The sequence below is a fragment of the Theobroma cacao genome, chromosome 2 (assembly GCF_053813885.1).
Source record: "Theobroma cacao isolate CCN51 chromosome 2, ASM5381388v1, whole genome shotgun sequence".
In the NCBI taxonomy this organism is placed as follows: domain Eukaryota; kingdom Viridiplantae; phylum Streptophyta; class Magnoliopsida; order Malvales; family Malvaceae; genus Theobroma; species Theobroma cacao.
In genome coordinates this window covers 10,118,393-10,262,571 of record NC_142640.1, presented here as the reverse complement: position 1 = coordinate 10,262,571, position 144,179 = coordinate 10,118,393, and the positions used below count along the sequence as shown (strand labels likewise).

The window sequence follows — 144,179 nt, the reverse complement described above, 5'->3', positions numbered from 1 at the left end:
GTTTAGGATTTTGCTTTGAAAAGAAGCATGTGTATGAAGCTTAGGTGATTAAAGCTATATTGGGAAACAAATCAAACCATTGGCGAAAACCACCAGATTTATCTTAATTGGTTCAAACTTCAAACAAGCAAACCAAGTCTTTGAAGTTTGAAGCCTCTCTTGCTCATTGGAATAAGGATTTGTGCCCACCAGAACCGCAGACTGAGTAGTATAAGAGTTGGAATGTAAGGATTTGATGGGTTTAAACAAGCTAGCTAGCACCAAAATCATTTCATTTTCATGGTTCAATGTTTGCAGTCATCGACCATAGTTTCCCGTCTGTCTTATCCTTGTACATTAGTGGTCATGGATGGCCCATTGACCCCCATGCTCCATTGTTCCTGCATGACTTACAAAATGGCCATCATTCACTTGATGAGCACAAAACAACGATGAAGAATCCTTCCCTTCCACTGTTATTAGCTGTGTATTTCTAATTCTTCAGCGTAGAATCAATCTTCCTTTCTACATATAATTAGATTATTAAAGCAATGTAGTAGAAAAAGAAAAAAAAAAAGGCAAAAAGCAAAAACGAAACCAAAAGGAAAAAAATGAAAGTACTCATTGACTAATTGGTCTTATCAACTTTAACAAGCAGGTTGGTGAAGTACAGCTTGTTGAATTAGGTTTAATTATATTCCTTGTTAGATAGTGATAAGTACCTAATCCACTGGCTTCTGTTTTCCATCCCTAATTCTAGTATAGTTTATAAGATCGGATCTTCATTTTTTATTCTAATTTATTATGGAACTATCTTTCTTGCGTACTTTGTTACTTTCTTCAGATTTCTTTTTGTGATGGATATATAATACTTGTAATTACTATAGTATACGTAACGGTTCCAGACTTGGTTGGTTGTTCTATAGGTATATGAGCACCATAGTATGGTTATTTTCCTTTGGTTACTATTGGTATTGGACACAGCTAAGAAAGGAGAGACGAAAAAGTGACCTTGATCATTCAAACAAAAAGAGTAATAACCATCGGGGAAAACTATGTTTTTGTCATAAGATTATTTTAAGAGTGCGATGTATTAATTTGAAGACTATCAGAAAAAGTGAAGTTACTTTTTGTTAAAGTGTGAATATCATAATTATAATAATGAAATTGATAACAAGTTCATGTTTTGATCAATTTTCAAGTAGTTTACATTTAGAGTAGAAAGACTTGAAAAATATATATATATATATATATATAAGTTAGAAAAAGATACACGTTCATGACAAAGTACTAAAATTAAATAAAGCTGTACCGGAAGTGAAATAGAATTGATGATTGAGACCAAAGGCGATGGACGACCTAAATTTAATGAAAAATTTCAAAATTTATCTCCAAAAAATGATAATTTTTTAAGATAATTAGATAGATAATTCAAAGATATTTGAAGTAAAAACAACTTAATCACATGTCCATTGACACTCCATTTTCTAGATTCATGAGTCCAACTTCTACTCCATAAATGTCAAAATTATGTGAATTCGTTTGGAAGATTAGAGAGTCCGATTTTTAAATAAAACTAGTTTCACTAAAATATTTCAGGCATAATACTCGAAAGACATTGTTGATTTATTCAAAAATATTTAAGTAAATTTTTATTATATTATATTCAATCAAGTCTTTATATTTTTATTTTTAATAAAATAAGTCATTATAATTAACAATTGACTAATTATAATAAGTAAAATAATTACTTATCATTTTATACCTACATAATGTTGACATAGTGTTGATACGGAGAGTGAAAAGTGTCATATAGTCATGTCACCATGCCACATCATCATTTAATATGATATATCAACATGTCACATTAGTATCACGCGACATACAATAATAAATGACATTTTGATTAAGTCAACAATTAGTCATAATTTGACTCAAAATGAAAATAAAAAAACTTATTTGATTTAAAATAAAAATATAATGACTTGATTGAACGTAATAAAAGAATAAAAATTTATTTGAACTTTCTTAAATAGTTTAAGAAATTTTTTTAAACATTATGTCAAAATTTTAAATATTTTTAAAGATATATTAAAAATACTCAAGATTTCAAAACATGATCTGTATTTCAATCGTATCTTGTTGAACATTTATCATGTTTGAGCTCATAATATATAAATAAAATATATGAACATCTTTACAACCATATAAAACTTGTCTAATGATTCTTTAAATAGTTATAAAACTCAAAATCAGATATGGTTGAAGTAATAATTCTTTAAATTATTTTTCAAAATAACTTTGAGGCATGATTATCGTATCAATTACAACTTATCAAAGTTCCAAAGATAAAAAATGATTTAAGCTTTTAAAATCATTTCATTAATTTCTGAAACTATTTGCAACCCTGAGTTCTTAGGATACAAAATTTGGAGCTTATAGATACATACAAATAATATAATTTTATCAATTTTTATGAGAGATAAGTTCCATTAATAAATAAATTACTAATCGATTGAAAATTAATTTGTTATAAACAATAATATATTACAAATTAATTAATTATAAAAAGACATATCTAATTCCATGCACAATGCCAAATCATTTATAAATAACAAAAACATTATGACTCACAATTTTTGCACCAAAAAGATAAATTAGAACATTTTTTTTTATCTTTTTTAACAACATAAATTTTTGTTATTAATTATTATATATTTACTGTTATTATTATCATTTAAATAAAACAAAGTTTTAAAGAAAAAAGTATTATCCATTAGTAATTAAATTAATAATATACCAAAATTAAAGAAATTACATTCAATTTAACGTAAAATACCCTCACTTTTTAAATTTTGATTGAAATTAGACAGAAGTCTATTAGATTTCAAAATTAGCACTCCGACTCAAAAAATATTTTTTGTTAGACACGTAGATCCAATCGTTAATCAACCATTAGTGTTTCTATCAGTTTGATGACATGACAAGGATAAAAAAATAATTTTACACTTGATTAATTTTTAAAATTATTATTATATAATTTTATTAATTTTTTTATTAATTAAAAAAAAAACTCCCCATTTGGGGAGCATTGCAGCTCCCTTAGGGAGCCCGACCAAGGCTCCCAGGGGAGCTCTGCTGCTCCCTTTTCTTGGGGAGTTGTGGAGCAAAGATTAGTGCTCCTTTTTTTTTTTTTAATTTAAAAATATAATAATAATTTTGTAAATTAATAAAGAAAGAAATGGCATTTTAGTCCTTTCATAATCTATACTAATGGTGTTTGCACTTTTGAATCAGAGTGTTCATTTCGAAAACTAATAGACTCACTTAAAATTTTAATTAAAACTTAAGCTTTACTTGGACCTAATCCCCTTTCATGCAATTTTAAAGATGCATATCGGCTAGGTATATTTAGGATTTCGCTGCCCTGAGTATCCCTTATAAAAATTGAATCTTAATTTAGTTTTTATAACATGACGTCAAAAAATTGATATAAGACTTTTTTTTTTTAAATTTCGAATATGTTATGTTATTGTTATCACGTCAGCATGTCAATACTACATCATTACCATATTAGTATAGTCTAACATATTAATGCCACGTCATTACTATTAATGATCAGTTTTTACAGCGTCAAAAAGGTGAGATTTCATTGCACAAAATCTCACAGTATATAACTAAATTAACCAATTTTAAACAAAGAGACTAAATTGAAAAAAAAACACATAATATAAGAATCTATAGAGTAGTTTGACCATATATTTGTCATTTACTACTATTAAATTTTTGTTGCTAATTCTGGAAAAGAGGTAAAAGATGAAGGAGACAACTCTTTGAAAATTCGATTGGTAGAGCTTTACCCAATTTTAGGCTTTTCCATTATATTTTATAGCAGAAGGCTAAGTATCATTATGAAATATGTTGTTGATGTGTTAGCAGTAATCACAGTTTACCTTTAAAAAAATAGGAATATCAAGTGGGTTAGAATGACCAAGCAAAAACCACAAAGTGATTCAGTATCCATGGAGGTCCAAACAGAGCATTCTCTATGGAAAATTAAAATCACCATTGATATGTTATTCTAAGGTTAGTGGAGGATAGGAATAATAAGAAAATGAAAAGCGTATCCAGAGGCACACCTATTTCCCAGCAGTTGGTGTAATTAAGAAATGAAACAAGATTTGCCATTCTATTGTGGCCACATCTCCAGGTGTGCAGCCTACGAGGTTTTGCCTGTTATCAACCTATCAAGTATCATTGTATCAACCCCATAAACAAGTAATAATTATCCTCATTGCATGCGAGAACCAGCCAAAGCCTTTAAATAATTCTTTTTTCTTGTTCCATGATTTGCTGAAAATGATGGATGCCAGCGTATCTAATGTTGGTTATCTGCCTTTTGCTGGAAGACATGATAATGTTGAGATATACAACTATACTTAGGGAGAGAGAGTTATACAACTTTTACAGTCTGAAACATTAAGGTCTGTCGAGTGTCTCATTCACAAAACTAAAGGAAAATCATAATGAACAACACGAGGACAATATAACTTTGTTCTGCCAAAATCAACAATTTTGTTTCTAATACAAAACCTCATTATCTACAAGAAATTGGGGTAAGCCCTTCATTAAGTATCTTAAACCACATTGAATTAAGCTTACGTTTAACTGCAACAAACTTGCTTACATTTACCTCTTTTCCAAGACTCCTCTTGATCACCTTAACACCCTCCAAGTGACAAATAAGAAAGAATTCAACACAACAAAATGGAAACTTCAGCTCAAGGAAAGAAGTGCCCAAGGCCTAAAGCAATACAAAGATGGCACTTCTATGCCGAATCAACACCTTCAACCTGCTGCCGAGCTAGGTATCGTTCCCTCCGTTCTTTCTGCAAATCAAATTCAGAATAGGATCCAATGTTAAAAAGTGTAGAAGGAAATATGAACTTCAGTCCAACTGAATAAAAGGGGGTGGGGATGGGGAATTCAACAAGTTTAGTGCCTCACCCATTCATCTATAACAAGTCCTTCCCCAACTATACGTGGTCCTGTTTCTTCTGGAGGCCTTTTGCGTGCTTCAAGTGCAGTCTCAGCCTCAGCCAGTTGACGTTTAAGTTTTTCCAGTGCCTTGAAAGTGAAACACAATAGTCATTCAACAATTATGAAAGATTTGAAAAATGGGATCTAGCAGACAATAAGGCAAACAGAAAACGAAGGAGACATCCAATATTATGTGTTGATTACTTACAGGACAAGGGCGTTCTGGGTCAAGAAAAACTACACGCAGAATCTGCTCAACTGCAACCTGATCCTTCTGCTCATCAAACTGTGTAAATTGTCATATGACCAACATTTTCAGCATTTGTGCAGCATAGCAGTGCTATTTGAAATAAAAAGTATAATGTTTATGTAGAATAGATGTAACCAAGCTCTTCATGATTAAAAATTTAAAAGTTGTTCAAAATTACAATACCAGATACCAATCTTAATGTAACTAACTTAAATATTAGATAGACAACTTGATTAATACTTTACGATGCTTTTGTTTCATCAAAAAAGTTTGGCATGGACATTCAAGTCAAAGTTGGCAATTCTTAGGTTGATATTCCGCAACAATAATAGCAATAGTATCAATATTTCTTCAAGAAGAAACTTAAACTCAAGGTCACATGGATTTTGTTTGTTGACAAGCTGAAATATGCTAAATTTTGCAGAAAATCTCTTGTCAGCCAATGGAAACAAACACTTGCTGATTGTAAAGAGTGTAATTCTGACCATTAAATCATATGGAAGAATGCTGGAGAAACAAAACGGAACTAACCAAAGAGAAGGCTGCAATTGATGCCCTATTAACAAGCTAGAAATATAATGCAATTCAGTGTTAAAGCAAATTCTGCACTCTGAATGTGGATTGTACTATACAAGGAATTGGAGCAGATCCACATAAACAGAGCAACATATTTAAAAAGTTTGTAGGATGAGGTTCTGTTCCCGCTTAAGATCCCTTGAAAACTCAGTATGAAAATTCAGAGAGTAAGAAACTGTTTCCTGCAGTTATTGTCAAAGCCTTTGGAAGCAATAGTGTATGGTTTTGAAGCCATCATTCTGGTCACAACCTTCATATGCCTTCTGGTTCAAGACCAAAGTCAGAAAAGTTGACCAAAAAAATAGATATGAGGGCAGCAATACATGTTATAAAAGAAACACTTGAGCCCTGGAACTTATTTAATCTATAAACTAATGCTTAACATGGTCCACAGCTCAAGCTCACTTCATTTGACAACACGAATGGTATAACAAATATGTGCAAATGATGGATCAAGCTCCATCTCTAATCTCTCAACCAGTCCACACAATCCATCAACAACGAATGAAACTGTCTCGAAACAAAAATTACTCTTCTCTTTGGAAATGCAAAATACCAGAACATTTTAATCAACAAACTCATCAGACAAAATGTAAGTTCTCTTCAGAAATAATTCATTCCACTTATGCACAAATATAACACTTGTGATCATAAAAAAACCATTATTTGATAAAGTTAGTTCACCAAATCATGCTGACAGCGATGTGTTATAATGAATAGTCGAGATCAATTAATGAGCCTGCAGAATATACCAGTTCAGGGACATAATCTGTTTCTCCTTTCACTTTTAAGCTCATGATCTTGAACTTAACTCTGCTCTTTTGTTCTATTGGTTTCTCATTGTTCTCTGGAGGTTCCACAAACTTGAATACTGTTTATCAGGAGAGGAACTCATTAAAACCTTAATCATTACAGCACTCTGCCAATCTCAAATGTGTAAAGAAGGAACCAAAAAAGATAAGAAAAAATAGAGATGACTGGCAAGGCAAACAAAATAAGGGGACAATCAAATGGATGCATTACCAGTTGCAATAAGACTTTCACCAGGAGCAAGTATACCTCCTGGAGGTCGCATGTAACAACTCTTTGGTGCAGTTGTTTGGAACTGTAGGAACCACAAGGTCACCAGCAGTTAGATGGTCCTAATGAATGCAGTACCCACTAGCAACATGTTTTTCTTTCATTTTAAGGAATGAAGAAAACCGGAAATATTATGCAGATAATATTTTTACTTTAAACTTATTCCATATTATATACATGCTCACAGTGTGGTTATTTTTTATCCAAAATTCCATTAAATATTTCATAATATCATTCTGTCTCAAGTTACCAGTATTTAGATCCATAAGTAACTCGTTGTATGTCTTCCACTAAGACTCGCAAGGTCATGTGTAGCACAGTTCATACATCAACATCAAACACAGGTGACATACATGACCATGTGTACCACACCTCAAACATCAACATCAAACACAGGTAATAAAGGAAAATTGATAAGTACTACTTCCATACCTTGAAAGCTACATGAGACTTGCTAGTGTTTTTAATGCCAATGGCGCTCCTGACCTGTTTACCTGGTTCATCTACAAAATTCAAGAGTTCAACGTCAAGCACCAAGAACAATACAAATATTACCGACAGGCAGCAATTAGAAAAAAAAAAGAAAAAAGAAAGTTGACCGAAATTTATGCAGTAAAAAAAATTTACCCACTACATTAAAGTGGAATCCTTTAAAAGGTGAAAACTTTGCATGAAGTGCACAAATGCTACATAAGGTCAAAGTCAAGTAAGAGGAAAGTCTCAGGAACCCTGTTAAGACCCAAATCATTGAATGCAAGATGATGATGATGGGATTTTAGAAGACTCAATGGAGACAACCAAAAGAGGAAACACTTGTGTTATTACAATTGCTGCTTATATAGTAGCTACAACCACCACCAAATGAATCACTTTGTTCAAATCAGCGTACGTTAACATTTTGTAAATGTCAATGGTAACACAGACCTACCACTTATAGAAAAACAAAAAACGGAACTTCTCTACTGAACGTGAGGAAATAAACTTTCTAGCAATTAGCAAATGATTAGCGATGGACTTCGAGTTACTCAAATGCTATTCAATGTTAAGAAAGTAAATTTTAGCGATTGAATGAGATCCTTCCATGAATTAGCAATTGCCATTTGAAATCGTTCTCAAACTGAAATACATATATCAAAGTAAAGAAAGCAATGTAGAAAAGGATATCAGTTCCAGAAACCGCAAACAGAAGCTGCGCAGATCAATCAATCAGCAATTAAATCATTTAGAACGGTCCTAATCAAGTGAAGCAGTATGGAACAATTTATAGTTCCAGAGACTTAAGCAAAGAAGGCCCAGATTTGGAATTAGTAAATGAACACTTCACAAACTGACAAAATCATGCGATGGAAACCAAGCCAAAAGAGCCAAAAGGATCACTCGAAAAGACTCCCATATCAAAAAGATCATCAAAAGAAACAAAGCAGAAAAGAAAAAAAAGAAAAAAGAAAAAGACCCCAATTAAAGGGATGAAAATAACAACAGATTCTTACAAGGAAAATACAACTTGTTGGGAGGATCAAGCCTGAGTCTTCTTCGAGTAGGAAGCAAAGATTTTGCCATAGAAGAAACTGCGTTTGAAGAAGTCGCAGTTGATCGTTCACCAAGCTGACTAGTTTGGCTTTGCTGATAAACATTGTTATTGCCCATCGAAGAAGATGAAGATGAAGATGAAGAAGAGCCATTGCCATTGCTACTACTCGTCTGCCAAAATGGCATTCTACAAAGACTCCAAACTTTTCCTTCACCCTCTGATTTCTCCTCATCAACACCCATCTTTCTTATCTTTTCTTTTTTTTTTTGTTTCCTTTTTTTGCTTTCAAACGAACTTTTGGGATATGTTTATTGATTTACTATGCAGGTGGAAGCTAATAAAAAGTCGCAACAAGGATGGAATTTTGTTTGCGAATGGGAAAAATATGGATATGGGTGGGGGTGGATATATGTCAAACGATGTTTCTATATCAGATACGGGGGTGTGCTTTGAGTTGTCACTGTTGGTGAAAGCTCCTCAACGTGTAATAATATATGCTCTGCACATACGTGTTTTTGGTTTGGCCTTTTATTGTGTTTTTGGTTTTCTTCCATCCAAGTCTCGATGTTGCCTGTCGCTTGTTCTCATTGTTGGAAAATGGCGGTGCTATTTTTATAATTCCACTCATACTTACTATGGGTTAATGAAAATGTGGAATCTTTATTCATCCCGATGTAGTTAGTGTATTAAGTTTGGATCTCAAAGTCTGGAATTTTGCTGCATTTGATTTGTGTATTTGAGGTCCGATTTTATGTACCGTCGCTTCATTCTAGTTATCATTTCCAGAGTCTAGTCTTTTTCTCCAAACTGATTTCAATCTTTTAGGTTTTCTTGGTTGAGTTGATCATCAAAAGATTTGTAAGAGTATGTATTGTTATGACATGAACAGAGAGGGTAATGTTAGGCATTGTTGCAAAGCAACAGAATCAACAAATTTGGTATGAAAAGTCACGGTTGAAAATGATACAAAGGAGAAGATGAAGTAAGAATCCAAAGCATAAAACTGAAACCATAATTTTTGGAAGTGAGTTGTAGTGTCACTTGTCTTGTTCCCCCTGGAAAAATAAACCATGTAGACAGAGAAGCATTAGCAAAAGCGATGGGCGTAGCATAGCCCTGCAACAGAGGGACTTGAAAGTTGAAACTAACCTGGAAGTGTACCATCATTTCCTTTGTAAATTTTTTTATCTGACTTGAATAAAAGTGTTTGGGGTGAATAGAGATGATGAAACGTTATGATGGAACACCATGTTGCTTTTGGGGGGCATTAGAATAACAGCACAGGTATACCCACTGATATTCCCATGTGGCCCTCTTGCCATAAAGCATCTCTCCTTTATGTGGCCATCCGCATACCAAATTATGTTTGACAGGCAATAATTTAACCCACCACACACATTGGGGGCACTACAAAAGTTGCTTTGCTGTATAATCAAACGACCTTTGCGTAAAGTCACTTTCTCTTTCCAAATCTATTGACACCGTCAATCCAAGGACCCACGCCCTTTTACTTGCTTCACATATTAGGTATTAGCATTAGTGCATTAGGTGCTGATGCATCATTAACACTGAATTACAGTTTACAATAACTACCCTACAGCTTGACCAAAGAAAACAAATACCAAAAAAAAATTCCAAACATATATTTTTTTGTTAGATTATAAAATTAGTGCATATACTTTATCAAAATAGTGAATTTAGTCTCTATATAATAATTTATAAAAATTAAATTTTTATACTTTTCAAAATTAACAATATCAGTCCAATTGTTAACCGTATTAAAATTTTTCGGTTATTTATGTTAATATGATATTTTTTTACTAATGTGACATTAAATATGATATGTATTAATGATTATGTAACATTTTTTTATCAATTTCATAATTTTTTTTTCGTTATTTTAAATTATGGAGTACAAAAATTTAATTTTTTAATCTCACAACATTTTTTTTCTAAATCACAAAAATCTATTGGTATTTTTTTTTTAAAAGGAAGTGGCTTTGGAATAAATTACCAAATCAAAGTCCCAAGCCCCAAAAAGAAAAAGTACTACTGCAAAATTTAGGTTATTAGCCCCCTGAATCAACCTGAATTCATGAATTTAACAAAAAAAAAAAAAAACCACATATCAGGTCTATGGATATACCTAATACCAGATCCCACCTCCATTACACCTCAACTAATGTTCCATTTTCATATATACAAAGCCAGAGAAGCCCTTCTTCATCATCCTTCATAGTCCTACCAGTTTCCTTTTCTACAACAACCCAATGTCGCTTCAATTGTACAACGGGATTCATTTTACCTGTGGGCAGAATGTATGCTGCTGTTGCTATCAGCAAGGCTTTTAAAAATGAACCAGCAACCAGGTTCTCTAATCAAATCAAATCCCAGTACTGAACCACGTTCAATATGTAGTAGGGATCACCTACTCATGAATTGCTTGACGTTAAAGGGCGGATTTGGTCGTCGTGCTGAGCCATTCAATGCTTCGTCTATCCTACTGAATACTAACTTTAGAAGAACACAAGCTCTTACAGAACCCTTAGGCTTCTCCACCACCAGCTTCCTGTCAGCTAAACCGAGCTTTTGACCAGTCAATGAAGACAATTTCCGAATCTTTTTAGATAACAGTCCAGATTTCTTTGCTTTCGCTGATTTTCGTGGCGGGAAACGCGAGTGCAGTCGCATATGCGTTGTAGGAACTCGCCCACCTTCTGAATTTCGCTTCACTGCAGGACCAATTTCAGTGCACTCCACTGCGGCTTCACAAGGCAAACTGCCATAGTAATCATCACTCAAAACCTGAACAGTTAGAGGGTGACCAATTATGGCTTTTCCATTTAGTTTACTCATGAGGGAAACTAATGGAACATGCCGTGGCCGATAGTTAGCTTTCACCTCAATCTTAACATCATATATCGATGAATCAGCAGTATAAGGTTTTCCTGGAAAATCTGTCATCTGTTATCTGGAGTGAACAGTATAGCGGGACTGACAGTATGGAAGTGACCATTGAGGGATCACAGAACCATCAGGCAGTATTTTTGCCTCCACTATTGGCCCTCTCGCACGAGGCTCCCGAGGCATAGACTTCCAGTCCTGGAACCCATCAAGCTGCTCTTCAACAACAGACTTGGACAAGGTGCAATTGTATGGAGCAACTAAGCCACCAACACCATTGCAATCAACTTTCTGATCAGAACCCTGAGAAAATCCATCCAAGTGCTCTATACCTGCCAAACAAGCATTTGGTTAATCATCCATGTCGGCATATTTTCTTGAGTCCTGTTTTCGATTTTTACTTGTTTGTCTTGATTTCCTCTTTGCTTTTAACTGCCATTCAGCAGTACCTTTCTCTATCCTCTGACTAATACTATTTAGTGTGAGCAGCCACTGATCTGGTACAACCAGATTCATTATGTCCCTCAGTTTCAGCTTGCCTTCCCAAATCACCAACTTCAGGCGTCTCAGATGAACAAGATACAAATATCGGAGAAAATCTGCAGGTGGTTTATCTGCCCCTGACTAATACTATTCGTTTTTTTAATATAATTCTTTTCCAATCCCATTTAAAATGATTAAGTCACATTAGATCATTTTATATCTGTAGTTATAAATTGCATGTTAATGCTCAATCACATCATATCAACACTATTATTACATCATTGTTGAATTATCACTTTATTATTATCATATCACTAAATTCAATATCACATCTCTAAGAAATTATTATATCAATACAATCTAATACCATATTAGTATAAATAACAAAAAAATTTTAATATATTGGATTGACATTGATAATGTTGGAAAATACAAGGATTGAAATTTTACAAATTATTGTATAGAGACTGATTGCATAATTTGACCTGTATTTTTAGATAAATAATAAAAAGTATAAATTTTATCTCCTTAGTTTGAGACGAAATTAATTTATCCCTTAAAATTTAAAATTTGACTTTTAATGTTAATTTTTATTTTTTTTGTTGAATTTTTTTGACATTGTTAAAAACAAATTGATTAGAACATTTCTTATTTAATTAATTTAATATAAATAATAAAATAAAATATTTTAAAAAATGGTAAATTTTTTAAAATAAAATTAACGATATTAAGTAAAAAAAAAAAGAATAAAATATTAAGGTAATTAATTCAAAGAGCAAATTTATTCTTTTTTTTGTAATTCCAAAATGTATGATCTCGTGTATCTATACATAGTTGTTAAATTGATATACATATCGTATATCAATTTTTTTTTGTATTGAGTATGGAGTATTGCATTGTATCGTAAAATATGACTAAAAATTTTAAAATTAATTCTAAATAAGATTTACACATGTAAAATAAAGAAAACTTTTTTAAAAAAATGTTATATTTTTTATAGAATTGAAGCATAAATTGAAAAAATTATTATTTTTTAATTTAAACTCTCAACATATTTCATAATAATATATATTTAAATAAAAATATATTTTTTATATTAATTTATTAATTAAAAATTAAGAAATAGTAGAAATCAAAAGAGAAATTTGATTTTTTAAATATTTTTTAAAAAATTTAAATTTTAAAGATTGAAACGCATAAAAACTAGTTTTTCATGTTTCAATAAAAAAAATAAATTTTTAATAATTAATTAAAATTAAGTTTATAAAAGATATATCCACCTTATCATACGATAGGTCTAGTATAATAAGATACACATTACATATTATATCATACATTTTTAATATATAATCAAACATAATATAATTATTAATATGTATTATTTTCTCTTAATATTATATTGTATCGTATTGCGTGTCATATAATATTAATAGCTATTTATATAATACTGAAAATGTTGGTGTTTCCATTCAATCTATCCAAGGAACTATTTCCATACCCTCTTTAACAAGTCAAATGTAAAAGGAAATTTGGACATCATTACATAATCTCATTTCTTTTGATTTTCAATTTTTGAGGGATGAAACCTTAAATTTTGCTGATCTCCTTTACGATTTTGAACAAAAAACTTTTATTTTTTTTTGTTTTGTTTTTAATATTTAGTTTGGTCCCCAGCAACTTAGGTACATAATTGTCCTAAGTGATTCTTCAGATTGATTGCGCATTTCTTCTCCGTTTCTCCTCGTTGATGCCATATTTGAACAAGTGGAAGGTGATGATGATGATGATGATGTCGATGATCTCTCCATTGTTGTGGAGCCCGATGACCCCACATTGTTAGTGACAGTTTGGTGCTGCTGCTTTGCGGAGCTCCATCTGCGTACTTTCTTCTCTTTCGAAACCTCAACTGCTGTAACAGTGCCAGCAACAGCCCAGGCCCTACCCTTCCAACTCATCCTAATTTGGCTTTGCAGGAGAGAAAGGCAGTGATTGAGGGAAAACTTAGCCTTGAGAATTTGGACACCATCAGCTTGGATGAGCCTATATTTATGCACGGATCTACATGAAAATGAGGAGATGAAACACTACACTAGTGGCTGTTACATTTTAGCTTCTGGTTTTGGCCAATACCAAAGGCTTTTGTTACATTCTTACCAGCGGCCAATTTTGTTCTCTTCAGCCCAGAATACATGGAGCAAGTTACTGTCTTTTACTTTTTTCTGTCTGTCTTGTGACGTTGCTGTCTTTTACTCTTTCTTTTTGTCTTTCTTGAGCACATTATTATATTGATTCATCATCACATGAAATGCATTATCAGTTTATAATATTTATACATTATGACTAACCATAAACCATCATTTCATAATCGTGTATAAATTTAATTTTAAAATTTTTTAAATTTATTTATTAATGAGATAATAATATTGAGTTAACAATAATAATATACACAATAACGGTACATTAAACATAAATTCATAAATAAATTAGCAAAAAAAAAAAAAGATTTGAGTGGCATTTGGGCCTTAATCTAAGCCTATATACTAACCTCGAACTTGGGTATAGTAGCCCCACCTGAGTTTGTTTTTAACAGGTTCAAGGACCGAATAAAGCCCAGGACGGCCCCTAACAAAATTTTAGCAGTGGTACTGCTCTTTTTTTTGCTTTTTGGTCTTAATTTGAAAAGCCTATGTTTAGGAGGTTCAAATGTAATAACTCAAAAAATCCAAATGAAATGAAAGTCAAATTAAACACAAATTAATTAGATCGGAATCGCAACCAATCAAGCATGAGCATCAAATATACTAGTACTTTTTATTTTACTGTTGCGTCTCTGTTGTGTTTGAATCAAAGTGATTCTGAACCGCTGCTAATTGAACATTTACCATGGCGTTTACTTCAAGGATCAACATTTTAACAAAAGCACATCAAAATTTTACTTTAGCTTTTCTTATGCATGTATTGTGCAGTCTGGTGGATTTCTCTTAAAAAGACTATCATCTATCTATGACTCTATAGCTACTCATGTATAATTTGGTAATTCTGTTGGTTTCTAATAAATAGCGTGGCTGCGTTGTAATTAGCCAAGTTGGTTCAATTCTGTTATCTCCTGAAGAAAAATCAAAGGAAATAGTTGCAAAATGGAAAGAGAAAAGAAAATTGGAGCAAGGACATATATATATGAACATGAGAAACAAGCGATTCTCAAAAGTTATTTTCATTGGTCATAACTCATATGATATATACGATGCTGATATAGCAATTGTTCTCATTACATCTTTGTAGCTATATACAAGACCAGAACCCACCACGGAAAGCCCCGCGTGCACCATGCGCTATTGACCCTGTGCTCTGTTAATGGGCTCACTCCCCAAATCTCTCTTTTCACTGACCAAATTAAGCATGTTCATGAGTCAATGATTCCCTCAAGGGATGTTTCTTCTAATCAAGTCTGTTATGCCTCAGTTGGGACCCCAACAGCTCAAGTACATGACTTTCCGCAAAGATTCTTCTGATTGCTTAGACTTCTCTTCCCTGCGCACTCCACTTGAAATTGCAGCTGAAGATTGAGCAGAGAGCTTCCTGGCCTGTGAAACTGACCTGACATTGTTCTTGGCATGATGGAGAGCTGACCTTAGAGTATAGTTCCATCTGCAAATTCCTTGGTCTTTCAGTGCCTCCACAGCTCCAATACTAGCTGCCACAATCCATGCCCTGCTAGTTGAACTCATCTTACAAATACTCTCTACGTACCGAACACTCTTGTGGATACGGATACGGTGAAATTATTAGAGCGATAAAACAAGGGTGTTTTTGTGCTTTGTTGATGCCTGATGGGTAAGCGGAGTGGAGGGGCATCGTATATATAGAGGGATGATACCGTTGGCTGGATCAGACAAAAGAGGCCAGAAGTTTGGGAAAAAAACTGCCGGCTATTGCTGTTGCTCGTGGTTTTGAGGGGTGCCAAAGCCAATGGTTTTCTGGGTGGGTAGGGACCGCATTCGGAACAATATGACTTTAACATCCATGTAAAAGCACTACATTGCATCAATTAGGTGGGGGCAAAAATGGGATTTAAGATCAAATGTATCAATTGTCGACAATTAATAATGGGCAAGTAGGCACACGGTTTTAAGTGTTTTTCTCGATAAATTCCATCTAAGCCTGGAGTATGGGAGTCCAAACCACCTGTTTTCTCACAGATGCCCAAACCATTCGCCACGTGCTGAGTGTGTATATGCTTACAACTCTTAGTAAGATAGCACCTGTTTCGTTATTGTCTAACCCACGTTGAAGCGTAATTGGCTGACAGATTAAAAGTTCATGCCCATAAAATTACATTATGCTCCATGGCCTTTAGAAATAAAGAATAAAAACTAGTTTCATGCAGGTTTGGTTAATGACACTCTTTTAAACTTAACGTTACTTAACATATTAATTATAGTAATATTTTTATATTAAATATTATTAATATGATAATTTTAATAAATTGAAAAAAAAATTTTATTTAATATGAAAACTTTAAAAGATACTCATTAACGAAATCTTTTTGTAAAAGATATAGATATTTACTATGGTAATCTGATAACAAAATCCTTTGGTAAAATTGATTTTAGGGTGCTTTGACGTTATTGTTCTCCAAAAAGTGATGATCCACAGGGTATTGATGTTGAAAATTTTGATATTAGTTTAAAATAATATATTTATTAGACATTTTTAATAATAATGATTATGAAAATTTTCACTTCCAAAGAGCCCTTTAAATAAAAAAGAGTTCAAGTCTTTTGTAGTTGGATTAAAGTGGTATAAGTGCAAGATTGACTCATGGTTAGACTTTTCAAAACTTGATTGGTTTTGAAATAAATTAAATAACATATATTTAATTTAATAATGATTCTTGGCGCTTAATAGGTTCAGTTAATTGAATAGTAATTAATTAACTTTAACAATTATGCCAACAATTGTATCTGTACAAACAAACATATCTTTCAAGCTTCCCAAGAAAGGATGCAAGTTTTAGAAGAAAACAACAAGAGGATAATGGAGACCATTAACCAGTTTGCATCCTCAATTGCCACAACCTCTCAACCTCCGCCTCTGACAGTAGAAAATGTCGCTAATGTGGTCAATAATAATGAAAATGGAGGAAATGGAGAGAGCAGTATCGACCCACTCCTCAATACCACTCATCCTTCCATTATAGGCAATCCCATCACGGTAACTCCTGCCATTAGCATTCAAAGTTTTGTCATGAAGGAAGAACTGGAGAAACTACTCGATCAAAAGAATAATAGTTTCAACTTCTCAGAGTTTGATATGAAACTATCTTACCCTACTAAAGTAGTCGTTAAGCCATGCCCCAAGGATTACACTAACCCAAAATTCAAACAATTCAATGGCAAGACTGGTGATGCTCGAGAACATGTCATGAAGTTTGTAGAAACCTTGGGAGTTACAAGCTTGGATGATGATCTAAAATTGAAGGAGTTCTCTAAGTCTCTTATTGAGAAAGTCTACACCTGGTATGTTAATCTCACTCTTGGTTCAATTGACTATTGGAACCAAATGTGTAGAATGTTTGAAGAAAAGTTCTTTTCTACCCAAGAGAAGGTAACCTTTATTGACTTGGGGAGAGAACATCAGAAGGCAAAAGAGGATCTTATGGAATACATGCAGCGGTTCAGGGAATGTGTACTAGATATACAATATTCTCATCATGAGAAGGAGCTAGTCAAAGTATGCATCTAAGGTATGTTTGATGAATATAGGGTGCATTTGGAAAACTTACCTCTTCCTACTTTTACCACTTTAGTTGAAGCTGCATGGCGGACCAATAATACAATCCTTAGGCAAAAGGAAGCTAATTGTTTCAACAGAAGGAACACGTTGACTATGAACGCAATCCAATGAGGAGGTAGGGAAAGAATAGGACCTCAAGAAAACCTGAGGCCAAGGAGTGACAACTTTAAGAGAAGACAAGATGAAGAGATTGCTGCACCTCTTCCATTTTCAGTTCCTCTTGACAACGTAAGGGCATTACTTCAAGAATGGATTAGAGACGGGCAAATAAATTTGCCTTACGTATCAAGACCTTTAACTGCAGAAGAAAAGTCCAACCCATGCTATTATAATTACCATCGCATGGTGGGTCATCCATTTGCAAAATGCAAAAACATGCGCAAGATATTTCACAAAAGAACACAAGCAAGAAAAGTTCTGACTGAAAATAATAGGATTCAAAATACTCCACTCCCTGCTTATCAAAATGCCAGAGGACATATAAGTGCAGTGATCGGTATTCAGGAAGAGCCCACCCCACCTTCTAATCAAGAAGAGGATACATGTGCAGTGCTATGGTTACCTCATCCATTGCCAACTCACTCATGAAGACACCTTGTTGCAAACACTTCTTTGATCAACTTGGCTTTTCAGATGAATCAAAGAAGAAGGCATCCATAATGTTAGTATAGATAGTTGGTTTACAAAATGAGGAATGCAGCTTTGTGGGATAACCTATGAAGAAAATGACAAATGGATATGAGAATGCCATAGCATTCACAAAAGTAGATATATGCACATCACATCCTTATCACAATAAGCCACTTTATGTGAAGAGCAATGTCAATGGATACCTAGTGCGAAGGATGTTCATTAATGATGGTTCCTCGGTAAACATCATGCCACTGTCTACTCTGAAGGCTATGAATATAGACTTAAGGAGTTTACGCCGTCCTATGACTATCACTTCCTTCGACAACAAAGAAATTAAAACTCTGGGACAAGTCATGGTGAGTTTCAAGATGGGACCTATTCAAGACGAAACTTGCTTCCATGTTATTGAAGCTGATGTGGCCTATCATCTCCTCATAGGAAGGAAGTTTTTTCACACTCACAATATCATTCCTTCCTCGTGCCACCAATGTATCAAAAGTTACTGAAAAGGGAAGGAAATTTTCATTCTAGTAACCAAGGCACCATTTGAATGCCATGTAGTAAGTTACACTAAAGCTTCTTTTTTTGAGGAACTAGCAGAGGAAGATGAAACTATCATAGCTAGGTTTATAACTGTTTCACTTCCACGATGGGAAGAATACTCCTAGAAAGGGGAAGAAAACATCTCGAAGAAAAAGAAATGAGAAGGAAAGAAAAAACATTTCGAAAGAAAGAGAGGAAACTTCACTAAGATAAGCTCTTATGTTCATGAAGACGAGAAGATGGTTTATTGTTTATGAGGGGGCGAGGGTTTTGGGGAAGCATTTTCTCTTGACCTCATATTACATGAACTATTTGATATACCATGGTCTTGCTTTTAGGTGGAAAAAGTAGAAGGGGAACTTGAAAAATCACTTGTAACAGAACAGCTTCAAGAATAGCCAAAGTAGCACGGTAATGAACTGGAAGAGCTCAACTTAGCTAGAGAGGGAGAAACTCCTAAACCATTCTTCATAAGTAAGAACCTTTTGGAGGAACAAAGAATAGCAATGGTTCAGTTGTTGAAGGAATTCCAAGATGTGCTCGCTTGGACGTATGAGCAAATGCCCAGTTTAGATGAGAAACTTTTCACTCATGAGTTGCACATCTATCTTGGAATCAAGCCAATAAAGCAGCATGCACGTGTATTTCACCATGAAATAGAAAATCAGAAAAAGAAAGAAATTAACAAACTTCATATAGCTGGGTTCATCAAGCCAATTTATCACCCAACTTGGCTGGCAAACGTGGTACCTATAAAGAAAAAGAATAGAGCAATCCAAGTATGCGTGGATTTCAGAGATTTGAACAAAGCTTGTCCCACAGATGATTTTCCTCTTCCAAACATTGATACTCTCATGGATGCTGTAGCAGGTCATGAAATGTTTTCCTTCATGGATGGATTTAATGGATAAAATCAAATAAAGATTGCATTTAGTGATGTAGAAAAGATAGCTTTCAGAACCCCATTTGGTAACTTTTACTATATAGTTATGCCATTCGAGTTAAAGAACACAAGTGCAACCTATCAGCATGCCATGACAGTAATTTTTCATGACATGATGCACGATTGCTTGGAGGATTACGTGGACAACATTGTAGTAAACTCCAAAAAAGCCCTAAATCATCTTGGAGACTTGAGAAAAGTGTTTGAGCGATGTCAAAAATACAAGTTACACATGAATCCTTTGAAGTGGGCCTTTGAAGTAACAACTGGTAAGTTTTTAGGTTTCGTGGTGCATCAAAAAGGTATAGACGTGGACTTTGCAAAGATAAAAGCTATTCAGTCTATGCCACCTCCATTAAACCAAAAGCAACTCAAAAGCTTGTTGAGAAAGGTTTCTTACATCTAAAGGTTTATTCCAACCTTAAGAGATATCATGATGCCCTTTTAAGCTCTTCTTAAGAAAAGGGTTCCATTTTCATGGAATGAACAACAACAGCAAGCTTTTGAGCAGATCATAGGTATTCTTCCTTCCCCTAAGACAATGACTATGCCAATCCAAAGGGAACCAATGATGCTATACTTCACCTCAACTCCACATTTAATTAGCGCTCTACTTGTTCAAGAAGTGGAGGGGCAAGAACGACCCTTGTATTACCTGAGTAGATGTTTGCATGAGAGTGAATTAAACTACCCACCGATGAAAAAAATATTGTCTTACACTGGTGTATGTAATTGAGAAACTTCGTCATTATTTCTTGGCTCACAAACTTAAAGTGGTGACCAAGTCAAATCCAATATCTTGCTTTTTCGGCCAGCCTTATTTGGAAGGATAACAAGGTGGCTTCTCTTACTTGGAGAGTTTGACATTTCAATTGTGCAACTTAAGGTGATCAAGTCTCAAGCTCTTTCAGATTTACTAGCACATTTCCCATCTCAATTTGAAGAAGTAATTCCTGATTTTATTCCAGAAGAGCTCCATGAAATATACTCTGTCAGCACAGAAGATGGAAAATGGGAGTTGTATTTTGATGTTTCCTCCATTATGTTTGGTGGAGGTGTTGGGATAGTTTTAATTCCCTCAAGAGAAGTTCACACAAAAAATGAGTTGTCCTCTAATTCTCATAATAATCAAGCTCAATCAAAAAGAATAAACAAGGTGGATGTACCTAGTAAAGAAAATCCTATTTTTTTAGCTTTCAAGTTGGATTTCCCCTGCACCAACAACTAAGCAGAATATGAGGCACTGATTTTGGGGTTGTATGCGGCCACCTTATGGGAGTCAATAGCTTATGCATCCATGGAGACTCTAATATGATTGTAAGATGAACAAATGGTGAGTTTTCTCTTAAAGAGCCTATGTTTGCATTCTATAGAACTATTGTCCAATCATTATTACAGCAATTCCAAAAGGTGAGATGCGAACATAGCTCAAGATCGACTAATAGACATGCAAATGCACTTGTTACTCTAGCTTCCAAAATACAGATGCAAGAAGAAGATCAAAATACTATTTCAATATTAAAGAGAAGATTTCCATGTCCATCTTGTGAGTTGTTACAACCTCCCACTTATGAATAAGAGGATTGGCGTACACTTATAATAAGAGACCTGCTCAATCCAAGCTTTACTGCTATCTCACGGTTAAAGCACTTCACTCTCATTCATGGTGTGTTATACCACAAGGGAAGTAATGGAGTATTGGCTATATGCATTTCCAAATGTGAAATAGAGGAAAGATTAAAAGCAGTCCATGAATAGTGGTGTGGAGAGGAAGGACCACAGTTGTATCGCTTACTCCAAAGAGTAGGTTATTTTTGGCCCACTATGTCTAAAGATGCACTTCAATTTCAACAGTCTTGTCCTAAGTATTCAAAACCTCCAGATGTGCATGAATGTCATTTTGTAGGAAGTGTGGTAGATTGACGAAGGCCCTACATTAACTTCCTTCAAAATGGAATCCTTTCAACAAATTTATAAGATGCAAGACAAGTAAAGAGAAGAACTCAACTCTTCTTCCTGAAAGGAAATGAGTTGTTCCGAGTATCATTCATGGGATGTCCTCTGAAGTGCGTATCTCCTGCTGATGTAAATCCCTTAATGAAAGAAGTTTACGTTAGAAGTAGTGGATAACATGAAGGAGGGAGAAAGCTTTATCAGAAATTGTTGGATCTTAGATACTATTGGCCTACCATGGAAGTAGATGCAATGAATTGCGCAAGGAAATGCCATGAATGTCAAGTCCATGGAAATGCCATACATGCTCCAACTATAGCACTCTATAGCATTATCACACCTTGGCCTTTCCACACTTGGGCATTCGATTTGATTGGGCCTATTAATCCCCCTTCTAGGGGACTATAGATAGGGTTCTTGTGATAAGAAGAGAAAACGTTTGAAACAAGTAAAGGATGTACCGGAGGTGGCAAAGAGGAAGATTGGAGCAGTTCTTGAAGTACTGAATGTCGTGGTAGGAAGAACAAAATAGTGGTTCTGAGTGAGAATAGGCTAGAGATAGAAGCTTTAAGTGAGAGTCCAATCATTTGGAAAAGTCCCTTTTTTGACTTGTGAAGGCTCTATGTATAGTGTCAAAAGTAATGGTTACAATAAAGGGAGCTATACGTGAACAGGTACAAGAAAGGAAGTTATACGTGAATAGGTACAAGAGAAAAAGCTATACATGAACAGGTACAAGAGAAAAGTTATACGTGAATAGGTACAAAAAAACAAGGTAAAAGCAAGAAATATTTGTACTTCAGGAAAAGGTTAAGAGAGAAACCTCTTAACTACCTTTATATTTGAGCCACCAAGCCAAACTCTGAGGAGCATCTAAAGATGAAAGTAACCCATGAACCTTGCCATATATTTCGGATTACTTTCATTGTCATCTATGTGAAATTGTTATTCTGTGCAAAGAAGTTATTCTACTTGTAATGGTTGTTCTCATTATTCTCTATATAATGTTACGCGATAAAATAATTTTTTAGAGAATAGGTATTAACCAAAATCGACTATGTATAGGGGCATACGTGGATACTTGCAACAACAGAATGTTTCACTAAATGGGTAGAGGTTATTCCCTTAAAGAAAGCAACAAGACCAACTGTGGCCAATTTCATTGAAGAAAACATCATATGTAGATTTGGAACACCCAAGCGTATCTTTTCAGACAATGGTACTCCATTTATTAACTCTAGTGTAAAGGAACTTTTAGCCCTTTATGATGTCGATCATGTGAAGTTAACCTCGTATTGCCTTAAAAGGAATGGTCAAGGTCAAGTTGAGGCCACCAACAAAACTCTACTCAAAGTGCTGAGTAGAATGGTACATGACAATCCTAAGATGTGGCATGATGCTATTCCTGTGACACTATGGGCGTACAGAACTTCTAAGCGAGCACTTACTAATGCTACTCCTTTCTCTTTAGTATATGGGACAGAGTCTATTCTATCTGTAGAAATCTTAGTTCCATTAACAAGATTGGCCTTGGATGCTGAGATGGACAATGATGCTTTACGAATGATGGAACTAGAAACGTTATAGGAAAAAAGGGATAAAGCAAAGAAGAACTTCTCTACGTATCAAAAAAGGTTGAGTAGAGCATACGACAAGCTGGTAAGGAAAAGAAGATTTAAAGAAGGTGACTTAGTACTTTGTACAATAGAACATATTAGAAGAGGAACATTAGCGACTAAGTTTAGTCCAAAGTGGGAAGGATCATACGTTGTCCATGAGATGAACGAGAGTGGATATTGCATGCTATTGAATCCAAAGACCAATGTTATTACAACATCAGTCAATTTTCAATACATTAAGAAGTATCATGTATGACAATACTATCCACTATCTGTATTCTTTTCGAATGATTTCTTAAAATCATCTTTTACCAATTGCCTTGTATTTCTTTTAATTTGAATGCATTATCAACCACAACTTTATCGCTTTCATTTTGGCTATCTTGTGATATGTTAGAGTAAATTCATTCAAAGTAAACTTATTTTCAATCGTAAGCTTTATCACTCTTATTTTGACTGTAATATTATTGTTTCACTTTGTCAAAAGTTTTATGCTTGAAACTTTCACCATATGATTCATATTTTAGCTGCAAGCTTTAACCCTCATAATCTGGCTTTATGTTATTGGCTGCAAGCTTTATCGCTCACTTTTTAGCCATAGTTTGCTATTCAAAAAAAGATCGCAGCTTTAAATGCTCACGTAATATGTCATTCTCATTTTTATTAGGTTGAGGATTATTCTACCTAATATAAAGTTGAGAATCCCTTTTAGCCGCACACAATAATACTTGTGAAACACTCATATGATTGCAAAAAATGAAATACGGAACCAAGCAGCTCAATAAAACTATAAAGAAAACAAAGTAAATGTTCACTTTGGAGAATCAGTTTACAATATCAAAAAAAGAAAAGCAAGGAAAAGCTAGTTAAGTATGAAATTTAGAGGGCAGGAGAATTTATCATCCTCAAAATTGGAGAAGCTGTCTAATCTTCCTTGCAACTCCATTTTCCTTGTGTCAAGCTCTTTTATCTCAACCTCTATGTTAGGTCTGTCAATATTTGTCGTAATGTATCCTTTGGCCTTAGCCATGTAAGCGTCAAAGCATTTAATGTGACAACCAGAGAAGAGAACATCTTCCATAAGACCCACCATCTTCAGTAATTCTTCGAGAGAAATGTCTGCCTATGGGGAGGAAGCAATCTCTAAAAAAGTACCCAAGCTATCCATGATGCCTTTATTCAAGAATTTGTGTTTAAAATGCCAAAATTCACCTTCTACTTTATAGACATTCTTCAATAGCTGCAAGTGTTGTGGCATTACTGGAATGCCATGAAAGTCTTCCAAATGAGTGTCAAAATCATCTTTTCTACATTCTACCACTAAAGAAAAAAAAAGATGGCATACAATGAGCAGTAAGAATGAGACATAACAATATTTAAACAAATGATATTTGAGTTATTCTAAATACCTCTAAGAAAAGAAGAAGAATTACGAGTAGAATCCGAAACATGCCGAGAAGAAGAACCATTGCAAGTAGTATTCAAAATACCCTCAGGAGAAGAAGCATCGCGACTAACATTCGGAATACCCTTGAAAGCAGAAATGTTGCGAATAGCACCAAGAGTAGCATCGATTCCAAAGTTGTTCTAAATACTGCGAGTAACTCCAAAGGTTCCCCCAGCAATGATATTTGCATTGTTATGTTGAAATGTTTTGAAGCCAAACCCAAGAGCACTCTTGTCATTTTGGTTAATGGCATTCACATCATCACCACCAACTCTAATAGTAGCACTCACATCGTCAACACCAACTCCAACAGCAACATTCACATCATCACCACTAACTCTAGTAGCAGCATCCACATCACCATCATTGACTCCCGTAATGTTATTCACCTAATCTCCACCAACACTTTGTATAGTGGACGGTAGGAAATTGGTCATATCTATCAGACCTCCTTTTATGGCATTACCATCTACCTCTCCTCCCAAACTCTAATGTTTATGTCTGAAAAACCTCTTTTCAATTGAATTATCACTGGAATCATGGTTATTCGTGTGGTCACATGATTCTTCTTCACTCTTAGACTCCGAGATACCTTATTCTTCCACTTCTGCACTTGGAATTGATTTTTTCTATAAAAAAAAAAGAGAGAGTTCAAATATCTACGTGAGAATGAAGTGAAAAAGGAGATAAAAAAGAGCAAGAAACAAGCTTACCTGACAAAGGGTTTTGTTCCTCTTAGAAAGAATCAAATGAAGTGACATGTCATTGTTATTGATGGAAAGAACATGCAATTGCGCCTTCGGATCAAATATGACGAATGGAGTCCATTCTTGAAGACAATTTCCCCAGTGGAGTTGCCAAAATGTAGAGGGTTCTTTTGGTTAAGGAGAAAGGATGTGTTGCAATGAGTGAATCAAGATGCGCTAGAGGCGGCAGAGAGAAAGACTAGAGTAGTCCTTGAAACGTAAGTACTTTGGGTGACAAGTGGTGAGGGATGAGAAAAGGTGGAAGAGGCGGCGGATAACAGCGAATGGGAAAGGCTGGAGAGAAAGAATGCTTGAAAGAATCTAGAAAGAGCTTTTAGGGTAATATTTGCTCGTTGTCCAATCCCTTTTCCTTACCTTCGAACCTCTTGTTTATATTGAATAGGAGCATTTTCTTAAGAGTAGTTAGGAGAGCACGTTTAATCATGGGAGAACGTACTTATCATGGAAGAACAATTAAAGAACGTTTTATGAGATATTAAAAGAATGACAATGTAGTTGAGTAGTGGGCGTAAGTTTTGAGTAATGGAATATTGACACTTGATAGTGAGCCACGTATATTTTTAAAAAGTAAAGAAAAAAGAGGTAAAGCACATGTACTACAAGGAAAGATTAAGAGGAAGTCTTCTTAACTAACTCCATATCTGAGCCACTAAGCCAAACTTTCTAGAAAATGCCAAATGTGAAGGTAACTCATGAACCCTACCATTTGTTTTGAGTTGCTTTCACTTCCCCGTACAAACAACTGCTTCATACTTGTTCTTGGGTGTTTCTACACTTGGAATGCTCTTGGGTGCTTCCATGTTATTAATGCCTTTGAGCGCTTCCGCACTTGGAACACCCTTAGGCGCTTCCATGTTTGGAACACCCTTGGGCACTTTCGTGTTTGGAACACCCTTTAGCCCTTCCACGCTTAGGGCGTTTTTGCTCTTGGAACACCCCTCGACGCTTTCGTGCTTGGAACACCCTGATGTAATTTTCCTATAAACAATATTTTAAAAATAATAGTTAACCAGAATTGGGTATATACAGTCTATAAATAGGACTTTTCTAGTTGTAGAACACACAAAAACAACTGTCATACAATCTCTCTTAATTGTAAAAAATTACTTAAATATTTTTTTATATTATTTTGTTGAGGAAAAACTTTATAGAAATCTGATAATATTGTCATATGTCGGTGAATGCTTAGTAGATTGGTTGTTTTAGTGCAAAATACAATTAATCACTAGATTTTATTATATCTTTGAGTTTTATCATTTGTAACCTATTTGTACACTAATAACTGGTGGAGGTAAATAAAATCTTAAGGAACTGAATTGATACATGCCTAGGATTCTTTTTTTATATTCTCGTATTTTCAATTCCGTGTTCTAGCAATCTTAAGGTTTTATTTTGATTTGACATTGGTTGTTGCAAGTGGACCATTAAGAGAATTAGTTTTTGAAGCAAGTTTGATGGTGGCAATTTTCAAAGATGACAAAAAAGGTGCATTTCTTACTTTCAAGTTTGAAAGTTGTTTATGTCTTAATGTTACGAATCTCACATTAGTAAAAAATTAGGTAAATATTGGGTATATAAATATAGGTCTTCTACCATTTATCAGGTATGTCTTTTAGATTGGGAAAATGGGCTCGTAATTTATAGGCTTACTTAAACTCTATTTTCAGAGTTTAAGTTTCGGCCCATGACATTTAGTATCAGAGTCGATCTGGATCTTTACTGGTATGGCACTCCAATGAGAGATAGAAGGATAAGGATCGAGGTAGATCTAAACTAATGTAAGAGTCTCTTTCCTCTATGACTAAAAAGCTAGTGCAACAAGAGCATTTCACAATTAGATAGGGTAAAATGTATCCCATATCAATAAGAGATTTAGGGTAGATCTTGGGTATATAAATAAAGGTCTTCCACCACCTATCAAACATATATTTCGGGTGTGAAATTATATTTTTGAAAGTTGTTTAATGGCTTATTTGATACATATCAGAATGAGGTTACTTCAAAGGAATTATGAGACAAATTAAAGGTCAAGTATATGTCAAAGGATGCAACTAATAAGAAATTTCTTTTTAGTTATTTCAATAATTATCAAATGGTTCTCGAAAGATCTATTATTGAGTAATTGTATAAATTTGAAAGAATGTTGAATCAGTTTAAGCAACATAAAATGAATATGGATAAAATTATTATTGTGCCTTTGTTATAGATAAATTTCCTCCATCATTGAAAGATTTTAAAAGAAGTTTAAAATATAAAAAATAGGAAATTACTCTAAAGACTTTGGATAATCATCTTCAAATTGAAGAGAAATATGGCAAACAAGATCAGAATTCTAGTTTTGGGGTAGCCAATGTGCATATCATGTAGGAAGGACAGACCACTAAGTTTACCAAAAAAAATTTCAAATAAATTGCTAATGTGCCTATAGTCAGAAAAGAAAAAGAAAGACACATGCTTTTTAATGACATTTTAAGAAAGAATGTTGATTGTTTCAAAAAAAAAAAAATGCTTCATCATGTGTTGATATTTACATTTTAATAATTCCCACCTAACAGAATTTATACTACCTTAATTTAGAAAATTCTCACCATCTTAGATTTTCAAAATATTTAATTTAAACTCTTAAGTTAAAGTTAAAAATTGACGAAATTGATTTCAAAATTTTTAAAATTATTTAAAAGAAATAAAAATATATAAATGAAATCTTTTAGTTTCTTGCACTGAAAAGAAATCTCGTACTAATTACGAGATTATTATCTCCCAAATTTTCCTCCCTTTTATTCAGGGATGCCATTGAATTGGATATATTTTCTTTCTCGAAAACAATAAATTGTTGGATACTTATCGGATATTTTGGATATACGGAATCGAACCGGAACCATCACGGAGATGCATCAGCGTCTTAATGCACGTGCAGGTACGGAAACGAGCTTGGGGAAGACACCCTTGGAAAGTTTCGGTCGCCACGTCAGTATATACATCCTTTCCCTCCTCCGAACTTGAGTGTGAACACGAACCGTGAAGTCGTTGACGACATTGTTTAATTTTTTTAAATATTTTTTTTAGCCTTCTATCTAGTCTGCGCTTTTCTCTTTTACGCTTTATTATCATCAGTGAAACTCACGCGCTTCTCTTCTTCCTTCTTTCCTTTCTCCATTTCTGTCTTCTATGTTTTGCTTTATTAGCCCCTCCATCGACAACGACAGCATAAGAAGAAAATGCCTCTCTTTCTCTCTCTCCATTGTCGATTGTATTTTTTTTTAAAAAATTTCTGCATTTTTTTCTGTTTTTGTTTAATAAGGCTTTTGGGTGGTTGTTGAAATCTCTTGAAGAGCCTCTCTCTCCCTATGTGTTTTGGCATGTTCATCGTGAGGAGAGGAGAGGTTGGCTGATGAAATCTGGGTTCTTCGCTTTACTAACATCTATTTCCTTTACTAACATCTATCCAAAAGGAAAATGATATCTGATACACCACCTCTTGAAACCTTGTTTGATATTCCCGTTTTTCTAGTCCTGTATTAACAAGGTCTAGACAAGTAAGAAAAAGGGATGATTTTAGTTAGTAAATTTTTTTTTTCCTTTACAACTTAATTGTTTAAAACTAGTATCAGGGTTATGCCTATCAAAATATAAGATGGCAAAGATCAGTTGGATTGAGCAATTTTGTTATCGAACCATTGCTCTTAACTGTAGTATTCATTTGTTAGTTGAAATGAAATCAGCAATCAAGTTTCATTTTAGCGTTAATGTCCACTGAAGTTGATCAAACTGAAGAGAAATTATATAAATATTCATTTGCTAATTGTGAAGGCCAGTTCTGCTGTGTGAAAGAATGAACTATATATCTTCTTGCATCAATCGAATTTTGCTTTGCCTTAGATTGTCAAGGGAAAAGAAAAGAAAATGGATAAGTAAAGTTCAATCATTCAGAGAGAGAGAGAGAACAGAGAAACAACGTTGAGAGCAGAAGTGATTATCCCCAAATTGCATCTCGGAATGCAACTTTGATATAGAATTTGACTATATATACAGTTTACATTATTTTGAAACAATCGTATATAAATATCTCTCATTTTTAGTCGTAGGAATAAGCAAATAGGCTCCAAAATCTCTTGAGAGCAAATCCATCTGAGGAAGAAACTTTTTCATGCGACAAAGTTCTCGTCAGGAGCACTCAGAAACCAGCTCTTCGGTCTACCATTTGCTTTTAATTTGTTCAATTGGGACCCCAGCAGCTCAAGTACATGACTTTCCTTAAGGATTCCTCTGCTTGCTTCGTCTTCTCATCTATTCCTTTGCTTGAAACCATTGCAGATGATGAAGAAGACAGCTTCTTGGTCTGAGAAATCGACCTGACATGATTCTTGGCATGGTGGTGCAGTGATCTCATGGTGTAGTTCCATCTGCAAAACCCCTGATCTTTTAAGCCTTCCACTGCTGCAATACTAGCTGCTACCCAAGCTCTGTTTGTTGAACTCATGTTTACCCTTGCAAAGACTTTTTTTTTTCTTTTTGGATGTGAATAAAAGTGCTAATGCTTTTCTGATGAAACAAGACAAAGACGCTTTCTTATATAGGGGTTGATGATGGGAAAACTGAAGGCTGTGGCTGTCACCACTTACCAGCTACCAGTGGTTTGGGTGTTGAAAATGGAAGAGCCAATGGTATTCACGATATTGCGTCACTGACCTTTCAGGAAAGTTGGCTTTATATAATAAATGTGAAACGCGCACGCGGTTTTCCCTTAAAAAATACAATTAAGCCCGGAGTTTTGGGATCAAAACCGCTCTGTTTTCTTGGAAGGGAAGGCTGAAAAGCATTAATCTACCTGCTTGTCAACTAAGGAATTATTTATCAAAACTTTGGCATATCTCAGCAGTGGAATTGTCTGAAAGCATATTCATTCGGAAGCGAAAAGGATAAGTTATTCTCCTACTTTATATTTATATGGATGCGTTTGGTAGGTAGGATTATCGAGAAGATATTATAAAATAAGATAAGTGGATTGAAATTAAATTATTTTATTTTATATTTATTGTGTTAAAGATTAAGAATAAAATGGGGTAATTTTATATCAGAGTATTTAATTTATTGTTTAATATTTGATTTTTCTGTTTAAAGAGTATGAGTTCGAATCTTTTTATTGAAACAAAAAATAATTTTTATCTTATATCATGTTTGATATGTGTAAAATTAAAGATAAATAAGATATTTTTAATAGTTAAATTACTATTCCTTAATGTAAATAAATTTCAATTTATAATTTTATAAGTATAAATATAATTTAATGTTTTTTGACCAAAATATATATAATTTAAATTTATATAACTATATTAATTTTTTTAAATGAATTAAATTTATCTAATTATATTTTTTTCTATTTTTTTCCTTTTCTTTTTCTCTTGCCTTCTCGTTCTTTCTTTTCTTCTTTTCTTCTCCCGTCGACCAAAGGCCAATTGCTAGTCGGCGAGGGTCAGATCTAGCCTTAGCCACTCCACCATGGCAGTTAAAGCCATTGGGGACGCAGAAGGGCAAAGGATCTCACTGCGCATGGGCCCCATGATTTGCGGCTTCCGACCTTGCTAAAGTAGGTGCAAAGAAGAGCTTTAGCCTCGTCGCCAACGTGAAAATTGATCAATATGAATATTTTGTAATATTGGATGATAAATAATATTTTAATTAATAATAATTAATTAATTATTAATAATAAATAATTTATTTAAATTAAAATAAAAATATAAAATTTTAATTAAATATGATAAAATAAAAAATTATTTAAATTTTTGAAAATAATTTAAAATTTTTTTAAATATGATATAAAAAATAGTAATCAATCAAATAATGACACTTGTCATCTCACCATTAGTTGAAGTTAATTTTTAGATGTAAGTTTTAGGGGTGAAATAAAAAATGTAAAAGCATTAATGATCCAACCCCATGGAACTAAAAAAATAATCCTCATTTTTTTATTGAAAGCAATTTATTAATAATAATAGAATTTTGAGTAAATTACTGTTTTATCACTCAATTATGCTACTTAACCTTTTGGTCACTTTGATATGAACATGCCACTAGATCAATGTATGGTGACAGAATGTCATTAACAAGTCCATCGTTTTTAACGTTTTAGTGAATAAAACAATAAAATTTATTAACATTAATAACTAAATATATTATTTTTTAAAATTGGGTTATCAGAATAAAGAAAATTTAAAAAAGTTAGGTAAGTAAAAAAGTAGTTTAGCCTATCATTTATTACTAGAGCCTAAGATTAACAAATGTAAAAAAAAGATTACCATTTTCGTGTTTTCCCTTGTTCCGTATGTTGCTTTTAAGCAGTCAAGCTTGATAGCATATTTGGTTGGGGGAATGGCTAAGCCATTCCCCCTTTATTCTCAAAGAATTTTTGTTCTTTTGTTTGGTTGAAAAATGATCTAAGGAATAGCCATTTCTATGGAATGGCTATTCTTCAAAATCTTTCAAAATCAAGGAATAGCTAATACCACCCTCCCCCATGGTATTAGCTATTCCATGGTTGAGGAATAAATTCAAAAATTAATAAAGATAAATATACCTCTTACAAGTTTGAAAATTTACAACTTTATTAGTATAAAATATTATTTTTCTCTCTCTCCTCTTTCTCTCACTTGATTCCAACTTTTAATAAAATATTAATATTAAATTATAAATAAAATATTAATATTTAAATTATCAATTATTAATAAAAGAAATTATAAATTATTCCTATTTAAAAACAAAATAAATTAAAAATAAATAAACATAATATCATTTAAATTAGATAAACAATATTAATAATTAAATCATCAATTATTAATATTTAAATAAATTACCAATTATTAATATTTAAAAAATAAAATAAAAAATTAATCATAATAAAATTTAAATTAAATAAAATATTAGTATTTAAATTATCTATTATTAATATTTTAAATAAATAATCAATTATTAATTTTCAAAAATAAAATAAAATAAAATAATTGATCATCATAATATTTAAATTAAATAAAATATTAATATTTTAAAATATAAATAAATATTAATATTGAAATTATCAATTATTAATATTTTAAATAAATTATCAATTATTAATATTTAAAAAATAAAATAAAATAAAAATTAATCCTAATAATATTTAAATTAAATAAATGTTAATATTTAAATAATTTATTATTAATATTTTAATTAAATTCTAGATTATTAATATTTAAAAATCTAATAAAAATAAATGTCACCTAAATAATAAATGGTGTTTTTGTCTTTTTATTTTCTATTTCTTTCTTATTCCAAAATTATTGTTACCAACCAAACACTACAATAAGTTATAATAATTATTCATGTTCTATTCTCTTTGTCATACCAAACTAAATAATAACTATTCTATTCTATTCTCACCTCATTCTATTCCCACATAATAACTATTCTATTCAATTCCTATCTATTTCGCCAACCAAACGTACCATGAATGTTTTACCTCCGGAATTGCTTTATTAAATAAACTTTTACCTTGACAAATGCATTTATGGTATTATGTGCTGAGCTGCCTACTAAAGGTAACAACGCAAAGCAAAAATCGCACGTACATAACGGAAGAAAAAAAAGGGTGCAACGAACTAGCTGGCTTTTGATTATCAGGAAAACTTGCAAATCCGTAAGCTGTCTTGGTTTTCTTAGCAAGGCATAATTCAAGTTTTTTCCACTCTTCCAACGTGAACAAAAGATTCGCAGCCCTTGGACAAGTTGATCCTATTCATTTTTCTTGAAATTGACCATAAATTCATTAGCATTTGGAATATGCAAAGCGACAGCGTCAACAGTGTCATGTATTCAATAATCATCTCTATTCATTTTTCTGGAATTTTCCACTACTAAGAAGTTAAGGATCTTCACAAGAGCTTTGAGCCACGTGGAGCCTCAATGTTTCGCAACGCGGATACCTCATCTGTTTGACACATGGGGCCGTAGAAGGTTTTCTCGGCCTTCTTCTTCGTTGATTCTTTCTCTTTGCTTCTTTTTTTTTTTTCATTTTTCTTTCTCTGTTTTTTTTCTCTCAGCCTTTCTCTTCTTCTTTGGTTTTTCCTTCTTGCTTTCTATTTGATGTTTTGGAAGCTTAAGAGAAAGGAGTTTCTTGCTTTCTTTTTTAGGGTTTTTTTTCTTTGTCTTAGGGTTTTTCTATGTCATTTTTCTTCTTTCCTTTTCGGATTTGTTTTTGCTGGTTTTTTTTTTCGTTTGGATGAGTCAGGTTTTCATTGGTGGTGCCTTTTAAACTTTTGTTTGGGATGCTATATTTTTCAATTTCTTATTCTTTTCATAAAATTTTTCGGGGCTTTCTTTTTGGATTTACCTATTTGATTAGTAGGATTTTCATTTTATTATATGATTTTATATTAAACTAATTGCAATTGTTAATTTCTCTTTGTTGGTAGGATTTAGAAATGGAGTAAATTAAGGTGAGTATTATTTTTTGTATTAATTTTAGAATATGATTGTTACCCGTTATATTTGTTGCTTTCATTTCTTTTATTTCTTAACTCAATTTTGTTTTGTCCGTTTTCAAGTGCTTTTTTTAACCTTTTTCTTTTCTTTTGTAAATGACTTATGGGCATTTTGCTCAGCAACATTATACATCTATTTTGTCAATTTTCCAACAATTGAGTAAAAAAACCGAATAAAAAAAAATATTGACTGTCCCGAACGTAGGACATGGGCATCACTCTAGTAATGCATAAAAATTAGCTTAATTAAGCCGTGTTACGTCTAAACTGTCTTCCTTATCCCTGTATATCAACATGCCCGCTACGTCTGATCAATCATATACCATGTAACCAACAAACAGAACAAACTAGTAGACAAAGAAATAAACAAGTTGACAAAATTGCTCTCTTTTATCTGATAAAACAGTTGCTTACCTATCTGTACAAGTTTCATATTTCCTCCTCATCTTGAAGGACTAGACTATAACGTACGTACTAGCTACAACCTCTACTTCAGTGCTTTGGTGTCAATAAGGACCCCAACAGCTCAAGTACATAACTTTCCTCAAAGAGTCGTCAGCCTGCTTTGTTTTTTTGCTAGAAGCCATTGCAGAAGAAGAAAGCTTCTTGGCCTGAGAGAATGATCTAACACTATTCTTGGCATGTTGGTTAAGGGACTTCATTGCGTGGTTGTGGTTTTTCAAAGCCTCAACAGCTCCAATACTTGCTGCAACAATCCACGCTTTGCTTCCTGCACTCCAATTCATCTTCAGTTCGACTTCAAAAATTTATTGTTTTTCCTACTCTTTTTCTTGTTTCTTGGCGGTCAATGTGTTGGCTTGATGTTTTGTATAACTGCACGCACGCTAAGAGAGGTATTAGGTACATATAGAGAGGTTGAGACGTTACGTGGTAACAGCCGGCGGTTTTGTTAAATCAGGAAAAAATTTTGTCCATAGTGATTCTTTATTGCTGCTGGAATTCGATACTACAAACACAGTGGTTTGAGCTTGAGAGTGGTTTACTAAAGTGGGGCGGGGCGTTATTCTACGTAACGTCAGTTCTTCAGAAATTGATGATGGTTATTGTTGACAAAAGACGGCCGCCCGCAAATTGTTTATTGCTTTTGGCTTTTCACTCAAAAACGTTGGCCGAACTTGGCTTCTTGCTGAGGGGACCCTGCTAGCGCTTTGAGAGCATGACATGCTAGCATGTATTTTGTGCTCTGAGTAACTGAGATATTGACAACTTGATGTGGTTTGTCATCATCATATATTCCTTCCTTAAAAGAATCAATAGAGCAATATAACGCATGGGCCATGGCAGCAGGCCGAGGAGAGAAGCCATTGATAAACTTACAGACAGAGAAGAGATGAGAGACAGGAAAGCAAGAGGAGAAGGAAGAAACTGCATTGTATTCCGTTGGATTGTTTGTGAAGAGTGAATTCTTCACCATATATAGTTTAAACAATGACTGAACAATTTCTGTATAAAAAGAGCTCCATCTAACCGTGATATATACATATGGATTAAATTCAACCAATCTAATTAAATCAGTATCCGCTGACTACGATTCAACAGCTCTTGTTTCAATTATTTGAAAAAATATCGCAATCAAATTACGAAGCAATGTGAAAATTAATTTTTTTTTTCAATTTAAGATAAAATTTTAACATATTTAATGCCAAAAAATCTTAACCAAAAAAATTATTATATCTTTGAACCTTGACGTTAAAATCAAGAGATAATCAAATTGAATACCTCTTACATCAAACTCAAATTGTTGCAAACCACAAACTATCCAAACGTAGAGCTTTCGATAGTAATCCACGTTGATGAAAATTGTGAACGACTCTAATAGAGAATAGAGCTGCTTGTGCTTACACGGACTAGTATTTGATCAAAATTAAATAAATGGCTATGACACGTGCGCAATTATCATCTTTGAGGGGGTGATGGGACCAAGCTAATAATTATTCATACAAATGTGAATCAAGGCGGTTAACGGTAGGAAGTAGCCCCTGGAATGCAACCAATTTTAGGAAGTGGCCCCTGTATTTAAGACTCAATTGGCTAGCGGATAGCCCTTTGTATCTCTAAATGCGGCCAGTCAAAAGGAAAGGTTTTCACCCTCCGTTCAAGCCGCCTATATATAAACTAACAACGCATTGTGCAGTGTAGGGAGCGAAAACACCGAGTTAGAGGCCATTCCAATAGAAGGTTCCATATAAAAGTTAGAGCCTTATAGTGTAGGTAGCATTAAGAATGAGTTTAAGGTACTTGAGCAGGATATGTGTGAGAGCACTTCAGGGGCTGAAAGACCATAGCTCTAAAGGGATCATGGGTAGAGCCAAGCCCAGTTCGGAACCTGGTAAGTCTTCTCAGTTCGGATGGGTCTCACGCACCAAGGAACCCGTTAAGCAAGTTGGCTTAGATGATAAACAGAAGCTAAGGGAAGCTGAAAAGGCTGAGAACATCATGCATCTCATCTGCTGGGGACCCGGTGTAATTTAGTCTCTCTCGTCTATATGCGAGACTGTCCGAGCCTTCTTTTCTTTTTCTTTTTATTTGAGTATTTATATTGAAATTTATTGGTATGTCTTTTAGATAAAAAGTTATGTCATATCGTGTGACATAGTATAATTATTAGATCGTAGGTGAGTTTTTTTATATGAATAGTTATGTTTTTTGATAAAATAACATATTGAAAAAATACTTCTAAATCCAAAAGTTATGAAACAACCATAAAAATACCACAACTCAAAAGTTTGGATATGAAAAGTTATATTTTCGTATTATAGCTCAAATATTATGTCTTATGATATGAATAGTTATCCTTTTATAAAGTAATTATTAAAACAATACTTTTATCTAAAAATTGTATCTTGCAAAATATAGAGATATCTTTAAAATAAGAAGTGCCTTAATAAAAGGGTTGAGAAGAGACACTTGCACATCTATATAAAGGATTTGTTGTTAAACATTTTGACACACCAAAAATAAATAAGATAAGAGCATAAATATCAAGAGTAAGAGAAGTGTTATATTCTTAAAATTTATATAAATACTTAAATTCCTATCAACTACCAAAGGAGTTCAAATTTCTTATAATCTATTTGTTATAGAAAGTAGGCTTTAAGGTTGAACAACTTTGCAAATCCTCGAGTGTATTTAAGGGTTTACTCTTGTAAAGTGCAAAGATGAAGTTAGACGTTAGTTTTATTGTATTTCTAAGACTATTTACATTAATTCTCTTTGCGTACTGAGTGGTAGGGGCAAAATAAGTCTTAAAGATTGCGTTAATTGAAAGGTTCGCCTTAAAGTCAATTTTGTTGATACCTTGAATTCCATCTAAGATTTGCACCAACAATTTTAAAACTCATCTTTAGTGGAATTGGAATTCAAAATGACTTCACTAAAAGAGATGGCTACTAACATTGTCAAGTTAATACGCTTTGAAGAAAAATCTATGGATGAGATTCATTTGTGGCAAAATGGTTCTACTTCAGATTATAAGATAAGTTTTCTTTCTTTACTTGATATGAATGGTAATATGTGTGATATGCATTGTAAACGCATATTAGTTGAAAAGAAGTATATTTTTACATTCATAAATGATCGTTTGGTCATGAATCAATTTCATGAGCTTGAATGCATGCTTAATAGCTTTAGGCAATATAATCTTAACATGGATAAAGTATTGTTGTGTCTTCTATAATTGATAAACTTCCCTTCCTCATGGAGAGACACTAAAAAAACTCTAAAATATAAGAAAGAAGGGATGTCTTTTGAGGACTTTGGTAATCATTTTCGAATAGAAGAAGATTATTGCAAACAAATAAAGTCAAGCAAGATAAAACAGAAAAAGATTCTAATGGAAAAAATCTTTGAGACTTCAAAGGTTAATGTGATGGAACACAAACTATTAAACAAGTCAATTTCGTACAACAAAAGAAAACATTCCGTTGGTATGAATGAAAAAATTCATAAGATCAAAAGGAACAAAAAGGGTCTATGTTTCCACTGTAACAAACTTGGACACTTAAAGGCGGAATGTAAACTTTTGAAATATAAGACACAAAGTGTGAACAACAAGAAGTTTGTTGTTATAGTTTCCGAGGTCAATCTTCTCCAAGATGATGGAGTATGGTGGATTGACATTGGTGCAACTAAGCATGTATGTAAGGACAAAAATTTCTTCAAGTGCTTAGAAGCGGTTAATGATGGAACTGTGTTGTACATGGGAAATTCTTCCATTACATAAGTGAAAAGAAAAGGCACCATGGAACTCATATTTACTTCTAGAAAAGTACTTGTACTAAACAATATCTATTATGTATCAGAAATTAGAAAGAACCTTGTGTCATGTGGCTTGTTGAATAAGTATTGATAATTTAATTTTATAGAATTATTTTAGTCCAATTTTGTTATTATATATTAGCTAAGTCCTTAATTTTTAATTATAATTTAGTTATTTTTATTCGTTTTTATAATTAGTTTATTTTTGAAGTGAGTTATTTTAATTTTATGTTTATTTCCTTTAATTTGGTTATTATTTATTAGTTTTTATGCTTTTGTAGGATTTAAGGAAATTGAGCTTAATTTTGGAAAGTAAGATGTTGAAAGACCCTAAAGTCTACTTGCATATGTTTTAGTTTTTTGATCATAACTCGCCTTACAGAACTCCAAATACTATGATTCTTGAACCATGGGCAAGTTAAGAGATATAGCTAAAACTTTCATGGTGATCACTTTGCTCAGTTCTTCCTCGAAGATAGAGAAAATTGCATCGAAAAATGGCTAGATGTATTGTTGTGGGAATGGTAATTTTAAGACTGACAATTGATGTTTGGCCCTCATTGCACTATTAAGCCCAATAATTAGAATTTTTAGGTTAATTTAGGGACTTATAGATTAAGTTTGTGAGTATAAATAGGATGTTCTTAAGAGATATTAGGTTAGATAACTTTTGGAGATTCAAGAAGCTAGAAGTTGAAGCTGAAACTTGGAGAGCAAGGCTGTAAATATTTACTTTGTTTTCTTCCTTAACTTTTATTTTTCTTGTTACTCTCAATGGTTGAATTTTATATAATTGTAGACACCTATAAAAAAAATATATATATATAATAAATAATAAAATAAACTAAAATATAAAAAAGTATATTAAAAAAAAAAAAAAACGCCCAGCCATCCCTTCAGCCATCCCTTCCCCATCCTGTCCCCAACCACCACGCACCAGGGGTTTTGGCCACCAACTCCCTGGTGCCAGAACCCCCTCGCCGGGTTGTCCAAATTTTTGGACAACTCGGCTCTTTAAAAGGGCACCTGCAAAAAAATCAAAGGGGGGGATAGACACACAAAAAAAAAATCCTAGATCTACCAGCAGCTACCTAGCCACAAAAAAAAAAAAAAAAATCAAAGAGGAGCACCTGCAAAAAAGCCAAAAAAAACTGAAACAAAAAAACCCAAGAATTAACCCCAAAAAAAAAAGCAAGCAAAAAAAAAAAAGAAGAAGAAGAGAGAGAGAGGTGAGAGGTCGGCAAAGGAGAAAGAAAGAAAGAAGAAGCCAACGGGGAGAAAAAGGAGAAGGGGAAGGAAAGGAAGAAAGAAGAAAAAGAAAAAGAAGAAGGGAGATCCGCAGGGAGAAAGGAGAGAAAGAGAAGGAGAAAGAAAGAAAGAAGAAGCCAACGGGGAGAAAAAGGAGAAGGGGAAGGAAAGGAAGAAAGAAGAAAAAGAAAAAAGAGAAGGGAGATCCGCAGGGAGAAAGGAGAGAAGGAGAAGGAGAAAGAAAGAAAGAAGAAGCCAACGGGGAGAAGAGGAAGAAGGAGAAAGAAAGGAAGAAAGAAGAAAAAGAAAAAAGAGAAGGGGGGCCCGCGGGGAGGGAGAAGAAAAGAAAGAGAAAAAGAAAAAAGAGAAAGAAAGGAAAGAAAGAAAAAAAAAAAGAGAAAGAAAGGAAATAAAGAAAAAAAAAAGAGAAAGAAAAGGAAAATAAAAAAGAAGACAAAGCAAGTTGACCAAGAAACAAGACAAGCAAAAAAAGTTGTGGGCTGTTGAATTCATCTGGGTTTCGTGGGACTCAAAATTAGGTAAGTTTGACATTTTTTGTTATTTGGGTTATTATATTATTAGTATTAATTTTATTAGCATTCAATATAGTTTTTACAAAAATTATAAATGTATTTATAAAATAATAAATAAGAAAAGATATATTTAAGAAATCAAATAAATAATTAAATTATGACTGTCTTGTTCATAAATACACTCCGAGCTCCATTCTATGAGCGCTTGATCGGCAATGCCACAAAAAACTTTGCAGATTTGGTCTTATCGGGAGAAATAATAGAAGGAGCTATCAAAAGTGGAAAAATTGAAGGGCATGAAGTTGCCAGCTCAAAGAAAGGGAGTACGCCCAAGAAGAAAGAAGGGGATGTGCAAGCAGTCGCTCACGACAGCCAACAAGCCCACAACTTTAACCCATATTACCCGTACCCTCCATACCAACCCTTCTATTCGAACATAGGCAACATCGCACAAAACCCATATGTGTACCAACCTGTCTCGCAACCAACATTTCAAACCAATGTTCTTCCACAAACTCCACCACCAAGACCGGTAGCTTTAACCAATAATCCTAGCCATGGTCAAAGAGGACCTAAAGCTACCCTAGAAAGACCAAAGTTTGATCCTATTCCAGTCCCTTACACTACATTGCTGCCACAACTCATAGAAAATCGACTCCTTGCTCGAACCCCTTTAGAACCACTCCGACCACCTTTCCCGAAATGGTATGACCCGAATGCCCATTGTGATTACCATTTTGGAATTCAAGGGCACTCAACCGAGAATTGTACTGCTTTAAAACATAAAGTTCAAGCGCTCATTAAGGCAGGACTTTTAAATTTTGCCAAAAAAGACAGTTCGGGTGTTGATGGGAACCCGTTACCTAATCATGGAAGACTGACTGTGAATGCCATACATGAAGGGATGATTCGAAGAGTGAAAAAGAGTATTGATGAGATTCGAACGCCAATGGATAAAGTGTTTGAGGCGTTGTTCAAGATAAATGCCATCACTCCAGAACCCATCGACACAAAGGAATTGGGGCATGATCTCGCTCATTCTTGCAAATTTCATATGGGGGTAATTGGGCATTCTATTCAAAATTGTGATAGCTTTCTTGGTAAGTTGCAAGAATTGATGAATTCATCGGTAATTGAGTTTTATGAAGAAGCCGAAGAGAATCTGGTCGGAACCATAAATGGAGACACCCCAGCTGAAGTGGCATCGAGTTCATTCGGGGCACACAAACCTAAACCTCTCACCATCTTCTATGAAGAAAATAGAAGCCCGATGAATGATACATCCCCTACTATGATCAGGAGTGGTATTACCATCGAAGTCTCCAGCCCATTCCCTTACAAGAGCGATAAGGCTGTCCCATGGAATTATGAGTGTAATATTTTGGGCACAACTTCATCCGCCCCCTAAGCATCTTCTGAAGATCTAACTGGTGTGGGGGGTATAACGCGAAGTGGGCGATGTTATTCCCCCGAGATAACGGAATGATTTGGAAAAGGGAAACCAGCACAGGGAGAGGGAGGCCTAAAGAAAGCAGATACCTTTTCCAAAGACCAAGTTGAAGAATCTGTAGCGACTCCGAACAATGAGGTCAAAAATCCTGTTATCGAGAAAGAAGCGGGTGAATTTATCAAGTTTATCAAGCACAGTGAATACAGCGTGGTAGAACAATTAACCAAGATGCCCGCTCGCATCTCGTTGTTGTCCTTACTGTTGAATTCGGAAGCACACAGGAACGCGCTGCTCAAAGTCTTGAACCAAGCTTATGTGGCACAAGATATATCAGTTGAAAAGTTAGACCACATCGTGGGGAACATTACAGTGGGGAACTTCATTGCCTTTAATGATGAAGAAATACCATCGGGTGGTCGAGGAAGTAACAAAGCGCTGCACATTACCATCAAATGCAAGGACTATGCCGTACCTAGGATTTTGGTCGATAATGGTTCAGCTTTAAATGTCATGCCTCGCTCTACTTTAACCAAGTTGCCAGTAGATGTGTAGTATATGAGAACCAGTCGCATGGTTGTAAGGGCTTTCGATGGGACCACAAGGGATGTGGTAGGGGACATTGAACTACCGATAAAAATTGGCCCTTGCATTTTTGAGGTTCAATTTCAAGTCATGGACATTGCCCCGTCCTACAATTGCTTGTTAAGGCGTCCATGGATTCATATGGCTGGAGCCATACCATATTCCCTTCATCAAAAAGTTAAATTCATAGCTGAAGGCCAACTGATAAGTGTATGTGCGGAGGAAGACATATTGGCTATTCAGCCATCATCTGCTCCCTATGTAGAGGCAACAGAAGAAGTCCCAAAATGCTCTTTCAGATCTTTTGAATTTGTTAATGCTACTTATGTGGGGGAAAGAAAAGTGATACCGGCCCTTCGTTTGTCAGTAGCCACTAAAATGGGAGTTAAGCAGACTGTGGGTAAAGGATGCAGTGTCGGTTTGGGGTTAGGAAAGAATTTACAAGGTATTAACCGTCCTCTGACTCCAATGAAGAATGAAGAAAGGTTTAGTTTGGGGTACAAGCCTACCAAAGAAGAGAGAAGGAAACTGACAGCTCAAAAGAAGATTAAAAGGATGGCTCAACTTGAGGGAAAGGAAGAAGAATTCGGGGCACGGACAATCCCACACCTATATGAGACTTTTCGCTCTGCAGGTTTCATTCATCCCGAAGCACCACCAAAGGTCAATCAGATTTTACGGATATTTGATGAGCTATCAATCCATATGATCGGAGATGAAGAATCTCACGAGAAGATCCCTATGGTGTATCCAGTACGACCAGGAGAGGAGTTAAGCAATTGGGCAGCCATGGAATTGCCCATCATCTTTAAGTCTTCCGAAATGTAATGAACAATTTTATCTAAATGCCTATGCCCAAGGGTGTTAAGAGTAATTTCCTGTTTAAGTAGGGCTTTCTGTTACCTTCATCATTTGAATAAATGACAATGCATAATGTGTTTCATAATTCATTAATCTTTTTGCATATTTCCTTTCATCTATTCTTTTAGCCAATAAATACTTGCCCATACACCCGTCCAACTTTACCCGTTTGCAGGTCTTTAAATAATGAACACGAAGACAATCTAGACAACGATTTGAATATCGATTTTGAGATGATTCCGAACATTGATGAATTGAAAAATGAAGAGGAGGTGGCTGACTATAGCTTACCCCCTGATTTGTCGAGAATGTTGGAACAGGAGGAAAAGGAGATTTTACCTCATCAAGAACTCACAGAAATGATTAACCTCGGAAATGGGGAAGAGAAGAAAGAGGTTAAGATTGGCACCTCGCTGTCATCTGATGAACGGCAGAAGCTAGAAGAACTGTTCCGTGAATATGTGGACGTGTTTGCGTGGTCATATCAGGACATGCCAGGTCTTGATACTGACATTATTGTCCACAGGTTACCTATGGGACCAGATTGCAAGCCTATTAAACAGAAGTTGAGAAAGATGAAGCCAGAAATGTTGCTGAAGATTAAAGAGGAAGTAAAAAAACAATTCGATGCTGGATTTTTAGAGGTGGCTAAGTACCCTGAATGGGTGGCTAATATAGTTCCAGTTCCTAAGAAGGATGGAAAAGTTCGAATGTGCATCGATTATAGGGATTTGAACAGAGCAAGTTCGAAGGATAGCTTCCCTTTGCCACATATTGATACTCTTGTGGACAACACAGCAAAACATGCTTTGTTCTCATTCATGGATGGCTTTTCTGGTTACAATCAGATTAAGATGGCACCCGAAGATATGGAAAAAACAACGTTCGTGACCATGTGGGGAATGTTTTGTTACAAAGTAATGCTATTTGGATTGAAGAATGCAGGCGCCACCTACCAAAGGGCAATGGTAGCTTTGTTCCACGATATGATGCATAAAGAGATAGAGGTATATGTGGATGACATGATTGCAAAATCTCATACAGAAAGGGATCATACTGTCAATCTCAAGAAACTGTTCGAGAGATTGCGGAAGTTCCAGCTCAAGTTGAATCCTGCAAAATGCACTTTTGGTGTAACTTCTGGGAAATTGTTGGGGTTTATAGTAAGTGAAAAAGGAATTGAAGTGGACCCGGATAAAATACGAGCTATTCAAGAGCTACCACCTCCCAAAACGCAAAAAGAAGTGAGAGGATTTTTAGGGAGGTTGAATTACATTGCTCGATTTATATCTCAACTCACCTGCAAATGTGATCCAATCTTCAAGCTGCTCCGGAAACGAGACCCAGGAGAGTGGAATGAAGAATGTCAAATAGCCTTTGATAAAATCAAAGAATATCTCACAAATCCACCGGTGTTGGTGCCACCGACGGTTGAAAAACCTCTTATTTTGTATTTGACTGTGAACAAGAATTCAATGGGATGTGTGTTGGGACAACATGATGAAAATGGGAAGAAAGAACGAGCCGTATATTACTTGAGCAAGAAATTCATGGAGTATGAATCCAAATATTCTGCGCTCGAAAAGATGTGTTGTGCGCTAGCATGGACCGCTCAGAGGCTCCGACAGTATATGTTGTATCACACAACATGGTTGGTGGTGAAATTAGATCCCATCAAGTATATTTTTGAAAAACCCTGCTTGTCTGGAAGAATAGCTCGATGGCAAGTGCTATTGTCTGAGTATGACATTGTGTATGTGTCTCAAAAATCAATCAAAGGGAGTGCCATCGTCGATTTCCTTGCAGATCGAGCTAATGAAGATTATGAATCTGTAAGTTTCGATTTTCCAGATGAAGATTTGATGGCTGTCTTGCATGTAGAAGAGGTTGGTCCCAATGAACTTAATCCATGGAAGGTGTATTTTGATGGAGCATCCAATGCTTTGGGGCACGGAATTGGGGCAGTATTGATTTCTCCGAACGGAAAGTACTATCCAGCCACGGCGAGATTGAATTTCAATTGTACTAAGAATATGGCGGAGTATGAGGCGTTGGTAATGGGATTACAAGCAGCAATTGAGATGAAGGCTGACGCGATAGATGTTTACGGAGATTCGACTTTAGTGATATGTCAAATGAGAGGCGAATGGGAAACTAAAGATTCTAAACTAGTTCCATATAAAAAGCTGGTTACAGAATTAAGCAAACAGTTCAAAGAAATCAGCTTCAACCATTTGCCTCGAGAAGAGAATCAGATTGCTGATGCCTTGGCCACCCTCGCAGCGATGTTCAAAATAAAAGAGGCGGCTGATGTACGCCCTTTTGATTTAGAAGTCCGTGAAGTCTCCGCACACTGCTTGAATGTTGAAGAAGAGGCTGATGGTAAGCCGTGATATCATGATATCATGCAATACATCAAGCACCAGGCATATCTTGAGAATGTCACGGACAATGACAAATGAACTCTTAGAAGATTAGCAATGGGTTTATTCCTTAGTGGAGAAGTGCTCTACAAAAGGAGTCGAGATCAAGTACTCTTGAGATGTGTGGATGTTGCGGAAGCCAACAAAATAATGAAAGAAGTCCACGAAGGAACTTGTGGAGCTCATGCTAATGGACATATGTTGGCTAGACAAATTATGAGAGCTGGTTACTATTGGTTGACATTAGAATCAGACTGCATAAACTTTGCTCAAAAATGCCACAAGTGTCAAGTATACGCTGATAGAATCCATGCTTCACCAGCCCTATTGCATGTTTTCACAGCACCTTGGCCATTTTCAATGTGGGGAATGGATGTGATTGGACTTATTACGCCAAAAGCCTCTAATGGACATCGATTCATATTGGTGGCCATTGATTATTTCACGAAATGGGTAGAAGCAGCTTCCTATGCTAATGTGACACAAAAAGTGGTGTGTAAGTTCATCCAAAAGGAGGTCATATGTCGGTATGGGCTTCCAGAAAGGATCATTACGGATAACGCAAGCAATTTGAATGGTGCGATGGTGAAGGATGTTTGCGCTAAATTTAAGATCAAGCATCATAACTCGACAACTTACCGTCCGAAGATGAACGGAGCGGTAGAGGCAGCCAACAAAAACATCAAGAAGATTGTCGAAAAGATGACTGAAGTTTATAAAGACTGGCATGAGAAACTTCCTTTTGCCTTACATGCATATCGAACTTTTGTGCGTACCTCCACGGGGGCAACTCCGTACTCATTAGTATACGGTGCAGAAGCAGTGCTACCTGTTGAAGTAGAAATTCCATCATTGAGGGTGTTGATGGAAACAGAATTGGAAGATGCTGAGTGGGTCCGCTCTCGCTACGAACAGTTGAATCTGATTGAGGAGAAAAGGCTGGCGGCTCTTTGTCATGGTCAGATGTACCAACGAAGGATGATGCGAGCATACGAGAAAAAAGTTCATCCCAGGCAGTTCCGAGAAGGAGAGTTGGTTCTCAAGAGAATACTCCCTAATCAAACTGATTTTCGGGGAAAATGGATGCCGAATTGGGAAGGGCCATACGTGGTAAAGAAGGCTTTTTCAGGAGGAGCTTTGATTTTGGCTGACATGGATGGGGGAGATCTGCCTAATCCAATAAACGCGGATGCGATGAAGAAGTACTATGCTTAAAAAAAAAAAAAACAGAAGGGGTTCGTGCTGAAAACCCGAAAAGGGCAGCTCGTACCTAAAGGAGGGGGTTCGTGCTGAAAACCCGAAAAGGGCAGCTCGTACCTAAGGGAGGAGGCTCATGCCGAAAACCCGAAAAAGGGGGGGCTTGAGGCCGAAAAACAGGAAGATAGAATGGAATTTGGGGATGTCGGCCTAAAGATTGAGGTAGAAATACACCATGGATGGAGCTCCGCAATTTCACAAAGTAGGGGAAGTTAAGGAATCTGCAACCTACAGATTTGCTCAAAGCATCAATCAAGGACAATTCTTGAAGTCGAATATCAGATTGTTTTCTCTTAGTGGTCTGAGTGTTCATTATTTAAAAGATCTAATGTTTGCCCTGTAAATTCTGTTTACCTTGAACTATTTGATTCCTCATATATGAAGTTCTTCTTCGCCTCTTTATTTTAACTCTTTCGTTATTTACCATCCCATGATTCACATAGTGATTGTCATAGAAATGAATGATAATTGGTAAAAGAAATAAACTAATTAAGCAAGAAATTACACTCATTGTTCAGTAAAAGACTTAATGATGAAAAAAGGAATGGCAAAGCCCTGAACCAAAGGCAAAGTCAGATGTCAAAAGAGATGGTACTTAAGGGAAAATTTGGAGTTACCTGAATTCTACAAGATGAAAGAAAACAGGCAAAGAAGATCGAAAGTGGCAGTGAAAAATCGGATGAAGCAAAAGAAAGGTTTTGGAACCTTAATGAATCATAAACATGAAAAACGTTTCATCATGTCAATCATGCATACATGCTTAGCCATGCACTCGACAAGAATCAAAATTAATTCATGTCCCAAGCTTTGAGGGTCGAAATTCACTCGACCTAAAATGTTGAGATTATAAAATTTCAATGGAAGGATTTGAGTCTTTTCATTTTATGTTAATCCAATTAAGTTAGTATTAAAGAATTTAAATCGAACTTGTTGTGAGATAGGTCGAGCCTAAATTAAGTTTGGGAATTTCAATTTTTAGATCGAACCTGTTGTGAGATAGGTCGAGCCTAGATTAAGTCTAGAAATTTCAATTTTTAGATCGAACCTGTTGTGAGATAGGTCGAGCCTAGATTAAGTCTAGGAATTTTAATTTTGTTTAAATCGAACCTGTTGTGAGATAGGTCGAGCCTAGATTAAGTCTAAGAATTTTAATTTTGTTCAAATCGAACCTGTTGTGAGATAGGTCGAGCCAAGATTAAGTCTAAGAATTTTAATTGAATTTGTTCTAACATGGGTCAAGCCCAGATCAAGTCTAGAAATTTCATTTTTGTTTAAAATCGAACTTATTTTGAGATAAATCGATTCTAGATCGATTTGATTAAACCAACTGGCTTCGAGATAAGCCAAATGTGGTGTCTACGTCTTTGCACTATCCTTGATTCTCAAGAATGTACAAAGAGGGGCAACTGTAGACACCTATAAAATATATATATATAATAAATAATAAAATAAACTAAAATATAAAAAAGTATATTAAAAAAAAAAAAGGGATGGCTGGGCGTACGCCCAGCCATCCCTTCCCCATCCTGTCCCCAACCACCACGCACCAGGGGTTCTGGCCACCAACTCCCTGGTGCCAGAACCCCCTCGCCGGGTTGTCCAAATTTTTGGACAACCCGGCTCTTTAAAAGGGCACCTGCAAAAAAATCAAAGGGGGGGATAGACACACAAAAAAAAAAATTCTAGATCTACCAGCAGCTACCTAGCCACACAAAAAAAAAAAAAAATCAAAGAGGAGCACCTGCAAAAAAGCCAAAAAAAACACTGAAACAAAAAAACCCAAGAATTAACCCAAAAAAAAAAAGCAAGCAAAAAAAAAAAAGAAAAAGAAGAGAGAGAGAGGTGAGAGGTCGGCAAAGGAGAAAGAAAGAAAGAAGAAGCCAACGGGGAGAAGAAGGAGAAGGGGAAGGAAAGGAAGAAAGAAGAAAAAGAAAAAAGAGAAGGGAGATCCGCAGGGAGAAAGAAGAGAAAGAGAAGGAGAAAGAAAGAAAGAAGAAGCCAACGGGGAGAAAAGGAAGAAGGAGAAAGAAAGGAAGAAAGAAGAAAAAGAAAAAAGAGAAAGGGGGCCCGCGGGGAGGGAGAAGAAAAGAAAGAGAAAAAGAAAAAAGAGAAAGAAAGGAAAGAAAGAAAAAAAAAGAGAAAGAAAGGAAAGAAAGAAAAAAAAAAGAGAAAGAAAAGGAAAATAAAAAAGAAGACAAAGCAAGTTGACCAAGAAACAAGACAAGCAAAAAAAGTTGTGGGCTTTTGAATTCATCTGGGTTTCGTCGGACTCAAAATTAGGTAAATTTGGCATTTTTTGTTATTTGGGTTATTATATTATTAGTATTAATTTTATTAGCATTCAATATAGTTTTTACAAAAATTATAAATGTATTTATAAAATAATAAATAAGAAAAGATATATTTAAGAAATCAAATAAATAATTAAATAATAATAATAACGATAACAAGAGTAAGTAAATGGGAAGAATAAAATAAAAAAAGAAGAAAGAAATAGTTATATTATAAATATATTTAGATAGTTGTAAATATAATATACATACAAAAATACATGATACAAATATAAAAAATATATATATAAAAAAATGAATGAAAAAATGATTATTGAAGAAATTCCACTTAAGAAAGGCAAAGAGTTGCTTTTTTTTTAAGTGAATTTTTTTGGGATGCAAAGTTCGAGACGGATTTTCACCGAAGCGTCGGGATAAATCCGAACTCTAAACTCTAATACCCGTTAAGTCAAATAGTTGTTGTTAAAAAATAATATATATAAAATTTTTTTTATAATGTTGCATTTGAATTTAAGTTAATAATATTAGTTAATTAGCTTAAATAAATATTACTAAATAAAGTTAATTTAATCGTTTGGAGAAATTAATTAATTGTTTATTTGATAAGTTATATAATCAAGTTAAACGTTAACCAACAATGTTAATTAAAAGATATGGATTTAAATAAAAAAATAAAAAAAATAATAAAATAAATAAATAATTCATGAAAAAAATGACAAAATAAATGTATAAATAAGGTGATAAATTATTAAACACACAATTGGATGAATTACCAACCAACTAATTAATAAACGCGTGCATGTAGATATCATCATTTTATCTTGTCATAGCATGCCACATTTATCTTGTAAATGGTGCGGGAGTCCCGATGATGGGATTTCCCCGAGGAGCTTATAGAGACGAGTTCTTCCGGGGATATCTCTAGGTTAGGAGAATTTCGAGACTTGACCAAAGCGTTGGGATGGTCTTCGAATAATTTTCCAATAAAAGATTACCGACTCCATTATTTAAAATAAACAAGTCATGACATCATTTTACGCTCACATTATGTGCATACGTAAAGCCAAATAAAAAACTCAGTCTGTCAATTTAATAAAAATTTAATTAATAAAGTAGGGATTAAATTAAGAAAAGGCTATATTAAGATAACTTAAGATTAAATGGTACCGTTCGTGGAACGGACGCCACGGAGGTGCTAACCCTTCTCTGTGCGTAACCGCACTCCCGAACCCATCTCTAAAAATGTAGACCAGTTCTCGTTCTTTCGACGGACCTAAAATTAATTTAGGACTTCGTCAATTAAGAATCGGGTTAATAGGTGACCAATCACACCTTAGATAAAAAAAGATTGGTGGCGGTTCCCACACCGATTTTAATTTTCGCCCGCGTCTGGCGGACGGGTTCCCAGACCCGCACGTTGCGACAATAATGTTATTTATTTTTGCAATTATGTGTAGTTGATTTTCTTTTTCTAAGAATGCAATTGAACTCACATGTAATCTAAATTTTTAATCTCTTTCTTGCTTATCTTTAATAGGATTTGAATTGTTTATTCTAATTTATTTTTAATGCTTTTGATTGCCTGATCACTAATTAAATTGATTTAAGAACCTAAACAAACTTGATAATGGAAGTTTAGTGTAAACTAAAATTGGGATAACATAAGATCATATTAATTGATTTGTGTATAGGATAGAGATATACTTATTGGTCATATGTAGCCAAATTAGAGCCTGAACTTAATGAATCTATTTTAATTTTAATTCACATAGGGATATAATGTTTTGGTTAAAATAGATATTTTTATAAGACGAGTCGGGAGATCTTTATAAATAATTTAGGACTCTAGGTTAACAGTTCAACCCATTGAAATAAGTTAAGGAAGAAATGTAAGATTTAGATGAAGTGTAAGAGATATTGTAATCCTAGGCTTGTTTAATTTGATTTTTACTCAAGTTATTATTACCTTGATTTTTCTTTTTAGTTTAAATTTTGGTTAATTAGCTTTAGTTAATTAATTAATTTTGATTGTTTGGATAAGATTAAAATGTTATAATTTTAATACTTAATAAAATTTTAGATCAATTCTACGTGGGATCGATACTCTACTTGCTTATATACCATCTTTTCAATACATATACTTGCATAGGTAGAAATTTAACTAACAAGTATGGCTTCAAATTAAAATATAAGACGAATAAGTTCATCCTTACATAAGGTAGACAACATGTGAGAAGTGGATACTTATATAAAGACATGTGCAAGCTTAATATTAATAAAAATGTTACTAGTTCTACTTATATTGATGCCTCATTTAATGTTCATGATAGTAAAGTAGTATTGTCTAATCTATGGCATAATAGATTAAGTTATGTCCATTATAGAAAATGGCATGATATGACTAACTTAGAGTTGATACCTAATATTGATGAAAATAATGATATGTGCAAGACATGCATGGTTTCTAAAATCATAAGAAGCTTATTTCCTAAGATAGAAAGAAACTCCAAATTGCTTGCATTAATATATTCTGATGTTTGTGACATGTATAGTACTTCATCTATAGGTAGAAAAAGTACTTCGTAACATATATAAATGACTTTTCTAGATTTTGCTATGTTTACTTATTGCATGCTAAATATGAAGTAATGGAGAAGTTTAGAATCTATAAAAATGAAATTGAATTGCATTATGAATTGCTTATCAAATGTTTACGAAATGATAAAGGAGGTGAATATTATGATCCCAAGTATTTTGAGTCCATTGGTATTCTTCATGAGATTATAGCTCCACACGCATCGAAACAAAATTGTGTAGTAGAATGTAAGAATTGAGTTCTTACGAAAATGGTCAATGGTTTGCTTTCTAATTCAAGTTTGGGAAAGGGGCGAAGTGCGAAATCCCACCTTTGAATGAATAATGATAAATAAGAAATCCTTAGGTGAGCAAGTAATTGACGTGTTTTGAGCATTTGAACTGGGTTTTAAACTTGCAAAAGTTCATGATTTGATGTATAAAGATGGTTTGTAAAGTTTGGGTGGAAAAAGAATCCAAATGAACAAGTTTTAGAGCTTATTTTTATTTATTAAAGTCTATTTATCGATAGATCTTATTTATCTATCGCTCCTTATCTATTGATAAATGTTCTTCGTTAGAACCAAAAAATGATTTTGATGAGCACTTATCAATAAATGTTCATCATCCATCGATAGATAGGCCTATCTATCGATAGATGCGCGGAATCTATCGATATATAGTAACTTGAAAGCTTTTTAAAACATTCTAGAGCTCATCTATCAATAGATGGCTCCCATCTATCAACCTATAAATACCTCACTTTTAACTAGGGTTATCAACCTTCAATCTATTTTTAGAGGTAATTTCTAAATCCTAAGCCCTCTCTAACCCATTTTTGCTCAAAATCATCATTTTTGAAAGATTTGAGCTTGGTCTTGAGTTTTAAATGAAATGATGAGCTTTTTCTCACTCGTGAATATTTAAATCTTGGATTTTTTATTCTAAAAATATGGTTTATAGTTTCGAAGTAACGTAGAACGATTATCATACGATTCTTAGACTAAGTATTAATTGAAATATCTATTTGAGTGTCTTGGATCCGTTGAAACTTCAAGAATTTCATTGGAGAAGAGTTTTGCGTATTTGGTAGGAATGATTATTCGAGGTGAGTGGGTACACCACTTTCAAAACTATTTGAGTATGTAAAGATGAAATCATGATTGAATGATTTGATGGATTGTTGATGTGCATTGTTTCCATAAATATTTGACTAAGGAAAATGTGTTTATGGATGAGAAAGCGTTTTGGAAATGGCTTTCAAAACTATTATGTATAAGTAAATATCTTATTATGTAGTAGTTTTTGACAAAGAGAGACAAACCCTTTCAATGTTTGAATAATTCCATCAGTTACTCCAGCTTTCAAGGTAATGTGAGTACGAGATACTAGATGTGATAGTGATTGTGGTTGACTAAAAATGCTCTTGTGTGTGAGTATTGCGAATGTGAATTAAGAAGGTTTTCACTTTTCCATGATTTATGTATTTGACATAAATGGCTATTGATGCTTGATCGTGGTATAATCTTGCATGAAAATTTTGATTATGTTGTGATTGACTCTAGTCTCGGTGTGGGGGTAAGAATAATACAAGGTTAAGTTGGGTATTGTATCACTTTTTCCCTCTTTATGAGTCCTGGTATAAGGGTAAGAATACCTCCTTTGCCCCTTTTGTATGTTGGCTCTAGTCCTAATATGGGGGTAAGAATACCTTAAGGTTAAGTTAGGCATCATACCACTTTTCCCTTCTTGTGAATTCTGGTGTAGGGTCAATAATACCATATGAACGAGTTGGGTGAAAGTACCCATTCTCCTTTTAATTTGTTAATGGGATGTATTAACGTGTTGAATGATACATTCTTGATTTGAATGTTTGATGTTGAATTTGAAGGTTTGAGGATTACTTTCCGTTATCTCCTTACAAATGTTTTGTAAGTTGTGCTTGTATATGATTGTTATATTTTATGCATTTAGAGTTATTAAATGCATTTATGGCTATTGAAAGGATTTATATGATTACCATGTTATTTTGCAAATTATGGTCTATTGCAAAACTTTTCCCCCTTAGGTTTTCATTCGGTTTTATAAGGATATACAAATGTTAGTTAGAACTCAAATAGAAAGGATCATACTTTTATAACTGGTTGAAATTTTGCAATTGGTGGGGCTGCTGTTTCTTGATGTTCTAAGGAACAATATTATCAAACGAATTCCACCATGATGACTAAATTTATAGCCTTGGCATATGCTGCTTAAGAAGTAGAATGATTAAGAGATTTGTTCTATGAAATTTCGTTGTGGCCTAAACCAATGGCACTAATCTTGATACATTGTGATAATGATGTAATGATATTACAGGCATATAATCAAGCATACAATGGGAAGAGTCGATATGTTAGACTTCGATATAGCAATAAGACAAAGAATCAGTAATAGTATAATCACTATAACTTATGTGAGGTTTTGTGAAAACTTAGCAGATCTGTTTACCAAAGATCTGAAAGGACTTGGTACTAAAAACTTCAAAAGGGATGGGTTTCAAGCCTATCAACTAAAACTCCCATTGTGAGAGTTCACTTCAATGTTTGTGGTTGACTTGCAAGTCTTAAGTACTAACCATTTTACCTATGGATGATTGCAAGCACTTATTTATATTTTCCATCCCAAGGAGTATAGTGCTTGGTTTCCGTAATATGTAAAATAAGGTTGAACAAAAGTTATTAATAGACACAGAACATGTATATGTTGAAGTACTATAATTACTGAGTACTTTTGATGGGGGTTACCTATGTGAATGGAAGTATGGCTGCTTCTAGGAACTAAAGGCTTGACTTTGACAGCACTTATGAATAGATGCAAAACATAAAGGCATAAAAAATATGTTGACAAAACTAGATACAAAGTGAGGAAGGAAGCTTGTGTGTATTTAGTGGCTTGACTAGTCAAATGAAGAATCTATGATTCAATGCTTGGTTAACTATTCAATTCAGACTAGAACCAATTACATTTATTAAGTGAAGGTTCAAATCTACGGGATACCTTTGTTTATGCATAAGATTTTTAAAGCTATTGGCATTTGGAAATTTTGAAAATGATAGAGGATTGTGGGTGTATTTTTAAAATAAAAGATTATGTCATATAGTGTGATATAGTATGATATAGTATGACTATTGGATTGTAAGTGAGTTTTTTATATGAATAGTTATGTCTCTTGATAAAGTGACATATTAGAAAAACACATCTAAATCCAAAAGTTATGAAATAATTGAAAAACCACTACAGCTCAAAAGTTTGAATATGTAAAGTTATCTTTTCATATAGTAACTTAAACGTTAAGTCTTATGGTATAAATGGTTGTCATTTCATAATGTAATTATTGAAACAATACTTATTATACGAGAATTATATTTTGCAAAATGCAAAAGTATCTTTAAAACAAAGAAGGGCTTTGATGAAAGGGTTGTGTTCTTGAGAAAAGACACTTGAAAGTTTGTATAAAAGACTTATTGCCAACCATTTTAACACACTAAAAACAAATAAAGCAAGAGTAGAAAAATCAAAAACAAGAAAAGTGTTATGTTATGAAAATTAACATAAACACTTAAAGGTCGAACAACTTTGCAAATCCTCAGGTGTATCTAGTGATCTAGTTTTTTAAAATACAAAGACGAAGTTAAACATTGGTTTCATTGTATCCCTAAGGCTATTCGCATAATTTTTCCTTACATACCACGTGATGGGGACGAAATAAGTATTAAAGATAACGTCTATTGAAAGGCTCGCCTTAAAGTCAATTTAATCGATTTTTTGAATTTCATCTAAACTTTATTTGCACTAACAAAATCTGTCGTTGGATTATGAGCTACACTGTTAGATCAACTTTTTTTTAATTAGCTCTTAGATAAATAAGAATTTCATTAGTAAGTCATATACTATATGATTTAAGTTTTCGGACACAAAAATGTACTTAATAATGATTGCAAAGGATATGTACCAAAAAATAATTATAAAAGATTTTAAAGAGTAATGATGGATTAACATTCATCCGATCACAAGAAGCCTCTCCCCATCATATGGGTTCCGGTATCAAGTTCACAAAGAATCTTTTCTTCTACATCTTAATTTGCTTTTTTTCCTTTCTTCCATCAATTCAATTTGGACAGATCCTTGCTAAAATCTTATAGGCAAACCGATCTGCGTTTGATACTTCAAATAAATAATATGATATTTAGATCAATACAGCACTATGGGAAAATGGGGAAAGAATCTTGCTAATCATCCGGCACATGGACATTAAAGTTTAAGGTATAATATTATCTTTTAGGGAACAAATCATCATAGAATTAGTGATCCAACGCCCTTAATGTGTCATATATGTTATTTTCTCACCTTTTTATTGGTGTGATTTGTCTTAATAAAAATTCCTAGAGGGTTCATTTATTGTGGAGAGATCATGGTTTAGATAAAAGATTATAGTGGTTCCCTATATAGAACCGATCAGTTATTGTGTTTTGACTTGTTTACGACGAAAGTGTTAGTTGAAAGACTGATTGCAAAAGCTGAAAAGATTCCTATGAAAATGGGCCCTAATTTTGCAGACATGGGAAACGTGAATCTCTTTTATGCAGGACTTGGGTTTAAAGCAGTCCAATGGGGTAAAGGCATAATGCCCCAAGGGAAGGCCCCAATCAGAGTCCGATAATTTAGATCAGGTTAAGTGAGTTTCGGATGGATCCGAATCAGCAAAAATGGCAAAAGCACGAGCAAGGGAAGCCGACAAGATTAAGAAAGTTATGCACTTTACTTTTTGGGGCCCAAGTGATGGTTCTTGTCCATTCTTTTATTTCCAAACTATTGTTTTAGTTTTTATACCCTTGATGTAACAATTCTGAGCAATCAAGATCATGTGCTGTGCTAAAGAGGACTTGAGCATTAATTACATTTCCACTTAAAAACTCCTTGAGATAATACACAAGAGAGGCAGAAACCTATTATACAGGCAACTATGATGTACAATAAGGAAGACTTTTGTACAAAATTAACAAAAAAGAAGGGAACATACTGTATGTACAAATACTCTGTGCACTCTACACTGCTTCGATTTGCCTTAGGAAACAGCTGTAGAAGAAAGCAGTTGCAGGCTAAAGACCTGAAGCTGTTGACAAAATTTTGTTGACATTAGTTTGGACCCCAGCAACTCAAGTACATCACAGTCCTGAGGGATTCTTCAGCATTTTTAAGCTTACTGTCGTAACTAATTTTAGCAGGCTTATCGGTATTCATGGGATAAAAGGATCCTGAAATGCTTGTCATTTGCTTAGAAGAAGATTTGACAACGGCGTCAGTTTTAGGTGCTTGGTCTTTGATTCCTTGCTTAACCTCTAATTCTACTTGGAAGTATTCCCTGCTTGTGAATTTCAAGCCCATCTTTGGTCCTGCTCCAAAGCCAACCAAATACTTTTATAGTTGTGTGCGGGTGTGAGTGATCAGGAGTGAGAGAAAAGAAAGAGAGACAGTATTCTGGAGAAGAGAAGATGAGAGAGAAAGCTTATGATAAGAGAGTGGCCTTGTACGTTAAGTATACTAACAGGCGGGGAGAGAGCCTGGAAACGAAATTCAGTATATAAAGACCAGCAACATCTCGGGAAGGATGCCAGTTTTACCTTGGTGGTTTGTGGTTTTTTGAGAAGAAAAAGATGTTTATTAAGGTAGTTTCTACCTGCCATGGATGATGGAGCAATTAGATTAATCCATTCAGGTTCTGATTCATCTGACTAATCCACCTGGCGAAATCCATTCCATCAAAATTTTATATTGTGTAGAGTTGAACTTCACTCGAACCCTGCTTCAAGTGAATAATCCACTTGCATCACATGCTAACTACCGTAAACATTTCATCCTCTAATTTTCTACCTTGCAAAATGGATTTTCCCCACAAAAGCATCAGTTGGTTTGTTTATTATTGCGCTTATTATGGCCTCTTACCTTTAGTTCCTGAGTATCTACACTGTTGCAGAGAAGTGACTAGCAAAGGCAACTCTGCCCTGGGATCTAGGTACTAATGTATGTTAGTGGCTAGATTCCATTACAAAGACAGAAACCAGTAAAGTTAAAATGAATCCCTTTATCCCATCTCAATCTTCCTGGAAACTCTCTATTATATTTGATTTAAACACGGTTCCCACTTTTTCTTTTTTTTTTTGTTTGCCTCACCAATATGTACCTTCTCTCTTCTTCCTGATTCCCCCTGTTTTGCTGTTAAAGTAAGAAAAAGAAAAAACATATAGTTAGAATTATTACAGATTGCGAAAGATACCTTGCACGCTCCTTTCTTAGACATTGGAGCAGAAGGCATATATGCATGTGAGTAGATGAATAACCTTGACACGTTGATCAGATAGATAAGACTGACACATAATACTGGGGTGCGACTTGCATTTTGTTTTTTGGTTACTACTTTGACTCAAAGACTTAATAATAGCCACAACATAAAAAGTTGCATTTGGTGTTGCAATCCAATTTATTACCATTGAGATTGAGGTGAGATTTTCAGGCAAATTCTAAATGTGAAGATATCTTTGTTAAGGTGGTGTTAATTAGTGCTTTGTTTATACAAGAGTTATTTCTGAAAACTGGTGTGTATATAGATAATGAAGCCCAGGAAGAGTTTTGTACTCCCACGCTTCAAGATTTGATTGAGTTGATAGGAATTTAAACAAGATGACTGTTGTCTAGTATCAGATAGTTTACATCCAGGCTCCAGCAGCCCAGTTTGCCATTTGAGTAGGCAAGCAAGAGAAATGTCATTATTATGCAGCACTCCTTTTGCCAAAATCTTATCTTCTCTTAAATAAGATAAACCACACTGGGCCATGTGCCATCAGGCCGTGAGAGGTACTAACAGAGGAAGTTGAGTCAATCTAAAAATTGATCCTTGTTTGCTTGCCAAACTGGTGACTCCCATTTCTACGCTTCCTTTCCCATCAGGTTGTTTTTAGCGTAGCCGCTCAAGCATCTGTCTAACTCATATAAAAGGTCTACTCCGGACTGTAAAATTGGCCTTTTCAGATGGAAATTCTGTAAAAATTGCAAAGCCATTCAGATATTCAGTTGTGCTAAACGAAACGCAGCGTTCAAGGAGAGTGAAAATGCAAGAAAAGAAACAATCTTTGCAAAGGCTTTCCCTGTCACGGAAACGTAAACCACACAAGTCAGAGAGAAAAAGGAACACAAGTAACGAATGACCACGTGTCAAAAGCTCACGAGCTCCTCTCCAAATTCACAAAAATCCCTCATTTCCTTCTAACACTGGATAAGCCTCTCTTTTCTCCCTTTCCCTTCAATTCCAAACCAAAACCTCTCTTCACAGGTTCCCATTATGGTTTAACCTTAAAACTCCCAAGTTTCCAAAACCCAAGCTTTTCCAAAAATCTGCCTTCTTTTTCTTATATTGATAAATAGGCGATAATACATAAACAGATAGCTTTTTTTGTTTTTTTTTTTAAAAAACTAATGGCTGCAGTTAGTTCACTGTCTTTATCGGCTATTGGTCAAACTTCCGGCGACAGAAAAGTCAATGTCCCATCGGCTCGTTACTTGGCTTCCAATTTTGAAGGTTTGCGTTTCCGTACAAGTGTCTTATACCATTCCGTCGGTGTTCGAGCTTCGGCTTCCGCTTCTCCTTCCGTTGTTCACTGCATGTGTGCTGCTACTGGTTAGTTATTTTTCCTTTGCAATGCTGGAACTTGACTTCACCAATCGAGTTATAGAGATTATTCTATTTTAAAATTGATATGGATTTTTATATAAGCATGAATTGGCAAAAAGAAAAATTAAATTTTTGATACATTATGTATATTGGTTTTTAATTCTTGTTGTTGACAGGTGATTTGTTTGTCTGTTTTGAGTTTGATTTTCAGATGTCCCAACTGTCTCTGAAACAAAGTTGAATTTTTTAAAAGCATATAAACGACCCATCCCAAGTGTGTACAACACGGTCTTGCAGGAGCTGATTGTGCAGCAACATTTGATGAGGTACAAGTGGACGTACCGTTATGATGCCGTTTTCGCCCTTGGTTTCGTCACGGTATATGATCAATTGATGGAAGGATATCCAAGTGATGAGGATCGAGATGCCATCTTTCAAGCTTACATCAAAGCGTTGAAAGAGGACCCCCAACAGTACAGGTTTGTCTGTCGAGTTTCCATGTCTTCATTTACCAAGAAAAGATGCATCTACTAACTAGCATGGCTTGAAATTCATGATATGGATTAGGGAATTTTCTGTCAGAAATACAAAAAACGAACAAGCAAATTGCACCGAATATGCTATGCCAAACTATTTCTGTTTAGGAAGTTAAATGTGTTCCAAGATCAGAACTATGGTATTCTTTATGAAACTGGGATTGTATTCCTCAGAATGCTTGCATTTTATTGAATCAATAAATCTTGACGTAACTGAGAAGTTGGTTTCTATATAATGTTCTTTTTTCTGTATGTTGTGCCCTACAGAATTGATGCGCAGAAGTTGGAAGAGTGGGCCCGTTCTCAAACTTCCAGCTCACTAGTTGAGTTTTTGTCAAGAGATGGAGAAGTTGAGGCGATACTGAAAGATATTGCAGAAAGAGCTGGGGGTCAGGGGAGTTTCAGCTATAGCCGTTTCTTTGCTGTTGGGTTGTTTCGTCTTCTAGAGCTGGCCAATGCAACTGAACCTACAGTTTTAGAAAAGGTTGGATCCTCCTGTCCTTCTATCTATTGGTTTATTGTTGGACTAAGTTCTGATTTACTTGCACCTTAGCACAAGTAGTAGAATTTATCAGGGGCAGGCCCAAGACACTATTGTAGGATTGTTAGGTAGGATAAGTGAGCAATCATTCAATCAATTAAGCATTCACCAGAATCACCATGAACTTTACTTGTATTTGCAAGAAGCTGAGGGATAGAAAAAGCAATGACAACAGAACTGGATATATCACAGAATGAAACTTGCAATGATAAAATATAAGGAACAACTGCACCGAGATTTTAGTTTATGACATCTGTACAACAGCTTTGTGCAGCCTTAAATATCAACAAACGAAGTGTGGATCGGGATCTTGACGTGTATAGGAATCTGCTTTCAAAGCTGGTTCAAGCGAAAGAGTTGCTTAAGGAGTATGTTGATAGGTAAATTCTCTCCTCCTAGTTAACTTTTCTAATTCATAGTATCGTACTCTATTTCTTTTGCCTACTCTGTGGTCTGTGCTGCCTAAGTTTAACAGATATAATCACTCCGAGCGAGAGCATTTACACTGTAATTCTTGCTATTGAACCTTTCGAAAGAACAGCCAACTTTTTAGATATGAAGCATTAACAACCAATTTTTGGATATGAACCTCCTGCAAGGACATCAATTTGTAGACCAATTGCAAATTGGGAGAAAATAAGTAAACACTTGGCATATCAAAGTTACCATGCTAGTACAACCACATAAGAAAACGCCTGGGTGTCAAACTTGCTCCAATTTGTCTTATACCTGAAAATCAGTATTGAAAGTGAATAGAGCAGCCAGTTTGGTACCTTCAGTTCTAAATGTGTTCTGCACTTTGGATCTTTTCCAAATTTTGGATGCACTTGAAATGCTCTTTGCTTTACAGGTGATTCATTGCTAATCAATTTTAAGCTATTGGCTAAAATACTAAAAAAGCTCCTGTAATATCCCAAAATTCTTAGATAAGCCCTATACTTCTATTGTATCCAACTAAGCTCTTAAAGGCTTACTTTTATTTCTTAAGTCCTTATTTTGCATGAAAGCCTCTAAAATTCATTATTGTTGCCATGTCAACTTGTATATGGTTGTTATCTCTATCAAGTCAACATCTACGTTGGCACTTGCGTGGCAAAAAAAGAGGTTGGTAGGCGCTGACATGGCATGCGATGTATGCGAATGCTACATGTCATGTAAGCGCTAACTCAACATAAATTTTCATATTTTGCCACATGGATATTCATTTGGCAAAGATAACACCCATGTAGGTGTTGACGTGGCAGAAATAATCAATTTTTAGTGGTTTTCTTGCAAACGAAGGGCTTTCTTAAATTAAAATAGTACTTTGAAAGCTTAATTGAGTACAATAGAAAGAGAAGAGCTTGTTTGAGAAATTTAAAAAATTATAGGGGCTTTTTTGATGTCAGCGTAAGCTATTTATGTAATTCTTTTTTTTTTTTGGTTGCTGAATTCTTATACATGATGAAATGTTTGACCTCCAGGGAGAAGAAGAAAAGAGAAGAAAGATCAGAATCACAGAAGGCCAATGAGGCAGTCAAAAAATGTTTGGGCGAATGCCAATACGTGGGCCAGTAATTTGGTTTGTGTAGGTGCTCGCAATGTGCTTACCATCTTTTGTGATACTTGAATCCCGTTTTTGTTTGCGCTGAGGTAGAAGCCGTAACCTCCATGGTTTAGGCACAATTTATCCACTTGTCTACTGTTTTCAATTTGGTGGTTGAGATACATCCCATATGTGTATATTACCAAAATACAGTCCAAATGTATCATTTGTTCATAGCCCAATTACTTATGGCATCATAAAACTCATAGCCCAATTACTTATGGCATCATAAAACTATCATTCCAATTAATACTCAATCACAAGCTTCGATCTGTAAATGGTGGGAGGTTGATTCCGTATTTCCATTTGTCTATTTAGCTAGGAATCCTTATTTTAAAATTTCCAGATAGACGTTTTTAATGCTTATGGCCACAAAATTGAATTTACCCAGTCAGTACCAGAATACACTAAGACGTAAAGGTCCCCTAGATAACGGCTTCATTCATTAAGTTGGACAACAATTTAAATATGAATGGCAGCCTTTATAGAACTGAACCCCATGATAAGTAGATGACCGCGACAAATGAAATATTAAATGTTCTAACTAAGTTGAGAAATATCAACCTCATCTGGGATCTTGAACGTGTCCGCTGCCCCAAATTTCCCAAAACCGTCTGCCTCATTTCTGGAGTCTTCTTCATCACTACCATTTTCCTCGCCGTTGTGATGACTGGTTGATGAGGGATCACGGACACTTTTAGACCGGCAATTGTGGGTTGCAAGCATGTTGACTTGTCCAAGGTGAGAAATTTCAACCACAACAGTATCATCATCATTTGGCAGTGGTTGCTTCCAGGGTTCCCCATCAATCCTCATATATGTATAGTCAGCAGCTCCTTTGTGAAACTCAAAGCGGATTCGGTGTGCCTAGTTGCCATGACAAAACAAATAATGTATAGTGAAAATACTGAATTGAACACATAAAGAGATTTACATCAGTCAAACCACAATACTTGTAAACATATACTCATGCGCACCTACACCTACTCATATACATATTATTTAGCATTTAGATCAATTTAACTAATTTCAGTCCTGCAACTTTTTACATGTGACTAGGTCCTCGTATTAATGCAGGGAAAATATAGGGGAGAAGTAAAATCATTGCTTCGAGAAATTCCTTTTAATAAAATATTTTCCATAGCTTGGAGGACAGAGATTTGAACCATGGATTTCTGCTTTGAAAAGGGAGGTTTAGCTACTGGCTTATGCTTTCTTTAATCATTACCTGTGCCAGACGAGTTCCATGTCCATTTGGAGCCAGCAACACAAGCCCATGCCAAGCATCTCTAAAACCAACAACTTCCAGAAGGCCATCATCTACATAAGGTGGAGTGAAGTCTCTCTGTAGAGTCAATTGAGAGATATTTCATCAGATTTTGATAAGCAAAAAGCCATATTTCATGAAGTCGGTTGATGTTGCTTAAATCAAATAGAAAACCCCATTGTCAAATTAACCAAACGACATATATAGGAACTAACATCTCGCAGTTTTCTGCCACTTGGCGTTCCCCAAGGATTTAGACCACCAGAAAAGCTGGGCAAGTTGAGACACACGATTGACCTTATGCTGTTTAAAATTAAGGAGAAAGGGGACACGGGAAAGATATTAGAGGCACCCATGGGTCACCACAGTGAAAACAATATTAGGAAATTAAGCAGAAAAAACTGAAATAAGTAACAGTTAATGGTTCTACCCACAAAGAACTCTGAACAATTTTTTCATTGCTACAAAGCATGAATGATGGAAGAAAGAGACATCTTTATGTCCCATAAACCAAGACAACCATAATGTTCTCGAAGCTTATTCAAAAATTGTGGTATTGGAAGTTTCTTAATATAGCATGGCCAATTTTTGCAATAACCATCTCTTAACCAAAGAAAAACTGTCATGGACAGTGAGCTCTTTTCTCTTTTCACCAGTGTACTGTTAGGCCTTTTCTTTTTTCCCATTTAGGTTCATTAATCTCTTTTATACTTGTTCAGTTGTTCAATTTATCAATAATGAGAATTATCAATATTTACTAACACAAACATTAATAAGTAAATGTAAAAGATAATAGAATCAGTTGCCCTAACTATCAAGTCAATTGAAATTCTCTACTAATCACTTCTTGAATGAAAATACGCAGATTGTATAACTTGTAGTCAATATAATATTTGTTTCCTCAATTAAATGATGCATATTAGTAAAAACTTCAATAGATTTAGGTGGGAAAGAAATAGAAGCAAGAGATGAGCTATATATCTTGTCAGCACATGCTTCTTGTGAATTGTGATAGACATTTATAATCATCATCTAAACCCTATTTGCTATGTTTTTCCTTTTAAATTGTGTAACAGTGATGTTTGATATGCACAAAATCTCTTTCTTTCAAACGTGCACAAATATGAATGGTCTAAAGCTAGAAACGTGCATAAGACCAAGTTCAAGTTACCTGTGTGGTATGTGGAGGTCTTGCCATTGACCATGTCTTTTCATGATTTTCACTTTCGCAAGCTGAGCAACATTCCTGTAGCTCAAGATCATATAAAATTTTCAATAAACTAAGCAAAAGAGCTAAAATTATCTGATCAGAGATGTTCTGTTGAATCTAGCCAACTGATAGGACCTGAAATAATAAAAGACATTCTCCATGTGCTGCAATTTATCTCAAAATGAAAGACTAAAATGCCAGTTTGACACAGCAGAAGGTAGTATATTATGGAACACATAAGTACTTTACATATTATAAACTCCTACACCTTCAGCTTTCCTGGTTGTTCTTTTGACTTTATGTTTTATTTTCCATTATCAAGAAATTCATTAGAGAAAACAAGCCAAGTTTTAGTGACAGGAAAATGCATGAAACCTGAACTTGAGCCTAATCTTTGATTTGAAAAAGGAAAATTTTTACTATCAAGCAACGAAGCTCACCTTGAAGAAGGATGAAACATAGAAGCGGCAAACCACCCTTGTGTACAACCAAGCTTTGCATAGGTGCTCTGTTGGAAAGAAAGTAGGAGAACATGAAAAATTCAGTAACCAACATATCTTCCTAAGCAGAAAATGTCAGTATCAAAAGACAAGCAAGATCCAGAATAAGACACACACACACACACACAAAGATACACATGCATACAAATATGTATATATTCCATAACTAAAGTAGTCATTATGTAGCAAATAAATCTGAATTAAATTTTCAAGAAAAATTGTTGAAAACATTGTCGAGGAGTTCATAAAAGCTAGTACTTTTATGCAGAAGGTTGAAATTTTTGAGGATCAAATGAAAAAAACCAAAAAAGCTAATTAAAGTACTGCTGTTGCTGTGTTTTAATAGACATTCAACTAGCTCAAATTTAGGTAAAAACTCTGCAAATGAAAACTAAAGAGCTCCATTGATTGCAGCCTGCCAGACTAATATCAAATTTTATGCGTTAGGCAGCTTCAAATTTCTTTTTCAATGCTTCACAAGATTGTGCTAAACAAAGTGTCTCATTGTCTCTTTGAATTTAGTTCTCACTCTAATAAACTGAGCAACTTAGATTAGAAGACCGACTCCACAAGTAGGGCCTTGCCCATAAGTTGATCATCCCAGTTTGGACAGCAGATCAATGCCCTGTCTCTTTGAATTTAGTTCTCACGCTAATCAACTGAGCAACTTAGATTACACACCGACTCCACAAGTAGGGCCTTGCCTATAAGTTGATCATCACAGTTTGGACAGCAGATCAATGCCACACCTACAATGTGCATTCTTGACAAAACAATGCAACAGACTAACATCGTAATTAATTATTAAATCAACAGCATCTTCTAGCATTTTAATATCCTCACGCCGTCATCCAATGAAAATTGGCCACATGCACTTTACAAGAGCACCAAATCTATCTGGTATTGTGTTTAGTTTCTAATTCCTTCAATTTCTTAGTAATTGTTATGTATTTTGAAAAATTTACTAACCATTTTCTCAGTTACAGATGGTAACATAATTAATTCTTGAAAAAGATTGTAATTAAAGTTGTAAGAGAATAAGTCCATCATGAAAATATAAGCTAGCGATCGATCATGTAACATCCTTGGGAAAACCACGATCATTTGACTGCATGTGTTCATACATCAATCATAAATAAAGAAGATGATATTATGACAGAACTATACCTGATTAACCAACTGGTTTTTGAATTTTTCTGGATGCAGCTTTCGCTCAGAGTGAAAAGCATAAGATACTTGAGCGTCCATTCCTGCAGACACATTACAACAATATTAATGAGGTTAACCAGGCAATAACTTGCCATTTTAGAAACAAAGTTGAGTAAACCAGATAACAGGAGGGTAAGAGTTTGCAATACTTCGGAGGATGCTATAAATTCTTTAAAAGTTTGAAAATGAAAAAAAAAACAAACCCGGGCAAACTATGTTATAAAGAAATTTATCTATCTGTTCCTTACATTGGATTGTAAGATAGTAATGAAAGTGTTAACTAGCATAGCTGGTAAAGTCTTTTGGTGGTTGCACCAAGGACTTCAGATAAAATCCTACCTTCGCTAGGGATGAGGGGGCTTACATTAAGGGGGAGGGTAACTTCCCATCTGTTTAGCCTAACCAGTTGGCCCAAAAAAGAAAAAATGGGATTGTAAGATAGTAAAGAAATAAACTTTGTAAAAGAAACAAAAGGACTCAAAAACCACATTTCTTGGAATTTCGAACAATAGTTCAACAAGATGGAAAATGGAGCTGGGCACATAAGGAAGCCTCACATTTTATAAATTTTTTGTTCAATATATCTTCTACAATATCATATATTCCTTACTACAATTGTTCAATGTACATTAGGAAACAGAAAGGAAAAGGAATTAAGAAAAAAGGTTAATTTATGATATCAGAAATATAATTAAGTTGCACTTTAGATTATCATTACCAAAAACAAATGCACTTTAAAGGCATCCACAGTTATAAGACATTTCATAAGAAGATTAAGATAGCTTTAGGTTAGCAACATAACAGTTTGAATACTTGTGCAGAGAAAGCACTCTTACCCATGCTGAAGTAATTCCATAACCCCCCACGAAATGTGTGGTAACCTTCCTGTGGAGCAAAAGAATTTTATATAAGAATGCAAAACAATACAAAATATGTTTCAATGATTCATTACACCTATTGACATTCTTTTATAAATCTTAAGACAGGTAGAGAATGTTAACTGGAAGTTAGACCTAAGGCTCCAAGAAGAATTATGTGCTGCTGAAAATATTCAATGTATGAAGTGAAAAAAAATAATAAAAAACATTAGAAAAGAAAAAGGTATTTGAAGTTTTCACTTGTAAGTTACAAGAGATAGCCTCAAGGTTTAGAAAACATACGGTTACTTGATTGCAAAATACAGAGAGTAAGACAGAAAAGATTCTAAGAAGCTACAAGTGGTAATGGTATAATGTGTTACCATGTTGAGTTCATCTGTTGATGAGACACGACCGAATGCATGTAAAGAATGTGGTAGCTCAAGAGGTGGAATAGGATCACAGGAACCTTCCTTTGGAGCTCTCATCCTCATGAGAATATGCCAACTGAAGCACAAAAATGCATATATCAGTAAATATAGTAAAATTCAACCACAAGAACCAATGCTAAAAAAAATTTATATTAGTCAACCCTATAATTTAATTGAAAAAACCATTTAGATGTATGTTGCAATGAGAATATTTTTGCAAAATGAAATATTATATTGATCTAGAGACTGATAAACACAAGTGAGAAAAAAATGCAGTAATGTAGTTACAAATTGCACTTTGCAATTTAAGCAGCATGGTATTGCAATATTTCTTAATATTCTGGCCTCCTAAAAGAGAATACTTGTGAAAATGATGGAAAAAAATAAAAAGAGAAAAAAATAATAAGTTCTTCTGGTAATGTAGTTATGTAGTAATGAACTCTGTTTTCAGATCCTACATCTTTCCCTGAAAATTTGTTTTGTCAGAAAAGTTGCACATTTTTTCATGGAACTTATTTCCATTTAGAAGTTACACAAGAAGGATTTTCTATTTATAGATAGTGATTCTTCCTTACTGCATACTTCCTAGCACATTCGAGCATGGTCAGAGGCTAAACAGGTGTGTTTTCTATGTGATCAAATAACGTACAAGAAAATTTACACAAGAACCAGGTAGAGGAGATGGAGTATGTTGCATCACTTAACAAGACAAAGCCCCATTTCACTAAAATTGGATATGCAAACCACAATTTGGCTACATCAGCACTATGCCAAAGCAGGGAGTTCCTCATTCTACAAGAGGTTTACTTCACATTAAGCATGTGTGTGTGTGTGTGTGTGTGTGTGAGAGAGAGAGAGAGAGAGAGAGAGAGAGAGAGAGAGGAGTCATGTCAACTACATTACTTGTCTATTTTCATTTCCTTTGCTTTCATTACTTGTTCCAAGAATGACACTACAGAATTACGATCAGTCCCAGGATTCTTCTTTCCCTGTAATTTAGAAAACTGCAAGTTAGACAAGCACTGAATAGCTTGTAAATGTGATGGAGATTATTTATGATAAAGAGAGCTCCATCGGATTCCTATGGTCTATTGCAGTGCCAATCAAGAATTGGAAGAACGTTCAGCAAACATTCAAAAATTTTACTGAAGCAGAGGGCTCTGTGGATATTGTTTGACTAGAGTGTGAACTTGCTCAGCTCCATATTAGAAAAGATAACAAGAAAAGAAACTGAGATGTAGAAAATTCAAACACTACCAAGCCAACCAAGAGCATGTTGTGCCCAAAAGATGACAGCATGACCACTTATTCATTCTCCTAGATTGTTCTATGTAAGAAAACATGTCAAGACAGTTTAACCCTCATTTTGTTACTTGATTACAACAAATAAAAGCAAGCAGATTCTTACCCAGCCAAACGAAAATGGCAGATTGTTACCAGTTCCCAAAGGAACTGTAGCAATTGGAGGTGGATGCTGCAATTTAAGATCACAGACGACCCCCAGAAGCCAGCCAGCTGTCCCATCACCACCAGCAACCTAAAGATCAATTTACATGTAAGGTGACAAACAAAAAACTAACAATACCTGAACTGCAGGTCCTTGTTATTTATAGCCTCATGCAAGAAAGATAGGCCTGTAAGTTATCGGGCTCAACTTACAATTATTCTTAAGTTCTCATGAATCTTTGTGGCAAATTCATCGTTTTCTTGTTTCAGCTTTTCTAGTCTGATGTAAACTCTACGAAGCACCTTATCAGGAGCCTCTTCCTCCACATCGAAAACCTGAAAAATAGTCAGACCAAGATCAGCATCAAAGCAACTATCCAAGCATGCATCGTACAAAACTAGAAGTACCTGATGTTCATTGAGGACAGTTTTATATGTTTTAAGAAGATCCCCACCTAACTGACCGCCACTTTTGGAGTTGATAAAAACTAGCACTGGAAATTCAGGTGCATCGGGAACATCAGAGATTTTTGTTTCATCAATGAATATATATGTAGGGATGTAGAATTTCTTCAAGAAGTCGGACTCAGAGTTAGATTCCGCCATTGTCGAGCCCAACTGCTTTATCAAATGATCATTGATCATCAAAATCAAGGCATAACAGAAAATTACAACGGCTAAAAAAATAACATAACCATGATGCAGCAAGAAAAAAAATTACTAATTATAATCAAAAGAATAATATGGTTTGTTATCTAGGGTCCTTGCATATCTTATTTCCAGAAGCTCATTCACCGAAAAATAACAACAATGAGATTGATTATACCATCTTGAATTACTTGTCAACCGTACCGTTAGCTATTTATCAATATTTAAATGATTAGAAGGAAAAAAAGTTCAAATCAGAAAGAAAGCTTCTAGCAGAGTCAACGCTCTCCAAAGCATAAGTCAAAATACTAAAAGAAATTATAACATTCGAACTCAGGAATTGTAACAAACACGAAAAATGTACACCAACAACACAACCATTGCAAACAAGAAAAAGAAAGAAGCAAAATTGTACTCAACGGTATTTGGCAAACCGTTGAGCGGAAGCTTTGACAAACATTTTCGCTGTTTGAAAACGAGAATAACAAAGAAGATTCCAAACAGTAAAAAGAGATTCGTTTGCTTGCTAAACAAAGAAATGACGTTGATCGTTGCAATTACAAGATGAAATTCGATTGAAAAAGAGATATTTGAAGATACCTGGCAAATGAATTAGAAGAGATCTGCTTTGGAACCTTTTTTTTTTTCTTTTGTTTTGGGCATTCGGATTAATAAACAGTTTTCTAGTTCATTAACTCGGGATCTGAAATTTGTATAAAACGTTTAAAGAGGAGATGTAAAAGGAGAGACTTGACTTGTTCCGTGGAGATTTATTTTATGTTATTTATAACGTGAATAAATGTTAGGTTAAGGAATCGAAGGAAATTACCAGGGATCTTCCCTGTTTGGAATTTGATTTTTGAGGGCTTTCGCCTTTCAGAGTGTAAAAACGTGTGAGGGGAAAGGGGAGGAAAGCACTGAATCTTCTGTTATTATTATTGGAGCCAGCCAGCCAGCCAGCCAGCCAGCAGCCAAGGCCGCCAAACCCATATAATTCTCTCCTTGAACTAAACTAGAAAAGATAATCTGACGTCAGATTCCACTTGGCAAATTCTTAGTGGGGTCTACCACATCCACGATAATTATCGCCGTCGTATCGCTTCTCTGATCGCTCTCATCTGCTAGCAGTGCCAGTACTTGGGGCCAGAGAGAAAAGGGCGTCTCCGGAATTAAACTACTTAGCCGAGGACGTATCTGTCAATTAAAATATGTTGAGATATGGACGTATCCCTCCCTTAAATTTTGATTGTCTTTATTTCAATTATTTTGATTATAATATATAAAATATTAATTTTTTTATAAATATTAGGATAGAATACCTAGATGTTTAAGTTTTAATTCAAATTTCACGTGAATTCAATCATTTTCAAAATGAATAAAGGAACTTAAAAGTTAATAAAAAAAAATAAAAATACTATTTTTTTTTTCAAATAATGTGACTAGCCCATGACACTTTCGTCGACCGATCACCTCACGACAAGTGCTCCCAAAAGAAAAAAACACCGATCTGATGCTCCCAAGGGAAGGGTGCACCAAATGGTGTTTCCTGGGAAGCACTAATCTAGTGCTCCTCTCTTAATGCTCCCATGGGTGGGGAGCACCAGATTAGTGCTCCCAAGGGTGGTCCCCTCCCTTGGGAGAGCATCAATCTCCCTTAGGAGCACCATATAGATGTTCTCCTTCCGCTGTGGAGCACTAGATCGGTGCTCTCGTTTTTTGAGGAACACCAGATCGTGTTCTCAGAAGAGCACCGCTTGCCGTGGAGTGGCTTAAGAGAATTTGTTTTAGCAAAAGAGAGAAAAATATTTTAAAAATAAAACATATAATATATATATTAATAATTTTTAAAATTAATGATAAGTAAAATTATTTTTACAATATTACTACAATTAAAAGAAACATTAACGATTGACTAACGATAAATTTTATGTGTCAGGTAAAAGATTTTTTTTTAAAATAATTATTTATTTTAAAAATTAATGAATTCACATGAAATTATGATAAAAATTAAAAGATAAGAGTATTTTATTTTAAATATTAACATCACAACAGAAAAAATAAATATGAAATTTTTTTTGAAAAATAAAAAAAACAGAAATAATGTTTAATATATAATTTGAAAAAAAGAATAAAAAAGATTGGAACTGAGTGAGTTTTAATTGCCAATACGATATTCTCAAGGGGAGTGAAAAGATGAAATCAGATCAACGCCCTATATATACGTGGATGAATTTCTGTTTCTTCCCACCGCAACGTGCAATTGCTCCGCCCTAGCCTTTCGATAAAAAAAGGGGAACCCAGATATGGATTAACTTTTATAAGAATCTTTAATCTCTATTTGGAATCAGAGGCAAACAATTATAAAATGTAAATACAAGAAAGAAGCTACACAGTTGAAAACCAAACCTGGTTTGAGTTAAAACATGAGTTCCATTTGTTTCTTCCACGGTTTTCATTCTGACCATCCAGGGATGAAGGAGAATTTTCCATCTTTACTTAAAAGGAGAAAGATTTAATAAGGAAATGGTGCCTTTGGTTCTACCCAAGTTGGTTCTTCAACAAGGTTGCTGATTTTCATTTTTAGACATAAAAATGTCAGTGTCACACTTGACCTAAAAGAAATTTAGGTACTTGAGATAAAAATAATAAAAAATTTTATTTATTTATTTTTTTATTTATTTGTTTTACTAGAGAATTCTCTAGGAAATAACAATTAGCAAGACATGATTCCAGTACAATGATATATATGCTTGCCATGGATAAAGTCATAAAACACAGCACTTGACATTCAAGTATCCAACGCTGTGTTGGAAAGTGAACAAATGTAACTATAAAAGCTCAAATCAAAGGAGCTTCAAACTTTGCTCAAAAATAGTAATGAATTCATCCATTTGATTCTTGTTTAAAGCTAACCCAATCTCAATTCCTCTTGGCTCATCCCTGCACTCTGCCAAAGATATAGCTCCATCATTATCTATGTGAGTAAGCTCAACCTTACAAGGCCTTCCCCACCCAAAATCCTTATCATAGACGTGGAATTTTGGCAATCCAGCAACTGCAGTAAGACGCCTTTATTTAATTCGTTCCACGAGAGTTGGTATCCAATGCTCTGCACCTCTCAAACCACTTCTCTCCATTTCTTTAATTTTGTTTCCAATAACTTTCGCAGCCAAAAGAACTCCATTTTCTCCTATTAGCTCACTTTTCTTAACTTCAACAATGCCCGGTTTTAAACAATTCCCAAAGTATGCTGTTGGTACCGAAAATTCCAAGCGGTTCCGGCCATCAAATGAAAAAAGCAAGTAGTAAAACTTATCATCATCATCATCATCTCGTGATAAATTGTTAGTAGCACTCTCTTTTGATTTCATCAAACAAACCCATATGAAGGCACATGTCACCACAAATGTTGATATGTGCAATTGCTCTGACTCGACACCCGCCCCGCACTGTCCCATGACCAAATGCTTTAGTCTCGCAGCATGGGCTCCACCCAACACAAATGTGGCTCGAACCTTGTCTTCTGCTATAGCATAGGTAGGGCCTGAATTCTCACTAGAGGATGATACCCAATGCCAATAATCCTTCAACGGAACCAACGCTATGCCACTGGGATCCTTGATCACGTCTTTGTTATTCAAAGGAAGTGAATTTTCAAGACAGGTTAAGTCACCACCCGACCTACAAACAGATGCCCAAGACCTCGTAAAATTCATGAACGACTTCCCATCACCAACTACATGGCAATAAGTTAACCCGATGCAAATGCAGACTTGAAAGGGTATGATGGGGATCACGCGAATGCCATCTTTGGTTACACGTGCCGGTGGCAGCTAAGGTACAAAGGGATGTAACAATTTAATATCTCGCGGATAATTGGCTTTGACAGGGTTGAAATCTGCAGCGGATTCAACAACCGTGAAGGTGACAAAGTCACCATCTATGTAATGGATATAAGGCTTGCCGGGTGATTGATGTTGGAAAAATAGTGTAGTACATAAGTTTTAAATATTTCACATTGTTGAGATACATAAAATTGTGAGTGTTTTAAATAAGCAAACTTATTGTGGGCTTGTCGCAAAGAAGAAAAAGGAGTGGGCTCGTACGCACACAAGATCAGGTTAGGTCTTGAGAAATTTCAAAGTACCCCCTTAAGTGCAAGTATACACGTGGGCTAGGCCTAAGTGAATTTTTGTACCTTTGCTTTAACTTTTTTTAAACTTTCTCAACCTTTGATTGAATCAAACTCAAACTCTACCATATTGACCAAGTTTTCCTAAGTCTATTGATTTGCAGCAACGTTTACCTGACTAAGTATACCTGCTGACCAGGTTTTTCTCACTGATTTGTTGCAACGTTCACTTCATTTTCTACTTATATATATAGCCTCCCTACCTCAGTAACAAAACACACCAAGCCTTTAATCTCCTCTTTTCTATTTTTTGCATATTTTCTCTACTTTCTTTCCTTTTGTCGTAACGTGTCGGGTCCGGAAACCTGACCGCTAGATGTGGTTAACTTAGAGATTCGCCACCAATCTTTTTTCTACCTAAGTGTGATTGGCCACCTAATAAATTTGTTTTGTTCAACAAAATCCTAAATTAATTTTAGGTTCGTCGAAAGAACGAGAATTGGTCTACAATTTTTAGAAATAGGTTCGAAAGTGCGGTTAAGCACAAAAAAGGGTTAGTACCTCCGTGGCGCCCATTCCACAAATGGTACCATTTAATCTTAAGGTATCTTATCGTAACCTACCCATGATTTTATTCCTATATTTTCTTAATCCTTGATTGTTAATTAATTCTTTATTATATTAGCTGATTGAGTATTTTATTCGATTTCTCATATGCACATGATACAATTGTAAAATGATGTTATGATTTGTTCAATTTTAAATGATGAGGTCGGCAATCTTTTATTTGAAAACCGTTCGTAGACCATCTCAATGCTTTGGTGAAGTATCGAAGTTTTCTTCACCTAAGGATATGTCGGGAAGAAATCGTCTCTACGAGCTTTTCGAGGAAATTCCATCATCGAAATTCTCGTCCCATTAACAAGATAAACGTGACATGCTATGATAGGATAAAATGATGATATCTACATGAATGCGTTTATTAATTTAGTTGGTTCGTTATTCATGCAATAATATGTTTAATAATTTAGGGTGATTTATCATCTTGTTCATATATTTATTATTGTTTATTATTATTTTTAATTATATATTATTTTTTAGGGTTTAGAGCTTTCTATTTAAATCTATATTCTTTAACTAACATTATGGATTAATATATTTTACTTAACTATATATTTTATCAAATAAACAATTAATTATTTTTTAATGGTTGAAGTAACTTTATTTAGTGATGTTTGTTTAAGCTAATTAACTAACTACATTAATTTAGATTTAAATGCAACATTATCTAAATTTATTTTTTCTAATATATATATATTTTTTTACAATAATTATTTGAGTTAATGGGTATTAGAGTATAGAATTTGGATTTATCCTGATGCTTTGGTAAAAATCTGTCTCAAATATTATGTAAATTTATTTTTTTCTAATATATATTATTTTTTAACAACGATTATTTGAGTTAACGGGTATTGGAGTATAAAATTCGGATTTATCTTGACGTTTCGGTAAAAATCCATCTCGAACTCCGCATTTAAGAAATCCACTTGAAAGAGGCAACTCTTTACCCTTTTTAAGTGGAATTCTATCATCGTATTACTCAAAATAATAATTTTATTTTTTATAATAATTATATTTACATAATGTATTTTTATTTATTATATTTACGAGTATCTAAATATAATTATAATATAAATGTTTCTTCTTTTTTTTATCCTATCCTTCTCATTCACTTATTATTATTATTATTATTTTTTGGTTGATTTTTTTGTCTGTTTTGATTTTCTAACACTAAAATAAATATTCATATTATATATATATATATATTATTTTCCTAGAGAAATAAATACATTTTAATTAAACAAGATGGGCTAGACGTAATATCAACTAAAACAAATCCAAACAAAAGAGAAAAATTATACCTTACTGGACTAAGGTTGGCCCAGTTTTGCAAGCTCACAGAAAGCCCAAGCCCGCTGCACCCCAAAGCAAACCGTTTGGTGCTTGTTTGTACATTCCAAGCGGTACCCAAAACGGCACCATTTAGCACGTCACTGTGCTTGGGTATATAAGCCCTCTTTTTTTTTCTTTTTTTTTTCTCCTTTCACATTCTCTCTTTGTCTTTCCTCTCCCCTCTTTCTATAATTTTTTTCTTTCCTTCCTTTTCTTTTTCTTCCCTTCCTTTCTTTTTCTCTTTTTCCTTTCTTTTTCCCTTCCTTCTCTTTCTCTTCCTCCCTTTTCTCCCTTGTTGTCGGCCTCTCTTCCAACCGATGCTTTTTCTTCCTTTTCTTTCTTTCTTTTTCTTGTTTCCTCTTTTTCTTTCTCTCTTTCTCTTCGTCAGTGTCCTTTTTTCTCTTTTTCTCTTTCTCTTCCTTCTTCTCTCTTTTTTTTTTCTCTTTTTCTTTGCTATCGATCCACCTTTTCTCTCTCTCAAACTCCTAAAAGCCACACCCCTAACTCACCTTCCCTATCACCAACCCATGTGACAACTTTCAGATCTGGTTTTTTTTTTTATTATTTTTTTGGTTTTTGTTTGGTTGTAATTTTTTATTTTTCTTTGATTGTGGTTGGGGTAGTTTACTGGTAGTTTAGGATTTTTTTTTTGTTTTTGATTGTTGGATTTTGTTTGAAGAAGATGGGATTTTTAGTTGTTGTTGGATATGATTTTTTTGGTTTGGAATATCTTTGTTTGTGGTTTGAATCTGGTTTTTTGTTTATGAAAGATTGGGTCTTTCTTTTAAATTTTTTTTGAAACATTTTCTGATTTTTCAAAAATCTCCCCCTTTTGTTTGTTTGAGAATCCCTTTTAAAAGTTGGATTGTCCAAAATTTTGGACAATCCAGAGGTGAAGGCTCTGGCACAATAGGGGTTGGTAGTCGGAGGTTCATTTTTCCCTTTCCCAAAGGCATTAAATGCTCTGCCACGATTAACTGGGGAAGAATGGTTAAGCATACGCTCAGTCCTTTCCTTATTCTCTCTTTTTTTATTTATTATTATTATTTTAAATTTATTTCTTATTTTTTTATTTTTTAGTTTTTATTATATTACATTATTATTTATTTTTATTTTTGAAGAATATGTGTCTACAATTGCCCTTTTTTGTACATTCTTGAGAATCAAGAATAGTGCAAAGACGTAGACACCGTATTCGATTCATCTTGAGGCAAGTTTGATTTCAGCAATTTGATTTAGGCTTGACCTATCACAAAACAAGTTTGATTAATAACACGAAATCCCTAGGCTTGACCTAGGTTTGAAAAAAAAAAGAAAGAAAGAAAGAAAAAATGAAATTTCTAAGTTTGATTTAAGCACAACCTATCTCAAAGTAGGTTTGATTTAAAAACTGAAATTTCTAGACTTAATCTAGGCTTGACCTATCTCCAAATAAGTTTGATTTAAAAATTAAAATTCCTAGACTTGATCTAAGCTCGACCTATCTCACAACAAGTTTGATTTAAAAATTGAAATTCTTAAACTTGATCTACGCTCAACTTATCTCAAAACAGGTTCGATTTAAAATTTCTAATGTTAACATCATTTTTAAATTCATATCTGTGTCCACTAAATTTTGACTTGGAGTCTCTCATGCCAACGTAACTGGACTTAAACATCTTAGATGCCAGTTTGATTGGGCTTAAACTCCTTTTGTGCCAACGTAACTAGACTTATGCATCTTGGATGCCAGGCAAATTGGGGTTAAACTCCTTTTGTGTCAACGTAACTGGACTTATACATCTTAGATGCTAGCTAAATTTGGCTTAAACATTTTTGTGCCAAATGTAACTGGACTTAAACATCTTAAATACCAGCTAAATTAGGCTTAAACTCTTTCGTGCCAACGTAATTGGACTTATGCATCTTGGATGCCAGGTAAATTGGGCTTCAACTCTTTTTGTGCTAATGTAACTGGACTTAAACATCTTGTATGTAAGCTAAATTGGGCTCAAACTCCTTCATGCCAATGTAATTAGACTTATACATCTTGAATGCTAGGTAAATTAAGCTTAAATCTCTTTGTGCCAACATAGCTAGGCTTAAACATCTTGGATGCTAGCTAAATTGAGCTTAAATCTCTTTGTGTCAACATAGCTAGGCCTAAACATCTTAGATGCTAGCTAAATTGGGCTCAAATCTCTTTGTGCCAATATAACTGGGCTTAAATATCTTGGATGCTAGCTAAATTGGGTTCAAATCTCTTTGTGCCAATATAAATAGGCTTAAACATCTTGGATGCCAGCTAAATTGGGCTTAATCATCTTTGTGCCAATATAACTGGGCTTAAACATCTTGGATGCTAGCTAAATTAGGCTTAATCATCTTTGTGCCAATATAATTGAGCTTAAACATTTTGGATGTTAGCTAAATTGGGCTTAACTCCTCTCATGTTTGGTTTTTTACTTTCCTTCTTCTTTTTCAATGAAAAACTCAAATCTTTCTTCACTTTATTACTTGAAAATTGCATCAGTCTTAACATTTGTTTGAAAATTTTCAATTTTGATGATGCATGGTCATGTGCATGATTGGACATGTATGCATGATTGAATGATGGACAAATGATGCATTGCTTCCCTTTGTTTCGCACCATATATTCCTCACTTAAAAGATTATTTTTCTCAGCTTCACATCTTTTGACAATGTTCTCGTGTAGTTGCCAATTTCTTCACCTCCAAAGAACCTTTTTGCTAATCTCGTCATATTGATGTGGATTCTTGAAATCACTTTCCCACAATGGATATGAACAAAATATCACCAATTCAAATTGGATTTCAATGCTTCCACACCTCTTGTGGTGAAAGCTCTTCCTTGCATTGCTTTTTTTTTTTTTACCTTTTTTTTTTAGAAATGAATTTGTTTTTTTCAAAAGTGCTTTTCTTATCTCACAATGATTGAAGGATTTTTCTCACAAAAATCGTAAGGGCTCTCTTTCTTCTTCTTTTTCTTTTGTTTTCAAAGACATCTTGATTTTGACAAAATCATAACAAAATTTCCCCACACAATTATTTTCATGATCAAAGATGGCTGAATCTTGTAGTAGGAATGTATCAATTCCACACTTTTCGTGCTAAAGTAATAAAATATCCAAGTCTAAACAAACATGTGATACTTGAATCTCTTAAAAATTAGTGATTACTATTTTAAATGACTTGGGTGGGTCAAATCACAATTTGATCTTTATGGATTGAAAGGTTTAACAAATTAAAATCTTGTAAAACAAAAAAATTTAGCTATTTTATGGGAAAAGGAAGGATCAATGTTTCTTTTTACAAGCTCACAAATGTTGCATGATTTTCTCAAATTTATACTTTTTGAAAATCAAACTTTTCACAAAAAGACTCATTTCAAATTGCAATCAATTTTGACATTCTCTTAGTCTCATGATGTGTGGCATTTTGATAGATGTCAAGACCAACTTTAGAGGCTTAAAATTTGCAAGGTTATTTTGGAAGAGAATGGTTCAAAGTTCAGCATTGATTTTATGATAGACCTTGAATTTTACATTCTTAGACATTTTGAGGGTCTCCAATGCACTCTAGTTGCTTTGAAACGATATTTCGATCGTGCTTCTTATAAGTCAAAATCATGAGTGGTGTCGTAAGTTTCCATTATTGCTCTAGGTTGCCTTTTCAAGTTTTCACCCTAAAGCTCATTTTTCTCTTTTCTCCCCTTTTTTCTTATCCTTTTTTTTTCTTTTTGTCTTGATCTTTCCATCATGCACTTGAAAAAATTTCAAATTCTAACCAAAACAAATTGATGGATTCACATGGATAATCTTGACAAAGAAAAAGAAGCTAAGGCCTCTTTGATTTTACGATGCCTTTTTCTAGAATAAGGCTCTTCAATTCAAGCATCCACAATTGATCAAAATGGACTTTTAAAAGCACGTAATGTAGGTTAAGGTTAGGGGCTTTGATAGAATGGATAAGAAGGCTCAAAACATGTATTTAAGGATGATCAACCAAGGATCATTCATGTGAAAATCTCATGAGACATTTGTCTTTTCGATCTTTCAAAGCATGTCTTTCCATCAAATTTTTTTTCTTTTTTTTTAATCATTTTCTTTTCATTTTTCTTTTGGATGGGTTTAAGACTCAAATTCTTTTGCATTTGCCTCTTCATACAAGGTGTTTTCTTTCTTCAAATGAAATCTTATTCTCCATGTTCTTAGACAAGATTCTCATACATATTTGCCCCTTCAATATGAGAGGTGATCCTTGGTTAAAGTGCATTTAGAAAAAATTTGATAGGCTCAAAAGGGTAGCAAAGGGATAATTTCTCATTTGTAAATGGGAGAATGAAACATGGCCATTTCTAATATTAAATATGGTTACTTGCCTTGAAGAGCAATCCCTAGAAGGGATGAATTTTAGAGTAAAAGTTGATTTTTCTTTTTTTTTTTTTGGCTTGGCATAAATTTGAATGTCTCAAGTACATGATGTTACTATCAACTTTCCTCACCGTTCTCTGATTTTTTCTTCTTTTTCATTTTCTTTTTTTATATACCTTCACAACTCAAAGCCTGACTCAAATTTTCCAAAATGAAATGTTCATTGAGGATGTCCTTCCTTGATCAACTACTTAAACGAAGGCTTAAGCAATAACTTTGAGTGATAATAACCCTTTCAAAACCTCGAGAGATGTCACTTCAAACCTCAATTTCACAAATCACTCATGTTAGCATTTCTAGATGAGGGAGAAACAAATGTTTTTTTGCCAATCGAATATCTTGGAGGTATTGAGAAACTTTTCTTCTTCTGATCATCTTGTCCCAAAGTATGAATGAAGGACAACTTTAGACAATGGGTGGAGAAGCTCACATTTTTTATTCAATTGAAAAAGGTTGAGTGGTTTAGATGTATTTGAAGCTCTGGCTAGTCTTAACAATCATCAAATTACCAAATTCAGATTCTTTCCAAGAGTGAAAGATTTTCTTTATTTTTTTTTTTGAAAATGATGACTTTTACCTTGTCACAACATTGATCATTACTTAGACGAAAACCATTATCCTTAAATGTCAAATGATGCGATTGATGAAGTTTCAGAGTTTTTGCTTCCTTTTGGATTGAGGCCCTTAAATGGCCTTTATTCACTTGATTAAGGCATTGAGAGTGTTTGAAGATGAGTTCATTTGCAAATAGCAACCACCAATTCTTTCGAGATTCTTTTCACCATTTATTTTGTAAGAACCTTTTCCTTTCCTTTTTTTTTCTTTTTCATGTATGATTTTGAAAACAAGCAGTATGGGGCTTTATTTTTAAAATTGCTAAAATTCAAAGAACTCCTTTTTTTTTTCTTTTTTTTCTCTTAGAAAGAAAAATAAATAAACAAGAACTAAAAGAAATTTGAACAATTTTCAAACTTGATTCAACTCATGACAGTATGTTATGATGATAAAAACTAAACATACGCTTAACTCAAATTGCATGAAAGACAAAAGTCCATATTCCCAAGAGTTTCTGCCCTCAAAACATGTGCATGACTGGAAAGTGATCAAGAATTGCCCCCGAATTGGCATACCACTTAATTGTTCCAAAATCTAAGCCTTGCATCCATCACCCCTGATTTCTATAGTTGTTGACAAGTTCTTTGAATTTAGTTGGGTCTGCATTGATTAAAGCTTGAACTTTGTTCTTGAATGCAATGCAATTCTTCGTGGAATGACCTTCAACCCCAAAATGGTAATCACATTTAACATTTGGGTTATACCATATTGGGTAAGGAGGTTTCCTAGGCTTGGCAGGAATAATGGAGATCTTATGGTTTTGTACCAATAAAGGGAAAAGCTCTGCGTAGGACATTGGTAATGAATGATACACTTTGACTTTCTTTCTCTTGTTGCTTTGAAAGCAATCCAGATTAATTTCTTGGTCATCTAAAGTGGACATGTAAGGTCGAGGAGCTTGTGTAAGTGATGATTGAGCGAAAGGTCAAGGTAGATTATGGACATATGCTGATGGGTGTGAATGAGTGCCCATAAGATCTCCTTCTATGTCACAAAATTTCCTTTTGTTTCTCTTTCCAAAAGTCATTGCTTGAACTCCTTTATCAAAAGTATCATATTCTTTTTTGACAAGATCATTTGTTCGAGAGTCTACGATCCTTCCCTTTTTTATTCCATCTTCGATCCTTCCCTTTTTTATTCCATCTTCAATCTTTCCCACGGAGAACACCAAATCCACGAAATATGAATAAGCATTACCCACTAATTTGTTATGAGGAAGAAGAGTATTAATAAATAGAGAATTTAATTCTCTACTAGTAAGGGGTGGTTGGACTTGTGATGCTATTTTCTTCCACCTACAAGCATACTCCTTGAAACTTTCAGACGGATTTCTTTCCATGTTTTGGAGGGTTATTCGATCAGGAATTGCTTCTAGCCTGTGCATGTACTGTCCCAAAAATGCTTTGGCCAAATCTCTCCATGTGCAAATACAATCTTTTTCCAACTTGAAGTACCATTTAACCATAGCTCCCTTTAAACTATTTTGAAAAGAACGAATGAGCTATTTCTTATCATGGGCATATAGAGCCGTCTTGTTGCAATACATGATCAAATGTGCCTTAGGGCATTTGGTTCCATCATACTTTTCAAACTCCGGGACTTTAAACTTGGGTAAGATAATCACATTAGGCACCAGACTTAATTCCCTTGCCTTAACAGAATCATAGAGATCCATTCCCTCTATGGCTTTGAAGTGTTCTTCTAAAAGATCATTCTTTTGTTGCATTCTCAATTTTTCTTTTGGTCTTGATAAGTCCATTTTTAATTTTCTTTGTTCCTTAAAGTCATTCGAGTCAAGTGTAGGAACCTGATTAGAAAGATTTGCCCTCGGAATTTGCATAGTTTGCCTTTGTGTTGACGATTAGCTTAATCTTTGAAAACTTAAAGATCCTTCGATAGTCCCCATCTTTTCATTGGCATTCGCTATCTCTATTAGCTTTGCCAACTGTTTTCTCATCTCTCCTTGAGTTTTCTCCATTTTGTCTATCAAATTTGATTATTCATCTCCCATGATTCTAGCTTGAGCCTTTATATTGTGCCAATTGTAAGTGGGCTCCCTTAAGCTTTTCTCTTTTCACAAGATGAAAATAAGTTATACCAAAGATCTTTCTAGGTATCTTGCTCTTTCAATATATAATTAAAAAGAGATTTTTTATTCGTGAAAATCAACAATAATCTTGCTTCTTCTTTCATGGAATGTAGTAAAGTCAAGTGATGCTACGTGCAACAAAGGAAGATGAATGATGCATGCATGTGTGTCCAAATCGAAGGATGTTTGAATGCATGATGGGGTGATTAAATGTATGACGAGTGATTTGAAACACAAAGATACTTGATTATGAATAGTGCACCAACATGATTACATTTCAAACAAACTTTGTTTTTTCAATTTTTTATGGTTTTTTTTATAAAACAACGTTTAGGAAAATGTTGAACAAGACCTCAAAAGTCAACATAAATCTTCACAAACATGAACCCATTCTTACAAGATTCAAAAGAAAACAAAGATTAAAATGTCCTAAGGTCTTAACAAAACTTTTTTTTAAAAAAAAAATCAGCACAGTCAATCCTTCTTTCATGTTGACACTTAATTGTGCTCCCCACAACCATGCCCCATCATCTATGCTGGATTGAACCATTTGGCATCTATTAATGTTTGCACTTGATACTTAAAGGCGTCACAATCTTCGATGGAAAGTCCCATAACTCCACTATGATAATCACATCTTGTGTCTGAATTGAACCACTTTGGGTATGGAGGTCGTAAGGGTTCCAAAGGCACCGAGACAATAAGATGATCATGAACTAATTGATAAAAGAGTTCTTTGTAGGTAACAGGGTGTAGGGTCAAATTGTTTTTTCTTTCTGGATTGTTTTTAAGGGGTGCATAGGCTAAGAATGGGGGTGATTGATAATTGTGTCTGTGGTTGGCTTTGAAAGGCCTATTGAAATGGGGGTCGAAAGTGCTTGGACAAGAGTATGAATTTGGTTGCAAATTGATTCTTGCAAGTTGAAATGTGGTGGGTTAAGAATATGCCCTTGGTTGCAACCCATTGTTTGGGGGTTGTATAGCATCTGAAGATCCCATCTTGGTCATGAAACTTTTCAACTTAATCATTTACGTATTCAGCTCATCCATCCCTTTTATAACTTTTTCCAGACCTTGATCTTTACTTGAGCCACTGAGCAATGTGTTGGGTTTTTCAAGGATAAATTGATTTTTATTTAGTGATTACTTTTGGTGTGGTTTGATTTAAAGCGATGGGGATTCTTGAGGGTGCTTTCCTTTGGCTTCATTGAGATGTTTAACCATTTCCATCAATTTGGCTATCTATCCTTTCATCTATCGAAGGTCATGTCCAAATTCTTCTTGATTGCGTTCCAATGCACTTATCCTTACTTCCAATTGATATTCCATATCATTCAATCCTTTTGACCCAAACCAAAATAAATTAGAAACAAAAAATTTGGAACTTTACTAAAAAATTTTCAAAAAGGGATTTATTCTCTTTCCTACAAAACTAACAATACTGTAGGGTTTTTCTTTATTAGAACAAACATGAAATGATTGCATGTAGATGAAAATATGATATTTCCATCTATGCATGAAGTGCTATGATGCCTTGATGCATGGATGGTATGAAATGAAATGGAAGACCACATTAATGGAAATCATGTATAGTGGGAGGTAGAAAATTTTATTTAAAACTAAAATCCCTATCTTTTTGTGGTTTTTGAAAAAAATGAGAGAAATAAAAAAAACTTTTTTTATGTTCTCTCTTTTTGCTGCTTAAATGGAGAACCATTTTCTTTTTCTTTTTCGTTTCACAAGAAACATCATTTTCTCTTTTACCTTCCTCATTTATTTTTATAAGAGAAAGAGTTTTTCTCTCTTTTTCTTTAGACAAGAAGAACTAAAGACCTTTTTTTTTTTTTTAGAAGACTTCACTCGAAGGAAATACCTCTCTCTTTTTTCGTTTCCTTTCTTTATATATATTTTTTTCATAAAAAAAATCCTCCCTCTTTTCCATGTTTATCCTTTAGTTTTGGGAGAAAATAGAGAAAGCTATTCTTCTGAGATTTTTAAAGTAAAAGTAGAGAGAAACGTATTCTAAAAATAATGACTGTAAAAAATCTTGTTCCTTTCTCTTTTTTTTTTTAAAGATGTAAAAGGAAAAAATTTTTTGTTTTTATTTTTTTTTTAAAATCACTTTGACATATGTTATTTTTGTTTTATCAAAAAAAGAGGCTACTAAGATAGATTTATGCCTTCAAATGTCCTAAATTAGGGTGTAGTCCTCATGACAAGTTCTGTAAGGTTTTGCCTATGGGATGGCTTCTCACGGCTTTCTATTTGTTGAGTTCGGTTTTGAACGAGGCTAAAGGTTCCCAAACTATTCTTCGCTGTCATCCGCTCGGACTAGTAAGACACCTTGGTCCTCACTCATTATAGGCTTCGAATAGACTAGGTTCAATTTGAGTGAGAATGTTCACTAGCCCATTCGGAGATGTAGACACCTCTAAAAAATTTAATTAATAATAAAATATAAAATATGAAATAAAATAATATATATATAAAAAAAAATATAGAGGAATGGTTGGGCGTATGCCCAGCCATCCTTCCCCAACCACCATGAATGATGGGGCTCTAGCTACCAACTCTTTGGTGCCAAAACCCCATTGTCGGGTTGTCCAAATTTTTGGACAACCCAACTTTTAAGGACCTCCTGCAAAAAAAAAAGGGGGGAGCAAGAACCAAAAAACCAAAAAAACCAATCAAAAAACAAAGAAAAACCAAGTTCGAACCCAAAAAAAATCACAGATCAAATCCAAAGAAAAAATCCTAAACTACTAGCAGTCTAGCAACCCTAGCCACAATAGAAAAAATCAAAAAAATCAATCAGAAAAGAACCAAAAAAAGCTAAAAAAGAAATCAGTGTTTTAACAGGGGGTTTGGGTAGTGTGTGAAAAGGGAGAGTTGATTTGTGTGGGGGGTGGTTGGCTAGCAGTGAAAAAAAGAGAGAGAGAAAGCCGATCGCCGTTGAATAGAGAGAGGAGAAGGTTGGGACGCCAGCAGGGAGAAATGAGAGAAAGAGAAGGAGAAAGAAAGAAAGAGGAAAAAGAAAGAAGAAGCTAGCGGGGAGAGAGAAAGGAAAGGAGAGAAAAAGAAGAAAAAAAAAGAAGAAAAAAAAAAGAAAAAAGAAAAAGAAAGAAGGAGTGGCTGGGAGAGAAGAAGAAAGAAAAAGGAAAAGAAAGAAAGAAAAGAAAAAAGAAAAAAGAAGGAAAATGTTTTGGGTCAAAGGTCCGGTAGGCTTGCAAAACAGGACTGGAGTGACAAGCTTGGGTCTTCTATGGGCTTGTGGAAACTAGGCCAATCTAGCCCAATAAGGTAAAACCCTTTCCTTTTATTTGTGGGTCATTTTAATTGGTTTTGGATCTAGTCCATTTTGTGTAGATAAAATGTATTATTGATTTAATGTTAATTATTTTAGGAAAAGTTATAAAAAAATTTTAAAATTTTTTATGTTGATTTTAGTATTAAAAGATAAAAATAATAATAATAATAAATAAATAAATGATAATATTAAAAAATCATAATACAAATATAAAAATTATAAAAAGTAAAAATAAATTATGAAGAAGAATAAAGAAATAAAAAAATATAATAATAAAAAGAAATAGAAATAATAAATAAATAATAAAATATATATTTTTTGAGTAATTTCACTTAAAAGGGGTAAAGAGTTGCCACTTTTAGGTAGGTCACTTAAATTTGGAGTTCGAGACGGATTTTCATCGAAGCGTCGGGATAAATCCGAACTCTATACTCTAATACCCATTAATTCAAATAATTATTTAAAATATATATATAAAATGAAATAATAAATAAAAATAATAAATAAATAATAAAAAGATAAAAAAATAATAAAATAGCAAATAACATGCATTAAAGAAAAAATTTTAATAATAAACACGTAAACAAGGCAATAAATCACCTTGAACTATTAAACACATTATCACATGAATTTTAACTAACTAAATCAATAAATGCGATCATATAGACATCAACATTTTATCCTGTCATAGCACGCCACATTTATCTTGCAAATGGTGCGGGGATTTCGATGATGGGATTTCTCTGAGGAGCTTGTAGAGACGAGTTCTTCCGGGGATATCTCTAGGTGAGAAAAATTTCGAGACTTCACCAAAGCGTTGGGATGGTTTTCAAATGATTTTCCAATAAAAGATTACCGACCCCATTATTTAAAATAAACAAGTCATGACATCATTTTACGCTTGCATCATGTGCATACGTAAAACCGAATAAAAGACTCAGTCAGCCAATTTAATAAAAAATTTAGTTAATAAGTAGGGATTAAATCAAAAGTAGGCTATAATAGGATAACTTAAGATTAAATGGTACCGTTCGTGAAACGGGCGCCACGGAGGTGCTAACCCTTCTCCGTGCGTAACCGTACTCCCGAACCCATCTCTAAAAACGCGAATCAGTTCTCGTTCTTTCGACAGACCTAAAATTAATTTAGTACTTTGTCGATTAGAATCGGGTTAATAGGTGACCAATCACACCTAGATAAAAAAAGATTGGTGGTGACTCCTAACCAACATTTTATTTTCGCCGACGTCTAGTGGTCGGGTTTCTGGACCCGCACGTTACGACAGGAGGTTATCACCTCACGAGAGCGTAGCTATTAAACTCCCTCCTAATAAAAGACAAAGCTTGGGTAAAAGGCTTATGAATGAATGCAACAAGTGCCGTGTGTGTGAAGGAACGTACCAACGTTTGACGGACAATCTCATATTTCCCTATCCTAAATTCCCTACAATTTTAAAAAAAATAATAAAATAATGATCATAAAACAATTAATGCACAAAACCATAGTGCATAAAACAAATGCTCAAATTTAAAGGAAACACTACATTATTTAGGGCTTTAGGATAACCTATGATCAATTATGGCTTGACTCTCTTTCCTCCTTAGCGGAGTTGCCAATCTGTCGTAACGTGAAGGTCCGGGAACCCGATCGTTAGATGTGGTTAACTTAGGGAATCACCACCAATCTTTTTACTACCTAGGTGTGATTGGCCACCTAATAAATTTGTTCTGTTCAACAAAATCCTAAATTAATTTTAGGTCCATTGAAAGAATAAGAACTAGTCTACGATTTTTAGAGATTGGTTCGGGAGTGCGGTTTCGCACTGAGAAGGGTTAGCATCTCCGTGGCACCCGTTCCACGAATAATACCACTTAATCTTTAGTTATCCTATTGTAGCCTACCCTTGAATTTATTCCTATATTTCCTTAATCCTTGATTGTTAATTAATTTTTGCTATATTAGTTGATTGAGTCTTTTATTCGGTTTCACGGATGCACATGATACAATTATAAATTGATATTATGATTTGTTCAATTTTAAATGATGAGGTCGGTAATCTTTTATCGAAAAACTATTTGTAGTCCATCCCAATGTTTTGTTGAAGTCTCGAAGTTTTTCTCACCTAAAAATATCCCAGGAAGAACTCGTCTTTACAAGTTTTTCGAGGAAATCCCATCATTGAAATTTCTACCCCATTAACAAGATAAACGTGGCATGCTATGACAGGATAAAATGATGATATCTACGTGAATGCGTTTATTAATTTAGTTGGTTCATTATCCATGCAATAATATGTTTAATAATTTAGGGTGATTTATTACCTTGTTCATATATTTATTATTGTTTATTATTATTTTTAATTATTTATTATTTTTAGAGCTTTCTATTTAAATCTATATTCTTTAATTAACATTATGGATTAATATATTTCACTTAACTATATATTTTATCAAATAAACAATTAATTAATTTTTAAAAATTGAATTAACTTATTTAGTGATGTTTGTTTAAGCTAATTAACTAACTACACTAATTTAGATTTAAATGCAACATTATGTAAATTTATTTTTTCAAATATATATTATTTTTTTACAACGATTATTTGAGTTAATGGGTTTTGGAGTATAGAATTCGGATTTATCTCGACGCTTCGGTGAAAATTCGTCTCGAACATTATGAAAATTTATTTTTTCTAATATTTATTATTTTTTAACAATAATTATTTTAGTTAACGGGTATTAGAGTATAGAATTCGGATTTATCCCGACGTTTCGATGAAAATTCTTCTCGAACTCCGCACCTAATAAACCCACCTAAAGGAGGCAACTCTTTACCCTTTTTAAATGGAATTCTATAATCGGATTACTCAAAATAATTATTTTATTTTTTATAATAATTATGTTTACATCATGTATTTTTATTTACTATACTTACGAGTATCTAAATATATTTATAATATAAATATTTCTTCCTTTTTTTATCCTATCATTCTCTTTCACTTATTATTATTATTATTATTATTATTTGGTTGATTTTTTTGTTTGTTTTGATTTTCTAACACTAAAATAAATATTCATATTATGTATATATATATATATATATTTTCTCCTAGAAAAATAAATACATTTTAATTAAACAAAATGGGTTAGACCCAATATCAACTAAAACAAATCCAAACAAAAGAGAAAAATTATACCTTATTGGACTGAGGTTGGCCCAGTTTCGCAAGCCCACAGAAGTTCTAAGCTCGCTGCACCCTAAAGCAAACCGTTTGGTGCCTGTTTGTTCATTCCAAGCGGCACCCTAAACGACATCGTTTAGCACGTAACTGTGCTTGGGCATATAGGCCCTCTTTTTTTTCCTTTCTTTTTTCTTTTTTGGTCTCTTTTCACTTTCTCTCTCTGCCCATTCCTCTTCTCTCTTTCTACAATTTTTTTCTTTCCTTCCTTCTCTTTCTCTTCCTCTCCTTTCTCTTTCTCTTTCTTCTTTTTTCTTCCCTTTCTCTCCTTTCTTTTTCTTTTTCTTCTTTCTTCTTCCCTTCTTTCTTTTTCTCTTCCTCCCTTTTCTCCCTTGTCGTCGGCCTTTCTTTCAACTGGCTCTTTTTCTTCCTTCTCTCTCTTTCTTCTTCACTCTTTCTCTTTCTTCTTTTCTCTTTTTCTTTATCTCTTTTTCTTCGTTGGCATCCTCCATTCTCTCTCTTTCTTTTTCTCTTCCTTTTTCTTTCTTTCTCTTCTCTTCTTCTTTGCCGCCAATCAACCATTTCTCTCTCTCAAACTCCCAAAAGCCACACCCCCAACTCACATTCCCTATCGCCAACCCATTGACAACTTTCAGATCTGGCTTTCTTTTTTTTTTATTTCTTTTTGGCCTTTTTTTTTGTTTTTGTTTGGTTGTAATTTTTTATTTTTCTTGGATAGTGGCTAGGGTAGTCTGTTGGTAGTTTAGGATTTTTTCTATTTTTCTTTTTTGAGTTCTTTATTGTTGGATTTGGTTTGAAGAAGATGGGATTTTTAGTTGTTGTTGTTGTTGGATCTGATTTTTTTTTTACCGTTGCTCGTATGCCTTCAGTCTCATATGCCAAATCATGTCTAGATATTTTCAAAATTGAGGTTTTTGATGGCAAAAAATTCAAAACATGGCAAGAAAAGATTTTTTCAATCCTTGATGTTCATAGGTTAGCTTTTGCACTAATTGATTCCAAGCTAGATGATGTCAAAATGCTGGAACCATGGCTGCACGCAAAATAAGTATGCGGGCATACGATCATTAGCACATTTTCTAATGAACTGTTTGATGTATACAGTCCCTACAAATAAGCAAAGCAAATATGAGAATCAATTATTACCAAATATATTGATGAAGATGTTGGCAAATAGAAGTTTGTGATTTGCAACTTCTATCACTGAAAGATGACAGATGACAAGGACATCAAGAGTCAGATCAATGAATACCACAAGTTGGTGGATGATTTGATGATTGAAAAAATCAACTTGCAAGAAGAGTTCGTTATTGGGGTGCGAAATGAGAAGCTGCTAGAAACCTGTAATGGCTATAAGCAACAATTGAAGCACAAGGAAAAACAATTGTCACTTGCAGACTTGATTGTGCACATCATCATTGAAGACACAACCTGAAGGGAGATTAAGGTCTCCAAAGCTAAGGAAGTTGCGACTAAAGCCAATCTAGTACAAGGTAGAACCCAACGTCAACAAAGGTACCCTCATAAACCTAATTACAAACCCAAAGCTCCTCATCCTACCTTAAAAAAGAAGGGTAGTTATTTTGTTTGTGGAAAGCTAGGGCATCATGCAGCACAATGTAGAAAAAGAGCAAAGGAAAATGACAAACCTGCTAATCTAAGAGTCAACTTAGTCAAAGCAGATGAATCTGATGATGTAATTACTACGGTCATTTCACAAGTAAATATGGTGACTAGTGTTAAGGAATGGGTGGTATACTCAAGTGCTACCAGGCATATTTGTGCAAACAGAAATGCCTTTACCTCTTATACTCTAGTAGGGGAAGGAGAAGAGATAATATACCTTGGTGATTCTCGAGCTGCTCAAGTTCTTGGCAAAAGGGAAGTCCTTCTCAAGCTCACATCTAGTAAGACCTTAACTTCGAATAATGTTCTTCATATTCCCAATATAAGGGCAAACCTAGTGTCTATGGCCTTATTAAGCAAGGTTAGGGTGAAAGTGTCATTCGAATCTGACAAGATCGTAATAAAAAAAATAATGTATTTATGGGTAAGGGTTATTGCAATCAGGGACTCTTTGTACTTAACATTTCCAATGTTCTTAATGAAAATGCTAATTCTTCTACTTACATGATTGACTCTATTGATTTATGGTGTGATAGATTAGAACATGTTAGCATTCCTTATATTAAGAAAATGCAATCACTAGGTTTAATTTCTAGTATTAAAAATAGATGCTTAAATAAATACGAAATATGTGCTGAAACGAAATCAATTAAGAAAACTTGTATTTCAGTAAATAGAGAACCTAAATTATTAAGTTTAATTTATACTAACTTAGGAGATCTAAAACAAACTATGACTAAAGGTGGTAAGCAATACTATGTTACATTTATTAACAATTATTCTAAATTTACTAAAGTTTATTTACTTAGGCATAAAGATAAAGCTTTTAACATGTTTGTTAAATATAAAGCTGAGTTAGAAAATCAACTGAATAAATAGAAAATCAACTCTTTATATAAAGCTTAGTTAGATTAGATAGAAGGGATGAATATATACTGATTAATGATATTTATGAAAAAAAAAAGAATAATTCATGAAATTACTCCTCCATATTCTCCTAAATCAAATGGTGTAGCTGAAAGGAAAAATAAAACATTAAAAGAAATGATGAACTCTATGCTTGTTAGTTTTAATGCACATACAAATTTGTGGGATGAAGATTTATTATCTGCATGTCATATTCAAAATAGAATTCCTTATAAGAAAACTGATAGGACACCTTATGAATTATGGAAAGGCTATTCTTCTAACTTAAAATATTTAAAATTGTGGTGGTGTCTTGCTAAGATAATGCTTCTTGACTTTAAGAAGAAAAAAATTAGTTCTAAGACATCTGACTGCATGTTTATTGGTTATACTAAACATAGTGCTACATATAAATTTCTTGTATTAAAAAGTGATGTTCTTGATTATAATGCAATTGTTTAAACAAAGAATGCTGAATTTTTTTAGCATATTTTTCCATTGAGAATTGATACAATTTCTCATACACGTTTTAATAAAAATGATTTTGAAATACAAAATGATGATTCGAGAATGAGTAAAAGACCAACGAAAGAAACATTCTTTTGGTAACGATTTTTATACTTATCTTTTAATTTATGCTGATGCAATTTCTTCTAAAGAAAATTCATTTTGGAAAGAAGCTACACAAAATGAGTTGATTCGATTTTACAAAATCAAACTTGTTGATTAGCCACTTGGAGCCAAACCAATTGGTTGCAAATGGATTTTTAAAAGAAAATTTAATCTTGATGGTTCTATTGATAAATACAAAGCTAGATTAGTTGCAAAGGGTTTTACTCAAAAACAAAATATTGACTATTTTGATACTTTTGCTTCAAGAATATGAATTTCATCTATTCATGTTTTATTTACCTTAGCGTCAGTTTACAAACTTATTGTTCATCAAATGGATGTTAAAATCACTTTTTTAAATAGTGATTTAGAAGAAGAAATTTATATGGCACAACTTGAGGGATGTATTTTTCCTGGCCAAGAAAACAAAGTTCATAAATTGACTAAATCATTATATGGCTTGAAACAAGCACCAAAACAATGGTATCAGAAATTTGATCAAGTTTTTGTTAGTAATGGATTTTCTACTGTTGGAGTTGATAAATGTGTATATACAAAAACTGTTGATAGTGAATGTGTGATTATTAGCTTTTATGTTGATGATATGCTTATTTTTGATACATGCATTGATGTAGTCAATAAAACAAAATGTTTCTTGGCTTCTAAATTTGATATGAAAGATTTGGGATAAGCCAATGTTATTTGGGTATTAAAATTATAAGATGTGATAGTGACTTAATGCTAACATAAGAGCATTATGTTGAGAGTCTACTGAAAAGGTTTGGACATTTTAATGTCACACTTGTGGGTACTGCTTATGATAGTAATATCCAATTAAAGAAAAATAGAAGTAATAGTGTAGCTCAGTCTAAGTATGCACAAATTATTGGGAGTTTGATACATTTGATGAATTATACTCAACCTGATATAGCTTATGCTGTGTGTAGACTGAGTATATATATACAAAGTTCCAATTAAAATCATTATATTGCCTTGAACAAAGGGATGAAATATTTGAAAGGTACTATAAACTATGATATTTTATATAATAATTTTTTTGTTGTATTAGAAGAGTACAGTTATGCTAACTGGATCTTAGATTCAAATGAGACAAAATCCATAAGTGGTTATGTATTCACCCATGGTGGGGGTGTTGTAATTTGAAAATTAGCCAAACAAACAATAATTGCTAAGTCTACAATGGAGTCAGAATTTGTATCTTCAAAGTTAGCTGGCAATAAAACTGAGTGATCGAGAAACCTCTTAGCAGATATTCCGTTGAGAATGAAACCAACACCTTTAGTGTCTATGCATTGTGATTGTCAAGCTGCAATAGCCATTGCAAAGAATAAAACTTTCAATGGTAAAAATAGATATATTCGTTTGAGACATAATGTAGTAAAGCAGCTGCTTAGAGATGGAATTATATCCATTAATTATGTGAAGTCAAAGCTAAATTTGGCCAATCATCTGATTAAACCTTTAGGAAGAAAATTGATTAATGATACATCGAGGAGAATGAGACTTAAGCCAATTGAGGAAATCAACAAATAATAGTAACCCAACCTATGTGATTGGAGATCCTATGAATTAGGTTCATATGGGTAATAACAAATTATTTGTTGATAAATTAATGCATTATTAAAATTATTGACCCTCTTATGGTGCATGAATAGTGCAAAACTACAATGCAAGAGAGGTTAAATTAAATTCTTAATGAATTTCATATCTCTTATGGGTAGTGATTAAACTGCAATATACACTTGATGGAATCAACTTATATAAGCGTGGAGTGAGGCCACTCTTATGAGAATTGTGGCAAATTCTCTAGAACGCTTATGTATAACTAGGCACGCGCATGGCTTTTTTGCACAAAACCGCGTTGAACTGCAGAAATTGTGAGGGTGTAATATGATTGATAAAAACTATATTTCACATAAAGAATTTTTTGTTCATATAAGTTATAAACTTCACCAAAATTGAGTGATTTATGTTTCATTCTCTGTAAGGTTGGTTTATAACTTGAAAAGCACCAATCATAATGCATTACACTCAAACAAAATTTGACCTAGCAAAAACTTCTTATAAAACCTTATGAAATATGTGGGGAATTGTTAAAAAAATAGTGTACTTCATGAGGTTCAAACATCTCACATGCTAAGGCACATAAAGGTGTGAGTGCTTTAAGTAAGCAAACCCACTATGGGCTTGTTGTAAAGGAGAAAAAGGACTCGCAGACACGAGATTTGGCTAGGCCTTGAGAAAATTCAGATTCTCCCCTTGCGTGCAAGTATACATGTGGGCTAGGCCTAAGTGAATTTTTGTACCTTGGCTTTAATTTTTTTTTTTTAACTTTATCATCCTTTGATTGAATCAGACTCAAACTTTACCATGCTAACTAAGTTTTCCTAAGTCTCTTGATTTGCAGCAACATCTGCCTGACTAAGTATATATACTAACCAAGTTTTTCTCAACTCCCTGACTAATTATACATGCGGATGTAATGTGATTGCATTGTAATCTTACATTGCATTGGTTTCCAAAATCAATGCAATCAGATTCATTGCATTCTTCAATGTTATTAAAGACATTTTTACCCTTCAACTTTATTATTTTACTAAAAATATTTTGTAATATTATAATTTATTTTTTTATATAGATTTTGAGGGATGTTTCTTTGTTACTCTCAACAGCCATTCTCTGTTAGATGGTGGATGGTGATTGTTAATAAAATTTATATTACCTTTTAAAAGAAGAAGAAATTAAAATGATATATATAGGAAATTATATTAAGAAATGAAAATAAAATATATAAGATTATAATAAAAAATGAAAATAAAATTATGACATTAAAAATATATTTAAGAGATGATATTATATAAAAATTAACAATAAAAAAAAACAAGTATATTAAACTTGCAGTTTAATAAATAGGAGTAATTATAAAAATTGATATTACATTCCCAACAAAATATTTGTAAATCAAATGCTACAATGTTATCTTTTTTTACATTTAATCATTATTTTGCTTATATACCCAATACTGTAATATTATTTTCCTTACAATCACGTACCTATAATCACATTGTATTGTAAGGTATCAAATGCCACTTTAGTAACAGTGTTAAATTTTTACCAAAAAATAATAAAACCCTTATAAGTTTTACTAAAATACAATAAAACCTTTATATTTAAAAATGGTCAAAGTGCCCCATAAGTCATTGTAATTTAGAGTTTTTGTCAATTTAGCCCCTTTACCAATATTTGATCAATTTAATTTTTATACTTTGAGATTTTGTAAAATCGAGCACTTCATCCTAACACCACCCAAATTGATCATTAATGATGCTAATGTGGCACTGACATGTCAAACTACGTTGAAGTGGTGTTGACATGCTGATGTGGCAACAATGATGTGGCATGTCTAAATTTTTTTTCAAATTTTTTTCACATCAATTTTTTGGTGCCATATCATAAGGACTAAATTAAATAAAAATATAAAATACAAAGATTAAATTGAATAAATTATAAAGTACAAAGACTAAATTAAATAAAAATATATCATATAAGGACTAAATTGAATACTTTTATCAATTTTTTTTTAGCATTACGTTTTTACCAAAAATGTACTTTTACACATGAGAGGTTATTCTTCAGTAATTAAAAACTATTAGCTTTCTTTTTGTATAAAAAAAATTACAAATTAATTCCATTTTTTAAGGCTATTAAATATTTTTATTTCACTAAAAAATATTCTCATTTCATTGGAGTAATCCAAATTCATCCAATCCAAAAACCCAAGTTAACGAAAAGCCTTTAGTTCGACAACAACCATTAAGATACCAAATAACAAAATGTACATCACCCAATCAAAATACTTCCAACCTTTGCCAAAACAAAAATCTAGAACAAAAATCAATTAAAATGATAGCCATTGTACAATATCCACTTTTACGAAAAAAAAAAAGCCCATCCAGGTATACGTAATAAAGATAAAACACGGCAAAAGAGACCTATGTTCCAACATGACAACAAGCTAAGATTTTCAGATCATAAATAAAAATAGAGTAAAGATGAAAAGGAGATAAACAAAATATATGAAAATAAAAAAAAACAAAAAAAGAGATAAACATGAAAAAAATAAAGATAGGTTTGCATTAATCCTAATCCTAGGTGAACTTAAAAATCTAAAATAGATTGAATCAAAACTCAAGAAACAAATTCAAGAAAAAATATAACAAATGGGGTATAAATATATCCAAGCAACAACACCAAAAACACACGAAAAAAAGAAAAAACTTAAAGATCGACAGAAGAGAGAATTGTTTTTGAGTTCTTGGGTTCTTGGGTTTTTAATTTTTTTTCTAGATCTAGGAGAATTTGTTTAGTTTCTAAAGAAATGATTAAAGGGACGAGGGTACTAAAAAGAGTTTTTTTGGTAAAATTCCATCACCGACGAACGACGTCTGGCAACGACAGATGATAGTTGGCATGACAGTGCAGAGGTTTTTCGATGGTTGGGTTCTGGGAAAAGAGAAATTTTTTTCTTTGAGAGAGAAGAAGTCAGAAATAAAGGGGAAGAAGGGAAGGGAATTAAGCTTTTATACTAGAAGCGAAACGACGCCATTTGCGTCAACTAAGGAACAGTTTTGTGGACTAGATCTAATTGATCTGACCTATGTGAACCCATTTGGGTGAGCTTGACCCATTAGTCTGGTTTTTTTCTTTTTGGTTTTTTTAGCTCAACTAGGAGAATTTTTTTTTATTTTTTTTAAAATTAGTTTAATTGATATTTTTCAGCATTTTGATTAAAGCGTTTTCTTAATTTAATAACCTTTGAACTAATTTTTTTTTATGATTTTGATTTTGATTTTTGTTTTTGTTGGTCATTTGGAAATTAAGAATATTATATAAATTTATGAAAATTCTCTAACGATGAAATCTCAAGAATGTTAAAGAGATGGCTTTTTATGAATTTTTAAGTGAAAAAAATCTTTCAAAATTATGCTACAAGAGTTTGAAGATTTTGGAGAATTTTTAATACTAAGAATTTACATAAATTTTTAAATAAAATAAAATAAATAAAAATATAAAATTAAATAAATAAAATTTTCAATGATGAAATCTCAAGAATGTAAAAAAATAGGTGGTTTCTTGAGAATTTCTAGGTAAAAAATTTTTTCAAAATGATGTCATATAAGAGTTTAGAGATTTTGAAAAATTTTCAATACAAAGAATCGTTAGTTATTTATTTCGCAAAGCTAAGAAATTATGAAAAAAAAGGTAAAGGATATAAAATTGAATATTGAACTAGAAAGATTATTGATTTATTTCAAAAAGCTTTTTTTTTTTTGTGAATATGCAAATTTTATGTGCTAAATGCCAGGTTAAATCAACTTGGGCTTTATGAGTACGTGAAGATAAAAATAAAGAAAGCTAACTAAAACCCTAATTCTATAAAATATCCAATTTGAGGAGATGGAATCCTAATCCCAGCTGCATAGCCCAAGGCGGAACTGCTTTCTGGAACAGGTTGCAAATCCTTTAATATGTCCAAACCAAGATGGAGTTTGTTAATCCCAAAAAAATATTGTTTGAAAGTTTCAAGAATTCACACTAGTCCATAATAAAAGTGTCCTAGTAGAATCTCTTTCACACTGGTTCTTAACAAAATTGTCCGAATGTTTCAAGGCACTGACTGAATTCATCAAAATCTGAAATTCCACCCAAATGTGATAAGAATCAGATTTGAATTGAGATCCTCCCAACCGTGTCCTTTTCCATCACGCCAAATGAAGCCCAATTATTTGAAAACTCAACCTTCTAAGATTTCAGGTCAAGAACATCTCTTTACACAAATTCCTCCTAACAAATCATCCTAACCGAACCCGACTTCTATACGCCATAAAACTCTACAAGATCAAACTCCCTTATAACACCTTTTTTGGCTAATTCGTCAGCTTCATGATTGAATTCCCTTGAAATATGTGTTACCTTCTAAGAGCTAATACATTTTTGTAACCACTCAATTTGTAGCATGTACTGCCTGAAAGTTCATGGTGCTTTCACAACATTACATGTCCGTGTCATCGCATTAAAGGAATCGCTTTCAATCCATAATTTAAGTTGAAAATTTTTAAATACCTAAAAAATAATGAGAAAGTTTTTCGAATGGCTAAGACCTCTGCATGGTTAGCATCACAAACACCAATTTGCTTTGAAAATTTAATTATGATTTTATTCTGAACATTTTGTAAAACTCCTCCAACGCCTGCCTCTCTTGGATTACTAGCTGATGCTCCATCAACATTTAACTCATCCTGTTTGAAGTTTTGAAAATTTTAATTCTTTCCTAACTTTGTCTAACTTCTGAACAAAACAAACTGAAGTGGATTTCTGAGAACATCTTCCACGGAAATTATCAACTCTGGCCATTTAACTTTACTCTAGGCCGCAATTCAAAGCTTAATCAAGTCATAAACCTATCTAACATCTCAAGTTTTTCCATTAAAAACAATATCATTTTGAAATAGCCAAATTGAGCAGGTTATAAAATAAAACGCTAATAACCAAAATTTTCTTCCATCATCCTTCATCCCAATAGCCCTCCATGCAAGAAAAGATTTTTTTGGACAGCATGATGAAACCTAGATAAGACCCCAATATGAAAACCAGATGTTCCACAACCTCCAAGTTCCATGGCAAGAAAAGAAAAGATGAGAAATAGTTTGTGGTTCTTTGTTGCGTATGACACAATTTGCTTGATCAATAGTAATTAAATTTCTTTTCACTAACTCCATTTTAACCGTAATTTTTTCCATATCAATTATCAAATGAAAATTTCAACTCTATATGGAACATACCCAAGAGATATTCTTTCTCAAAGTTCATCACATTCGGAGTAAAAATTGCTAATAATTTTACAAAATGACTTGGAAAAAAACATACCACTAGGTATTACTTTCCATATGATTCCATCCTTGAAACCCTCACCCAATGTTTGTTCCCTCAAATAGCTCCATAAATGTGTCCACTGCTCAAATTCCCATCCAAAAAATTTCCTTTTGAGTTTGATTTGCTATTGCCAGCCTTTATCTGTCCATTAACCATACTCACATAATTTTCCTTCTTTGTTCAATGCTAATGCAAATTATCTTGGGAGTTTTGCTTTCAGGATCAAGTCTTCTAACCATGCATCATACCAAAATGAGATTGATGACCCATCACCTACAACAACTCCCAAGTTAGCTTTAACCTGTAAAAAAAACTTATCAGTAGGCAACAGAAGAGCAATAATGTTTTTCTAGATTTTAGAACATTTACAAGTTGTAGTAGCTTTAGGTAACAGGGCACGTGGATTGTAGTCATTCTTTGCAGCCACCAAACGTCTTTATAACCCTTTTTTCTTTTTCTCATATCTCCATAACCATTTTGTTAAATGTCCCTTGTTCTTCCCTTCCAACGCCATGGCCCCTTTCCTCCTTAGGCCGACACACTTTCCCATATGGAATGTAATGAATTCCTTTATTGTGATTAACTCCCTCCCATAAAAATATATCTAATCCCTTTAAGCATTTGAAAGAGAGACATAACGGAAATGGTTAAGCTCTTAATAACTAAATTTAACAAAGTGACCCTACCACCTCTAGATAAAAAATTGGATTTCCATCCTGCCAATTTCATTTTAACTTTATCAAGAAGAGGTTTCCAAATCTTAAGAAAGGATAAACACGGCCCTAAAGTTAAAACCAAATATGTTGTTTGAAAGTTTCCAACGTTATGGTGAATTTTTTCTACCCAGAACTCCAAATTATCTTTTTTCAATTCAACGCCAAACAATAAACTTTTATGAGAATTTATTTTCAACCCAGACATGAGGTGAAAACATCTTAACACTCTCTTCAAATTAGAAAGTTCCTTAACAAAAGGCCTACAAATAACAATGCGTCATCTACAAAGTCCCTTATTGTGATCTGCTTCCTTGTTGCCTTAATCATCATACAACTAAGTATCTCTGCAACCATATTGAATAGGAAAGATGACAATGGACATCCTTATCTCAAACCTGTTTGTAATTTTATAGTATTAGTTGGAGCACCATTAACCAAGATTGACACTAAAGTAGTATTCACACACTCCATCTTACACCACCTCCCACCAAATCTCATATTCACCATAACAAGTTCTTGCAATTCCTAACTTACACTATCATAAGCCTTTTAAAATCAACTTTGAACTGTAAGCCACCTTTTCTATTCTTTTTCATCAAGTCCACCATTTTGTTCGCACTTAAAACTGAATCAAGCAATTGGCTTCTTGATATAAAAGCAAATTTGATGATCTCTAACTACCTCGCCTATCACCTTCTTCAATCGATTTGCTAAAAGCTTAGCAATTATTTTATACATACTACCTATAAGGCTAATGGGTTGATAATCATCAAATTGACTAGGATTCTTCCTCTTAGGAATCAGTGTTTAAAAGCATTCATTAACACCATGACCCAACTTTCTTGAATAATAAAAGTAAGTGATGAAAGGCATTACCTCCTTCTTCACCACTATCTATTGAGTTTTGAAGAAATTAAAATTAAACACATTCAAGCCCGGACCTTTGTTACCATCACAATCTTTAATCACCTCTCATACTTCAGATTCAAGGAAGGGAACCTCCAAATATAACATTGATTGATCCTTCAATCGATTTATATCAAGATCTAGGTTCGCCACCTTCACTTTCTTCTTTGCAGAAAATTGCTTTAAAAAATGTTTAGCCATTTCTTTTTTTTATCAACACTAGATCTTCTAAAATCGCACCACCCATATCATATGCAAACATCCCACATTATTAAGACGCCTCATTGCAGAAGCCATTGCATGAAAATAAGTAGTGTTTTTGTCTCCCTTAGAAATCCACTTAGATTGAGATTGTTGCTTCCATTTCTTTTCCTCAACCCTATAAAGTTGCCATAATTCAAATCTTCTTTGCATTGCTATAATTATCCTTGCCAAATCGAACACATCTTTTTGCCATTCTTTTAACTCTTGTATTTCAGATTCTAAAGCTTCTATTCTACAAGTAACAATACCATATCTCTTCAAGCTCCATTCTTTAATTATTGGTTTAAGATTTTTGAGTCCCCACCACAAACCACGCCTTTTTGAGCTCCCCAATGTTACATTCCCCCAATTTTTTTTATCAACTCATGAAAATACCATCATCAAACCAATAATTAAAAGTACGACACTAATTTGGCCCCTAATCATGCCTCTGATTGCACAAAATCACTGGATTATGATCAGAAAAGTGAAATAGCTAAACACATGGCAATTCAACCAATGAGCATTAATCAAGAATCTGCCCAGTTTACAAAACGTAACAACCTCCCTGTGGCTACTCTAAGTATAATTACCACCCACCAAAGGAAGATCAACCAAACTCAGATTCATAATAAATTCATTAAAAACACTAGTAAAACGAGAAACATCAAACTTGCCCACCTTTTCCTCTTCATTTCTAACAATATTAAAGTCACCCCCCCCCCCCCCCCCCCCCCACCACACCACCAAGCATTACGAGAATTTATTTCCTGAGTTAAAGTAGCCTATAACAAAGTTCATTCATTCTGTCATTAGGGGTATAAATTTTCAAAAAACCACATTTATTAGATTATCCTTGAATAATACCCGTAACAAGAATAAAGTGCTTATTCTGTACCTTTTCCTCATGAAAAAATTCCTCTCCAAATAGTCATTAGCCCTCCCAACTACCCCTCTGAATGGACACTAGCAACCTTAATACAATCTCTGAGCCAAATTGATTCATGCAAATTCTAGGAAGAATTTTTTAATTTTGTTTCCTGCAAAAAAAATATCAGGAATTTCTGACTTAATCAACCTCCTGATAGCTCTTCTCTTTTCTCCCGTACACATCTCTCTAACATTCCATGTAATTATTATCATCATAAAAAAAAACTCACAATCAAACCTAATACTATCATTAATTCGAAGGATTTTGTTCCTCCTTCTCCAAAGCTACCACTCAATTCAACAAATCCTCCTTAGTATTAGTGAATTCAATCAATACCTAGTCTTTCTTTAACAGACCACACAACCTCTGCCTCCTCTTGTATAGTATCACTTGCTACGTCATTCCTGTCCTCCATTTGAGATTTAACAACTCCCTCGACCATTCTAGAATTGCTACGTAGCACCCTCCCACCATCCGTCGGTTTACTCCGATTCTCAAAATTTTTCCTACCCTTTGGTCTACCCTTCCTTCTTTTACTGCTGCTAATATCTCCATCACGTTCCCCATACTCCTTACAACCCCCACACTCCTTAGTAGCCACAAAAGACCGGTCATCATTATCCAATCTAGCTCGCCGACCCCAGACGACATTTTCTTCTTCAAAGACAACCATTTCTCCTTGGGAGAACTCGTCATAAATATGACCCGGACTTTAATAGATTAATTTGAATTCTTCTGCAGATGAGATAAGCTGACTTCGATCCACTGCTAAAGGTGTAATTTCTAGAGTTTTATGCGAAGAGCCAGACCTCCGTTGGGCAATCCCAATAGGACTCTCATGCCCTCCCCCTATTGGGTTTAATTCCTGAGTAATGCTGTTTGGATCAGAATACATTAAGGACAAGGTTTTGCTGCCCTCAAAATAATTCAATTTCTTCTCATTCACTGGACTTAAACTCGATTTAATCTCAATGTCGGATTCATTGCATAAAACAGTAAAGGCATTCTCATCACACAATTCAATTCTCTTTAATCAGTCCAAACTTGAATTCCCGATCCTCCATTGCGTGCTTGCTTATAACTAAACTCTTTTAATTTTTCTTTAGGACAAGTTGGAAGAGTCCATCAACATTAACTAATACATTAATGTTGTCTGAATCCCTTTTACCACCACTATTTAAATCAGAAATTAATTTGGAATAAATCTACTTCCCCAAGATAGTATTTGTGTCAAACACATCCACGTCCAAACCAGCTTTCCTAGGATACTCACTGCTGTGCAAAACCTTCCTAGCAGAATTTGAATTCAAATTATCATTCAAAGCCTTAGGACATGGTAAACAAGACCCACCAACATTGTCTAGTTTATTAAATTTGTCCGAAGCCAATAAAACACCTCCATGAGATTTTATCTCACTAATTACTCGTGAATAAATATTCTTAAAAAGTACAGAATTTGGATCAAACGATACTTCCTCCAAATCTGAATTTTTAATAATTTCATCACCCTTCAAACTCTATCTCTTTGCTAGATAAAGAAATCAAATTCAAAATTTCCTCAATGTCACGTGAGGCTGTAGGCTCCCTTTCTCTCCCACGTATTTCCGTTTCACCGGTGATCGGAGGAAGAGAGCTTGATGGTGGCATGATAACTTGAGGTTGCACATTGACAATACTGGCAATCGTAGATCTCAAGATGAAGAGTTCCTTCCCAATTTTAATTCGAGGATACAATGGGAACTGTAGTAAACTGTTAACCTGTACCTAGGGATGAGCAAATGGGTAGATTGGGTGATTTGATCCATCATACTTAAGGATCAAATGAACGAATCATTTTTAAAAAATCGACCAAATATAAAAAATATCAAACCGATCGAATATAAAATTGGTTTGGTTGACCCGGTTTTGGACCTGTTAGATTAATTAGCTCAATACGATTAGGTCCAAGAGGGGTGAATTGGACTATTTTAAGAATTAAAAAAAAAAATTTCCTTTTTGAACAAAATCGTGTCTTTAATTCAAAAGAGTTTAAAAAGAAAACAAACTAATTAGCTTTTAGATCAATGAAAGAGAATTGAATTTTCAAGTACCTACGTCCTCTCCCTTAGATTTATTAAGGAGTTTAAATCCACTATTCAATCCAAAAGCTGAATACAATACTTTTTGTGGATCAAGCATAACTATACAATACAATGCTTTTTTATGGTTAAAGCGTAACCACTATACTTTTTCAATTGGTTAAGGTATAATCACTTGAGCAAATACAATGAAAGAAATGTAGGTACAGCAAAAGTGCCTCTTAAAAGCTGAGTGAAGAATTTTGTATAGTACTTGCAGAAAAGAATGGAAGCCTAATAAATGCTTGACTAAAAGACTTTTTGTATTTAAGAAGAGTACAATAGGTTTTGAATGTATTTTGGCTAATTCTCCTTTCTTGAGTCATGTTTTCAAGTCTCCTAACCTTTATAAATGCTGAGGAAGCTTGTGTTTATAGTTGCTGAAGCTTCAAGGGTAGTTGGGAGAGCATTTAATGTAAAAATGGTCGTTTTTCTCTTTATCCAATGCTCCAATAGTCATTTTGTATCGACACATATGTGAATGTATCAATACATTGCATTTTGTTTTGAATTCCTACCAAGTTGTATCGATACATTTATTCATGTATCGATATATTTGAACTTACCTGCAAGAATCTCTGTAAGCTACTTAAATATGTATTGATACATGACACTATTTATCGATACTTTTAAATCAATGAGCATTCTGTTGAAAATCTATCGATACATTTGAAAAATGTATCGATACTTTTAGGTAAATATGCATTCTTCTCAATTCTATCGATACAATTGAGGATGTATCGATAGATTAAGTTTGACTTTTGAGTTTTGACTTTTGCTGAAGAACATGTATCTATAGATGTTGTAATTTGATGATACTTATCCAAATGTATCGATACATGATGAACATCTATTGATAGATTTGGACCAGAATGCATTTTCAAAGCTTGTTTTCACTTTTTTTTCTCTTTCAAACTTACTTGGCATTGTCTGAGAATATGAGACCTTTGATCCTTTGTGAGTTAGGTGAAATTTTGATCATTTAATTTTTGTCATTTCAAAATATAAAAGATAATTAGGTTATCAGGACCAATGGATCAAAATTTTATCACTATTTTTTTTGTAAATTATAATATTAAAACTTATAAACTTCATCCATAATTTTATATATATATATATATATATATGAAATTAATGATATAACTTATATGTTATAATATTTTATATCAACATTTGTATAAATAATAACTAATTATAAACAATATGTTATAAAATCTAAGGTGATAGTTAATAAACTTATTAAGTGTAATCATATAAATAAAGTTTATTACAAGTTGTAGTGATGCTTATGTATAAATTAAATATATGTATATATAATATATTACTTTATTATATATATGTAAAATTAATGATACAAATTATAGGTTCAAATGTTTTATATCAAAGTTTGTATAAATAATAACTAATTATAAATAATATATTATAAAATCTAAGGTGATAACTAATAAAGTTATTAAGTGTAATTATATAAATAAAGTCTATCATAAGTTATAATAATGCTTATGTATAAATTAAATATATGTATATATAATATATGACTTTATTAATATATATATATAGGAAATTGTGAGAAAAAGACCTCGTGATAAGGTGATTTCAGAAATAACCACCCATATAAAGTTATCTGTTTTTAGCCAAAAAGAAGCATGAATAGACCAAAATGCCCTTAAAAGCATCGTTTCAAATAAATGCTCAACTGTTTGAGCTATCTCCTTCCCGCCAAAGAGAAAATAGAAAAAAATAAAAATAAATGCTCAGCTGTTTGAGCTCGGTCTTCTTTCTCTCTCAACTCTCTGAACTGTCTAAACTTTGGCAAGTCTTTGTTGAGCACCATCGTCGTCAGCTCTCTTAGATCTCTGAAATGTATGAGCTCTGTCAACTCTTTGTTGAGTACCATCGTCATCGGGCTGTGGTCTATCTCTTTGCATCTGGTCATATTGTCATAGATTAACAGACCCTATAGCAGAGATGACATCAAGGTACCTATTATTGAGTTTATTACTACAACACACTTAAATTTCTGAAACATTTGGTGTAAATTAGAATATGGATTAGAAACATTGCCCATAGTTGTTACACGCTATGCATCTATAACATGTGTTAGCATTATTTTAGCGTGTCACGACATTGGTTATATGCAAGGCGTGTTACAACATTTAACGTTATATGCATCGCGTGTTACCACATTTTATGTTATATGCATGGCGTGTTACCACATTTTTCGTTATATGCATGGCGTGTTACCACATTTTACACTATATGCATGGCGTGTTACAACATTTTACGTTATATGCATGACATGTTATCACATTTTACGTTATATGCATGGCGTGTTACAACATTTAACGTTATATGTATGGCGTGTAACAACATTTTACGTTATATACATAACGTGTTACAACATTTAACGTTATTTTACGTTATATGCATGACGTGTTACCACATTTTATGTTATATGCATGGCGTGTTACCACATTTTCCATTAAATGCATGACGTATTACGACATTTTACGTTATATGCATGGCGTGTTACCACATTTTACGCTATATGCATGACGTGTTACAATATTTTATGTTATATGCATGGCGTGTTACCACATTTTACGTTATATGCATGACATGTTACAACATTTTACGTTAAATGCATGACGTGTAACAACATGACTGATAAATTTTTTATCACGACATGTATTGTGTAAAATGATTGACAAAAATTTTTTTTTTCAAAATTTCAGTGGGGTTCTAATTGTGCGACTTGTGATAAGACACAGTGGTCAGTGGGTGGATGGCATTTACAAGGGTGGTGAGTCACGAATGTGGGGGGTTATGAGTGATTTATCGTTTGCGGGCTTGATGAAGCTAGTTAAAGATGTTGTTGGGGTAAACTCAGAAATTGACGAGATTGAGTTATATGCATTGATCAGTACACCCGGAGAGCTATCACGGCCAATTATCAAGGACGATGAGGATGTTGCATTAATTCTGCTAGAATAGAAGAATGTTTCGACTGTGTATGTCAGCATTAAGGGACGCCAAACAAATGTTATGTCACATGAAGAAGTTGGACAACATGGTAATCAGTTCAATCAAAATGAGATTTACAATGATTCACATATACCACAACATTCGGTCCGTAACCCACAACAATGGCAATTGTGGTATGCACAAGAGTTTGTGCAGCCCGGTAGATAGACGACATTCACAGAACAGTTGGCTGCACAATTCCGATCAGGATGTGCATCAAATTGATTACTTGCTTCTGTCAAACAAATGCAACGATCGGGTGAAATTGTAGAATGTGTAATGCCATTGTCAAATGAGAATACGACACTTGAGGACAATAATGTGAGGTTGGAGGGTGACACTACAACGCTGGAGGATAATACTGCATTTGATGAGGGAAATGAGGATTTTTTCGCTGTCGGTGAAGATAGATTTGATGACACTTCAGATGATGGGCTTGAACAATGGCAAGATAACAGTTCAGACAATGACTGCCTTTATGACATTGATATTCCAATTTGCAATAATGTTAAAGGCAAAATGGAACCTGTTGGAGGTGTTGATGTAGGAGATGTTCAGTGTGATGACCCCATAAATAATAACCCCATCGTTGGTGAGAACGAGATTCATTCCCTTGATACATTGCTCGATGATAGTGATCAGGAAAGGGGAAATGCAAGGATATCTCATACGTGGGTAATTGCGGGTGCAGAAAGGTTCTCCTTCCAAACAATTACCACTGAGGAGATGACATGTGCCGATGATCGCTTATACAAAAGAAGAATGTTTTCGTCGAAGGCCGAGTTGAAATGAGCTTTAAACATGTTGGTTATAAAAGAGAAGTTTGCGATAAGAGTAAAAAGGTCATGAAAAGGTCGTTATGAGGTTGGTTGCAAGGACAAGGCATGCAAGTTTAGTGTGCGTGTAACAAAGTTACTTGACAAAGGAGAATATTGGCAAGTTCGGACATTCCACAAAGTACACATCTGTACTGTTGATGGTTTCCAAGGGCGATTTTCAACTATGAGTGCGAAGATAATTGGTGAACTTATGTCACACAAGCTTCGAGCTAATGAAGTAGCATTAAAACCTAAGGACATAATTTATGAGATGAGGGTTTAATGGGGATTGGAATGTTTGTATGGTAAGGCTTGGCAAGCGAAGGTGTATGAGGAGAGGTTTGTTTTCGATCCATCGGAGGAGTCATTTCAACTACTACCCTCGTATTATTATATGTTGGAACAAGAAAATCCTGGCACAATGACTACAATGGCCACTGATGAGGCAGAAAGATTCAAATATTGTTTCTGATCATACAAGGCTTGTATTCAGGGGTTTAGGGATGTTATGCGTCCTACAGTTGCAATTGATGAAACACATCTAAAAGGCAAGTTTCAGGGTGTTCTGTTTGTCACTGTATGCAAAGATGCGAACAAGAGCGTATATCTAGTTGCATTTGGCATTGGCCATGTTGAAGACAAAGACTCGTGGACGTGGTTTCTTAGCAAGCTGCGTGATGCGGTTGGTTGTCTTGAAAATACTATGTTCATTTCTGATCAACATCTCAGCATTAAGAAAGCAATCCAAAATGCATACCCAGAAGCGCACCATAGTTTATGCTGTTACCACTTGAAAAAAAAACTTTAAAAACAAGTTCAAGAGCGACGACGTTTGTATGATTTTCACCCTTGCTCGAGATTGCTATAAGGTTTTCGATTTCAACAGACATATGAACCAACTCAAGCATATTCACGCGAGAGCCCATGCTGACCTTATGAGAATAGGGCTTAAGAGATGGGCACGTGCATGTTCTCCGACAAGGCGATACCAAATGATGACATCCAACATAGCGGAATGTGTTAACTTATGCTTAAAGCATGCAAGACAAATGCCAATCACTGTTTTGATCAAGTTCATTAGAGACATGTTCCAGCGTTGGTTCCATAGCCGGTACAAGGAGGTCGTCAAGGTGACTATGCCCCTCAGCCCTTGGGTTGAGCAAATGGTTCAACGATGCACATCGCTTTGTAGTTAAGCCTATCAATCGAGTGGAGTTCGAAGTTAAAGATGGAAAAATGGACGAACTTGTAAACCTATCCAGGAATACGTGTTCATGTTGTGAGTTCCAAATAGATTTACTGTCATGCAGCCATGCCATTGCAGCAATAAGGTTAGAATATCTTTATTTCTTATTTAAACCGTAATTGACATAGCATTTACATTGTGCTTGAAGATTGAGTTTATTGTATTTTTTAGTAAATGCAAACGTGAAGCCATTGAATTTTGCGCTGACTACTACAAGACAACCGTTTTAGTGGAGGGTTATTCGGGATCCATTCGGCCTATAGAGCATCCTAGTGAGTGGGATATCCCCCCCTCATGTGAAACAATTTGTCGTCTTGCCACCACCTTGGTGAAGCCAAGCAGGAAGATTTAGGAGGAGAAAGATTCCATCGGTTGGTGAAGGCAGTCGAGCACGGAGATGTTCACAATGCAAAAGGTATGGGCATAACAAACAGAATTGCCCATCCCCATTTGCAATTCCATCCACAAATCCGGCACCATTTCCAAGTCAATCGACGACTCCACGAGTGCGCTGACCCAAAGCATGTTCAAGTTGCAGACAAACCGGTCACACACGCAACAATTGTCCAATACGAAGGACAATGTCTGAAAATGTAAGGTGTGTTGTGGATGAAGACAACTTGTTCGCCTAACTCAATGTGTAAGCCATGTGCAATACCTTTCTCACAATTTCCTCTTGCAGTATCTTATATTCATTCATTTTTTTTAGTATTTGTTAGTTTCCTCCTGTAGATGAGTCTTTATTTTTTTATTAATTTTATAGATATATTATTTGAGTATTCATTTCATTTTGTCTGTAGTTTTGAACACTGAATAGACTTTTTAAGTCCCTATACTGTTACCCAATTTGTCACATTTTATTACCACTTGTAGTAAATAATTAATGATTTGATTTCATTCCTTTCTATTTCATTTGATTTAACCGTTTATGTTCTTACAATGAAATTTCTTTAATTTCATGAGTAATTAAATTTCGTCAATATCTCTGCCTCTGTTTTTCATCTTGCTTGTTATTCACTTCACCCACCTCAAGTGTAAATTTTACTTTATTTTAGAAATTTAAAGAAAGTTTTAAAAAGTAACACCTGTTATAAGAAAAATAATATAACCTAATATTTTAATTGTTCTTTGAGTGATTTCGGCTCTCAAATGCTTATCCATACTCAATATTAAAAATTCTCAAAGTTCAATTTTCTTTTTCGAACCTTGCCAAATATATGTCTATTTTAAAAATGAAAATAAGTAGAGTTTCGAGAATCTCATGGGCTAAGCACTTTTATTTATATTTATATAATTTATATGTCATGAATTTATATTTTTAATTTCAAAAATATATTAATAAAATAGAGTAAAGTTTTTATTTATAAATTCAATAGGATTTGTGGTCTTTAATAACCTAATAAGCTCTAATGTAATTCTTGAAGTTTATATATAATTTCAAACTTTTGTAGTAGCAATAGTATTAGATTTTTGTTGGTCTACCATGATGCTTAAATTAAAAAAAAAAGAAAAGAGGAAACGATAACGAATTTTTTGAAAAAGAGAAAAGAGGTAACATTAAAATCCTTTTTGATTAATGAGAAAGAGAGAAAACCTTTAAGTTGCTTTTTATTAAGAATTTCTTGAAAAATGATGTTTGACCTGGCTTTTGCTTTTAAGAGGTAGATAAGATGAAAAGGCAGGCCGAATAGGTACTTAATAACCAATTCAGCCCCCCTTCATTGTACTTAAATGGATGTAGAAAACGAAGAGTCAGCATTCATGCCTATAAATAAGGGGAACCATTAATCATTTGAATCAAATTCAATTATCTTAATCAATCTCAGATAATTTAAAAATGACCTTCAAAGATGCAAAAGTCGAGAACGCGAAAGAGGTAACCTCCGAAGAGGAAGAGGTGCCTTTGAGGGAGCAGTTGCAGATATTTCAGCAGGAGATGCAGGCCCTCATCGACAACCTGATGCAAAGGACTTTTGACCTGGAGGCTGCCATCTTGAGCAACAAAAAGATTCTCGCGGAGATAGAGTTCAAAGTGGATGAACTTATGAAGAAATGAATTACGGTTCATTTTTTTTTGTATAATCTCCATGTATTTTCTGAGGGGTCTTTTTTTTAAAAATTTTAATAAAATTTATAGAAATTTTTATTTTCATTGAGCACATATTTTCTTGAGTTATTTTCTTCGTTTAAGTTATATTATGCTGAATAACTTCGTGAGTGGATGTTACGCTGAGTGCATGCAGACTTGGCGTGACACGTTGAGTTAATTCAGACTTATGGCGTGACACGTTGACTTGTTACAGTCTTGTGGGGTGACACGGCAGGGGCCAATTATGGTGACACACTAAGTGCAAGCAAACTTATGGCGTGACACACTAAGTTAATGTAGACTTATGGCGTGACACGCTAACTTGTTGCAGTCTTTTGGGGTGACCCGGCAAGGGTCAATTGTGGTGACATGCCGAGTGCATGCAGACTTGGCGTGACACATTGACTTCTTGCAATCTTGTGGGGTGACATGGCAGGGGCCAATTATGGTGACACACTGAGTGCATGCAGACTTGGTGTGGCAGGCCAAAATGTTGCAGTCTTGTGGGTGACACGACATAAAATTAATAAAATTAAGGAAAGTTTAGCTTTTCGATTTTTGGATTTTTTCAATATGAAGTTTATCTCTCTATTTTTACCTTTTCACTTTTCAGCTTGATTTTATGTTTTATTGATAAAGAAGTAATGGGAAAGTAATGTACAAAATGTACGAATATTAAAATTAATAAAATTAATTATATATACAAAAAAAATGATGTACATACAAGGGTCGATATGTTCAGAGTTCGCTCTCACAACTGTTGGAAAAACTTTCTAGTGTGTATTGGCAACGCATATTTGCAATCATAGTCTACTTAACTCTGATATTTTTTTATTGTAAAATATCGTCAATGTACCTTATCATGAACATACCGCAGCTGAAACTATCGTTCTGCCGATGCACTTTAGATTTTGGCAAATGGATATCCATTGGCATCAGCGTCAAATCCCGTGTCTTTCAACGTGTTTTGTTGAAATAACCAATTTGGTGGCATATGATTAGCATAATAGTCGAAAGGGTGTCATTTGAGTCGCACGCACTCCGTTATCCTTAACATCCGCAGTTCTTACAGAGTCCACCACCTTGATCGTCCACCTCACCAAGTCGATCTTCGCTACAACCCAATGCCCGCCCACATTGCAAAGTGCGAGGATGAAATCGACATCTTCTCATTTTTTACCATATGTCGGCTTTTCACCCTCCATGTACCCCTGTAACTCATATAAAATTTCCATCGTGGACCAGGCATCTTTAGTTGGAAATGAGGTATTTAGCATATGGATGGTGTCTTGTGAAGCATGTATACATTAGCTTATACTTAATGCAATAAAAAACTGAGTGTTTTCAGAATTGAAAAATTTTCAGATAAACTTACGAAGAATATTGTGTCAACCACGCATGCACGGGTAGTGTACAGCTTCGACTTTGGCCTTGTCATCCACTTACAGAGTACACTGAGGCATGCGTCTATATGTTCACTACTCATTTCTTCTTTGGGATCTTCTAATGTTGTGAAAAATTCTGCACCTTGATCCCCTAAGATCCCAACATCACACCTACATATGTAACAGATGAATTTCAAAAGCCTTGTGGATTAATGTTTCATCCAATGTTATTTATGAGCTTACCTCACACACTCGTCTTTCTTGAAAGCTTTTTATGCTTGAACCAGTGCGTCCTTTATTTCCTGACGGCTCACTGAGGGGTCATCGTATGGGCTTGAAATGTATTTGTTCTCCAGTTTGACCTATGCCTGGTCAATTAGGTCTAAAATTGGTGTTGCACGATGATGGACATCAGACTCTACTGAGAACAACCATGTTCCCTTAGCTTCAGAAGTGCTTTGACGAAGATGGTCTCCTTCAGCCTGAACTGATGCAAGGTTCCTATCCCCTTTTTCTACTGCCTTGACTACTACATAAGACTAAAGAAGATGTTGTCCTTCAACCACGAGCGACTGAAGGTCCCCTTCCCCTCCCGCAGATGCATTGATAATCGAATCAGCCTCAGGAACATGGACTCCTTTAGCCACGAGCGAGTGAAGGTCCCCCTCCCCTTTCGCAGATGCATTAATAACTGAAGCAGCCTGAGAAACATTGACTCTTTTAGCATCATCTGATTGAAGGGTCACATCCCCTGCCACAGCATCATCTCCGTTACGGCCAACAACATCATCATGAAAGTGAACAGTAGCTTCATCATGCTGCCCATCATCAGCATCAACATCGTTTTCACCAGCATCGTGAGATGAAGGATCGTCCTATAGAATGAGACAAATGGGAAAATCTGTTAGCTCATAAAATAACACAAATCATAAACCGAGAACAAAAAATACAACTACACCTACTAAACATAAACGACAAATATATGAGCGAAGATAGAATATTGTACTTGTGATTTCAAGCCCTCTAGAATACGAGCAATGACACGGTCTTCAAACATCTGCATGGCCAGAGTCAATGACTGAATCCAAGCCTTTAGCTCCAACATGTCTTTTTTATGCAGGTGCATGATCCGTCGCAGCTAACGCTTTTTGACTACTCCGTCATTGATTCTTGTAGAATGGGTCAACTGCAATAACATCTATTACTGTGTTATTCAACAATCATATAAGGAATTCTTTAACATTAACCATTACAACTTTAAAATCCATATCGGCGACTCGTTACCACCATGCGATTGAGCAGGATAGGTCAGTGGTTGAGGAGCTGTCGTTGCCTTCCTCAACTGCAATCACAAAAATTACTATGTTACTTGATAAACATATGCAGAAATGTTGAACACAAATCGTTACAACCGATCTTACTGATGACTTGTTAGCAGTCTGCGTCTGAAGATGACCTGTAGGTGGTTGAGGAGCTGTCGTCGCATGGTCCAACTGTAAACACAAATATGTTAATCGATAATCACATATGGAATTGTTGAACACAAACCGTTACAACCGTCCTTACCAGTTGTTCACTGCCATTGCCATGCTCATCCCTTTCCTCCATTAACTCAGGGGCTGATAGCTCATCCACTAAAGCAGCGGCGGTGCGCCTCCGCTTGATGCCACTAGTGGTTCTATTCTCTTTTAATTTTCTCCTATTTTCCCAATCACTTAAGCCTTAGTCTGGCTGATCCTCCAAGTGCCCTATTGGCACGTATTGGTGACCCTCAAATAACAAGACATCAATGTCCACATAATACTCCTGGCTGGCCACATCTGGGGTAGGCTCTAAGGTCTCGATTGCCCATAATTGCAAAATAGGGATTGTGATTAAATTAGACCAAATAAAATTATTATACAAATGCACAACAGAAATTAGTAACTGTTTACTCACCTGCTCAGATAACTCCAACTTCTCAACTGTTTTGTAGAAGTCTTTCGGCTTCTGATTGCATTGCCATCTACACATACGTGGTAGACGTCCTTCGGAGCAAAAAGGGCAATTATTTTTCGGAAGGTCGAAATTGCCTTCATTGCCCAGAACTACAAGGTCAAATGTAACATTATCAGACTGTATATGATAAATGAGTGCAGCCATAAATTTTTATGTCAAAATGAAATGGATAAATGTTTAGTGACAGTACCTGTATCACCCACGCGAATCTGTAAATGTTGTACCGTAAACAAGTAGCCTTTTGCTAGTTTAAGTCAGGTACTTCGAATCCCTTCAAAAGGTAATCCTCGGTCAACCTCCAAATATAGTGACCCCATGGGAAGGCATTCCAGGAGTCGATGTCCTCCACCAATGACAATAGCCAAGGCGTCACCCGTCTACGGTAGTCTTGACCAAATAAAATGTTATTCGCGATCAAGACAAATGCCATCTTGGTTACGTCGCTTGGTTGTTGAAAGTTGCCTCTGTGGAAAGTATCAAGCAACTCTTGCAGCTTAATGTTCTGCTACCGGTTCAAGTGTCTGTCATGAATTCCATCCGCAACAACCTCGTATGGTCATATGAACACATCGGGCATTGGACCAAACTTCAGTCCGATGATAAGGCAGAACTCCTGCTTTGATATCCGCCCCTTGGTCTTGCCAATGGCAAACCATAGCTCATGCTCCATTACCTCTCTCTCATTAATTCGATGAATCATGATGTTATGCAGGAGACTAGCGCTGAAGTAGCCTTGTGGATATACGTTCAGCAGCATTCTGAAACATGTATGCTTCACTGCATCGTACTCCCCTTTCTCTTTGAGAGTCTTGTTGATGTAATGCAATTGCGACCACTTACAGTGGGTGTTGATATGGACATTGAACGCCAACTTCTCCCTCGGGATAAGAAACAAACCATCAAGATCCTCATACTGACTGGACTGCACTTACAAAACATGGAACACATGCACGAGTCAGTTAACTCATAATGTGAAAACAAGGTACACTGAAGAAAGAAATAAATGTTGTTACACGCCATGCATATCAAGTAAAATGTTGTAACACACCATGCATATCAAGTCAAATGTTGTGACACGCCAAAAACTCATGTGACCAGTTAACCCACAACATGCCAGGAACAGCCGTGACATACCAAAAACCTATAAATCCAGTTAACCCATGACACACCAGAAACAACCGTGACACGCTAAAAACCCAAAAAACCAATTAACCTACAACAGGCCAGGAACAGCCGTGACACGCTAAAAATCCAAAAAACCAGTTAAACCACAACGCGTCATATGCAGACACGGACCCCTTTCAACACTTTGGTATAACCATAAAACTAGGAAGAAAACAGTTTAAGCAAAGCATAACGATTGCAAAAAAACACCAAACAACCCAGCAAACCAACAAAAAATCAACAGTTTGAGCAAACCAACCCAGCAAAAAATCAACGAACAGAAGAAAGATTAATTTTAGAGTAACTGACCTCTTCACTGATAACCGACATTGTTGTTGTGATGTAATTAAGCTTACAAAGAACAAAGTCGAACTCTCTGCTACCTTTCGGAATGAAGAATGAATGAAACTCTCTTACTTCCTTCACAATGACGTTTACGATTTCAGAAAAATATTTAATTAAAACGAAATGGCCTTTTATATTCATTTCATTCGTTCAGTGGAAGTCCAACGCCTTCCTCGTCATTTGCCTGCCTTCTTTCACACCATGGCGTGTCACACGTTGTGACCATGGCATGTCTCACACTCTAAACGATGCCGTGTCACACCAGTCCCACATATTCTCACAGTTTCGTCTCACACATTATCACCCTACCGTGTCACAGATTCCCTCATGTCACACACTCTAAACCTTTCCGTGTCACACCTGTGTCAAACATTATCACCATGGCGTGTCACATATTAAACCCATGGCATGTCACACATTCTGACCATGGCATGTCACACACTCTAAACGCTATCATGTCACACCAGTCTCACATATTCTCACCGTGCCGTCTCACACATTATCACCCTGCCGTGTCATAGATTCCCTCCATGGCGTGTCACACACTCTAAACCCTACCGTGTCACACCCGTGTCAAACATTATCACTGTGTGGTTTCACACATTATAACCTTGTCGTGTCACAAGTTCTGACCATGGGGTGTCACACACTGTAAAAGCTGTCTTGTCACACCCGTGTCACATATTCTCACCGTGCCGTCTCACACATTATCACCCTACCGTGTTACAAATTCCCTCCATGGCGTGTCACACACTCTAAACCCTGTCGTGCCAAACATTATCACTGTGCCATTTCACACATTATGACCCTGCCGTGTCACAAGTTCTGACCATGGCGTGTCACACACTGTAAACGTTGTCGTGTCACACTCGTGTCACATATTCTCACCATGTCGTCTTACACATTATCACCCTGTCGTATCATAGATTCCCTCCATGGTGTGTCACACACTCTAAACCTTACCATGTCACACCCTTGTCAAACATTATCACTGTGCCGTTTCACACATTATGACCCTACCGTGTCACAAATTCTCTTCATGGCGTGTCACACCCGTGTCAAACATTATCACTGTGCCATTTCACATATTATAACCCTCTCGTGTCACATGTCTGGCCATAGCGTGTCACACACTTTAAAACCTATCGTGTCACACCCGTGTCACACATTATCACTGTGCTGTTTCACACATTGTAACCCTTTAGTGTCACACGTCTGACCATGGCATGTCACACATTCCAAACCCTGTCATGTCACGCCCCTGTTACATTCTCATCGTGCCGTCTCACACATTAGCACCCTGACGTGTCACACACTCTAAACCCTACCGTGTCACACCCGTCTCACATATTCTCACCATGACGTGTCACATATTCCTACCATGCCGTGTCACACATTCTCACCATTCCGTTTCACAAACTCTAAAACCCTACCGTCACACATTCCATATGGCTTGCTGTAGCACGACCATTTCCTACTTCAAATTCACATCTTTCTCCTTTTAATTCACCAACGTATCAAGGATTTCTGCTTTCACATCATTCTCGAAGCTTTCGATTCATCATAACCGGTTCCTCATTCGATTTAATATCACCATTCGTATTATCTGAATGTCATGTCCGAAATATATGAAAAACCATTATTTTGTTTTGCAGAAGCTTCTAAGGAAAAAATTGGATGTTTTGTACAAAAGTAGATGTTCGAAAATTCTTCGCATATTTATTTTCTAATTTTTCGCCTGTTTGAGAGTGCACGTCATCGAAAATGTCTCATTAAGTGCATTTTTTTCCTAAAATCTCTTCTGGTGGCTAAAAACAATTAAATTTATCTGGAAGATTATTTTCAAAAACACTTTGTTTTCAAGGGTCAAAAAGAAAATTTCCCCATATATATCTGTATGTATAAAATTAATGGCATAACTTAGATGTTATAATGTTTTATATCAAAGTTTGTATAAATAATAACTAATTATAACAATATGTTATAAAATCTAAGGTGATAACTAATAAAGTTATTAAGTGTAATCATATAAATAAAGTTAATTATAAATTATAGTAATGTTTATGTATAAATTAAATATATGTATATATAATACATTTATATAATTATATATTTATATATATATATATATATATTCATAACATTTTATATTACGAAACATTATTAAGTATAATAATTATAACATATTAATATGTAAGATATTTACTATCATATTTTATAATATTAACATATAAATTATATCATTTAAAATATATAATTTGTAATTTTATATTAATATAAATTTATAAATAAATATATATAAATATTATATTGCTATGATTATGATTTGTATATGTACATATAATACCTTAATATATTTTAAGTATATTACTAATTAAGTTAACTATCAATTCTTCTTAATATATATATATATATATATAAATATTATATATTTATATATTTATATTAATCTATATATATGTATATATATAAAACTAGTTTGGTCTTTTGGTAGATTGGTCCAAAAATTTTAAAATCGAGAATCGATCAAAAAATCAATTAGATTAAACATTTTGGACTAATTGATCCAATGAATCAATTAAACCGAACCGTTTTACTTAAATTTCAATTGATTTGGATGGATAATTGGTTTGAATTGGTTTTGCTGACTTCTATCTGTATCAAGATTAGACCAAAGCTAAATCTCTCCAAGTTCAAGGTTTCCTGCCCGATTCTCACAAATTTTCCCTAACAATCTCCTAATGCCTTAAAAAGATTAAAATGCCAAAAATGAATCGGAATTTCTTCTGCTCTTACCCAACACAAAAATTCTGATTTACCTTTATTAATTTCATAAGGCACCAAGCTAGTGAACCACTCCAAAAAATATTCCATATAATCTGCAAGAAGGATTTCCATCTCGTCTTCATTACGAAAAGTAACCAGCTCTCTTAAACCCCAGCTTCTTGAATACGAACCATCATACCCTTAGCTGTCAAATTCCGTTCAACCATCTCTACACAACCCTTCCCGTACAAAACCCAATCCACTCTTTTTCGACGATGCAACATTCAATTTAGGTACAAAAGCACTGGCACTAATCCTTTCCTTAACTTTCTTAGCAGCCTTAGGTTTCTCTTTAACCTTCCTTGACTGTGACTGTGCATTCATTTCCTGACTTGTATCCACGACCTTAGGCTTATCATCAACCTTCCTTGGCTTTGCACAATTATCCTTCCCCTCAAAATGTCTACCATCAGCTACGACATCTCTAAATGTACGTTGGTAAGAAATATTGGCATTTTCTCGTCCAAATGATGGATCACGTGTAGGCTGTCTCCTTTCAGGAGCCTTCTTCACTATAATAGGATAGCCAGAAATCATCATCCCATCACCATGAAGGATTGCTGCTTCTTGTTCCCTAGCAAATTTGTAACACACAAAAGCCAAAAACCTACCTCTCATTCTAACAGTTATTGGGAAAATAACTTAAATCACAACACCAAATTGGTCAATCACTAATTTAATGCTAGCCCACAACATTACCAGATTCTCGACGAAGATTGAATGGAGAGACCTCCGCCACCGTGTCAACTCAAATTGCCCACGATATCTTGTGCCCTGAAACCCTTGCTGACCAAGACCATGGCTGTTGCTTCTCCTTCATGCCTGCTTGCCAAATAGCTAACAAAAGAAAATGAAAATTATGAAAATAAAAAACAAGGATAAAGGAAATAAAATTGAATATTGAACTAGAAAGAATCTTTATTTATTTATTTCAAAAAGCTAACAAAAGAAAATGGAAAATATGAAAATAAAAAAAGTAAAGAAAATAAAATTGAATATTGAATTAGATTTTATTTAATGAGAACACATAATTAATTAAATAACAATTAATTAAATAAATGTTATGAGAGTACTAATTAATACATTCCTTACATGTAAATGAACTTTTGAATCTAATCTGAGGGTGCTAATACTTTTTTTACGTGTAAGTGAATTTTTGAACTTAATCCGCTTCATCGTAGATAAGAACGTATTCTTTTTAATCAACCTAAATCAAGCCTAAAACTTCACCAAAAAAAATAAAAAAAATAAATTCACTTAGACTTAATTTTATTAGAAAAATAAATTCACTTAACTAGCCAATAATTTCTAAAAAATTTATTTCAGAATTCTGGTCAATGATACCTAAACAAAAAAAGTTGATTCAAGATTCACACATTTTCACACACATTATTCCATTACAATGATATATATGCTTGCCTTAACAAAAGTCATAAACAGAGCACTTAACATCCAACAGGTTTGGAAGGTGAACTAATATGACTATAAAAACTCAAATCAAAGGAGCTTCAAACTTTGCTCAAAAATAGTAATGAATTCATCCATTTGATTCTTGTTCAAAGCTAACCCAACCTCAATTCCACCTGGCTCATCCTTGCACTCTGCCAGAGATATAGCTCCATCATAATCTATGTGAGTAAGCTCAACCTTACAAGGCCTGCCCCACCCAAAATCCGTATCATAGACATGGAATTTTGGTGATCCAGCAACTGCAGTAAGACGCCTTGATTTCATTCGTTCCACAAGAGTTGATATCCAGTGCTCTGCACCTCTCAAACCACTTCTCTCCATTTCTTTAATTTTGTTTCCAATAACTTTCGAAGCCAAAAGAATTCCGTTTTCTCCTATTAGCTCACTTTTAGTAACATCAACAACGCCCGGTCTTAAACAATTCCCAAAGTATGTTGGTGGTACCGGAAATTCCAAGCGGTTCCGGCAATCAACTGGAAAAAGCAAGAAGTAAAACTTATCATCATCATCACGTGATAAATTGTTAGTAGCACTGTCCTTTGATTTAATCAGACAAACCCATATGAAGGCACATGTCACCACAAACGTTGATATGTGCAATTGCTCTGACTCGACACCATCCCTGCACTGTCCCGTGACCAAATGCTTTAGTCTCTCGGCATGGGCTCGACCCAACACAAATGTGGCTCGAACCTTGTCTTCGGCTATAGCATGGGTTGGGCCAGAATTCTCATTAGAGAATGATACCCAGTGCCAGTAATTTTTCAACCGAACCAACTCTATGCCACCAGGATCCTTGATCACGTCCTTGTTAATCAAAGGAAGTGAATTTTCAAGACAGGTTAAGTCACCGCCGGACCTACAAACAGCCGTCCAAGACCTCATAAAATGCATGAACGACTTCCCATCACCAACTACATGCCAATAAGTTGACCCGATGCAAATGCCAGAGTTGGGAAACACAGTGACTTGAAACGCTGTGATGGGGCACACGCGAATGCCATCTTCGGCTACACGTGCCGGTGGCAGCTGAGGTACAAAGGGGCGTAACAATTTAATATCTCGCGGATAATTGGCTTTGACATGGTTGAAATCTGCAGCAGATTCAGCAACCGTGAAGGTGACAAAGTCACCATCTATGTAATGGATATAAGGCTTACCGGGTGGTTGAGGGCACATGATATTGGCGGCGTAAGGGAAGAAATGTTGGAGAGTTAGGGAGAGAGAGCATTTTAGCATTGGGAGAGTGGTTTCCATGAAGTGCAAAGTAGGGTGAGAGAATTTATAGAAGAAAAGGCGTTCTATATTACAAGGAAACCATGGCAGATCAAAGTGAGTGAGAGGGAGAGAGGTTGTCGGAACTGAGCTCGGAGGCGCCGAAACATGACTGCTATCGAGAACCTTAATCGTGCCAGTTTGAGCCATTTAAGACAAGACCAAGAAATTGTTCACACTTCACACTACTATATAGCACAAGGGGAAGAACTAATGCATATCCCGTTGGGGACTGATTTGATTGGAAAATTTTTTTTCAAACAAATTAAATGAATAAATTTTTTTTCAAATATTAATTAAAATCGAAAAAATTTAAAAAATCGAATCAATTGGTTTCATGAATTTGATTTTAAATCAAAAAATTAAAATTTTATTTTTTTTACAAATTATAATATTAAAATTTATAAAATTTAATCATAATTATAATATATATAATAAAAATTAATAGTAAAAAATATATATTTTATATAAATTTAAAAATAACATTATTTATATAAAAATGTTAATTTTATTTTTTTAATTAATTAATTTTAAAATTTTAAAATAAAAAATTAATAAAAAATTAATTAAATCAAATTTAAAAAATTAACAGAGTCCGTAAATCAATTAAATCGTACGTTTACCTCAAATTTTATTCCACTCAATTATTGATTCCATTAAATTTTCGGTTGGATACGTGTAGCTTTCACCCAGTACAGAGATTTAATTAATAAGGAAGACCCATAACGAAATGACCCGGTGAAAGCAATAGAGTGCACTCAACCACGAACAATTTCCACTGTAGCAGATTTTTTTAAGATCCTAAAATTATGATTTTTTCTTTGACTATTAATAGTCTTACTTTTCTTTAAATTTAATTTTTATGATTTTATTTATTTTTTGATATTAGAACCATGGAGCATTATTTTTACAAAAAATTAAAATAATAATATAATATATAATATAATTAATTTTTTAATTTTTATGAAAATTAGGTTCGGATAACACAATTTAAGAGTAGCAAAATATATAAAATATAAAGGGAACATTTTCTTGACATAGAATCTAACTTAAACTCTCTTCACTTTTATTGCCTGTTAGCTTTCATTTTTCTTTCCATTTATAACATTTTCATTCTAAATTATTATTGGAATTTAATTTTTTTCTAAATTATATTTTTTAAAAGAGAGAAAAGGAAAAGATTTATTTGGAAGACACCAGAAAGAAATAATTGAGGATAAGAGCAGAGCCAATCTTGGTAAAAGAACAAAAGGAAAACAACACTCAACTCAATATTTGAGTATTTGATTCATTGATTGATGTATACTTTACTTACTTAAAGAGTAAGATTTGAATCTCCCTCCTCTAATTATAAAAAAAAAAAAACAACACTCAACTTAAAGTATGAAAAGCATCTTATCAGAGGTGGGATTATGAATCAAAGATCAATGGGACAATCATCTAATCTAATTTGATAAGTTGAACAGAAGGGGAGGTATTGGATGGTGGTTAGAGGAGGAGGCTCCTATCATTATGGGTGCCTTGGCTCCCATAATTTTTAAAAATTCTATATAATTTTTATAATTTAAATAATTTTTAAAGTTTTTTTATTTTTTATTTTTATTATTTATATTCATTTTTAGTTATATTTTATTTATTTATATATTTTAAATTGTTTTATAAGCATTTTTATTAAATTTTTACAAACCATTAATTATTTTTTTATTATGTAGATTCTATTTTTTACTTGTTATGTTTATTTATTATATGAATTTTATTTTTAATAATTTTAGTCTTTAAAAATTAAAAAAAATTATTATATAATTTTTAAATATAAATTTTAATATTGCATTATTAATTATTACTTAAAATTTCATCAATATATTTTTTTTAATTAATCCTGATTACAAAAAAAATTATTTTAAGTATATTTTTTTATGTGTTTTACATTTTATATATAGTTGAATGGAAATTATCTTAAATATATAGTCTTTAAACAATCCTGATTATATGAGAGAAATTATTAATCTTATATATCGTATTATTTTTTTTATAATTGGAAGAGGGAAGATTTAAATCCTGCTCTTAAAATAAGGGATTATGCACCAATCACTTAGTTAAAAGCTCGGGTACATATATTGTATTTAATTATTTATAGTTTATAAATTATGATTTTATATTTAATATTTTAAGTTTAATTAAAAATAAAATAAAAATATTAGATATTGATTGTATTAATTTTTTAATTATTTATATTAAGAAAGATAAAAAATGATGAATTTTTTATAGATAATTTAATTATTCATATTAAAAAAGATATTGTTAATTTTTTTAGTATAAAATCAATAATAGATCAATTTGAATCTAAAAAATATAGTCAAGTACAACTTTCTCTAAGATATTATTATGAGTCTATCTTTTTATGTTTCTTTTGATTTATATATTAAATAAAATATTATTTTTTTATAAATTTATTATTATTAATTATTAAATTTAATATATTAATTTTAAAAATTTTTATTTTTTATTTTTTTCATCTTTGACCTCTTTAACAAAAATCATTAGCTTGACCCTTGACTAGATTTACACTTTCTTATTATTGTTTTTACATTATTGCATGTATATTATTTTTACAATAATATTACTTTTTTTTTAACTAATAGTTGGGGACTTAGATTTACATTGATGCACAATTACTATTACTTTTTACTAGAATATGACCCGTATGCAACACACGGAGCCTCTTTACACCCCATCCCTTTGCTTCAAGATCTTTTCTCTTTCTGTCTATCTACCCTCCGCGTGGTTGACTCTGACCTCTTTGCATCCCTCTTTTTCTCTCTCTTTGCTTCAACGACTTGTTTCTTTCGCTCTCTCTACCCTCCACGTGATTAACTCTGAAAGGGTCATTGAAACTTACTTTTAAATATGTTATAGGTTTATTATTATTATTTTTTTACATATCATCTTAGGTTCGTAGACAATAGAAAAAAAGTCTTTCATATATAATTTATAAAATTGTTTTTGTTGAAAAATGGATTTCTGATTTGAAAGACAGTCTGAACAATTATTATGTGATGACAAAAAACGTCCCTTCATTTCATTAAAGTAATAATTAAAGACAACACATAGGAATCGTCATCCCTAATACATAGAGTAAAAGATAGAAACAAGATGAGATAAGGTTATGATTTGATCCTCCACTGTTAACATCCAAATACGACTCGCCCTTTATGATCTGCTGCATGTTGGACCTAGTTAAACATATGGAACACAAAAGATGGAGTCATTACACTGATGAATTCTTAAAAGGCCTTCCTTAAGCTTTCTCCAAAATGTGCAGTGAATGAATCCATTTGATCCTTACTAAGAACCAAGGAAACTTCAATTCCACCTGGCTCATCTCTACACTCCGCCAGAGACAAAGATCCACCGTCATCTAAGTGAATAAACTCGACCTTTGTAGGCCTCCCCCACCCAAAATCCATACCATATATTCCTAATTTCGGTGACCCAGAAACCCCTAGATAATGCCCCGATGCTAACATTTCCTCAAGGTTTGACGGCCCTTTTTCTACTTCTTTTAGAGCTCCACTTTCCATCTCTTTAACTTTTCTTGCAATTGCTTTCGCGGCTGCTACTATCCCACTTTCCCCCATCAGCTCACCCTTCTTGGCTCGTACAATACCTGGTGCTAGACAGTTTCCAAAGTACGTGACGGGCAGAGGAAATTCAATGCGGCTCCGGCAATCAACAGCAAAAAGGAAATAGTAAAACTTATCATCATCATGACCATTTTCTGAGATTTCACTCTCTTGTGACTTGACCATACATATCCACATCATAGAGCAGGCAACGACAAATGTTGAAATGTGTAGTCCTTCCAAATCGTTGTCGTTGCACTGAGTCGTGAGCCACTGCTTGAGTTTCTCGATTTGAGCTCGGGTCCACGCAAATGAGGCTCGAACTTTGTCCATCGGCATTTCCTTGGTTGGGCCAAGGTTCTCTCTCCAAGATGATACCCAATTCCAATATCCTTTCAGAGCCACGTCATTGCACCCAGCGGGGTCTTTGATTGCGTCCCTGCTATGAGAAGGTCGTTGCGACACGTAATCGAGACAAGTCGAGTCTCCTTTTGACTTACACACGGAAGACCAAGATCTCACGAAGTGCATGAAAGCGCTTCCATCTGCTGCTACGTGGTAATGCGCCATCCCAATGCAAATGGCAGCGTTGGGAAACACTGTGACCTTCAAGGCCATGATGGGTAGCACCCGTATGCCATCTGATGACATAGTTGATGGCGGCAGAAGGGAAACAAAAGGGTGTAACAATTTGATATCGCGTGCATAATTGGCTTTGATATGGTTCACATCAGCGGCGGATTCGGCAATGGTGAGGGGAACAGAGTCGCCGTCGGTGTAAAGGATATTAGGCTCAAGGGGTGGCGGGGGGCACACGAGTTTTGCTGCAAGTGGGAAAAAATGTTGAAGAGTTAGGGAAAGAGACTGTTTTAGAGTTGGGAGCGTGGTTTGCATGAAATGAGAGGTAGGGTGAGGGTATTCGTAGAAGAAAAGGCTTTGCATGGGGGCACAACGAAACCATGGGATGTCAAAGTAAGTGAGCGGGAGAGTTGTTGTGGGAACTGAGCCAGCCGGTGCTGAAACATGGATGTTATCAAGAATCTTGGCTGCATAGGGTGAATCCATTCTGGGTGGAAGATCAACAAAATTAAATTTAGCTACACTGCATTAGTGTTTAGAGCAAGTGGAAAATTTATGACCATGAACAAGATACAAGTCAATTTATAGAGCGGAGAAAACCTGGCCAGGTATAAAGTTATAGTATAATTTTATAAAGCAAGTACTAGTAAAATTTATAAACATAAATGAGATTAAAACAATTAAGACGTTAAGTAAACCGCAACCTACTATTGAAAACGCTTTACAGAGCAGCAAACCAACAACTTGCTAAACTACAAATTACGTTTACGAATTTATCATCATCAATAAAAGCACGACATTGTTGTACTTGCGGATGCAACTTCTTTGATAATTTTTATATACGTGGAGCGCTTAGACTCTTTTAAGAGAGAAAACCTCACTTAATGCCAAGCTCGATGTTTTCTTTTTTTCTTTTTTTTTTATCTCATCCAAAGATAATTTGTTGATGTCACTGAAAAATTTTCAATGAGAGCACAACCTTTCGGCAGGGGGCCGAGAAGTTTACCTTAGGAAATTGAAGAAGATGGTATATAGCCATCAGAGTTTATTGCCTAAGTGGTACGAAACCAACATGATGCAACTCCTACCAAATATCATGAATTATCGTCTAAGTGGTCTAAAACCACAACATACGGCACCTACCAGAACATTATCACCATAACACATCAATACACATCAGATAATGAAATGAACAAATTGCCTCCTGACAACATTAGCCTCGACCTAACAGACACAGCACAGAAAAGCACATAATAAACTACCACCAAGACGAGAACATAGAAGCTCTATCCACGCCAAATTTTGTTACTGAATCAGCTAACGATTTACCTTCTCAAAAGATGTGCAAGAAAGACACATCACCAACAAATTTGATCAAGAAAGTCGAGTTCAATTAGAGTGTCACGTCAACAGTTTAATTGGTTGATATATGATACTCTAATTGAGTGAGAGTTTTTTTTAGTGAACATAGTATTTTGGTCATTTTTCGTTTTCTTAAGTTTCTTCACCGTTTCTACTTTTGCCTTCTTCATTCTAATTTTGGATTTCTCCACCTTTTCTCTTTTTTTACTTTCCACATTTTTTTCATCTATTTGTCCAATTTTTACAACTCTTTTCATTTTTTACTTTTTTTTCTTTGGCTTTCTTTGTTTGTTTTGGTGTTTTTTCCTTTGTTTTTTTTTTTTTGGTTTTTGATTTGTTCAACCACTGTTTGTGGTTTCTTTCTTTTTTTTTTTTTTATTTTGATTTGTGATTTGTATTTTTTTTGTTTTTTACACTTCAGTTTCATTATTGTATGAATCTTTCTTTGTTTTGTAATTTTCATTTTGTTTTGATTCATGGTTTTTGTGTTACTTTGGTTTAACTGTGTTAATTTGCTTTATGTTTTAGTTTTCAAGAAGTTGTATTTTACTTTCGATTTTTCCTTTTTAAATGCTCATGGGTTGATTTTTTTTTTCTTTAGGTTTTATTGTTCGACTTCTATTTCGTTGTTATTTTCCAGGTTTGATTTTTCTTTTATTTATGTCTGCTTTTGTTTTTAAGCTTTTTATTTATTCTTACTCTGAGGTTTTTTAAGGGTTTTTGTGTTTTTGGGAAGCTGCATTTTCGTCTTTTCCTAATGCCATGAATCTGGAATTTTTTCTCTTCATTGAAGTATTCTCTTGCTTTCTCTCTTGCTTAGAGGTGAGGAAAAAAGTGAGAAGATAAATGAGAGATCAAACAGGGGAGAGAGAGATAAAGGTCAAAAGTATAAATACAAATATAAATTCAAATTTTTTATTTTTTTAATTGATTGAATAAATTAGATAGAGATAAATTGGCTTTTCTCTTATTTTTCTCCTTTCTTCTTTCATCTTATTTCCTTACCCATTGTTTTACTTTTTAATTATTTATTTGATTTATTTAATTTCAATTTATATTAGTTTAAAAAATGATAAGAATAAAAATAAAATAATTAATTGAATAATTAATTTTATGATTTTTTGTTTATCTAGTTTTTATTATGTTTTTTTATAATGTTATTGCTTCTATATAGAAACCATAAATTGGTGTAAGTTTCTATTTTTTTTCTTTTTATCTCATTTCATTTGTTTATTCAAGCTTTCATGATTTGGATTCTTTATTACTTTTATTTTTATTCAAGCTTTTCAATTCAATTGACGAGCTTGATTTAGGGAATTCTAATAGTTTGTGATTTGACTAAAGCAATTTCATTTTATGTCTTGCTGTTAATGTAATCAATTGTTGACCAATTCTTTTGATTTCATTTCAAATGCTTAAATTTAATTAAAAGGAAAAATAGGTAAGCACTTGAAACATAAGAGAATTATGAATATTACGTAAAGTAAAATGAAGAATGATTGTATTTGTGTTATTTTGTTTTTTGTTAATATTGAGAGGAATTTGTTTTATGATTTTGTTGCACAATTAAGTTATTTTTAAAATCTCAAGTCTATAATTTAATCATTTGTGTCTTTTACTTTAAATTATGAGATTTTAAAGTAAATGTGTTTACCACATAGGATTGCTATGAATTAGCATATATTTCTTCATTAATTGTTTATAAAACGTTTTCAAGTATAGTTTTCATTACATTAATTGTTTATGAAATTTTATAAACCCCTTGCATAACATGGGTACTCTTCTAGTTTCATTAAATAGATCCCATTATCTAGAGTTAGAGTTGTGTACACAATTGAGCACCACCTTCAAGTTCGATTATATGTTCAACTTACTTGCACCAACAAGGGGAGAAGAGGCAAAAAGGAGCAATGCGTGCTTGATAGCCATGATCTCAACATGACTGGAATCTTGAATTTCAAGCGGGCTAAAAAATATTCCAATGACATAACTGGATGAGTCTCTAAGCACACCATGGCAGCCAGTTGGACCTAGCTTATCTCCAGTAGAGCCATCTGTAGACACTAGATTAAAAAGACAATGAACAAAAAATGATGGAAAGAAAGGGAGAGAGGTACGACTGGCAGGGTGCGGACGCACCCTGCCAGGCACCTCTCTCACCTGCCAGACGCGAAAAATTCGCGTCTGGCAGGTTAGTGGAACTTGCCCCTGGGTGCCCAGGGACAAGGCAGTACTGGAGCGCCCCCTCCAAAGCCCAGAAATCGGGTATAAATGGGAGGGGGAGAACCTGCAGCAAGGGAAGCTTTTCTAAGCAAAGGAGAGCTGGGCAGAAGAAAAAAATAGAAAAAACAGCTTGGTTGTTTGCTGCCTGTAGGAGGAGAGAATCTGGGCTGGTTTGCCGCCGGTAGGAGGAGCAACAGCTTGGTTGTTTGCTGCCGGTAGGAGGAGTGAAAGCTTGGGAGTGTTTGCTGCCGGTAGGAGGAGTGAAAGCTTGGGAGTGTTTGCTGCCTGTAGGAGGAGAGAATCTGGGCTGGTTTGCCGCCGGTAGGAGGAGCAACAGCTTGGTTGTTTGCTGCCGGTAGGAGGAGTGAAAGCTTGGGAGTGTTTGCTGCCGGTAGGAGGAGTGTTTGCCGCCGGTAGGAGGAGCAACAGCTTGGTTGTTTGCTGCCGGTAGGAGGAGTGAAAGCTTGGGAGTGTTTGCTGCCGGTAGGAGGAGTGTTTGCTGCCGGTAGGAGGAGAGAAATCTGGGCTGGTTTGCCGCCGGTAGGAGGAGCAACAGCTTGGTTGTTTGCCGCCGGTGAGAGGAGTAGTAGCTGGAGTGTTAGCCGCCGGTGGGTAATGATTTGAGAAGAGAAGAGAAATGCAGCATTCTTAAAGTAAAAGAAAAGGTGCCGCCGGCATAGAGAGAAGAAAGAAAGTTGAAAAGCGAGGAGAGAAAAATAAGAAAAGGGAGTCCGTCTCCCCTAAGCCGTACGACGTCGTTTGGTGCTCCTGATTGAATTAATTTAGTGGGATCAGGTAAGGAAAGCTTCACTCCTTTGCCTAATTGATTCATAATGATTTAATAGCTTAGGTTATTATGGTTTGATTTGTTTGGATTTAATCTATAAAATTCAATTTAAGCTTCATATGATTAATCTGAAAATATTTTAATACAATCCCCTAGAAATTTTTGAAGAATGTCTTTCAAGATTAGGATTGGTTTACTTTAGCATAAGGTTCAAAAATCTTTTAGATACTATTTTTAGGACAAAGAAGATAATATACATAGAGAGATATAAATCTATATATAAAAATACAATATAAAAATAAAAATATATACATATAGCTAACAAAAAAATTTAAAGGTAGGAGAATGTTTAGCAAGGGTGAGAGAAGTAAATATGCAAAACATAAAAATAGATTGCTAAATAAATATATATATAAGTGAATGACATAAATAGTAAGTTAAAGAGTTACATATAGAATGAGTAAGTGAAATTGAAAATTATTAGGCTATTAGTGAGGAATTCTTAAATAAAATATATAAAAGAGCATGGGAAATATTTATGTACATTAAAAAGTATATATATATATAGTGAATAGAGATAGATGAATAAATGTAAATAAATATAAATAAATATATTATGTTAAGTATCAAAATAATTATGATAAAATAGATATGGGAATCAATCTAAAAAATAATTAACTCTTCAATAAAAAAAAAAAAAGATAATGAATAATAAGATAAATACAAAATACTATAATGTTAGCTATAAGTATAACATGCCGATGATGGGATAATCAATCGGGATGCGAGAAGTCGCAATCCCGAGCTTATGTTCCCTAGGCTCGGAATCCGAATCAAGGCCCCACCAGTACGATGGGAGGGTCTCGTTTTTAAGATTTCGAAATCCTTAATAAATAAAGAGCTTGATTATACAACAAAAATTATTACTTGATGAAATTAATTGATAAAAAAATAAATAATAAGTAATAAAATAATGATAAAATGATAACGATCCAAATATATATAATAATTAATTCGTGAAAATACAATATATATGACATTAAATAAGTAAATAAATTAATAATAATAATAAAAAATAATAACTAATTTAAAAGTAAGCATCGAATATTAAGTGGCATAAAGAAATGTGAAAATAATAAATAAAGACCTTAGGCATTAGGTTTGAATAAAAATCGCTTATGAAAAATATAATAATAATAAAAATATAAAAATATATACAAAGTAGTACGATAAAAAATATATAATTTTTATTCATTAAAATAACATAGAATTATAAACAATTTGTCTAAATATAAATGAAAAACAAAGAACTTAGGACAAAAAATGTAAGGTATAAAAATAATAATAATAATAATAATAAATAAGAATAGGAAATAGGAAAATAAAATATATAATAAAAATAAAAATAATAAATAAATAATTGTATTAGCATAACATATACATATTGCATCATACATATCATTGCATATCAATATTTTTGGTTTTCGAGCTTAAGCCCCGATGATGGGATCTTTCGGGGATCCTGCGAAGGCGGGTATTTCTCGAAAAGTTCCTTAGGTGAAAAGATGTCTTCGGGTCCCACCAGTGTGATGGGAGGGCTCGAGAATCATCTTTAATAAAAGGCTTTTGCTCGAATTAGGTTCATTATGCACAAAAATATTATTTTAAAAAGAGAACGTACGATGACCCCGAAGACGGGAATTATTCGTCGAATTTGCGAAGGCAAGTTTCTCGGATAATTCCCTAGGTGAGAGAATATTCCGAGTCCCACCAGTATGATGGGCGGATTCGGAAAATATCCTCGATAAAAGGTTATTTGTCCGGCATTGTTTATCTCACGCCATGCATTCCATCTCGCCACTCATTTGCATTCCATTTTAGGTTAAATAGGAGATAAAAATAAAAATAATAATTAAGGGAATATAGTGAAATTAAAAATTAAAGCCCCATAGGATAATCTAAAAATGGTACCGTTCATGGAACGGGCGTCCGAGGGGTGCTAATCCTTCCCCGGGCGTAACCGTACTCCCGAACCTAGATCCAAAAAATTGTAGACCGGTTTAAGGTTCTTTTCGGTGGGCTTAAAATTAATTTAAGTTTGCATCGATTAGAATCGAGTCAATAGGTGGCCAATCACACCTATTTTTTTTTAAAAAAAAAAGATTGGTGGCGACTCCTAGTTTGAATTTTTTTTTTTTTTTTTTTTTAGTGAGTTTTCACAGTTCACGTCTAGCGATCGGGTTCCCGGACCCGCACGTTACGACAGGTGGCGACTCCACTGGGGACTAGAGAGTCGAGCCATAAAAAATAATAATAGGTTATCCAAGGCTTTAAATAATTCACTGTTTTCTTAATATTAATGATTTGTACTGCATACTTTGTTTGGTACATTAGTTTATTTCGCATTTATTACTTTATTGCTTCTAATACTTGTGGGGATTTATGGTAGAGGGATGTGAGATTGTTACTTTGAACTCATGGTTTCCTTCACACACACAGCACCTTTTACATTCATGCATAAACCCTCTACCCGGGTTATGTCCTTTTTAGGAGGGAGTTTAGTAGCTACGCTCTCGTGAGGTGATAACCTCCGCACGGGCTAGTGAAGACTCTCACTCAAATCGAACCTAGTCCGTTTGAAGCCTGTAATGGGTGAGGACCGGGGTGCCTTACTAGTCCGCGTGGACCACAGTGAGGAACGATTTGGGAACCTTAGCTCTGTTCATAAACCCCGCTCAGCATATAGAGTACCGAGAGCAGTGTAACCTTAGAAAGGGCCATACCCGTGAGAATATACCTTATAAGTAGGTACACATGAAGGAATTTCTTCCACTCCCTCTATTCTAAATTATGCCCCGAGATAATAAAGTATCGTGGAGTAGACAATAATACCCATGATATTGTTTGTTATTCTCTCATTATTTTTAACATTCCATTATTTCTTTTTACCATACTAACTTAAGTTTATTTTTCTTGTCATGCGCATGTTACATGTTCATTTGCATACATCGTAATTGCATATAGGAGGAATATTGGCTACACAACATTCAACCTAAGAGATCCCAGTTATATCCATGGCATCGTCATCAGCCGGCCCGCTCAACATATACAGAAATGACTATGAGATAGAGTTACAGATGAGGCAGATTCAACAGGAAAAAGGAGACTGTTTGACCCAAGGACATATCTCAAATTTACCCGAGAGAGTTCACTTGGATCTTCAGCAGAATGACCTTACAGAGATGGTAGGGATTTGGGAACAATGGAGACGTGCTCACCGAGATAATTTTCAGAACAAGTATGGACACATTGCATGGCTCCTATATGTACCAGTCGATGACCAGATGCTCCGAGCCATTGTCCAGTTTTGGGATCCCTCATATCGTTGCTTTGTCTTTAACAAGGTGGACATGACCCCTACCATAGAAGAATACTCCTCTCTGCTCCGGATAGACCATATGCAGCCTGACAAGATCTATTGGAGGGCCCAGAAGACGGGACACCGACGAAAGTTGGCCAAGTTATTAGGAATGACTACGGTGGAAGTGGATCAGCATTTGAAGAAGAAAGGAGACACAGAATGCCTTCCGTGGAGTTTCTTGAACGGATATATTAAAAAACACATGGAGGATGAACACGGTCTCTTGGCTTTTGCGATGGCGATTTACGGCTTAGTGGTCTTCCCGAAGGTTCTAGGTCATGTGGAGGTGTCAGTCATAGACTTCTTTGATCAGGTAACAAAGAGCATCAACCCGGCCCCGTCCATCTTAGCTGAAACCTTCAGATCCTTGAATTTTTGTCGACGCAAAGGTGAGGGACGATTCATCGGATGTGCTCAACTCCTAACCATATGGATCAAAAGCCATTTCGAATGCAAAGAGAGCAAATTTCGAAAGCTTTATCTGTCTGCGAGTTGTCCTATCCTTGAGTTCTGCGAAAGTGAATGGCCCGACTACAAAAGGAAAGAAGAGTGGGTCACAAGGCTCCGGAGGTTAATGAGCATTGAAGTGACTTGGAGAGCTCCATGGATGCCACGAATGCAAGTAATGTATAAATGTGGGGATAAGCCGTGGGTACCACTGATGGGACCTTGGGGAGCCATCAGCTATGCCCCAATAATGGTGCTGAGACAGTTCGGATCTGAGCAATTCGTGCCCATGACTCACCAGCTCGACCAGTTAGAGTTTACATATGGAGAGCCAGAAACGCTAAAGAGAATTGAGGAAATTGCTCAAGACTGGAAGAAAACTTGCCGAGTAGATCAGGGAAGGGTTACTGATGAAGTCACCACAGGATATCATACTTGGCATGACCAAAGGGTGAAAAATGTCATACATCCCCCGAAGAACCCATCCAAACATCCCGTAAACCCAGAACCTCAAGACGTCCTGTTGGAGAGTGAGTTAACGAGGAAAAGACTTGAAAAGGAGATGATGAATATGAAGCGTAGGCATGAGGATGAGCTAGAAGAAGTGAAGAAAGAAATTGCAAGAAAGGTACGGGTGGCTTTGAAAGAGCGGGATGAGTGGCAAAGCAAGTTTGAGGAAGTGAGCGTGGCAAATTCTTCTCTGTTAGCCCGAATACAAGAACTCCAAAGTGCCAACAACGCTTTGCAGCACGAGGTACAAAGGAAAGAACAAACCATCCAAGAGTTGAAAAATGACTGCGACATGTTGGAAACTGCCATGGAGGGCTATAAGGCACAGTATGAAGCAGTAAGGCAAGAATATTTCCAAATGAGGGAAAGAAATAATTCATGCGCACAAAGCCTTCAAAGAAAAGAAGCTGAAATGCAATGGATACTGAGACAGATGAGAGAAGTGGCATTTAGAGCTCGAGTAATGGCAGACAAGACTGAAGAACTCAGGCGGGAGATCCTTCCCAAGGATGAATTGAGTGAGCGGTTGATCAGTCACCTCAAGATGGTTAGGGACCAATATGACAAAGTCGGCTTTTCTTTTTGATAGTTATGACAATGATGTAATTGGATATTTAAGTTTTATGGATGCAGATTTTCTTATGGTAAATGTTGGATGGCCAATATTTTTCCTATTCAAATACATTTCATTTGCATCATAATGCATGATTCAGATAAAAATAATAAATAATAATGCACTCAATATAAAATTCTAACTTATTCCTTGAACTAATAGAACAAAATTCCAGAAAAACAAATTCTCCACAGATACAATACAAGAGCCCGTTCTAAGATCATGGGGGACGAGCATTCAGAGAGGATGGATAAGATTGAGAAGAAGCAAGAAGAAATCATGGGTCAGTTATCAAAAATTTTGGAGTTAATATCTACAGATAAAGGAAAGAAAGTGGCAGGGAGTTTCGGTACACCAGAAGCCGTTCAACAGACAGAAACCAATACAGACCCCGTATATCCACCAGGATTTACACCTCCACCTGCAAGGAATGCTTCTATTCCCATGCCATCCATGGGTCAATATCCATTTTTTGGGATGCCAATAGGACCACCACCGACTTATGCTCAACAAAGGCCAATTGGAGGGGCAAGTCCTTCAGATCCCATCTCTGTGCCTGATTTGGATGATCCAAAGGAACAAGAGAAGCTCAAATGTGGATCGGTTGAATCGAAAGATAATCCCGATACTCATCAAAAATTTGACCTTTTTGAGGAAAGACTGCGCATGGTAGAAGGAATGGGAATGTATTGTTCTATGGATGCAATTGAGCTTTGTCTGGTTCCAGATGTGGTTATACCCCCAAAGTTCAAAGTTCCAGACTTTGAGAAGTATGATGGAACCAAGTGTCCGGTCACACATATCACCATGTATTGTAGAAGAATGGCCGCATATGCTCATGATGACAAACTCTTGATACATTGCTTCCAAGATAGCCTTACTGGTGCTGCAGCAAAATGGTATGTCCAACTGGACCGCAACCGAATCCACACGTGGAAAGACCTTGCTCGGGCGTTTGTAGCTCAGTATAAGCACGTTACAGATATGGCTCCAGATCGCCTTTCTTTACAAAACATGGAGAAGAAAACCACTGAAAGCTTCAAAGAATACGCTCAAAGATGGAGGAATGTGGCCTCTCAAGTTCAGCCACCATTGACTGAGAAAGAAACCACTGTAATGTTTGTTAACACCTTGCGAGCCCCTTACTATGAACGATTGGTTGGTAGTGCCACCAAGAACTTTGCTGATATGGTGATTTCGGGAGAAATGATAGAAACTGCCATTAAGCAAGGGAAGATAGAAGGAGGTGATATGGCAAACACAAGGAAAGGGGGAACTTTCAAGAGGAAAGAAGGAGAAGCCCAAGCCATTACTTCAGGACAACACCAAGGAGGAACATACAACCCTTACCAGCCATACCTACCATACCCCTATTACCCAGCTGTGCACAACACTTCACAAAGCCCATACCCATACCCGCTTATGCCAAATGCCTTCCCTAACCCGTACCCATATAATCCCATCCAACGGACACCTTACCCGCCTGCTTCCACACCTGTTACAGCTTCAACCACACAACAAACAACACCTTCAAACAACCATACTACCGGTGAATCAAGAGGATGGCGAAACAAGCAAGAGAAAGTGCAGTTTGACCCTATCCCAATCCCTTATGCTGAACTCTTCACTCAGTTGGTTGCAAACCATCTAGTAGCTCCCTTATACATAGAGCCATTAAAACCTCCGTTCCCAAGATGGTATGACACGTCCGCCCATTGTGATTACCATTACGGAATCGAAGGTCACTCGATTGAGAATTGCACGGCATTTAAGCATAAGGTGCAAGGGTTGATCAAGGCAGGAATCCTGAACTTTGAAAAAAAGCCAGAACAGAATGTTAACAACAACCCACTGCCAAATCATGCTGGGGCAGGGGTAAATGCAATCGAAAGGGAGGTGTATGTTAAAAGGAACATTCGGGAAGTGGAAACCTCCATGGAGAAAGTATTTGAAGCCTTGGTAAAGGCCGATATGCTCAAGGTGTGGCCTGAATGTCCTAATGTGAATGACTCACGAGATATCCAAAGACTATGTTGCTTGTACCACAAAGGATGTGTGGGACATTCAATCCAGGGTTGTAGTTCTTTCCGGAAGGAAGTGCAAAGAATGATGGACGAATCAAAGATCGAGTTCTATACGGAAGCTTCAGAGTCAGCAGTAAACATGATATCCAAGGAGTCTACTCACCCAATGAAAATAAAACCTTTGACCATTTTCTACGAACCAAAAGGAGAGCTTGTGGAGGACAAAAACCATGCCAAGATGGTCATCGAAGTCCCTAAACCCTTCCCCTACAAAGATAACAAAGCTGTCCCATGGAACTACAACTGCAATGTACAAGTTTCGGAAGCGAAGAAATGGATAGCTGAATCTCAAGATGATGCTGCCAATATAACTGGTGTTGGAGGGATTACCCGCAGCGGACGCTGTTATTCACCGGAAGCATTCGAGAATCTCAAGAATGAGAAGGGAGGGGAAAAAGAGCAAAGTCCTAGAGAAGAAAAGGTACAACCTCCGGAATCGACAGATGGCTCAAAAAGATCGGTGACAGAAAAAGAAGCTGCCGAGTTCCTCAAGTTCATCAAACATAGTGAGTACAATGTAGTTGAGCAATTGAACCGGATGCCCGCTCGTATTTCACTACTATCTTTGCTCCTCAGCTCAGAACCACATAGGAACTCTCTGATGAAGATTCTGAACCAAGCATATGTGGATCATGATATCTCGGTTGAAAATTTGGACTACATTGTTGGGAACATTTCGGTGGGTAACATAATATCCTTTAGCGATGAAGAAATCCCTTCTGGAGGTAGAGGAAATTACAAAGCCTTGCACATCACTACCAAGTGTAAAGGTTGTACCGTCGCAAAGGTACTGCTTGACAACGGATCGTCCTTAAATGTGATGCCCATGAGGACCTTGGCCCGTTTACCCATCAACATGTCCTACATGCGAAAGAGTCAGATGATCGTAAGAGCTTTCGATGGAACAAGGAGAGAAGTAGTAGGGGACATTGAGATACCAGTAGAAATTGGCCCATGTACCTTTACCATTGAATTTCAGGTTATAAATATTGCTCCTTCATACAATTATTTGTTGGGAAGACCTTGGATACACATGGCTGGGGCCATACCTTCATCTCTTCATCAGAAGGTCAAGTTCATAGTGGAAGGGAAGATTGTCTGTGTTAACGGGGAAGAGGACTTACTCATAAGCAAGCCAGCAGATACGCCTTACGTGGAAGCGGCGGAAGAAGTGCCTGAATGTTCCTTTCGATCCTTCGAGTTCGTTAACACCACGTATGTGGGAGAAGGAACCACACCGCCTATTCCGAGGCTTTCCAAAACCACCAAGATGATTGTCAGTCAGATATTAGGAAAAGGATACCGAGCGGGGGCAGGATTGGGAAAAGAACTGCAAGGCATTAGAAGTCCCATACATACTACCAAAAATGAAGAAAAGTTTGGCCTGGGGTACAAGCCAACTAAGAAGGAAAGAGAAGAAATGATAGCCGGAAGAAGAAAGGAAAGGTTGGCCCGCTTTAAGGGGCATGAGTTGGAAATCCGAGGAATGACATATCCTCATCTTTACAAGACATTCCGATCTGGAGGTTGCATCTTTCCTGAATCACTCACCGTTGAGAACCAAGAATCAGTGTCAGCTCTAGGAGGGACTTTTTCTGATTTGTCAATATGTGCAACGGAGGAAGGTGAAGAACAGCCAAGAAATGAGGATGAGATTCCTACTACATACTTTGGGCCACCGAACCTAAAGCTGAGCAACTGGACCACCATGAGTTTACCAGTCGCTTGTGATTCAATTTCAAAGTAATGCAAACTAAACATCCATGCTTATGCCCAAAAGCATTGGAATTTTATGTATCGGGCTTTTTATCATTTATCATTTTAATAAATTGACATGCGTAGTGCATTTCTCATATCTCCTCTCATAATTAATCATTTCCATTAGTGTCGTTTCATCCTTTTATTTTAACTATTTACCTATACAATAGCTCTACATATTTCAATTCCCTTTACCTTCCAGGATTCCAAATAATGAATGCAAAGATGATAATGACAGTGGTTTTGAAGTTGATTTTGAAAAAGGTACAAGTGTCAGTGAACTTGACAGTACAGAAAACGTGGAGGATTATGATTTAACTCCGGACTTGTTAAGGCTAGTAGAACAGGAGGGGAGACAAATTGTCCCACATCAAGAGATACTTGAAACAATTAATTTGGGAGATGAAGAAAATAAGAAAGAAGTTAGAATTGGTGTGACGTTGGTGTCAATGGAAAAAGAAAAACTAATAAAGCTACTTCATGAATATGTAGATGTGTTTGCATGGTCTTATCAAGATATGCCAGGACTCAACACAGACATTGTAGCCCATAAACTGCCTTTGAAACCTGAATGCAAACCGATTAAGCAAAAGTTGAGAAGAATGAAACCTGAAATGTTGTTGAAAATTAAAGAAGAAGTAAAAAAGCAGTTCGATGCAGGATTCTTGGAAGTAGCTAAGTACCCTGAATGGGTTGCAAATATTGTCCCAGTTCCTAAGAAAGACGGGAAGGTGAGAATGTGTGTGGATTATCGAGACTTGAATAGAGCTAGCCCAAAAGATAATTTTCCTCTTCCTCACATTGACACCCTTGTTGACAATACTGCCCGCCACTCCATGTTTTCCTTTATGGATGGCTTTCAAGGTATAACCAAATTAAGATGGCACCAGAGGATAGAGAGAAAACTACCTTCATAACTATGTGGGGGACCTTTTGTTATAAGGTAATGCCATTTGGTTTGAAGAATGCCGGGGCAACTTATCAGCGAGCTATGGTGACTCTCTTCCATGATATGATGCACAAAGAGGTTGAGGTGTATGTGGATGATATGATTGTAAAAGCTCGCAAAACAGAGGATCATGCGACTAATCTTGAAAGATTATTTAAGAGGTTACGGAAGTTCCAGCTCAGATTAAATCCGGCAAAGTGCACTTTTGGAGTCACTTCAGGAAAGCTACTGGGTTTCATCGTCAGTGAAAGAGGAATAGAAGTTGACCCAGATAAGATTCAAGCAATCCGTGATTTGCCCCCTCCCAAGACGCAAAAAGAAGTTAGAGGATTTTTGGGGAGATTAAATTATATAGCCCGGTTCATATCACAACTCACACTCAAATGTGACCCGATCTTCAAACTCCTTCGCAAACACAATCCGGGGGCGTGGAATGAGGAGTGCCAAGTTGCTTTTAACAAAGTTAAAGAATATTTGTTGAGTCCGCCAGTATTGGCACCACCTGTGGTCGGGAGACCCCTCCTCTTATACTTAACGGTAAATGAAGGATCCATGGGATGTGTGTTAGGGCAACATGATGAAACTGGTAAGAAAGAAAGGGCAGTTTACTACTTGAGCAAGAAGTTCACTGAATACGAGTCCAAGTATTCCTCGTTGGAAAAGATGTGTTGTGCTTTAGCATGGGCGGCGCATCGACTCAGGCAGTACATGCTATATCATACCACTTGGCTCATTGCAAAGTTAGACCCAATTAAATACATCTTCGAGAAACCTTCCTTATCAGGTAGAGTGGCAAGATGGCAAGTGTTATTGTCTGAATATGATATTGTATATGTGTCCCAGAAAGCTATCAAAGGAAGTGCAATCGCAGATTTTCTTGCAGAAAGGGTGGAAGAGGATTATGAACCAATGGAGTTTGAGTTTCCAGATGAGGACTTGATGTCAATATGTCAAACAAGTGGGGAGGAATCAGAGAAAGAGAATTGGAAGATGTTTTTCGACGGAGCTTCGAATGCCTTGGGGCATGGCATAGGGGTCGTGTTAGTATCACCAGAAGGAGATCATTATCCCGTTATAGCTAAACTCAACTTCTATTGCACCAATAATGTAGCTGAATATGAAGCTTGTGTCATGGGCATTCAAGCAGCAATCGAGAGGAAAATTCACATTTTGGAAGTGTATGGGGACTCTGCTTTGGTTATTTATCAATTGCGAGGAGAATGAGAGACACGTGACTCAAAGTTAGTTCGGTATCACAAGTATGTATCAAAGCTGGTTGAAAATTTTGATGAAATTTGCTTCAATCATTTGCCCCGAGAGGAGAACCAAATGGCCGATGCATTAGCCACGCTGGCAGCAATGTTCAAAGTTGGTACCAATGTCAAGATCCAACCCATCATGATTAATCTTCGAGAGTGTCCCGCGCACTGCTCTAGTGTAGAAGAAGAAATAGACGGGAAACCGTGGTATCATGATATTGTGCACTATCTCAAATTTCAGCAGTACCCGGATCAAAGCTCAGAAAATGATAAGAAAACCATTAGAAGGTTGGCAATGAATTTCTTCTTGGATGGGAACATCCTATACAAGAGAAGTAGGGATCAAACACTTTTGAGATGCGTGGATTCAGCCGAAGCTCGGAGAATAGTCGAAGAAGTTCACGAAGGAGTTTGTGGAGCACATGCAAGTGGACATAAGTTGGCAAGACAGGTCATGAGGGCGGGGTATTACTGGCTCACGTTGGAAAAGGATTGTATAGACTTCGCTCGAAAGTGTCACAAGTGTCAGATATATGCGGACAGAATCCACACCCCTGCTAATTCACTGCATGTATTGACATCACCATGGCCATTCTCAATGTGGGGCATGGATGTGATTGGGTTGATAACTCCGAAGGCATCAAATGGGCATCGATTTATTCTGGTGGCAATTGATTACTTCACTAAGTGGGTAGAAGCATCATCTTATGCCAATGTGACCCAGAAAGTGGTATGTAAATTCGTCCAAAAAGAAATAATATGCCGCTATGGTCTCCCAGAAAGGATCATCACGGATAACGCTAGTAACCTCAATGGTTCGATGATGAAAGAGGTTTGTGCCAAGTTCAAGATCAAGCATCACAATTCAACACCTTATCGCCCAAAGATGAATGGAGCAGTGGAAGCAGCCAACAAGAACATCAAAAGGATAATTGAAAAGATGACAGATATATACAAAGATTGGCATGAGAAGTTACCTTTTGCTTTGCATGCTTATCGCACAACAGTCCGAACTTCCACGGGAGCTACACCGTTCTCTTTGGTGTATGGGATGGAAGCAGTTTTGCCAATTGAAGTGGAAATTCCTTCCCTTCGGGTCCTCAAAGAAGTACAGTTGGAAGAAGCCGAATGGGTTAATGCTCGTTATGAGCAATTGAATCTCATAGAAGAAAAAAAGGTTGACAGCACTTTGCCATGGGCAGTTATATCAAAAGAGAATGATGAGGGCATATGACAAGAAGGCACACTCTCGACAGTTCCGAGAAGGAGAATTAGTATTGAAAAGAATTCTCCCGAACCAGCATGATCTTCGCGGGAAATGGACACCAAATTGGGAAGGACCATTCGTGGTGAAGAAAGCTTTTTCAGGAGGAGCACTAATTTTGGCGGAGATGGATGGAAGGGAGTTTTCCAACCCGGTGAATGCCGATGCTGTCAAGAAATATTTTGCATAAAAAAAAAAAATAATAATAATAAAAAAAAAAAAAAAAAAAAGAAAATTTTCAAGTTGAAAACCTGAAAAGGCAGCTTGAATTTGGGAGATGTGTTTAGGGCGAAAACCCGAAAGGGCGGTCTAGACACGAAAAAGGTCCAAATACTACAAAAGCTTAACACAGAAAGGGTGAAGATCATGATCCGAGATGTTCATGCAAAAGGCAAGGGAGCTGACAAATGTGCCTATTTCGGGATAAAATTTTGAGACTACTATTAATATCTATCGAAACAGTCATTAAGAAAAGACTGTATCCCTTTTGTATTAATCAATTTTCCCTTGTTCCTTGTCATTATACTTGATTGTAGAAACTTCACTTTTTTCTAATGAAAAATAGCCTTTCACTCCCAACAATGCCCTCATTTCCATTCTGCCAAAAGAGGAGATATGAGTACATTGCATTGCATTTGTCATAAAATTGGAATGATACTTAATAAAGAGCATGATAAAGTAAGAAATGTTTGCAATATTTTGAAAAAGGATTGTAATTGACAGGGAATGAAATGGAGTCTAAGAAGAGAAAGAAAAGAATGGAATTAGCAATAGAATGGAGCACAGTAAAAATGTGAAGAGTGATTGGACTATGCATATGATAGAAGAAGAAAACAGTTATGAGCAATGAATTGAGGAAGACGAGAGATCAGAAATGTGATCGATTCATCCCCCATTGATCAAAGAAAAGGCTCTAAAAACACCAAAAAAGGGAAACTGATGAAGATGAATTGACATGTTCAAAATTTTAAAACAATTGAAAAATAGGGAAATTTATCTCTAAAATCATAGGAATTTCAGATGAGGAATTGGTTATTTTTCACCATTTCGGAAAAATGAAAAAGTTCCATTGCCTCAGTTTTGAGGAGTTCATATAAAAGTTTCGTTGCCTCAGTTTTGAGGAGTTCATATAAAAGTTTCGTTGCCTCAGTTTTGAGGAGTTCATATTAAGGTTTCAGTGCCTCAGTTCGGAGAGGTTCATTTTAAAAGTTTCGTTGCCTCATTTTTGGGGAGTTCATTTTTAAAGTTTCGTTGCCTCAGCTTTGAGGAGCTCACTTTTAAAAATTTTCATTGCCTCAGTTTTGAGGAGTTCATCTTAAAAGTCTTGTGACCTCAGTTTTAAGGAATTTATTAAAAAAAAATATATATATGAATATAAATATAATAATGATAATAATAAATATATATATATAATAAAATTTGATAAGAGA

At 34.7% G+C, this 144,179-nt stretch overlaps 11 protein-coding genes, 1 long non-coding RNA gene and 3 pseudogenes across 17 annotated transcripts; 4 read left to right on the top strand and 11 right to left on the bottom strand.

Moving 5' to 3' along the window:
• Positions 1–4,418: 4,418 nt before the first annotated feature.
• LOC18608624 (vesicle-associated protein 4-1-like) lies at positions 4,419–8,917 on the bottom strand. Its single transcript, XM_007043412.3, has 7 exons — positions 8,416–8,917; positions 7,358–7,428; positions 6,869–6,950; positions 6,598–6,716; positions 5,228–5,305; positions 4,987–5,106; positions 4,419–4,868 (listed from the first exon to the last, which is right to left on the bottom strand). The coding sequence occupies exons 1-7, from the start codon at positions 8,696–8,698 to the stop codon at positions 4,809–4,811; spliced, it is 813 nt and encodes a 270-aa protein (XP_007043474.3). The 5' UTR covers positions 8,699–8,917; the 3' UTR covers positions 4,419–4,808.
• Positions 8,918–10,575: 1,658 nt separating this feature from the next.
• On the bottom strand, positions 10,576–13,798 carry LOC18608623 (uncharacterized; annotated as a pseudogene).
• A 1,243-nt stretch (positions 13,799–15,041) lies between these two features.
• On the bottom strand, positions 15,042–15,760 carry LOC18608621 (uncharacterized). Its single transcript, XM_007043409.3, has one exon. It carries the CDS (start codon positions 15,569–15,571, stop codon positions 15,302–15,304), a length of 270 nt encoding a protein of 89 aa, XP_007043471.3. The 5' UTR covers positions 15,572–15,760; the 3' UTR covers positions 15,042–15,301.
• A 1,120-nt stretch (positions 15,761–16,880) lies between these two features.
• Positions 16,881–17,588, top strand: LOC148764015 (uncharacterized). Its single transcript, XM_088803524.1, has one exon. It carries the CDS (start codon positions 16,881–16,883, stop codon positions 17,586–17,588), a length of 708 nt encoding a protein of 235 aa, XP_088659650.1.
• A 1,733-nt stretch (positions 17,589–19,321) lies between these two features.
• LOC148764014 (uncharacterized) lies at positions 19,322–23,298 on the top strand. The gene is made up of 4 exons (XM_088803523.1): positions 19,322–19,685; positions 19,803–20,149; positions 20,645–20,824; positions 22,777–23,298. Exons 1-4 carry the CDS (start codon positions 19,322–19,324, stop codon positions 23,296–23,298), a joined length of 1,413 nt encoding a protein of 470 aa, XP_088659649.1.
• Positions 23,299–29,517: 6,219 nt separating this feature from the next.
• Positions 29,518–30,218, bottom strand: LOC18608619 (uncharacterized). Its single transcript, XM_007043407.3, has one exon. It carries the CDS (start codon positions 30,022–30,024, stop codon positions 29,761–29,763), a length of 264 nt encoding a protein of 87 aa, XP_007043469.3. The 5' UTR covers positions 30,025–30,218; the 3' UTR covers positions 29,518–29,760.
• Positions 30,219–34,420: 4,202 nt separating this feature from the next.
• On the bottom strand, positions 34,421–34,902 carry LOC18608618 (uncharacterized). Its single transcript, XM_007043406.3, has one exon. The coding sequence runs from the start codon at positions 34,801–34,803 to the stop codon at positions 34,564–34,566; it is 240 nt and encodes a 79-aa protein (XP_007043468.1). The 5' UTR covers positions 34,804–34,902; the 3' UTR covers positions 34,421–34,563.
• Positions 34,903–58,843: 23,941 nt separating this feature from the next.
• On the top strand, positions 58,844–62,223 carry PSB29 (photosystem II reaction center PSB29 protein). Its single transcript, XM_007043403.3, has 5 exons — positions 58,844–59,268; positions 59,474–59,741; positions 60,066–60,282; positions 60,604–60,719; positions 61,803–62,223. Exons 1-5 carry the CDS (start codon positions 59,067–59,069, stop codon positions 61,894–61,896), a joined length of 897 nt encoding a protein of 298 aa, XP_007043465.3. The 5' UTR covers positions 58,844–59,066; the 3' UTR covers positions 61,897–62,223.
• A 122-nt stretch (positions 62,224–62,345) lies between these two features.
• Positions 62,346–71,997, bottom strand: LOC18608614 (diacylglycerol kinase 5). 6 transcript variants are annotated; one of them, XM_088803338.1, is made up of 13 exons: positions 71,899–71,997; positions 69,253–69,465; positions 69,058–69,180; positions 68,807–68,935; positions 68,302–68,387; positions 67,351–67,474; positions 66,947–66,995; positions 66,069–66,151; positions 64,842–64,909; positions 64,363–64,437; positions 63,407–63,494; positions 63,153–63,269; positions 62,346–62,791 (listed from the first exon to the last, which is right to left on the bottom strand). In XM_088803338.1, exons 1-13 carry the CDS (start codon positions 71,980–71,982, stop codon positions 62,465–62,467), a joined length of 1,566 nt encoding a protein of 521 aa, XP_088659464.1. In that variant the 5' UTR covers positions 71,983–71,997; the 3' UTR covers positions 62,346–62,464. The 6 variants fall into 6 exon arrangements, with proteins under 6 accessions (XP_088659464.1, XP_088659466.1, XP_007043464.2 ...); XM_088803340.1 differs by having other exon boundaries at positions 69,253–69,462; XM_007043402.3 differs by lacking the exon at positions 71,899–71,997 and adding an exon at positions 70,322–70,470 and having other exon boundaries at positions 69,253–69,462.
• Positions 71,998–72,335: 338 nt separating this feature from the next.
• Positions 72,336–73,466, bottom strand: LOC18608613 (coumaroyl-CoA:anthocyanidin 3-O-glucoside-6''-O-coumaroyltransferase 1 pseudogene; annotated as a pseudogene).
• Positions 73,467–112,132: 38,666 nt separating this feature from the next.
• LOC108660794 (uncharacterized) lies at positions 112,133–114,500 on the bottom strand. Its single transcript, XM_088803940.1, has 7 exons — positions 114,359–114,500; positions 114,214–114,285; positions 114,077–114,134; positions 113,799–113,978; positions 113,036–113,667; positions 112,783–112,963; positions 112,133–112,618 (listed from the first exon to the last, which is right to left on the bottom strand). Exons 4-5 carry the CDS (start codon positions 113,916–113,918, stop codon positions 113,332–113,334), a joined length of 456 nt encoding a protein of 151 aa, XP_088660066.1. The 5' UTR covers positions 113,919–113,978; positions 114,077–114,134; positions 114,214–114,285; positions 114,359–114,500; the 3' UTR covers positions 112,133–112,618; positions 112,783–112,963; positions 113,036–113,331.
• On the bottom strand, positions 114,501–115,172 carry LOC148764013 (uncharacterized). The gene is made up of 3 exons (XR_016024750.1): positions 114,981–115,172; positions 114,731–114,879; positions 114,501–114,624 (listed from the first exon to the last, which is right to left on the bottom strand). It is a non-coding gene; the product is annotated as an uncharacterized LOC148764013 (long non-coding RNA).
• A 5,311-nt stretch (positions 115,173–120,483) lies between these two features.
• LOC18608611 (coumaroyl-CoA:anthocyanidin 3-O-glucoside-6''-O-coumaroyltransferase 1-like) lies at positions 120,484–122,075 on the bottom strand. Its single transcript, XM_007043397.3, has one exon. It carries the CDS (start codon positions 122,018–122,020, stop codon positions 120,623–120,625), a length of 1,398 nt encoding a protein of 465 aa, XP_007043459.3. The 5' UTR covers positions 122,021–122,075; the 3' UTR covers positions 120,484–120,622.
• A 2,837-nt stretch (positions 122,076–124,912) lies between these two features.
• Positions 124,913–126,653, bottom strand: LOC18608610 (coumaroyl-CoA:anthocyanidin 3-O-glucoside-6''-O-coumaroyltransferase 1 pseudogene; annotated as a pseudogene).
• Positions 126,654–136,101: 9,448 nt separating this feature from the next.
• LOC148764012 (uncharacterized) lies at positions 136,102–142,939 on the top strand. Its single transcript, XM_088803522.1, is given in 5 exon segments — positions 136,102–136,764; positions 137,935–139,129; positions 139,527–140,138; positions 140,141–142,656; positions 142,658–142,939. Coding segments are annotated over 5 exon segments (5,268 nt in total).
• Positions 142,940–144,179: the final 1,240 nt, after the last annotated feature.

What these genes read in the sequence shown, in the direction of transcription:
- LOC18608624 (XM_007043412.3), bottom strand. Translation starts at nt 8,698, where the DNA reads ATGGGTGTTGATGAGGAGAAATCAGAGGGTGAAGGAAAAGTTTGGAGT. An exon ending in TGAAAGTCTTATTGCAACTG is followed by an intron (nt 6,717 to 6,868) that starts GTAATGCATCCA and finishes CCTGATAAACAG; the next exon opens with TATTCAAGTTTGTGGAACCT. An exon ending in GACTTGTTATAGATGAATGG is followed by an intron (nt 4,869 to 4,986) that starts GTGAGGCACTAA and finishes TTTGATTTGCAG; the next exon opens with AAAGAACGGAGGGAACGATA.
- LOC18608621 (XM_007043409.3), bottom strand. Translation starts at nt 15,571, where the DNA reads ATGAGTTCAACTAGCAGGGCATGGATTGTGGCAGCTAGTATTGGAGCT.
- LOC148764015 (XM_088803524.1), top strand. Translation starts at nt 16,881, where the DNA reads ATGGAGACCATTAACCAGTTTGCATCCTCAATTGCCACAACCTCTCAA.
- LOC148764014 (XM_088803523.1), top strand. Translation starts at nt 19,322, where the DNA reads ATGGTTCAGTTGTTGAAGGAATTCCAAGATGTGCTCGCTTGGACGTAT. An exon ending in TCAAAAGCTTGTTGAGAAAG is followed by an intron (nt 20,150 to 20,644) that starts GTTTCTTACATC and finishes GTGCAACTTAAG; the next exon opens with GTGATCAAGTCTCAAGCTCT. An exon ending in TTGGTGGAGGTGTTGGGATA is followed by an intron (nt 20,825 to 22,776) that starts GTTTTAATTCCC and finishes GACTATGTATAG; the next exon opens with GGGCATACGTGGATACTTGC.
- LOC18608619 (XM_007043407.3), bottom strand. Translation starts at nt 30,024, where the DNA reads ATGAGTTCAACAAACAGAGCTTGGGTAGCAGCTAGTATTGCAGCAGTG.
- LOC18608618 (XM_007043406.3), bottom strand. Translation starts at nt 34,803, where the DNA reads ATGAATTGGAGTGCAGGAAGCAAAGCGTGGATTGTTGCAGCAAGTATT.
- PSB29 (XM_007043403.3), top strand. Translation starts at nt 59,067, where the DNA reads ATGGCTGCAGTTAGTTCACTGTCTTTATCGGCTATTGGTCAAACTTCC. An exon ending in AACCTACAGTTTTAGAAAAG is followed by an intron (nt 60,283 to 60,603) that starts GTTGGATCCTCC and finishes TCTGTACAACAG; the next exon opens with CTTTGTGCAGCCTTAAATAT. An exon ending in CTTAAGGAGTATGTTGATAG is followed by an intron (nt 60,720 to 61,802) that starts GTAAATTCTCTC and finishes TTTGACCTCCAG; the next exon opens with GGAGAAGAAGAAAAGAGAAG.
- LOC18608614 (XM_088803338.1), bottom strand. Translation starts at nt 71,982, where the DNA reads ATGGAAAATTCTCCTTCATCCCTGGATGGTCAGAATGAAAACCGTGGA. An exon ending in CATGTTTTAACTCAAACCAG is followed by an intron (nt 69,466 to 71,898) that starts GTTTGGTTTTCA and finishes CATTTGATAAAG; the next exon opens with CAGTTGGGCTCGACAATGGC. An exon ending in ATGGAACTCGTCTGGCACAG is followed by an intron (nt 62,792 to 63,152) that starts GTAATGATTAAA and finishes CATGGCAACTAG; the next exon opens with GCACACCGAATCCGCTTTGA.
- LOC108660794 (XM_088803940.1), bottom strand. Translation starts at nt 113,918, where the DNA reads ATGCACCTGCATAAAAAAGACATGTTGGAGCTAAAGGCTTGGATTCAG. An exon ending in TAGAGGGCTTGAAATCACAA is followed by an intron (nt 113,668 to 113,798) that starts GTACAATATTCT and finishes CTCATTCTATAG; the next exon opens with GACGATCCTTCATCTCACGA.
- LOC18608611 (XM_007043397.3), bottom strand. Translation starts at nt 122,020, where the DNA reads ATGGCTCAAACTGGCACGATTAAGGTTCTCGATAGCAGTCATGTTTCG.